This window comes from Taudactylus pleione, unplaced genomic scaffold (assembly GCF_031769625.1).
Source record: "Taudactylus pleione unplaced genomic scaffold, aTauple2 ptg000120l, whole genome shotgun sequence".
In the NCBI taxonomy this organism is placed as follows: domain Eukaryota; kingdom Metazoa; phylum Chordata; class Amphibia; order Anura; family Myobatrachidae; genus Taudactylus; species Taudactylus pleione.
In genome coordinates this window covers 7,339,828-7,484,006 of record NW_028284522.1, presented here as the reverse complement: position 1 = coordinate 7,484,006, position 144,179 = coordinate 7,339,828, and the positions used below count along the sequence as shown (strand labels likewise).

At 43.5% G+C, this 144,179-nt stretch overlaps 1 protein-coding gene across 1 annotated transcript; it reads left to right on the top strand.

The window, feature by feature from the left end:
• The first annotated feature begins 51,629 nt into the window (after positions 1-51,629).
• On the top strand, positions 51,630-133,740 carry CP (ceruloplasmin). Its single transcript, XM_088472094.1, has 19 exons — positions 51,630-51,785; positions 55,024-55,268; positions 60,040-60,252; positions 61,761-61,919; positions 68,653-68,907; positions 69,008-69,185; positions 92,502-92,641; positions 100,464-100,607; positions 101,144-101,352; positions 106,614-106,764; positions 107,031-107,243; positions 112,113-112,317; positions 118,373-118,512; positions 118,958-119,086; positions 119,591-119,697; positions 124,503-124,722; positions 125,863-126,002; positions 131,159-131,315; positions 133,565-133,740. The coding sequence occupies exons 1-19, from the start codon at positions 51,631-51,633 to the stop codon at positions 133,576-133,578; spliced, it is 3,174 nt and encodes a 1,057-aa protein (XP_088328220.1). The 5' UTR covers position 51,630; the 3' UTR covers positions 133,579-133,740.
• The last annotated feature ends 10,439 nt before the right edge of the window (positions 133,741-144,179 follow it).

The following is a 144,179-nucleotide window of genomic DNA, read 5'->3' as shown; positions in this document are numbered from 1 at the left end:
ACTTCCACCCACTGTGTACAAATGACTGCTAAGCGTGTTTTGTCAGTTTTACACAATGAGGAAACAAAATCTAGCCTATGCTATACTTCAGCTTTCCAGATGAATTATACCAAGCTTCATCTGCTGCTGCCTACTTTGAGTTACTTTCCACTGGTAGCATCTAAGTATTCCAATAACACTTAGCCTTGCCAGTGATTTCCTCCACCACAACCAATTCCACAATCCCGGTTTTCACACAACCATGCGGTCCGATCGCATTGCCCAGAGATGCTAACCTATCAATGGACTATGCGATTACAATTGGAAGTCGACCAAGAAACACGCTCCAGTTTCTCGCCTAGTTATACCTGCTATGTATACTGCTTCAGCTTGCCCTATCCGCCTCTTGGACACCTTAGCCGGCCCTGTCTATTACCAACAGTTCAAAAAGCAAAAACCTCTTCGTATTCCTTTTTCCTTTATCACATCACAAGCATGCATTCACATTCATATACCTTTGTTTTCTGGCCAGAAAAATGCTTTCCCCATGGCAATACCTATTCACAGGATTTTAACAAGTGATACAAGACTATCTATTACAACGATTGTTTAAACATATGGCAGTAATACAGGGAGGATGCATACGTTACTTGTGAATCGCCTATTGCAGCGCAAATGTGACAATAAAAGAAACTGACTTTTCTCTCTTGTCCCTGGATTCTAATCAGCGCTCCTTAGATCACCCAAAGAATGAATATTTGATTTCACAACACTGAGTACAAAATAGGTTTAAAACACATTGCGTTCTTACCCGTATGTGACGCGTCCACCCTTTGTTGAGGTATCGAAATCCGGTTGTCGCTTTGATTAATTTCCGGTAGCATGACCTCAAGGCTGAGCCCCCATCTATTGATTCCTAATAGTCGCTAGTCGCTATTTAGCGTTGCAAGTCGCTTAAGAAAGAATTGCTTTCCAGTCCAATTGTGTGGTTCCAAAGCACAAAAAGTTATTTATGTAAAGAGAAAGTAATACCATGAAAGATTTAACAATTAGAGTAAAAAGCAATGAAATAGTACAAGCCGATACATACGCATGCGCACTGGACCCAGTATACAGTCATCAATCCAGACGTCTGTGGTCGCAAGAAGATACCTTTACACTGGGATCGAGACACAGCTTATATACCTTACAGAGTTCAGAGTTAACAAAGGGACTAAGTAACAGGTTTCCATTGGGTCTTGCTTCTGGATAATCTGGTCATTGGTTAGTTCATACAGTGTCATCGGGGGCATGGCTCCGTTCTCCAATGGTCTCTTTGTGTAGCTTCCCTGCCGAACAACTGGTTAATACTGGCTACAACACTACATGCATGTTATAACTTTTCTATCCAATAACTCCCTATCATCCATAACTAGCGGACGCATGATGCGACTTCTTTGCCGATAGATACGGATGTCTGCAATTAAACAGGGATTTAGTATGATACCAAACATGACATATCCACTATATTCTAAACCTCAGATCTCATTTAAGTACATATTCCATCATAATTATTAGCTAAAAATACCTTTAATAAAACTGGTTATTAACTATAATGTGTGGGAACCATCTTGCAGATATGTGTCCGCATATGTGCGTCTGTGTGTTGAAATAGCAAAGATTTGTCGGTATGTATGTGACTATGTACAAATGAGCATCCATGTGTAAGTATGTGCATATGCATATGAGCGTCCATGTATATATGTATATATACATTTATATGTGTGTGCGTTATGTGCATCATTGTATGTGTTTGTTAATATGTAGTTTAGCGCATCGGATTGCGCAACGCAAAGTAGCGTCCTCATAACAAGTCATCTGACCATAGATGACTATATACTCAGATAATAATCGCACAACGATCATAACCAACTATTTGACTTTGACACCACCCTCACCAAAGAAGGGACATCCGCTATAGAAGGATGGTCCTCCTCTCCTGAGATAGACCCTGGAGAAGAACCTGGCGCATCATCTGATTCCTCTGATGATGTTTCCGAATCTACATCCTGAGCTGACTGATAAAATTATATTGTCCGCTTAGAAGCTTTAGTGACTGCCGGTCTGAATGAGCTGTACTCTGACTTGAGTGGGCATAAACATTCATCCAGGAAGGATGCACAGGGGGAACAAACATAGCAGGCTGGAACTGCTGTGGGTATCACATTAAAGGAGGCAGCATTGGAGTAGCCAAACCGTCCACTAGCTGAGTCACAACCTGAGACAAGGAGGACACCCAAGATGGCTCCCATACAGGGGCTGGTAAAGTCCAGAGGGGACAAGCCCACCAAACAAATTTTTACATAAAACCAGCATTGGGACCTCAGTTTCCGGTTTACCCTAATTCTTAGACATAATAAGTAAATGCAAATGTGACTGCCTTCACAAATAACAAAACAAATTTAAAAAAATTATATATATTCCCCACATACCTGTAGCAAAGGGTAGAGGAGAAATAGTAGTGATAGTTATACCTGATAGTACAGAAAAATAAAGGCAGTAACAACAAAACAGAGCTAGCAAAAATCATAGGATTTGAGCACTGTATAACCTGGCCTGGAGTTTGCCAAATTGCACCTGAAGGACTCTGACCATGAGAAACAAAATTCTCTGGTCTGATGAGACAAAGATTGAACTCTTTGGCGTGAATGCCAGGCATTCTGTTTGGAGGAAACCAGATACCGCTCATCACCAGGCTAACAGGGCTGCCATCAAAGATTGTGGTTCCCTGGACTATCAAAATAGGCAGGGCCCCTCCCCTTGGGTTGGGGGGGGGAGTTTGTCAGAGATGGGCATTAACATGTTAATCTACAGTATAATATAGAGGTGAGAGTAAGAGAGTGGGGTGAGGGTGTGAGAGCAAGGTGCGGATGTGAGAGCAGGGTAAAAGTGGAAATGCAGAGTGAGGGTGGGACAGCAGGGTAAAAGTGGGAAAGCAGGGCAAGGGTGGAAGAGCAGATTAAAATTGGGAAAGCAGGGTGAGGGTGAGAGAGCAGGAATTTCTGTACCTGTATGGGAAGTGGGATCCCCCACAGCCGACTGAGCATTTCCTGCTCACTATGGCAGCGCTGTTGCTGCCGCTGCTGCTCCCTGCCCCACTGCTGCAGCCTCTCCCTCGGCTGCTTTCTCCTTGGCCCAGCCTCTCCCCGCTGGCTGGTGGATGCCAGACTGGCTGCCACTCACACTCACAGTGTCACCCAGAGAGAGGGGCCCGGGGGTTAGGAGGCAGCAGCATTTTGAATGTAGTGCCGGCCACGAGTTAATAGGAGATTGCGGACCGGCAGCCAATCAGAAGCCACCGCTGTGGCCTATCCTGATTGGCTGCCGGTCCGCAAGCTATGATTGGCTCGTGGCCTGCACCACTCATAATTCCCCCAGTGCTTATCCAGTATCTACTACCCTTTCTGTCAGGGCCCGGGACTCTAGGCCTGGCAGTCCCCCACTGATGGCGGCCCTGCAGGCCAATACCATCCCTACAGTGAAGCATGGTGGTGGCAGCATCATGCTCTGGGGATGTTTTTCAGTGGCAGGAACTGGGAGATTAGTCAGGATAGAGAGAAAGATTAATGCAGCAATGTACAGAGATATCTTGGATGAAAACCTGCTCCAGAGCAGTCTTGACCTCAGACTGGGGCGATGGTTCATCTTTCAGCAGGACAAAGACCCTAAGCACACAGCCAAGATATCAAAGGAGTGACTTTAGGACAACTCTGTGAATGTCCTTGAGAGGCCCAGCCAGACCGCAGACTTGAATCCGATTGAACATCTCTGGAGAGATCTGGAAATGGCTGTGCACTGACACTTCCCATCCAACCTGATAGAGCTTGAGAGGTGCTGCAAAAATTAATGGGCGAAACTGCCCAAAGATAGGTGTTCCAAGCTTGTGGCATCATATTCAAAAAGTCTTCGGGCTGTAATTGCTGCCAAAGGTGCATCAACAAAGTATTGAGCAAAGGCTCAATACTTCTTAGTGATTTTTTTTAAATAAAATTTGCAAAAATCTCCCCAAAACTTTTTATAGGTTGTCATTATGTGGTATTGTGTGTAGAATTTTGAGGACAAAAATAAGAATATGGTAAGAACTTACCCTTGTTATCTCTATTTCTACGAAGTCCATAAGGTCCACAGGATACTTTGGGGTATAGGCGATGGCGGAGTCATCGGGCACCACACAGTTCATTTTCATCTCCCAGGATGCACCGCGGCCCCTCTCCTATACCCCGCCCCCAGGCCAAGGCACTTTCAGTTACATAGAAAGAAACTATTTGCAATCACAATTGCAAATATCCTGGCGCTCAGTATCAAAAAGAATAATAGAATCCGTGCCAGCTGCAAGTAATGAGGGTTTGGTCAGAAACCCAGAGACATGAATCTCCACAGCAAAAACAAAATGAAAAGCAAAATCTTTACTGCGCTAGGCACTGTAGGTAAATTAGGATTTATATATCTATATCAGGTTTGCTGTCTGTTAATAAACAGGAGGCATATATAAAGATAAAAGCTAATATTTAATACATACAAATAAATCCATATGCAAACATCAAAAAATTGCAATCATGTGCACATAGATAGAAATCAGACATATAAAAACTGCAGAGATCAAATGACTCTCTTACTGTAATGTATTAGTATGAGAATATAGCTTGATACCATATCAATGAGGTTCCACAGCACAACGTTCTATTGCTGCCAATGCTTTGCAACAGTGTGACTTTAAAGTAACAATTAGTTTCCAATGAAAACGGCTGAATTCCGCTAATTAATGGATATTCACTACTGGCGTCCCAGTGTGATGTAAAGTCACGCTGAAATATAGAAGGTGGGAAAGGGGAAAGAATTGATAGTACCTCGACCCCTGGAAGGCTGTATCCAAACCAATAGCCGTCCTTAGTGTAGCTTGTCCGCTTGCTGTAGAACTGCGGCTGGATGTAGCCAGCTGCCGTGCAGCGGAAAAACAGAGCTGCTCACGGAGCGGTGGTGGTAATAGCGGCTGGTGGTGTACTCCGGGGATGCAGTGGAAGAAGAGCGCTGCCCACGGAGCAGTGGCTGTATACCTGCTGGCGGTGGACTCCGGTGATTCAACGGAAGACCAGAGCAGCCTGTGGAGCAGTATCTGTATATCAGCTGGCAATGAACTCCGGGAATGGATCGTCACCTTCTAAAGATCCTCCAAAGTGCAGGTGCAGCAAATGGTGTGGTGCTGTGAATACCTCAGGTGCCTTGGTGATGACGTCAACGCGTTTTGACCCGTGAAAACCGGGACTTTCTCAAGACTGTGTCAGTTACATAACAAGCAAGAGGCCGAAGGAGGAGAAAAAAAGAGAGAAGAAAGTCTGGAACACACAAGGATCACGTTCTCAACCAGAAGGAGACGGAAAACCGGTGACCAGAGCAAAGCCCATCTGAAGCACAGGTGTGACAGGGTGGGAGTCCTGTGGACCCTATGAACTTCATAGGAATAGAGATAACAAAGATAAGTTCTTACTATATCTCTTTATTTCTACTGCAGGGTTCATAGGGTATCCACTGGATACCTTGGGGATGTCCAAAAGCAGTCCCTTTAAGGGTGGGGATGCTCCTGTGCAGAAAGGAGAATCCGCCACCCCAAGGAAGCATCCTGAGAGGCAAAGGTATCAAATGCATAATACCCTCACAAAGGTATGGACAGAAGACCACATGGCCACCTTACAAAGCTGCACAGCCGAGGCGCCACGTCGAACTGCCCATGAAGGACCCACAGACCAAGTAGAATGAGCAGTAACAGAGGGCACCCCTGAAAGAGGCAGCAGCCCCTTAACAGCACAGCACCCCTGCGCTGATGACAAGTGTGGCTAACACACAAAATTATATATATATTTTTCACACTGGGGGTGGGTGAAGAGCAAACCTGAAGGACAGAGCACCCCCTGGACAACACAGCACTATAGCCAGCCCCTATGGACAGGACAACAGCCAGCAAGCCCCTATGGACAGGACAACAGCCAGCCAGCCCCTATGGACAGGACAACAGCCAGCCAGCTTCTCTATAGACAACAGCCAGCCAGCCCAAATGGACAGGACAATGTCCATCCCTTATGGACAGGACAACAGCCAGCTCCTATATGGACAACAGTAGCCAGCCCCTATGCACAGCGTCAGCATGCAACAGCAACAGCACCAATCACAGATCCCAGCTCCCTCCCTCCTTCCTCTTCACTCTCCACAGCCGGAATGAAAAAATGGCGGTGATCATGGGACATTATAGAATCCAAAACCCGCGAGAATCCGACAGCGGGATGATGACATTTTGTCTAGTTTTCAGATCCGAGTCAGGCAGGAAAATCTGAGCTGACTCGGATCTGCCTCCGATCCCCGTAGTTTGGGTGGGTTCGGTTCTCAGGGAACCGAACCCGCTCATCCCTAGTCATATTTTTTTTTACATTTAGGGTTTTTTAGGCCTTGTTCAAGGTTCATAGAGCCTTGTTGCTTTGTTATACATCTGTAGTTTTGTAAGTTAGGATGCTGGGTGGTGAAGCCACTTCAAATGACAATGTCAAAAGACAATGTCAGGCAAAGAGTGCCTCTCATTCAAAGGTGAGAGGCACTCTTTCTTGTCAACACTGGTTTTACATAGCTCACCTGGAGGCACAAGGGTATATTTAAGTGTGGGTTGTTGAGATGTTGCCCATACCAACCAATCAGATTATACTTAAGTTATCTAGCACCTTCTAGAAGGTAATAGCTATAATCTGATTGGTTGCTATGGGCAACATCTCCAGTTGTAAAAACTCGCACTTTTGTAAATATATAGAGTCTAACAAGGCACTGATCTTATATAAAAGCAGAAGGGTGGAATTCACACAGGACTGATACGTGATAAAACACTAAGATCAACAAGATCAAAGTTTGGTAATTATTCCAAAATATTAAGACCAACTTGATAAATATAGTTGCCACCAATCGAGGACCAATAATTATGTTGGTGGTGCTCCCCAGAGTCAGTGAGACATATAGCAATAAACAAAGAGAAAAAAGAAGACTTTTTGTTGGGGGCACTGCTATGAAATGTTGAATTCAGTTTAAAAATTAACTTTTAATTAATTATTTATAAAATACAGGTTTAAACAGACAAAAATAAACAAAGTATACATCTAACATATAAATATCCCTTTTGAAAAAAAGGAGAAATGAATATTATATTGTTTAAGCCAATCACTTATATGGGATCAATGCCCAATTATCATATCATGAACAAAACAGATTCAATCTGTCAGTGTGAACAAGAATTTTTTAACTCAAATATTAGCCTCATTAGCTTGATAATAATACACACAACTCTGTAAGTAGATAGTATAAAGTCTAAACACCATCCCAAATCAGCATAATATACAATCAATCTCATTAATATTAGTAACCATACAGTATATTGCTGAGTGTAGTATGGGAGCTGAAACAGAGCATACGTGCATGTGCTTATAAGTTGTGGGTAATCAGTAGTGGTAGAGTATACCTTTTTCTCATATAATAATATACAGCAGCCTCCTAGGTCGAACCTGTGCATTAATCAGCAAGTACCTCAACATATACACATATAGGTAATATAATCAAGAGTCAGCTTGTTATTTAATTATACACATAAAATTCACAATCATACAATATAGTTGCTGACCATAACATGTGAATTATAACAGTGTATCAATATATATGCCGTATAATTCTAAGCAGGACATAACAAATTAGGTATACATTGTTTTTCATAGACTGATGTAAAACCGGTCTCTTAAATCGGACCTGTATTCTGATCCAAACTGCCTCATAAAAACATATAAAAAAATTTCTGGACTTGACCGTCAGGAATAAGTTGCCAATTGTATATATATATATATATATATATATATATATATATATATATATATATATAATAGAAAAAAGGCACTCACCAGGTAGAAAATGAAGTTAAAATCACATCTTTAATAGAATCATCTTTAAAAACATCACCATATTGTCGACGTTTCGATCCTCACAGGGACCGTCATCAGGACAATCCAAGCCAGTGTGAACAGAACAACACCACAAAGCATACTGATGCTTTGTGGTGTTGTTCTGTTCACACTGGTTTGGATTTCTACCTGGCGAGTGCCTTTTTTCTATTTTTGTATTTTTGGATTCTGCTGGATCTCTAAGGAGCACCGCCTTTGTATATATATATATGTGACTTATATTTGAAGCTTTGAGTGCGGACTTACGATATTATATATATATATATATATATATATATATATACCTCCAACCAAAAGAATGTAATCATCGGGAAAGTTTCAACAATAAAAGAGAAAAAAGGGAAGCGGTCATACTCCACTAAATGTTGCTAGATAATATTATTAACATGATTAGTGCCATATTAAGGGGACATGATAGGTTGTTGGTTCATGATAATATTTAAACGATTGCTGGTTCAAAGTAGTTATCTGTAATAATACATAGTACACATATTTAATCATTCTTATTGCCAATAAATTCTTATTGTTTTCTATAAGGGTCTGATTATATATACTGCATTGCCCACAAAACGTGTGGCTCATAAGCCGCGGAGACAGTCTGTCGGTATGGCATATATAATTACATGTGTCTTAAAAGATTATCACTACCTTATTGGCAGATTAGCTAAAGGTGCAAGCCATTCATTGGAAAACAATATATACTCATTATAGAGCATCTATTGTGATAGTATAAATAACATATCCTAGATGCTAAAGAATATTCTATTAGATATGTCTTAACCCAGGTTTCATATAAACATACAGTACCTAATTATTTACAACCTCAAAAACCCAAAAAACATTTATCAGTAAAAAACTTTTTAGCAGTAAGATTTGTGGGAGATTTCTGCCAGGAATGGAGAAGTATAATACATTATACAAAAGCATTGGCACATCCTACATCTGGATAAGGATCTGACTAAAGTTGTAGGGGACAGGGCCTCTATAAGTTGGAGAAGATCTCCCGACTTACGAAACCAATTTACTCAGTCACTACAAATGTACAATACCTAGACCATCCAGAATAAAAGGTTCATTCCCATGTAGATCGTGTAAAGCCTGTCTATATATGATCAAGACAAAAGAAGTAATGGATAGATATGTTAATGATATGGAGATTACGAACTACATTAATTGTAGAACAACAGGTGTAATCTACTGTATAACATGCAACTATAATATGAAATACATAGGCATGATGACACGGATGCTAAAAGAGCGTATTTTAGAACATGTTGGCAACGTGAGAAACGCTGCCTCAGATCTTACCAAATTCAAACACTTGACTGTAGTAGCCAAACATTTCCATTACACGCATAATGGAGACTTGAAAGATCTCAAGGCTTTTGGTCTGGAGCAAGTACATCTAGGAATAAGAGGTGGCGATTTGACAAAAGAACTCCTAAAACATGAGAGCTTTTGGACTTTTAGATTGGGAGCTCTTTCACTGGGTGGACTCAATTAATTTATTAACTATAGTCCCTTTCTCTGAAACCTATAAATATATAATGTTTTTGATTCTTGCAACCTATGTGTGATCTTTTTTCACTGAATTCTATATGGAGACGATATCATTTGAAATTATATGTGCCACTTATCTCATCTGGAATCCATGTATATACAGTATGCCTGTCATGGATGTGGTTTCTTTAGATTGTGTCCCAGGCTGGGGTTAGGACTAGCTTTATTCAACTCAGATGCCCTCTGGAGGAGACTAGGTCTAATGAAGTTCCTATGCATGAAAGGGGATACAAGGTCAAAAGTAACTTATGGGTGAGTGAAGGAAATAGGGAGAGACAATGCCAGCACTGGATGGTGCCGAGGTTGTAGTGTGGGAGCTGGTGTAGCTGAGGTAGGGTCAGCAACTCGGGTGCTGCTAGGTGTGGCCAGGAAGCTGTAAGGTGAGTGGTGGTAGTCCAGGACACTTGGTGCAGCTGGTTAGCCGTGAGGTGAATGGTGGTAGCACAGGCTACTTGGTGCGGCTGGTTAGCCATGAGGTGAATGGTGGTAGCACAGGCTACTTGGTGCAGCTGGTTAGCCATGAGGTGAATGGTGGTAACGTGGAAGCTACTTGTCGTGGCTAGGAGCCGTAAGATGGTCGGTAGTTGTATGGAAGCTACTTGTTGCGGCTAGGATCCATAAGATGGTAGGTGGTAGCGTGGAAGCTAATTGTCGCGGCTAGGAGCCGTAAGATGGTAGGTGGTAGCATGGAAGCTACTTGTCATGGCTAGGAGCCATAAGATGATAGGTGGTAGCGTGGAAGCTACTTGTCGCGGCTAGGGAGCCAACTGGTGACTGATAGCAGAGAAGTCAGTAACTAGTTCAGAGCGCAGTGTGGAGGCTCTCTCAGACTTGGCTGAAGATCCTCAGTCTACCCTTAAATTAGTGAAGATGAAGGTCTCCTATATGTAGCAGCAGAAAGCCCGGCACTCCAAGGATAAATAGAAAGTAGCTTGCTGCGGTGCCTTCCTAAGGGAACATGGGCCTGATTCAGACCCGGTCGCGACCGCTGTGCGCTCGCAACCGGGTCAATGGTGGGCAAGTGCGCATGCACACGATGGAGCTGGCTCCGTCGTGCGCATGCGCGAGACCCGGATAGCGACAGGCACTCCATCGCTCCGGGTCTCGCAACAAAGGGGGCAAGCTGTCGATGTTGAGCGACAGCTCGCCCCCTTTGGTGGGCGGGCCGGGGGAGTGGCTGCCCAAACGGAGGCGTTCCCATGTGAACGCCTCCGTTTGGGGGCGGCCCCACTGACATCACGAGTTATGTCAGTGGGAGAGATTTCAGCTCTGTTAGAGCCGAAATCTCTCTGGGGCTTGCGGCAACGAGACCCTACCACAAGGGTCTCGTCGCAAGCCTGATGGTCATGATGGCCTTGACCATTGCGACCATCTTCCTGGCCGCTCGCTATAGCTGTGAGTGGTCACCCACAGCTATGCGAGCGGCCAGGAGGCCGTTCTAATAAAAAAAAGCCCGGCCCTGATTCAGAGCGAGCGATCTGTCAGAGCGTCCGGCTCTGAATCAGGGCCTATATCCCATATGTAGAGAGTGAAAGAAACGAGGTGGCACTCAGCAGACTTTGTTAGAAAAATAAAACAATTGTCCTTTAGTCCATTCCTATGGCATTTCGGGGTAACCCCGTCTTCGGGGACAAGCAATACACAATGACAAAACAAACTATGCATTTATATAACAAACACATAGAAATACTTTACTTCGGCAAGAAAGTTTCCATCCAGTAGCATTACGTAAGGGACTTCCATATTCATAGTTCCTTAGAGTGAGGCGTATTACCTCAGATGTCAACAGTTTAGAATCTGCTCTGGATGACATGTTAGAAAAGTTTGTAGCACGTGGTTATGATAGAAAAGTGTTAAATCATTTAAAGAATAAGGTTACTCAGATGCCTCACAAGGATACTCTAGTAATTGAAATTGAATCTTCAGCTAGTCGCACCAATAATGTAGTCCCATGGGTGAACAGATATAGTTTTACCAGTAATTCTGCCATTCGTCAAGTCAAACAATGGTGGCCCATGGTTCAGAGTGACCCTGAATTACCCTCTCTACACAATGCTAAACTCTTACCGAGTTTTACTAGAGGAAAAAGTATAAGAGATCAGGTAGTTAAGTTGGACATTACAGGACTTGATAGAGTTCCAGCTACACACTTTTCAACTAAAAAAAATGGTTGTTATCGTTGTTTGGGCTGTGTCACATGTCGGTCATTATCGGTGGGACCCACATTTTGCCATCCGCATACTGGTAAGAGAATTAGCATCAGACATACTGTTACATGTACTACCACACATGTCATATATTTATTGACATGCCCATGCAGATTAGCTTATGTGGGTAAGACCCAGAGACAATTTCGTGAACGCATGGCACTGCATCGCAGTGCCATCCGTCAGGCTATTGAATCAGGTACTAGCGAGCAACCAGTTGCTAGACATTGTGCATGCTTTAGACATAGCGTAGCAAGTATAAGGACCATTATAATAGATCATGTCCCAGAAAGCAAACAGGGAGGTAACAGAGCTAGGACTTTACTGCATAGGGAAAGTTGTTGAATTTTTGAGTTGGGGACTTTAGCCCCTAGAGGTCTAAATGAGACCTTGGGTCTTCAATGTTTCCTTTAATGACCCTTCTATTAGATTCTTATTTAGCTACATTCTTATGGCCTTAATAATATAATACCTCTTTATGTCTATGGGTGCAACGTCAATATCTGTTTTTCTAACAAAGTCTACTGAGTGCCACCTCGTTTCTTTCACTCGCTACATATGGGAAATATTCCCTTAGGAAGGCACCGCAGCAAGCTACTTTCTATTTATCCTTGGAGTGCCGGGCTTTCTGCTACTATATATATATGTATATATATATATTTATATATATATATATTTATATATAAATATATATATATATATTTATATATAAATATATATATATATATTTATATATATATTTTTTTATTATTATTTTTTCTTCCTAGATTTTAGGATGAATAATTCATATTTTACCCCTGACTCACATAAACTGTTTAAATCCACTCACCATTTCCACCTGTACTCGGCTGTAACTTAATTGGATTTTTGTCTGAACATTTTTGATTGGTCTTGTTTCCCTATAAAGAAGGGGTTTCCCCAGGCGCACACCACTATGATGTGATCAAGCTCATTCTGCTGCGAAACGTACGTCATCCCTTTGAATTAGAACGAAGCCAGTGGATGTAGCTGCCAGGCACCATCCTGTGAAGCCATGTGGAAGGAGACTCCAGCTGCTGTTACTGCTCTGACCTATCCCTCGAACATACACACAGACTCCCATATTTTGAAGCAATACACACTGAACAGTAGCTGGTGTGCCGGGTAACCAGTATTTACAACACCAGCTAAGTATATTGTAGCGTGATTACTACATTGCTACACTGTCACTTATTCTCTGTGCAGACATGCAATTACATGCAATTATGTTCCTGTTTCAGAGTCTCGTCTCCTAGTCTCTTGGGAGGGCATCTCAGGAGGATAGTTTTATCAATGTTATAACTTTGTATCAGTCTGTATGCATAGCTCACTATCAGTTTGACACTTGGCACTACTTACAAATTTAGTGGGTGCTGAATAAACCATACAATTGGCAACTTATTCCTGACGGTCAAGTCCAGAAATTTTTTTATATGTTTTATGAGGCAGTTTGGATCAGAATACAGGTCCGATTTAAGAGACCGGTTTTGCATCAGTCTATAAAAAACAATGTATACCTAATTTGTTATGTCCTGCTTAGAATTATACGGCATATATATTGAGACACTGTTATAATTCACATGTTATGGTCAGCAACTATATTGTATGATTGTGAATTTTATGTGTATAATTAAATAACAAGCTGACTCTTGATTATATTACGTATATGTGTATATGTTGAGGTACTTGCTGATTAATGCACAGGTTCGACCTAGGAGGCCGCTGCATATTATTATATGAGAAAAAAGTATACTCTACCACTACTGATTACCCACAACTTATAAGCACATGCACGTATGCTCTGTTTCAGCTCCCATACTACGCTCAGCAATATACTGTATGATTACTAATATTAATGAGATTAATTGTATATTATGCTGATTTGGGATGGTGTTTAGACTTTATGCTATCTACTTACAGAGTTCTGTATACTATTATCAAGCTAATGAGGCTAATATTTGAGTTAAAAAATTCTTGTTCACACTGACAGATTGAATCTGTTTTGTTCATGATATGATAATTGGGCATTGATCCCATATAAGTGATTGGCTTATACACTATAATATTAATTTCCCCTTTTTTTCAAAAGGGTTACTTATATGTTATATGTATACTTTGTTTATTTTTGTCTGTTTAAACCTGTATTTTATAAATAATTAATTAAAAGTTAATTTTTAAACTGAATTCAACATTTCATAGCAGTGCCCCCAACAAAAAGTCTTCTTTTTTCTCTTTGGCCCTCATTCAGAGCCGCTCGTTAACAGCAGTACGCTCGTTGTGTTCCGATGTTGACTAACCGCGCATGCATCGGTGTTACACTGCGCATGTGCGTACGGCAGATTACGAGCTTATTTTGACTCGTTCGTAAAATAGCGTACAGGAAGTGACATGTCAAATGTGATTGACAGAACAGGGCGTTTTTGGGTGTTGACGGGGGTGGAGATGGAAAAACGCAGGCGTGGCGAGGCGTTTTCGGGGCGTACATACATTAGCAGATGCGAACGTAAAATGTGTTCGTACCGACTCATACGTCACTGGATGATCCTCTTTCCCTTCAAAATGCTCGCACAGCTTAGGGTCTGGATTACTCGACCACATTGGCGATGGCCTTCTCCTCCGTCCCGGCACTCCACGATGTTGCAGCGATTAATCGCGGGTGGTCAGAACAGCAATTAGTGTTGGATTGTAAACCGGCTTGGTATGTGTTTTGAAATCAGTTTTTTGGGTTAGCACAAAAGCGTACGCAGGTGGAAATCATAGCTGCTAATGTCAGGATTACACAATCAATTTGCGTACATTTGTGGGGGATTATTTTGGCCTCAATTTGTTGGTTTTGGCCTATTGTAACAATAATGTCATCATGTTTTTTTTGTTTTTCCCTTTTTCTTTTGGCCTGGTGAATTTGCATCGTTATGTAAATTTTTAAACGTTCCTTAAAGAGCCCTTTTTTTTAATTCATGTAAAATGTGGTTTTTGCACGTTTTTGCCTTTTGGCCCAGGATTAAATGTAACCCATTTTGACAATAATGTGAGAATACAATTTCAAACTTTTTTTTGAATTTTATTGCTCAAACAAAAACTAAAATAAAAAACAGATTGTAGAAAAAGATTTTTTGCAGGGTTCATTCCCAAAGTTAAAATAATTGGGCCAACATAAAAGATTTTTGAAACGTAGAACACCAAATTAAAAACAATTCAAGGAGAGGGAAGTTTTGTCCAGAAAGGAATATGAGGCAAGCACAGAAGGAGTGTGGGAAAAGTAGCCATTGCTGTCACCGTTTTTTCACCCGTTTGGATGGGGGAGGGAGGGCGCCAGACCGGGTCCGGGATGTCATCGGGCTGGCCTGTCCAGAGGCAAATGTTGTGGCCTCTGGACTAGGCACAGGGCTAGGCACATTTGGAGGATTGGCTGATGTTGTGCCAGAGGTGGAGGATCCTGATGTTCCGGCAGGAAGGGAGGTCGGCTCCACCATGTGCTGGCGAACGAGCTGCTCCAGGGCGTGACCAGGGCCTGACCAATGGTCACGTTGGCCGCAGCATTTTGCTCCAGGGCCTCAGCCACCCGTATCAGACTGGCGTCCATCCTCTGCAGAATCTCCGTATGGAAATCCGATTTGAAATTGAGTTCTGTGAGGAGGGCCACTGCCTGCGAGGGGGATTGCCTTGGATTGGCTTCTGCAGGGTCCTCAGCCGGATGTACTGGTTCCTCCCCTGCAGAGCCAGCAGAAATTCTGCGGCCAAGGCTCCCCTCTGGAGCAGACTCATCCGCCTGTGTCTCTGTTGGAAAAGTTACAAAAGACTCACATTAGAATCTACATATTGGCACAATAACATTTCAGAGTTGGTGACATCACAATATTTACCTGGGACAACATGAGGTGCCGCAAAGTCTGGCATGTCCGTATCCATGTTGGACATGCCAAACACCTCCACAGGCTGCACACACCCTGTGCCAGCTCTTCTAAATCCGTCAACTCCAATGACACAGGGGTGGGACCCCCACCTGTCCCCCTTGCATGCCTAGCCCTGTCCGCCAGTTTTTGCTTTAGGCGATATTTGAAGTCGGCCCATCTGTGGGATAAAATTGGAACCATTATCCTTTTGTTTAAAATGGGGTTTGTTTTTAGGGAGGGCAAGTGTTTACTTACTGCCGTTTGACATCCCGGGCTAGACGGACATAATCACCCACCCTATTGACAGCAACGGCTACCTCTTCCCACATTCTCCACTTCTGGCTTGCACTCATATTCCTGTCTGCCTGTGGTAGGATGTCCACACACTTCTGAATCAAAACCTCCATCTCCTTTCTTGTGAATTGTGGCTGCCTTTTCTTTTTGGCAGCTTTGCCCGGAATACTGGGCCCAGCAGCCTCTTCCATGTCATCCTCCTCACCTATTTGTGTAAATATGCAGAATTCTCAACTTCACAACTTGCCCAATATTATGTTTCTAATTAATCATTGAGACAAAATGCATGAAATACTTACCGCCTGACTGTTGTCCATTGTTTCCCTGGTCTGTAGCCATGTCTGAGCTCCAAACAAGAAATACACCAGAATTTTAATTGTGTTTCGTGACGTATTTATACATGCGTCCTTATTTTGCGGCCGCATCATTGATTGTGCGTTCCTATGATCCCTCCTTAATTTGTGCGGGAAACTAAACACTATTTATGGCTTGGTGTGTCTCCAGTCGAGTTGGCGTTTTTGGATTGTTGGAGGTTACCTTGGTCGGAGTTTCTTGTTTGCGGATTTTGGAGTTGGCGTTGTTGGTAGTTTATTTTGTTTGCTATATTTGCGTTTTTATTTTCCGGACGCTTTTTTTTTGTTGGTTTTTTTGGCCTCGTTTCTTGATTTGGTAAGTTTTGGGAAGTCTAACTTTGGTTTAATTTGTGTCTCCTTCTTTTTCATATTTTTCTGAAGTTTTTTTTTCCTAATTTCATCTCTGTTAGGTTTTTATTTGTCTCGGCCCCAAAGACCTTTTAATCAGGAATCTTATATATTAGCTCTTGGTAAGTCCATTTTTTAACTTGTATTTGCGAACTAATTAGCGCATTTTTATCTGTTTGTATAGTGACTTGTATTTGCGAAATAATTAGCGCATTTTTATCTGTTTGTATAGTGACTTGTATTTGCAAACTAATTAGCGCAATTTTAAATGCTTATTCATCCTGTAAAATTGTTTGTGTTTTCCCTTTAGCATTTTTTGCTTACATTTGACCCCAATTTGACGTACTGTGTGCAATGTCGTTTTGCTCGTTGGCCAAATGTGTGTTTCGCCTATTTTATGTTTTGTCTTGCACCAAATTTACAAACATAAATGCACAGACTAAACAGATTTTTTTTAATATTGGGAATATTTACAGTTTGGACGTATCATGACAATACCCCGGCATGTAAGCAGCAATGGATGGTATCATCAAGCTAAGTTGTTTTAATTTTATTTTGGGGTGGGTAAAAAGCCTTACATTCAAATCTTGCCATTTCAGGTTGATCTGGGTCGGATTGTTCTGGCCATGCTCCCGGAAGCCGACCAACCTCAATCTCGTCCCAGGCGTAGGCATCGTAGGCGTGCAAGGCCCCAGATATTTCGAACACGTGTCACCCTTTTTGGAATGCCCGATGATGAGGTTTTAAGATGCTACCGTCTTCCTCCCAAAATCATCATAGACACTCTCTCATTAATAGAGAGTGATCTTGAGCGGCAAATTGACAGTCCTACAGCAATACCACCACTTACGCAATTTATGGTGGTGTTACATTTCTGTGCCTCAGGATCGTTTCAAACAACAGTGGGAATAGTGGTGGGCATCTCACAATCCTCCTTTTCCAGGATCCTGAGGGCAGTGATGGAGGCACTTTTCAAGCACCACCATCATTTTATTAAAATGCCTTTGGATATGGGTGCCCTTAGTGTGGCCAAGGCCAATTTTTACCAAATAGCTGGCTTCCCACACATCATAGGGGTTGTGGATGGTACTCACATACCACTTCAGCCTCCAGCACGGCTGGAGGCCATATTTCGCAACCGTAAACACTATCACTCCCTGAATGTAATGGTGGTATGTGATGCCTCCCTCCAGATCCTGTCCCTGAATGCAAAATTACCAGGAAGTGCACATGACTCCTTCGTCATCTGGCAATCAGGGATATGGCACAAATTAACCAACCTACAAGCTGGTGATGCGTGGCTTCTGGGTAAGTGGAGACCTTTAGTACATAACAATGTTAAGCTTGATACACAGTGATCCTGATGTTGTCTATTCTTTTTCACAGGAGACAGTGGCTACCCTTGCATGCCCTGGCTGCTCACTCCTTATTTGGCTCCCACACCAGGCCCACAAAGTGAGTTTAATACCGCACTTACAGCCACCAGGCAAGTGGTGGAGCACTGTATCGGCCGATTCAGATGCCTCCACCACTCTGGTGGCGAGCTCATGCATTTGCCGGATATGGTTTCGAAAATTGTGGTCCTGTGTGGGATATTTCACAACATCGCCATAAGGAGTGGGGTCCCAATGCAGCCAGAGGATGCCTTACCTGAGGATGGCCCCCCCGAGGTTGGTCGGAGGTCAGTATGTGGGGGGGCCATACGCGATGATGTGGTGGCCAGATATTTTAGGTAATTATTGACCAAACAACAGTGTTTATACCCAATGTGTTACGGTTTGTTTGCGTTCATCTTTTTTTTTATTAATTTTTTCCCCATCTTCTGTTTGTTTGCATAATCTTTGGCACTCCCACGATGACTACTTCCTGCTACCCTTCAAAAACCTTTATGTGGAAACTTGTGGAATATATTATGTAACCCATATTGCAATGCCATATTTGTGGAATCATGTGGGCATGGTCCTTCGTCAACCAGTTCTTGATTTGTTGTGTGTTTGTTTCCTGTTTTTGGTATGTGGTGTATTTCTGATTATCACTGTGTGTTTTGTTTGTGAGTGACCACTTTGTTTTTTGATTTCTGTTGTGAATAAATTTTTTGAGAGTGTAATTTGGTTCCTTTTTGGGCACGTTAGAAGCAAGTGTAACCAGGCTCACAAACGTTACATTTGCCTAAGGGGTAACCCAGTAATGAAGCAAGTTGAGCTAAAATGTAATATGTTTTCGGGGTACAAACCAACACACCAAGGAATCCTGTACAATCAGTTGGCTTCGTAAGATCAGCCTAAGCAGCTTGCCCACCAAATAGGAACCTGTAAAAAGTTGTAAACTATAATGTTGCCCACCCCAAAAAAGGAAAATGACATTGGTACTGATAGGTGTTTCTTGTGCCTGTTTGCCTTCAAAATACAACACACAATCTTTAGTGAGAATAATTGGCAATCCTTGCTTGAAGAGTCTACTTATGTCAGTGTAAAGAATCTTTGATTTACAAAAAACGCATGAGACAGAGCGTTAATTATAACTGATTTATTTTTAAACAATTTGTAAAAAAAATAAAAAATAAACTAATTCCTAAGGAGGACCGCCAGATGGTCAAGGCCCTGCAGCAGCCCGGTGACTTGCTCCCGCATACGGGCCACACACTGACATATTTCAACCCGACGCCTCTGTTCCTCTGTGGGTGACAAAAGTTTGGGGATTAAAACATCAATAATGAAGCCACATTCAAAAACAACACAAAACAAGCAAACCAAAACTTAAAAGCTTGTGAAAAAAACCATCATTACACGGATAAAACCCAGCACCCCAAAATGTTGTAGGCCAAAAATACAAGGGCCAAAAAAAAATGCCCACAGGTGTGATATGTGTATGGTGAAATCAGCAGGAACAGATAAAGACAACCCCAAAAAAAACAAAAAGGCGACAAAAAGCCCACAAAAAAGGGGACGACACATGATTACATACAAACAGTTTGTGGTGCCAAAAAAAACAAAACAAAAACATACCGTTCTGCAAAATGCCAGAGCGAGAAGCCACTCCCTCGACCTCCTCAGAGGTGGCTACATTCCCCAAACCTAAGGGCAGGGTGTTGGCTGAATCCGGGGAGGGGGTATTTGGAGGAGGGGCGGTTGGAGGAGAGGGGGAATTGGGCTGGAGGGGAAGGAGCCCCGAGATCTCGGCCACAGGGTCTGGGGAGGAGGGGGTAATTGAGGAATTGGGGGTTGGCGAGAGGGGCCGTGACCGGCGTCTTGTCTGCTGATGACGCCGTAGTCTTTGCTGTGCCCCTAAAAGATGTGAAAAAAAATTGTGGTTAGTTTCAACATGAATCCAAAAAATACAAATTTTTAAGACAACATAAATAGGAAAACATGGCCATGCAGATATGAGTACAATGAAGAAATAGGACAGTCATGAAAACATGCACACGCAGATATGAGTACAATGAATAAATAGAACAGACATGAAAACATGCACACGCAGATATGAGTACAATGAATAAATAGAACAGGCATGAAAACATGCACACGCAGATATGAGTACAATGAATAAATAGAACAGACATGAAAACATGCCCACGCAGATATGAGTACAATGAATAAATAGGACAGACATGAAAACATGCACACGCAGATATGAGTACAATGAATAAATAGGACAGACATGAAAACATGCACATGCAGTTAGGGCCCACAAGATAAACATGAAAACCACAGTCCATAAAACGTACTTTCCGCGGAACGCTTTCTGCGATTTGTGATGGGTGGAGGCTGCCTGGTGATCCGCCTGTCCATCACCTCCGTGAGCACCAGCAGCTTGTGCCTGGTGAATGCGGCGGCTCTCATGATGGCAATGGTGTATTTTTTAAAAATTAATTTTAATAAAGCACCAAAAAAAAAATTGATTGGCTAATGTATTTTGGAAATTAACAGGACCAATTCTATTGGTTAGTGTATGAGTCATGTGTTCGACAGGGCCAGAAATCTCTTGAGAGTTATGATAGGCTTGATGCAGTGACATGCGTAAGCAAATTTAAATAAAGAAATGAACCCCGGAAAATATGCGGGGATCCAAACAAATAGAACAATTGTTTAATTGGGGCTAACATGTATTTTGACCAATAAAAGCGAATGTTTAAGCCGTACGTATTCTGCGGGTAAACACAAACACGGACAAGATTAAAGTTTATTGCATTGTGTTGAAAAAACAACAACAATTAAGCTAATTGATACATTGATTGGCAGGATACGATTGAGGGAGGTAGGCAGAAAAAACGAGCAGGTAATCGGAATCGGACAGGCCCACTTCCGGTTTGTACTTGTGCGTGCGTTCCCTTCAAGCCATTTCGGGGATGTACGCTCGCTATTTGGCACGCTCGTTAGTTAGAGGAGGGGTCTGTTGAGTTTGGGGCGGATTTTTATCTGCGTACGAAAATACGAGCGAGTGCTTGAATTTAAATATTTTTTTACGTATGCCGAACATACGTACGCCCACTTGCGTCCGGGTCTGAATCAGGGCCTTTGTTTATTGCTATAAGGCACTGGTCTTGCCAGGAATTGCCGAAAGGGGATTTGGGCCTCGATGCAGATATTGGACAGCTTATGGTCCTCCTGATAACAGACAGGGAGCAACAAGCAACAAGTTGCACAAAAGGAGATAAGTGAGGAACTTGGTGAAGTACAAAATTATACTATACTTTACTAACGCCGTATGCCTGAAAATAATCACACAGGACAGCATTGCCCACCGCATCCAAGCCCCTGAATATATCGCATTCCGGAGCTTAGTGCATATGCGGTAAGCGGCCAAACTTCTGAAAACGTCATTTTCAAAGGTATGACCGCAAAAAACGCATTGATACATCCCACCCTATAAGATGGCTGGGCTCATTGAGATACACTATAGTAACATTGCTCGCTGGTAATGCATACACCGGAATACAATGAACTTTGGTAATGCACAGCACACTGATATAGGATGCTCTCTGGTAATGAAAAGACAAATTGGAGTGGAAGCCTGCTGGAGAACACTGTGGGTGTAGAGGTAACCAGTAGGGATATGTACGCTGGTAATTGGATTGCACAGAGGTACACTGATGCATAGAGGTACAAGAGGTGTTTCTTTTGCAGGTGAACTAGAGGTATCATCGGGCCCTTAATGCCCTGCATGCTGGTACATGTGGTTCTCTAGTTCTCCTGTAAAAGACAATGGGCCTCATTCAGATCCACTCGCAAGTGGCTGTCCGCTCGCAAGTGGGTCGATGGTGTGCACTGCGCATGCGCACGATGGAGGGAGCTCCATCGTGCGCATGCGCCAGACGCGACGAGCGAAGTACTTTCCTTCACTCGATGTGTCTGATCAAAGGGGGCGTGCTGTCGATGTTGATTGACAGCACGCCCACCAAAGGGAACGCCTACCGTCAGAAGCCGGCCCCACTGACATCACTAGTGATGTCAGTGGGAGTGATTTTGGCTCTGATAGAGCCAAAATCACTCCAGGGCTTGTGGTCGAAAACCCCGACCACAGGCTTCTGGTCGCACTGGCGATGGTCGCGATGGTCAAGACCATCGCGACCATCATCCTGCACGCTCGTATGAGCTGTGGGTGGTGACCCACAGCTATACGAGCGTCCAGGAGGCGCTCCATTTTTATGGAGGACGGCCCTCATTCAGAGCGAGCGCTCTGCTCAGAACGTCCGGCTCTGAATGAGGGCCAATGTTATTTAATCTTTTAATATACAATCAACCCAGCACCCAGTATCTAGTGCAAACACACTGTTCAATCTAACATGGGAGGTACAGTATACAATATATCTTGCATCATTTTGTGGTTAGATCCATATCACCTGGTCGTTCGGTAGTGCGTACACACTGCACGATCTGAGGGAAATTGTTAATTAGATTGACAGATCTTCCTGCATTCGCAAAGATCTGAAAGTGCGACGAACACATACACACTGGATGATTTGAACAATTTGTTGTTCCGATGCGTCAGAAATCGGCCAAACCGTTCAAACTATTGTCACTCTAGTGTATAGGGGCCTTAAAGCCTTATTTGCTTTACACTGGCTGTGGGTGCAATTTTAACCTGACGGGAAGCAGTAGTTTACAAAGGCCGCTGCATCGTAAATAAAGCCCTTATCACAGATAGTATAATCATTGCTTAGATAAGATACTGAGAAATGTTAGCCCGGACTGGTCAGCCAGTCCTGGTTCCTAACATTGTGGGTAACAAAACTTGTAGGGTTCCACCATAATTTAGGAACCAGCACCAGGCTGCAAGGCCAGTCCTAATTTTAAATATAGGGGGAAAAATGCAGAGGGGTCCCCCTATATTTAAAACTAGCACCGGACCCAACCGACCAGGGTGTAATGCCACAGCCAGGAGACCCTATCTCTGGGGCTCCATGGCCAAAGTGTTAACACCCCAAACTGGTTAGGCCAAGCCAGGGATCTCAGGGGAGGTGGGGATACCCCCAGAAAAGGGGACCCCCCTCTCCCGAAAAACCAGGCTTGGACTGAAGCCCAGGGATCCTCTCCGCACCCCTGGGCTGTGGGTACAGGAGTAATAATGTGTTAAATAGTTGTAAACTATTGTATTTTACAGTGGAACCACAGGTGCCAGCATGCCTGTCCTTTGGCACTTGTGGAACTACAAGTGCCAGCAGGCGACCAGCACCCATAACCCCACTGTAAAATAAATAGTTAAAAAACCACAGTACACAAACACTGTATCTCGTAAAACTTTATTTATTCCATACACCTAACCCACTCACACATACTTACCTGTACCAGCCAGTCTGTCCTCTTCTCCCATGTAGAAATTAGTAAGGAAGTACCTGCAAAAAAGATCCTGCACTCACCTCCATCCTGGCGCTGCTCTCCATAGCATCCACGATCTTGGCAATACAAAAAAATGACTTGAGCGAACCATGCCGAACAAGTGTATATGTTGTTAAATATACTTACACCTCACGAAATGACTGATGACCGAAATCATCTGTTATTTCTCACAGGCTGCTAGCCAATTAGCACGTAGGTCCCAGTCAATGAGCGGCCACTACATGTAAAGCAGCCGCTGATTAGCTAGCAGCCTGTGAGAAATAACAGATGATTTTGACCATCTGTCATTTTGCGAGGTGTAAGTATATTTAACAACATATACTTACACCTGTTCGGCATGGTTCGCTCAAGTCGTTTGTAAGGGCGAGTGTCCCGATAAGAAACCCATAGGCTTCTACTGGGTAACGCTACCTTCAGATGGCGTTACCCATTGGAACAAAGGACCAGAATGCATCGCATTCCGGTGCTTAAAAAATATCGTTAATGCGGTAAAACCCCTGAAAACTGCATTTTGGGGGTTTTATCGCATTTTCACTGTTAATACATCTCACCTTTATACAGTAGTATACTCTCAATCTCTGAATGCAGGCATAAGTTTAGCTTAAAAGCTCTTCATGCAAGGCCTTTTGTTTAGTTTATGTCTATAATTTGACATATTTTCCAATGTGTGCAGGGTGTGCGATGCATAAGGGCCCCTAAGTCACCGGGGGCCCTCAGTACACACCCTGAATATATTATATATACTGTACTTGTTGTGGCTACATCTCTGGTAAAATGGCATCAGTGCAGTAGAGGAAGCACCGGATACATGCGCATGCACATTAGGGTCTGGCGTAGTACCAGAGTATACACTATGTATGTGCCAGCACAAAGGGGCGGGGGAGGTACATGGGTCCCTTCCTCTCATAAGACACCTCTAATCTTTTCATAACCAGTGGGTCTCTTCTTTCATAGTAGAGAAAAATGTTAGGGCTGGTACACACCTAAACGACCTGCAATCGTACCGATGTTCAGGGCGATTTGCCTTCACCCAGAACATCGCATGATTGCCGGCACACACTTAAAAGATTTAATGAAAGATGGAACTATCACCTTCATTAATATGAATGGCACTGCATGCGATATCGTGTGATTAGCCGTGCAACACAGGCAATTACACGATATCGCATGCTACCGCGGGAGCGCATAAATCGGGCGTACACACTGCACGATATACCCAATTTGTCGTTCCGATTTGGCCGAATCATGCCGATATCGTCCTGGTGTGTATGCGCCCTAAGTCAAAATGAATGAATCGGATATTTGCAAATCTTCCATAGCTTAGAATACTTTTTCCTTTTTTTGACATTTACAGAATCAATGTTCAGTACCAGTAAATCCTAAACTTTGTGCAAACTTTTTTCCCGTTGAAAGGTTCATGTTGTACACAATACAGGAATGTCCCTTCTACATAGTAGAATGATTAACAAGTACGTTCAGGTCAAGCTAAATCTGCTGACAATATCAGTGTTGTGATAAAACTTTTTTTCACATAAATATGATCACATTTAAGATAATGGCCCTCATTCAGAGCCACTCGCTAGTGGCAGTACGCTCGTTCCGAGCGATGTTCGCACATCTGCGCATGCGTACGGATCGTTATACGCATGCGCGAACCAGTCAGTGCGGCCGAAATTCATGTGCTCGCAATATAGCGAATGCCTGCTATTTTGAGTGACAGAATGAGGCGTATGTGGGTGGTAACAGGGGAAGGCGCTTGAAAATGGGGAGTGGAGATCCGAACGCAGGTGTGCTTAAAGGTCAAAACGGGCGTTTTATGGGTGTGCATAATTAATACAGCAGCGTCATTGACCACGTCACTGGGTTATTTTATAGCCAGAACTGCTCGCAAGATTGTGGTAGCAAAAACCAACCACAAGAATAGCGAGCAGTTCATACGCTAGTCGATGTACTCGATTAATCTAATAAATAGCGGACATGACGTATGGTGCGAGCGGCCAGGGGGCGTTTTTAACAAATAAACGAGCGTATGTTTTGCTCGCTCGTTTAGACTTAGAGGTGTGAACAGACTGCAATTTGCGAACGGATCATTTGAATAGCCACCCCTTGTTTTTGAACGAACGACCGCAAATTGCGAACGGCTCTGAATCAGGCCCAATGTTTCAGTTGTTAATGACTGAAGTACTAAACTAGGGTTTTTTTTACAAAATGTTTTCTATTGATACCTGGTAAGTTGGTTACTAATGATCAGCTAAAAATAAACTTGGGTCATATAAAGGGAGATGTACAGAACTGTATCAAGCCCTGGAGAGACATAGGAGCTCATTCAGAGCCGCTCGCTAGATGCGATCGCTCGCATCCAGCGTATGCAAATTCGGCAAACTGACGCCATGGCAGGCGCTCGCTCAGAAAGGCATTAGCACGCCCACTTTGGCTGTGCGAGCGGTCGCTCTGTGTATGCAGACACCCATTAGCATATGTTGAGACGCCCACTTGCGCACGTCATCTCCAGGAAGTGTTTTAAAACATTGGTACATCGAGGACCATCGGAAGTGCTTGCAGCGCTTGTGGTTGCCTTACCCTACCGCAAGCTCTGCCAGGACTTCAGTGTAAAAACAGGCATGTGACGTGTACTATGACGCTGCCTGTTAATTATGCACACCTTTGAAACGGCGTTGGAACACTCAGCCACGCCTGAGTTCGCACCTCCGTTCCCCCGTTATTAGTGTCCTGCCCGTTACTACCCATAAACGGCCTCTCCTGTCACTCATTTCACTGGGCTGTCTTTGCTTGGCGAGCGAGCGGTTTGCGATTGCACTGAGAAGTTCACGCACATGCAGAACGAAGCGTGTGCATGTTCTTTCGCTTACCATAGGGCCGCTTGCGAGCGGCTCTGAATCAGGACCCTAGAGTGAAGTACTTGCCCAAAGCAAACACTCAGTTTCTAATTGTAATTTCAAAGACTGTGCTCAATAAATGACAGTTGGAAGCTGATTGGTTGCTTTAGGGACCTATTCAACATTATATCTTTCCAAGGCTTGATACATTTAACCACATAGTGTCAGCAGTTTAAGTGACCACATGCCCGCATTGCATTGCAATTATTAAATAGTGGTAATTACTACATGCAGCAATGCAATATGCGCCAAGTTTGTATTTAGGGTATAATTACTGTACAGCTATCAGGAAACTTCCCTCTAGAACAGAAATACTGATTAAAATAGGAGTTAACATGGGTTTTGTGACCAAACCCTTCAGACTAAGTTTATGTTAATATAAAGGGGTAAATTTACTAAAGGTCGATTTTGATTTTTGAGTGATTTGGCATTCAATTTGCAATCAATTTACATTCGATTTTGCATTTGGGTATTAACTAAAGGCCAAATTGAATGTAAAATCAAACTTAGAACCAAATTTTACTCAAATCGCTATCAACATCAGAAAAACATCTGTACTTTTACATAGACCAACACACAAATCCCTTATTTACTATTATTCGATTTGAAATCAAACACAAAATCGAACTTCAAAACTAAATTCAAATCCCCAAATAAATAGACCTGCTTTATGCTTTAGATTTTCATGTTGGTGTACGCTGGGCAGAACTTTGACCCGGGGAGCCTGTTCTGGGCCATTCAAATGGATGGATTTGGATGAGAACTTCACAGAGGGGTGGGAGTTGGTCTGGGATGACTAATGAAGTGGTTGGGGTTCAGGTCAGACCTCACGGCGGAGTGCACCGGGCAGAACTTTGACCCAGGGAGCCTGTTCTGCGCCTCCACTGGATGGATTTGGATGACATCACATAATAAAACTTAATAACTTGAAGATTTAAACCCAGGCAACACCAAGTACTTCAGCTATATTTTTTCTAAACACTAACCATTAACCTATCCTTAACACTAACATGTCACAAGCCGCCGCTCTGCCAATGCTGTGCGGGGTGAACGCCGGACAAGCCTTCGCTGAAGTCTCCTCCTTCCTCCTGTTAGGATCTGTGGTTAGCTGCATATTGTTTGCAGTTCCAGTCTGGGTTGCTGCTCAGCATCTACACTATTTACTGTCTGTGTGCACACTGATTTTCCTGTCTGAACACTTCCCAGGTGCTCAATAATCTGTCATTAGGGAGACTTGCTCTGGTTGGGCCCTATTTGTGTTAAATTCCAGCCAGCCCTTCACTCCTTGCCGGTGATAGCATTTCACGTGTTTCCGGTTTCTATTGGTCTCCTGTTCACAGTCGAGTTCCAGTATCCATCCAGCTCCATTGTCCATGCTGTTTGTGTCATCTAGGCGGCACGGTCCACATCTGCCTTAACTGCCACTTGTGTCATCTTGGCGGCACGGTCTCCATTCCTGCCATTGCCGTTTGTGTCATATAGGTGGCACAGGCCACACTCAGAGTCCAGAGTGCGCAATCCTGTGTACAACCGCTTGTGTCATCCCGGCGGCATTAAGCACACCTGGGCATTCTGAGTAAGCAATCCAGTGTACAACCGCTAATGTCATCCCGGTGTCATTGGCGCACCACAACATCTCCTAGCCAAGTCCTTCAGCCCTCAAAGCTGCCATTCAGCCCAGAGGCTGCAGCTTTACTCAGTGACTGTATCTCAGCCCAAGGCTGCATCCTGACAAAGTTTTCCTGCCCTCAAGGCAGCAACTCAGCCCAGCGGCTGCTACCGTCCCAAAGGGCCTCAGCTCAACTTATAGGTCCACAGGCCTCATCCAGCCCAGAGGCTGCTACCGGCCCAAAGACCACATCCCAGCTTATAGTCCCACAGGCCTCATCTAGCCCAGATGCTGCTACCAGCCCAATGGCCACATCACCACTCACTGGCCCACAACCCAAAGGCTGCACCTCAACTATTGGCTCTCAAGCCATTTTTGGAGCTAGCTCCTCCAACCCTTCAGGCATCCACCCGGCTGCATCCAGCCAAGATATTCCAGCCCTCAAGGCTGAGCAGGACTATTCCTTTTGGCTATCACTGAGCCATAACATAACCCTAACCTTAAAAATCAACAAAAAACAAGTCGACATATTGAACGGGTCGACATTTTAAACATGTAGACCTACATGTATAAAACAAAAAATAAATATGCTCACGCTCAGTTTTGCCCATATTGTACATGATACCAGCTGCATGGCAGTATTAATCTCTATATATTTATATTAAAAGGGCACAGTCGTGCTCTTATATTAAGGCTGCGGCGGAGATGTACAAAGCTCTCAAAAGTGATAAAGTGGAGAGTGATAAACTGCTAGCCACTCAGCTCCCAACTGTCATGCCATATGCTTTTTATCACTTTTTAGAGTTTAGTACATCTGCCCTGCATCTAACAAACTGCAATTCTCCCATAGAGAATTCTGGAATGGGGGCATGGTGTTTAAGGGGCTACACCTCAAAAGCTATTGAAGGTACCAAGCTGAAATTTGGCATGGACAGGTTTTTTCTGACATTCTAAGTTAGGATCACTATTCTGCTGTTCTCTATGGGGGATTTTTGGGAAGGCATGACTCGGGGTAGAGGGCGAATTTAGACTTGGAGTTTGTTTTATTAAGTAGGTATTGTTCCAGAATAGGGCCTTTTTGGGTTCAGGTAATTGAGAAATTTACAGTTTTTAAACTATTACCTCACAAATCCACCATTATATAGAAAGGAAGTTTCAATTTGTTGTGCAGCCTCAGTAGGATCCTCCAACGGGTGTACTCACTGTGGCTTCTCCTGGGTGCACCAAGATGGCTGTCCTCTGTGGGCGGTAGTGATGATGAGCTCGGGGGAATTAAGCGGGCGTCAGCTGTGGCCAGGACCCGGGGAGGGGGGTGGGGGGTAGCGGGCGTCAGCTGCGGTCGTGACCCTGGGATGGTAGCGGGCATTAGTGGCAGCGGTGAGGGCGGCAATGCGGGCGGCAGTGGTGCAGGCGTTAGGACCCGGTGAAGGTAGCAGCACACAGATGCAGGCTCGGATCTGGAAGATCCATGATACCTGCATCTGTGTTTAAATAAAGAAACACAGAAGCAAAGACGGGATCAGTGAGACCTGTCTGTGCTTCTGTGTATAATTTAATAAAAAATCTTTGTAAAAAAAAAAAAATGGCGTGGCATCCTTCCCAAAAAAAACCAACAACCAGCACCGGGCTTTGGAGACCCAGTACTGGTTGTGCTATATACAAGGGACAAACAATGTAGGGGTCCCCCGTATAAAGCACAACCAGCATCAGGCTTTTCAGTACCAGTCCTGGTTGCCAAAATACAGGGGACAAATGACATAGGGGTCCCGCCCATTCAACACAGCTAGCACTGGCCTCTGAGCTAGCCCTGTGGCAAAAATGCATAGGGTCCCCCTGTATTTATCAGAACCAGGACCGGACCCTTTCTAGTGGGGGGGTGATGCCACAGTCAGGGGAGCCCTTTCACCGGGCTCCCCAGCTGAAGCATTACCCCTGACCACTAGTCAGCCCAGGCTGGGGATCCCTTGGGAGCTGTGGACCCTCCAATAAAGGGGTCTCCCTCTCCAGGGCACCCCAGGCCCAGACTGATAGCCTGGGGCTATCCCCGGAACCCCTGGGTGGTGGGTGCTGGGTTGATTATGTAAAGTGTGGTGCAAAGAAAGAATTAAAATGTGAAAGGGCTCCGCTAGCCTTGGCATCACTCCCCCTCTAGAAAGGGTCCCGTCCTGGTTCTGGTAAATACAGGGGCACCCTACGCATTTTTTTCCCCTGTATTTTCAGAACCATGACTGGCTCAGAGCCCTGTGCTGATTGCGCTGAATACGGGGGACTACTACATGATTTGTCCCCGGTATTTTGCCAACCAGGACTGGTTCTGCAAAGCCTGGTGCTGGTTGTGCTTAATATGGGGACCCCTAAGTCATTCGTCCCCTGTATATAGCACAACCAGTACTGGGTCTACAAAGCCCGGTGCTGGTTGTCTTCTAGTAAGAGGGGGGCCCCACAAATTTTTTTGGTTTAAACATGTTGTCTTTGTTTATTATTAACAGAAAAGCACATATGGGTCTCACTGACCCCGTCAGTGCTTCTGTGCTTATTTATACACAGATGCAGGTATCACAGATCCTTCAGATCCAAGCCAGTATCTGTCTGCTGCTACCTCCCCCATCCTGCCACCTGCACCACCGCCGCTGCTATCGCCCTCGGTTCCCAGCTGCAGCTAATGCCCGCTACCCCCCCGGGTTCCAGATGTAGCTTATGGCTGCTTCCTTTCCCCAAGGCCCCCGCTCACACTGACCTGCCATCTTGGTGCACCCAAGTGAAGAACACTGAGAACACCTGATGGATGCTCCCACTGAGGCTGCGCATCAAGTTGAAACTTCCTATCTCTATAATGGCGGATTCGTGAGGTAATCATTTAAAAACTGTAACTTTCTCAATTAGCTAAACCCCAAAAAGCACCTACCGTTGAACAATAGCTACCTAATAAAACAAACCCCAAGTCTAAATTCGCCCCCTGCCCTGAGTTATGCCTTCCCAAAATCCCCCATAGAGAACAGCAGAAAAGTGGATCTAACTGAGAGTGTCAGAAAAAAATGACAGTTGGAAATTTAGATTACTCCCAAGTTCTAATTTTCTATGTTTTTGCCCTTAAATTTGGCATGCAGCACCAAGCGACAGTTGTAGACAGTTGTACCAGCCCATGACAAGTTTCAGCTCCGTGCCTCCAATTGCTTTTAAGGTGTAGCACCTTAAACACTATGCCCCCCTTGGGATTTCTCTATGGGAAAATTCTGTTTTTTTCAAGGGGATCCCTACGACGTTTATCCCCTGTATTCTGGCAACCAGGAATGGCTCTGATTAGCCTGGTGCTGGTTGTGCTTTATACAGGGAACCCCTACATTGTTTGTGTTAAGCACAACCAGCACTGGGGCTCCAAACCCCGATGCTGGTTGTGCTGTGGGGGCACCTCATTTTTTTTTATATTGCACATTCATTTTTTAAAACAATGCGGATCTCACTGATACATCCATGCATCTGTGATTTATTGATTTGATTTTCTCAGGTGCATGCCCAGCACCAGTGAGTCCCTCTCTCTCCCACTGATGCTTCTGTGCATGGCCCTGTTGCTGCCACTGCTCTACACCCCCACTGCTGCCACTGCCCACACACCTGCAGCCTGCCCCCGCAGCCATCTCTCCCTCTGCACCCTTAAAACACCTCCTGTGATCTCCTACACCCTTGTTAGTGTACCTATTTGTTGTCCTTCTGCCCTGCAGGTGGACTGGTTTGCTATTCAAAACCCTGATGGTTAATAAATTATAAAAAAGCTATGAAATTCCATAAACAAAAACCTTACGGTTTCACATGTCCCATTAAGGCTTCTTACACATGATCTGAAATTTCACAAAACGTACTGAATTCGTGTCATTCAAACTAAAAAATGCGATGATATTATGATCATTAAAGCTGACGCCTTAATGGACATGTTTCTTGCGCAATACAGATATGCACATATAAAAAATGTAGAACACCGCACAAATTCTATTCGACAACCACCCTATAAACATACAATCATTATTTATTATCCAGAAATGTATATATGGGTGGTGTGCTACCAACTACAATTATACATAGATACAACAAGGAAAAAGAAAAAGAGGTAGTATATCGGTGCACAAGTCGATTGGTTACAAATTACTTAAAACATAACTTTTATTAGATATGTATTATAATATATATCACCCCTCTAGGGTAATAAAGCGGCGAAGTATTAAAATATATAGAGAAAGAAGAAATTAGAATTAAAATTAAACTGAGGGTCTTCTCTTTAATGGGTTTATTAATCAATATCTTCTAGTGAGAAGATCAACTATCTCATCTGTGATCAGATATAGTTTAAATTATACGTCTGTTATTGATCCATATCTTGGATCTCCTGTGTGAACTCCCACAGTATATAATTTGTATAATCTATAAAATTTGTAGATTATACTCCAAATGTTGCAGATTCAGCTGCTTCTATAATATCGGCACCTTCATATCAATTAACATTTCCAAATTATATTCAAAACATCGATGTTATGCCGATTAAATCATTGGTCCAATTATCGCAAAACTAATGTTTGGGTTGCCTCTATAAATAGGCAAATAGATCCCTGATGTTGCGCAATGCTTGTACGTCGATTAATACCTGTAGATTTTATTACTGCAGTCAAAAAACAAACAAAAAAATACCTGGTGTGACATCGATGTTTTTGACCACAGTAAGATAATTGATTCCATTGACACACAAAGGCAATTCAATATTGCTACATAGAAGTAACATATTGATGGATTTCTGCTTTAATATGCAGGTAATCTAACATGATAGCTTATTAGACTGCTATTAGTACCTGGTGTGTGACATCGATGTTTTTGACCACAGTAAGATAATTTGCAGGGATTGATCGATCTAAAAACTTTATTTAAAAAGATATCTAAATATCAGAGACACATTCATCTATATACAAAGACAATTTAAATACCAACAAAGCAACATTTGGATTAATGATTTAATAGGCACAACATCGATTTTTCAGTTGCGGATATTATAGAAGATATAAAGTTGCTGATACTTTAAAAGCAACTGAATCTGCTACAATTGGATTCAAACCAAACACTGCCATTTGTCGTGACTTATGACAAAGTGGCTGTAGTCCTTTTTTTTTTTTTTTTACTGCAGCAACATAATCTGCAGAGATGAATCGATGTATCAATGTTGCTCATTTTTAGGGATCTATTTGCCTACATACAGAGGCAACCTTAATATCAGTATAGTGATGAGTGGTTCATTGATATATTCAGTATAACATCGATGTTTTGAATCTGGCAATATAACCTGTAAATGTTTAAGTGATATAAAGTTGCAGATAGTATAGAAGCAGCTCTATAAAGATATTTAAATATCGGGGACGTATTCGCCTATACATAAAGGTAATCTTAATACCAATAAAGTGATGATTGGACCAATGATTTAATGGGCATAACATCGATTTTTTTATTTCAGCGACACAACTCTCAAACGATAACTGATAGTAAATGGCTGATACTATATAAGATACAAAGCTGCTGATATTTCAACAACTGAATCTGTAATATTGAGATTCAAATTGAATACTGCTATTTATCGAGATTTATGATAAAGTGGCTGTAGTGTTTTTTTTTTTGTTTGTTTGTTTTGACTGCAGTAATATAATCTACAGGTATTAATCGACGTACAAGCATTGCGCAACATCAGGGATCTATTTGCCTATTTATAGAGGCAACCCAAACATTAGTTTAGCGATAATTGGACCAATGATTTAATCGGCATAACATCGATGTTTTGAATATAATTTGGAAATGTTAATTGATATGAAGGTGCCGATATTATAGAAGCAGCTGAATCTGCAACATTTGGAGTATAATCTACAAAGTTTATAGATTATACAAATTATATACTGTGGGAGTTCACATAGAAGATCCAAGATATGGATCAATAACAGACGTATAATTTAAACTATATCTGATCACAGATGAGATAGTTGATCTTCTCACTAGAAGATATTGATTAATAAACCCATTAAAGAGAAGACCCTCAGTTTAATTTTAATTCAAATTTTTTCTTTCGCTATATATTTTAATACTTTGCCGCTTTATTTCCCTAGAGGGGTGATATATATTATAATAGATATCTAATAAAAGTTATATTTTAAGTAATTTGTAACCAATCGACTTGTGCACCGATATACTACCTCTTTTTCTTTTTCCTTGTTGTAGCAATACAGATATGGTATGCAATCAAATGACTGTCTCATCGTGGCTGCAGCACAGTTCCTATTCAGTCACCAACTATCATCCAAGTGCTGCCAAACATCACTGGCAGTTGGTGTGGCAGTTGAATAGTGAGGGAAGGGTTGGAGGTAAAGATACAATATTAGGTGCAGGGTTATGGGGTAAGGGTACATATTTAGCAGGGTTAGGTGATAAGGGTGCAGTATTGGGTTAAGTGTTGAGGAATAAGGACACATTTTTGGGTGCAGGGTTAAGGGGATAAGAACAATGTATTGGGTGCAGTGTTAGGTGGAGTAAGCATATAGTAGTGGGTTCAGGGTTAGGAAGCAAGTGTACAGTATTGGGTGTTTTGTTAGGGACACTCTGTGTCACTACAGAGGTTAGAGAAGAAAATGTGTTACTACACAGGTGAGGGAGGGGAATGTCAAATGTGTTACTATGGGGTGAAGGAAGGCAATGTGTTACAACATGGGCGAAGAGTGAAATATGTTACTCCAGAGGTGAGGGAAGGGAATAAGTTACTACAGGTGTGAATGCGGGTAATGTGTTACTACAGGCGTAAGGGAGGGGTTGGATTTCTACACAGGTTTCTACACAGGTTAGGGAGGGGAATGTCGAATATGTTACCACATATAAAAATCCTCAAAAATTACCTGTTGGGGGTACTTGAGTTGAGAACCACTGGTCTAGGCATAATCCAACAGCGCATGCACAGTACATCACTGGCACTCCTTTGTGTAGGCTGACTTACAAGACTTACTTAATAGCTACGCCCTAAATAATCAGATTAAATAATCACCCTAATCACCCTAAATAATCACCCTAATCACCCTAAATAATAAGATTAGTTAGAAGTAGCTCAACCTCACTGTATTAATGATGTTCATTGTTTCCCTCTTGGCCAGGTATAAGAATGCATATAGCTATGCATTTGTCTAAAGCATGTGGTGGTACTGGTGGCTACCTTTTTGCTTCAACACACAGGGCCGTAACTAGGGTGATGCGACGTGTGCCACGGCACAGGGTACCACAGGGCAGGGGGCACTGTTCAGGCCTGTCAATTTTCTGTTTTCAATCAATCTCACTCATAGATTCCTCTTCTTTTATCCTGGCATCTCCTGGCCACCCCTATCTCCTCCATGGAATCATCAATGCAGCCATTGGATTCACACTGTATTTGGCAGTGACACCTGGACAACTGGACAACAGTGATACAATGGGACCGGTACACCTTCATCATCATACGAGACAAATCAGATTTGTCATGGAGGTTCCTCATGAGGCCATGTCCTTTTATCAGGCGAGTTTCTTATGTCCCTATTTTAAAAATAGGGAGGGGGGGCGCCAGTGCTCTTTCTAGCAGAGGGCACCAAAAAGTCTAGATACGGCTATGTCAACACAGTTAACATAATTGTCATCAACATGTTCAAGCTCAACACATGCATCTTCACTTCATCCCCCTCAAGCTCTAGAATCAGAGGGACATCATTATTACCACACATCTCTCCTTAAGTCTACTTGAAGACCTAATTTGTTCTTCAGTCTCAAAATTCTTCTTCTAATTCTCTGTTGCTTGCTTTGGGGGTGACATGCCTATATTCAGAGCTAGATGAAGATGCTCAGGAAAATACAGATGTAGCACGACATTTGTAATCACTCAGTTTGGCTCTTCTAGTACGAGTTGTAGCAATACTGATACTAGAAAAATATGGCCAAGGTCTGAGCCTATCAAAATGCAGGTGGTGTATGGTGTGGTGGAAAAACTGTAGAGGTTAAATTTACTAAAGGTCAATTTCAATTGCTTTTAATTGATTTCTAAATCGATCTAAAGCAATCAACATCAATGTTGTGTTTCTGGGGCTAAATCACACATTTACTAAAAGACAATTTTTTATTTGGATTTTGAAGCATTATTAAATGTGTAAATTAGCTCAAGAAACACAACATTGATTTTGATTGATTTAAATCAATTTGAAATCTATTCAAATCGATTGAAATCGACCTTTAGTAAATTTACCACTAGTAGTCAAAGTGAGAAGAATGATACTTTTATTATATAAAATCATAATATAAAAATATAACAATGAATATATTTATTTGGAGCAATCTTAAAGACATAATGAATGAATATATTTATTTTGCTATACTTTTATACTATGATTTTATCAATACAAAGATAATTGTGATTATTTAACAAACTGACCACTGCTATGTTTCTGCCAAAATTAACACTTATTATATTTTCACTTACATTTGAGAGAACTATTTTGAGATGGATCATCAATAATTTTTGGACAAAACTTCTTGAAACTTCCTAAAAAGAAAAAAAAACTGTTAAGAGTAAAGAGTAAAAGGAAGAAGAACACTAAGTTGAATACAAAGTACACAGACAAAACAAACCATAAACTCCTTTTTCTCTTTCCACACTCCGTTTCATACTATCAGGGACCTACTCATCAAATGATAAATGGCCCAGCAACCATGTGGAAACACTCATTTTTGCATATTTGGGTTACTGGGGTATTCATCATCAGGGGTCCGGTAGAACCCTCTGATATTCAGAAAACTCTGAAAACTGAAAGTTTTCAGAGTTTGCTTCCGAGAACAAGCGCCATCTTTAGACGGTGCTTGCTCTCGTAGCCCTGCTCCTTCCAATGGGAAGGAGTTTTGGAGATGTGAAGAGGATCCCCCCACCGCCTCCTCAATACCTCCTTGGCGGCTTTGCGCATGCGTGACCTCGGGTCATGCATGTGTAGCCAGGCCAACGGGGAAGTGGTAAGTAATGCAGCTACGTCTGTAGCTGCGTTATTAACCAAGGTGATAGCTGCTTTTCGGAGCAGCTGTCCCTGCACCGGAGCAATGATGAATTGCTTCGGTATCAAGTTTCCCCCACTGCGAGATGAATACTTAAGTATCCCTCAAAGCAAGACCATTACTTAAACACCGGAGGCCATATGGCCTCCGATGATGTATAGGTCCCTTAATCTATTTCCCAATCTCTCTCTTTCCATCTATTTTATCCCAACTCTCTCTTCTCTTCTACCACTCTCCTCCCTGTCTTTTTCCATCCCCCTCTCTCCCCTCCCCACTTTCCTTGTCTCACTTTTTCTCACCCTATGTACATGTCCCTTCCCCCTATCCCCATTTCTCTTTCCAACTTCTTTTCCTTGTCTTTTTCTCTGTCTCACCCTTCATCTCCTCTCTCTCTACCCTGCACTTTCCTCTCTCCACCTTCTCTCTCTCTCCCTTTTTTTTGCCTTCCCCCAGGGATGGCCCATTTGCAGCTGGCAATCTCATCTGAGCAGCAAGCTTCCCCCCTACAAGGGAACTTACCTTTCTTTGGTAAGTGGGCCCTTCCTCCTCCGTGGTACCATTTTTCCAATGATTTTGCAGAAGTTAGCACATGCGCACTAGAGAGCAAAACTCTTGCACAGTGCCAGAAACTTTGTTGTCACTGTACAGCACCATCTTCCCTAAGATGTCACTGGGAAGATGGCACAATGGAGGAGGAGTGACTTGTTTGCTGGAGCAATGTAAGTATACTTTGGTGAAGTGTGTGCAGCATGGGGCCCCCCTGAGCCCAGGGGCCCATGTGCACCAGACACTCAGCATCCATTATAAATACGCCTATGCCCTCTCCCCCTTCCTTTAACTCTGTCTTACCCTGTTTTAATTTAGTGTCTTTCTTTTGTTAAGGGTATTCAGCTTGTTTTGGTCTTTTTCTTTTATTTGATGGCGGCAAAGCAGTTCACATAAGCTGCTGCGGTAAACTGAACAAACAGCAATGGTGGCTAAATTATTGGGTAAGAGGGGAAGATGGGTGAATGCACTGCCAAAGCTGGCCCAGGGTGGGTCAATGTGAAAGTTAGCATTTTATCATCATTGGCATGGGAACTTTCAATGAGACCAAACACAATGCAGATGAGCACCATCATCTGACTATCACTGTACATTCCAAAGACACACAGTCTTATACACATAGTCTTATTGTATTATAAAGTAGCTTGTTAAAGTTAGAAGATTTGAAGTTCCTTGCTTAAAGTGGCAAGCTGAAATTAGCTTCAGAAATTAGGGTACATCTTGCTTAGATGAGGGCCAACTGTAAGACCACCGCCAATAACTCAATGCTTAGATGGGAGCAAACTGACATCCCATCACCATAAACCCAATGATTAGATGGGGGCGAACTGACATCCCATCACCAACAACTCAGGGGGTATATTTACTAAAGTGTGGGTTTTTAGAAGAGAAGTTGTTGCCCATAGCAACCAATGAGATTCTAGCTATTATCTTCTAGAAGGTGCTAGATAAATGATAAGTAGAATCTGGTTGTTTGCTATGGGCAACAGCTTCACTTCTAATAACCTGCACTTTAGTAAATATATCCCTCAGTGTCTAGATAGGGACCAACTGTCAGCCCATCCCCAACAACAAAAGGCTTAGATGGGGACCAACTGCCAGCCCACACCAACAACTCAAGGCTTAGATTGGGGACAACTACAAGCCCATCAACAATAACTTAATGCTAAGATGGAGGCCAACTGACACCCCATCATCAACAACTCAATGTGTAGATGGGGGCCAACTGCCAGCCCATCACCAACAACTCAAGGCTTAGATTGGGGACAACTACAAGCCCATCAACAACAACTCAATGCTAAGATGGGGGCCAACTGACACACTATCATCAACAACTCAATGTTTTGATGGGGGCCAACTGCAAGCCCATCACCAGCAACTCAAGGCTTAGATGGGGATATGCTTCCAGCCCATCACCAACAGCTCATTGTATAGATGGGTCCAAATACCAGCCCACCAAATCCAAAATCCCCTGCCAATTACTCACAAAAAGAGCACTGGGACCAGTGGTGTTGCTGACCCCTGTAGGGTATAATCAACTTACACCTGTGTATTGTTGGGGAGAGCACCTTGAGACCTACAGCAAGACAGCCACTGTTACCATTCTTTCCCACCAAACAATGTTCCCAGGAAGGAACGCAAGTCACTACCATATAAAACTATAGCCAAACCCTAGGAAACCCTCTAAGACAATGTACCCCACAACCAACCACAGAATAAACCCAATTCCGTTCCATGTTTATTGCAACATACTTTGTTGAAAATATCACACACTACTGCTGTAGATCACATTGGACCAAATCAGATGACAAAAAAGACTACATACCAGCCTAAAATCCAAGCAAGAGTAAACAAATTATAACAACCAAACTGAATTATTAAAATAAATGAAAAACCGAACAACTCTACAGATTAAAATAGACAATGAAACATGAAATGCCAAGACATACCCCTGTAATCTAACCAATGCACAAATCTAAGTTCAGGGAACAGATTAAAATCCTTTGCAGAATGGGACCAATAAGCCAGAAGTATTTATAATCAATTCTACCATGTGCAAACGAATCAAGAAGAAAACAAACAATACGTCATATAGACCAATATATACAACATGTACTAACTACCGGAGAAAAAAAAAACAATTGGCCAGTGCTGAAGTGGTAAGAGGCAGGGGGAGGAGGATGGGGTTAGTGTCGTAACTTGACCATAGGCAAAACACAAAATACCAGCCAGCTGTTAGTATATGTTTTTATGTATTTGTTTTTATTATATTCTAGCCACAAAAACATTAGACAAAGCAAAATGCAAAGGAGGAGCTGCTTGCTTTGCAGATACAACCAATTTGGAAACTGTAAAGATTCCATGAAATCCCATAGCAAATGCCATAGTGTGGATTCAGTTTATTGTGTATGAGTTTCTATACATTTAGGTTGGATACAGCTGTTTCTGTATATTTATTACAGTGAGATCCATCCATGTGTCTGTAATTTTAGTGTGAACCCTACATTTCTGTACAGTATATTTCGTATGGATCAGACCTTTCCTGGATATATAATATGGATAAGGCTTTTTGAAAAATGGGGTATACAAAACACACTGTAAATAAACAATTGATGTGTCCCCCACTCACTCAGCATCTCTGACCCCGTCTATCATCCCTCTCAGGGCACTGAGTTACTGCTATTGTTATTTTCTGTTATTCAGGTTTAAAGAAATCTCACTTATTTTCCTTTAAATTATGCACTGTCACTGAAGTTATTATATGTCCTGTCTATTTTATTGTAAATTACATGTTTGGAGCTATGTATGTTCATACCTACCTACTCTCCCAGAACGGCCACCCAGAAAAGCAGGCAAGTCTCCCGGGCAGCCACCAACTCATGCTGGATCACCTCATCATGGCTTCGCCCCCAGCTTTACAAAGCTGGTAATCTTAGCAATGTGTATCGGGGGCAGGGCACAATGATGCAATCACATGCTCATGCTCCTTGCTCCACCCCTAATGTCGGGTAATGTCCCCAGCCTTCCCCCCTTTGACGAGTCATGCCCCCCCCTCCCGCTATGCCGACCTATCTACCCCCTCCCAGGGGGGGTCAGTAAGAATGTCGGCAAGCATATGTATATTTTCTGCAACCATATAAATAAAGGAAAATAATAAATGAAAGACAATGTAACTCTCCCTTATTTAGGTTGAATATAAGTGCCTCCGCCCAAGCTAAGCTTTATTGAAATATATATGTACAGGCTTGCCTGGGTAACCCTAATTAGAATATGAAGTGACTATGTTTCCTATTGTGTGATGTAATAACAATTAGAATGAATACATTTCATTTCGTGAATTTACCAGATTAATCCACCTGTTTCTCTTCTCTCCTCAGGAGAGCAGTGCAACTGGATTACTGGATCCTCCCTAAAACCTTCAGGCAAGTAAACTCACAATAGATCTATATTCTTTTTTTTAATGGTCTTTTATCTTAAATATAATATATCAATTGACAATTGACTGGTTACTATACACTTTTAGTATGAACTTGCATATACACTTTACATTGAATGAACATTACATTTACACTTTCTTACCTAAGCATTACATTTGCAGAATAACTTTACTATAACACTAATGTAATATACACCTAGTTTATAGGATGTTAGGACTGAAGTTGCGTAGTCTGATGAGGTTTCCTTCAGTCAGTTTGCTTACCAATTTGTTTGGCAGTTCTGTTTGATTGCATTAAAGCTCTAATCCTCAAGGTATCGACTCACTTTTAAATATCAAGCAAATTTATTCACAATTCCTCAAACAAGGCAATTGAATATAAAGGATAAGTTAATGGCAACAATAAGATACAATACAAAACATTAATACATTTCAAAACAATACAATGGACACTTTTCTGAGAATGAAATACACTCTGGTCCGAGTTCTATTTATTAAACAGGAACGCAGGATACTCGACCCACCTATGGGAGCAATGGGTTAAACATGAATGGGCATACAATATCACATTCCTGTGCAATGGTTTGACCCTAGCAACATTACCAACTATTTTCAGGTGCACCCAAATAAGGTAATACACTAGTCTCTAGTCCCCTCTCTGCATACAAGAGATAATTGGTACCTAGTGTTAGATCAACGTTGCCCAGGTTGGTGAATAGTTCATTAAAGGCAGGGATTAAGTAGTCCTGGTGCAATACAAAGTCCTACACGGCTTTTTAGGTAAGAACAATTAGATAGCTGTCTGGCTACCGTATTTGTAGTATAACACTTTCCCTTTCAGAAACAGCTGGGGGTCAATTGATGAAAGTCACTGAAGAGTAAATGCAGCAATCACTCCTGGCTACTCTCTCTGTATCCTGGCGGATGATATGGTTGTTCTTTTTACTCACTCTGCACTTCACAATTCCTCTCAGCTGCCAAATTAGTACTGCAAACGGTATGCCCTTTTTAGAAGAGGGAGCTGTTTAGCTAAAAATTGGCAATTTTACTGAACCTAGTTTATTCTGAGGTAAAAGGGCTGTCACTGCAGGGAGCACTGCCTTCCACTGTACTTAGGTTATTCTGAGGTAAAAGGGCTGTTACTGCAGGGAGCACTGCCTTCCACTGTACTTAGGTTATTCTGAGGTAAAAGGGCTGTTACTGCAGGGAGCACTCCCTTCCACTGAACTTAGGTTATTCTGAGGTAAAAGGGCTGTTACTGCAGGGAGCACTGCCTTCCACTGTACTTAGGTTATTCTGAGGTAAAAGGGCTGTTACTGCAGGGAGCACTGCCTTCAGCTGTACTTAGGTTATTCTGAGGTAAAAGGGCTGTTACTGCAGGGAGCACTGCCTTCCACTGTACTTAGGTTATTCTGAGGTAAAAGGGCTGTCACTGCAGGGAGCACTGCCTTCCACTGTACTTAGGTTATTCTGAGGTAAAAGGGCTATTACTGCAGGGAGCACTGCCTTCAGCTGTACTTAGGTTATTCTGAGGTAAAAGGGCTGTCACTGCAGGGAGCACTGCCTTCCACTGTACTTAGGTTATTCTGAGGTAAAAAGGGCTGTTACTGCAGGGAGCACTGCCTTCCACTGTACTTAGGTTATTCTGAGGTAAAAGGGCTGTCACTGCAGGGAGCACTGCCTTCCGCTGTGTGGGAGTCTATAGTTCAGGTAATAATAGCTGATACTGCAAAGTTTAGAGTATAGCCTGCTTAAGTGTCACAGGAAATAAATATCTTTTGAATCTAACTCTCTCCTGAGAGAACAGGGCAAGGTCTAACTAAAGTTTAGCTGGCACTGCACTATGGTGCGTATACTAAGCAGTTCAGATAGTGTAGAAATGCCAATGTGTAAATATCTCACAGACCTGTTCCGTTTGCTTCACTCCACGACAGGGATAGCTCTCCCTCCTCCTCTCCAGCCCCGGCTGTCAGTCACTGTGAATGGGGGAGGAAGCCAGGCGGTTCCACTACTGAGGCCGCTTCTCTCTGTTCACGCCCCAGCATCAGCCGCACAGCTCCCCGGCTGTCCGTCACTCTGCAGGGCAGGCTTGGAGGCGGCCCCCGGCTGACGCGACCTCCTCCGGCAATGCCTCTAGTTACTAGGCAGCTCCGGTCCCTGCAGTCGCTTCACGGAGACCCGCGGCTCCGCTCCACAGCTTCCGGTAGGTCCCGCTCTCTCCGTCAATGCAGAAGCTAGAGCAAAAGTCAATGTGTATCAATATGACTTCAGAATTCCCCTTTTCTAACTGAATTTGTATATAAGACACTTTATATCCTCTGCTCCTGATACAAGTATATTTACTGAAGTGAAAGTTTTTAGAAATGGAGATTTTGCTCATAGCAACCAATCCATTTAACTAGCACCTTCTAGAAAATAATAGCTGGAATCTGATTTGTTGCTACGGGCACCATCTCCACTTCTAAAAACTCCCACTTTAGTAATTATACCTCAAGATGTCTTCAGAAATTAGCAACACTGCTGTTATAATGCTGTTGTTTAGTTGTATATTTACTAAAGTGAGAGATTTTAGAAGTGGCAATGTTGCCCATAGCAACACTTAACACTTAAGATTCTACTTAACATTTAACTAGTACTGTACCTTCTAGAAGGTAATAGGTAGAATCTGATTGGTTGTGAAGGGCAACATCTTCACTTCTAAAAACTCTCACTTTAGTAAACATAACAAATGAGCGATTCAGATTACTGAACCCACTCGAACATCCGATATCTGAATCAATCTGAGCGACAGCGGCTTCTCACGGGTTTTAGAGTCTATATAAGATGCCGTCGCTGGGTCTTAGCATCATTTCACTGTCAGGCACACTGCTACAGTATGCTGTGCTGTACTCTGCTGTATTATTGTGTCCAGCCTCCAGACTCACAAGTGGCTGTGCTCAGTGGCATCCTTACCTGACATTGCACCTGGTGCGGGTCGGGAGGACAGTCTCCCTTCAGGGGGCATGGCCTCACGGGCGGGGACATGGCCCCATGGACCGTACCCCCATTTTTTTTTACACCGGGGGTGCTGGAGGTGCAGGCTGCCCCCGGGGACCAACCTATTTAAGTGCCTGCTCCCTCACTGTGCTAGGAGTCAAGTGCTGCACGTAATGCAGCACCCGGCTCCTGTCACTGAGGGGGAGCCAGCACTTTGGTGTCACCCCTCAGCTGGTGATACCTGGTGTGGCCCACACCCCCCACACCCTCCTTGTGATGCCAGTGGCTGTGCTCTGTATATATAGTCAATGTAGGGGCACGCTGCTGTATGCTGCACTGTACTTTATTGGCTGTGCTGTGTGCAGACTCCAGATTCACAAGTGGCTGTGCTTTGTCTACTCAGTGTGTATAGGGGCATGCTTCTGTATGCTGCACTGTACTCTGCTGTAAATTTGCTGTGCTGTGTCCAGACTCCAGACTCATAACAGTGGCTGTACTCTGTATAGTCAGTGTGTATAGGAACATGCTACTGATTGTAGTGCTGTACTTTGCTGTATTGGCTGTGCTGTGTCCAGACTCCAAACTCACAAGTTGCTGTACTCTATATAGTCAGTGTATATAGGCGCACGTGTATGTATGCTGCACTGTACTCTGCTCTAAATTGGCTGTAAAGTGTCCAGACTCCAGACTCATAACATGGCTGTACTCTGTATAGTCAGTATACTGCAGTATACTGCAGTGTACTGTATACTGCAGTGTGCTGCAGTATGCTGCTGTACTCTGCTGTATTGGCTGTGCTGTGTCCAGAATCCATATTTACAAGTGGCTGTGCTCTGTATAGTCAGTGTGTATAGGGGCATGCTTCTATATGTTGAACTGTACTTTGCTGTAAATTGGCTGTGCTGTGTCCAGACTCCAGACTCACAAGTGATTGTGTTGTGTATAGTCAGTAAGTATAGGTGCACATTGCTGTATGATGTGCTGCAGTTTGCTGTAAATTGGCTGTGTTGTATCCATCTAAAGGGGCTGTTCACATTGTGTATTTTCACTGTTGGTTGCAAAAAAAGCAAAATAATCTAGGCTCAGTAGGCTGAGTGAGAATGTGTTTTACAAATGAATGCCTTAAGTTTGTTAGAACCAGGATGAGGGGGATATTTGTGTAGCTGACGCCGATGCTAATGAGGATGTTCAGGATGAGGATGTTGTTTGTGTGAGTCAGGCACCAGTGAACGCAGCTCTTGACCATGATAAGAAGAAGGCCATTGTCATGCCTGGGCACAGGACCAACATATCCACCTCCTATATGTGGACTTATTTTTACCCAAATCCTGATAACAATTGTCAAGCCATCTATAGCATTTGTAAAACCATGCTATGTAGAGGTAGGGATGTTAATCATCTAGGAACCTCCTCCGTTACATTATTTGCAGCAAACTCATGAAAAGTTTCTGACAACATCAGAAACTGGTGCTTAAAAATGAACAACAAGCAGTCCAGCATCAGATAGCTCTCGTCTCTCAACTAGATCCCAGCACCTGCAATTTCTACCGCCAACACCTTCATCCTCAATATCCTCAGCAATGATCAGAGGTAGTTTTGCATCCAATTTGTTAAGACTAGGTGACTCCTTCCCTATCCAGTATTCCTCAGAAGAATATTTCAGAGCGAGGCCTGCTGTTGCTGCTGGGGATGGATCCTTATCCCAGAAGGGGATCAAGAAGACTACTATTTTAAAAAAACAACTGACTTGATAACAAGTATGACAGCTCTCACCCAGTCGCACAGCAGATTACTGATGCAATCACGGCTAAGTGTCCAATATCCGCCATGAATGCAGTGGATTTCGCACAGTTAATTGAGGTCCTGTGTGCCCAATTGCTCGCGTACCAATTGCATCGCAGTTCCATTTTACCCGAAAAGACATTCTTCCGCTGTACCAGGACGCTAAAAAAACCTAATAATTGGCCAATGTCCACTTAATCACAGATATGTGGACAAGTGGTAGTGGGCAAACTAAAGTTTACATGACTGGGTGGGTGATTTGTCTTTAGCAGCAGTATCTAATAAACAACTCCAGCTCTTTCAGAAGCAGGCTACTCTGTGTATCACCGGCTTCACTAAGAGTCAGACAGCTGACTTCTTAGAAAAACTAAGGTATGTCATAGCAAAGTGGCTTACCCCACTCGGACTCATAATTTGTGCAACACCACCAATATTGTGAGAGCATTACAGCTGGGTGAATTCCAACACATCCCATATTTTGCTCACATAATCAACTTGGTGGGACAGGGATTTTAAAAAATGACTGGGGCATGTAGGAGATGCTGTCTGTGGCCCAAAAAATGTCAAGACATTTTCCCCGTTCAGCCACAGTATGCAGGAGATTGCAACAGCTGCAAGAACAGTTGAATTTGGCCTGCCACCAACTGAAGCAAGAAGTGGTAATCAGGTGGAATTCCACCCTTTATATGCATCAGCTAAAAGCCATCCACAGCTATACAACGAGCCATGACATTGGGAGTGTAGGTGGAGTGTTCCTTATTCCAACACAAGGGAGAATGCTTCCCGTCTTGTGCAAGGTGCTCAAACCCTTCGAAGTAGCACCTGTGAAGTGAGTCCAGAGACTGCTAGCTTGAGTCAGGTGATTTCCCTAATTAGGCTTTTGGAAAATCAGTTTTAGAAATTGAAGGAAGAGATGAAACACAGCAATTCCACTAAGTGTATAGGAATTATCGATTAAGTCCACATTACTGTGTAGTTTAAGGTGCATTATTGCGTTGCATAATGAATAAGGGCCAGTACTACTGTGAGGCATAACCTGAATGGGCTCTGTGAGCAAAACATGAATGGACTCGTGTGTGGGGGCAAATGTATGTGTTTTTTTACCTCTGTGGGGGCCCTATTAAGATCTTGCTATGTGACCCTCAAAGTTCTAGTTATCCCATTGCAAACATAGAGGGCTGATTAATATATATGGTCATTTTAAAAAGGGCTAACTCTAGATTTAATATGAACTTGCATGAGTCATACATTTTGATACTTGCTCAATGTGCGGTTAAAAGGACAATTTTGTAGCTCCATCGGGAGCGCGCATCGCTGGTCATTTCCGACATTATATTGCACGATTTGTGCGCGATTAATGAGCAATTGCATGATTATGATGTCGTCATCGTGCAAACGCTCATTATTATCGGCATGTGTATGTGCGCCTTAAGTGACAACTATGAAATGCACATATTGCATTTCCGCGTTGCAATTAATTCACACAATAAACAGAAACTCATCATTCTATGAGGTAGATGTATGAAGCAGTGTAAAATGTGGAGAAGTGTGACAATGGAGAATTTATTAATGGCAACCAATCAGCTCCTTCCTGCTATTCTATTGTACTTTCATATTCTTTGTACAATACCTCCTGGTATCTTTTGCGCATGGTGGAGGGCGATCCTCCTATTTCTGTGTGATCCTGGGGGGCTTAAGGCGAGCATGTTTAATGTTCAATTATTGTTTATTAAATTTGTATGTATGGCCCTGAAATTGCCAATTTCCAGAAACATTCTTTTCATCTGCCCTCTTGACTGGAATTGTTCATTATTTTCCCTAAACTTGCTATTCGATTACTTTTGTATTTTTCCTTGCTTTGTAATATAGGACTTGGACATAAGGGGTCCTAATGCAATTGTTTATTTCTATGTATGATGCCTTGTTGTGTTTTTAATATCGAAATGTATCACTCATTGCTTCAATAAAAATATTTAAAAAAGATAAACAAAAAGAATTGCAGCAAAAAAGCTAAAAAAATAAATAAAAAAAATAAATAAAAGTTAAAACAGATGCTTTGTTAAGGCCACAAATGAACCTAAACTTCAGTTAAAGTACATGGGCTATATAGAAGCACAGCAGTTATCTGTTTCTACTGTAATGTCATGGCCTACTTGCACGTTTTATATATTTGTCCCCAGAAATATTTATCCATAGTGTTGATATTTAGGTAAATATTAATAATTTTGGAATATTAGGGTTAAAGGGAAACTGTTTAAATCAAAATATCATCAATGGTTATTGTAGATATATATATATTTCAAAGTAAGAAATAAATTAAATAGGTTTAAGTATATATGTTAAATGTTTAGATAGCATGCATATACTGTAGATATATTTGTTTTACTGTAAGATTATGATTCATTGTGTAAGAGACAGGTTTTTACTGCTTAGACCAACAGACGCTGGTATGCATACAATTATAATCAGGATCAAAGTATTGTACCTTTGGTAATTATAAACTGACATGTCTATTGTTCAGTATGGGTCTGAAGAGGGCCATGATAACAGCAGATAAGAGGGCATATATATATTGATGTCAAAGACCCCCAGGCATTACATACTTATTTTCACCTCAAACGCAACCAAAGGAGGATTACTGATGAATACATACCACCTTTTATGAAACCCTGTTTCATAAAAGGTGAACAACAAGCTTTATTGTTTACGAAACCTTGAAACTTGTTACTTAACAAAGTGGTGTCAATAGAATGGAATAAGGATCCTTTGAAAAGAATGATGTATGTGTATAGATCAAAGAGTATACTAGAGATGAGCGGGTTTGGATCTCAGAGATCCGAACCCAGCCGAATTTCGGGGATCCGGGGCGATCCGAGGCAGGCTCGGATCTCCCTGCCTACCCTGGATCCCTCACCCGAGGCAAAACCTCGCGATCCTGCTGTCGGGTCACAAGGTTTTGTATTGAGCGGGCTTAGCGCTGATTGGCGTTGTCTGTCATGGCTCTCAGCCAATCAGCGTTGAGCCCATTATGCACACAGTCAGGAAGCAAAAGAAGATGGCGCCTGCCATCCCCCACTGCCGACACCACCACTGCCAACACTGCCAGTACCCCAGCACTGTTGCCCCACGTGCTGAGGACACCGTCAGCGACCCCCACACTGCCGGCACTCCCACACTGAGGACACCACCAGCACCCCTGCACTGCCAACACTGTCAGCACACATGCACTGAGGACAACGCCGGCACCCTGCATTGAGAACACACCTGCACTGCCAACACAGTCAGCAAACCTGCACTAAAGACACCACTGGCACTGCCGACATCGCCGGTACCCTTCACTGAGGACACTGCCAGCAACCCCTGCACTGCCGACACAGACAGCAAACCTGCACTGAAGACACCGCTGGCACCCCCACTCTGCCGACACCGCCAGCACCCTGCCTTGAGTACACCCCTGTACTGCTGACACAGTCAGCAAACCTGCACTAAAGACAACACTGGCACTGCCTACATCGACGGTACCCTTCACTGAGGACACTGCCAGCACCGCAGCACTGCCATTCAATGTACTGAGGACACCGTCAGCAACCCCTGCACTGCTGACACAGCCAGCAAACCTGCACTGAAGACACCGCTGGCACCCCCGCTCTGCTGACACTGTCGATACCCTGCACATGTACTGAGGACACCGTCAGTAATCCCGCTCTGCCGACACTGCTGTCACAGTAACACACTGTATCCGTGTTGGAAATTGGAAGCTGAACTGCCACATGTTAGTGCCGTCCACTGTGTCACTTAGCTTAGTCAGCCAGCTAGCTGGATGCAACCTTTTGGTCTTAACTAGATGAAAAAAATTATATTGTGAGGTCGTCAGAATTGATTGGAAATGACTGGAAATAAATGTTATTGAGGTTATTAATAGTGTAGGAACAAAAAAAGGCCAATTTTATGTGCTTTTAGCTGTTTTTTATTTTTTAAGAAAAACCAGATCCAAAACCAAAACCCGAAAACAAAACATGGAGGTGAGGTTTTGGCAAAACCAATCCAGATCCAAAACCAAGGGAGATCCAGATCCAAAACCAAACACTGGGGTCGGCACACATCCCTAGAGTCTACACACAGGTTATGGCTCTTTGAAATACTGTATGCCATGAGAATATGCCAGTTAATGGATAGTTAGGGGTATAAATATTAGGGAAGTACAGCTCAGTTAAGTCAGTAAGGTTAGGACAGAAGACAGAGAGGTCAGTCTGGAGAAAGGACAGTACAGAGGGCCTGATTCAGAGCTGAACGCTCTGACCAGAGCGCTCGCTTTGAATCAGGGCCCTCCTACCTTTTTTTGGAGCGTCCTCATGGACCACCCACAGCTATAGCGAGCGTCCATGATGATGGTCGCGATGGTCTTGACCATCGCGACCATCGGGCTTGCGACAGAGACCCTGCGGTAGGGTCTCGCTGCCGCAAGCCCTGGAGTGATTTTGGCTCTATCAGAGCCAAAATCACTCCCACTGACATCACTAGTGATGTCAGTGGGGCCGGCTTGAGACGGTAGGCGTTCCCATGGGAACGCCTCCGTCTGGCAGGCACGCCCACGGCATGCCCACCAAAGGGGGCGTGCTGTCAATCAACATCGACAGCACGCCCCTTTTGGTGCGAGACCCGGAGCGATGGTAAGCCCATCGCTCGCCGAGTCTCGCACATGCGCACGTCGGAGCTCCCTCCGTCGTGCGCATGCGCAGTGGGGAACATCAACCTGCTTGCGAGCATCCTGCCGCTCGCGAGCGGGTCCGAATGACCCCCAGAGTCCAGAGGAGGAGGACAAGTAACATAAGCATTGCGCAGGAGGATGCTTTAGGAGGGTAACTAATAATAATTGCAAGTATGCAATCCAAGTTATTAATTGTCTAAATGTGTTAAATTGTTTATTAAGTTTTATTTCTTAGGAAGCATAAATATAATTAGTATATATGTTACTACTGTGTATAACATTCTGTAATATTTGTTTTTCCTTTAAATAAAATATCAGTTAATCAGAGCTTGAACTTCATGTTTGAACTCACTTTTCGGAATCATAATTCATACGTATGCATGTATTTGCAAATATATATATATGATAAAACTTATGTTAATTGAACTTTATCTATATTTATAAATATATATAAATATAGTTTACAAATATTTATTATTGACGATTCAATATTCAATAATTGGCACCCCAGGTATATAAATATAAAATATAGAAATGATTCCTCTAGAACAGCAAGGCTGTAACTACAGTAAGACAATGGGGCTTTTACCCAAACCCTGGATGCTGTAATCTCGTACACAATTATGGTTAAGTGCATATTTATCATCTTTGTGCTCTTTTTTCCTTTAAAGGTAAATAAAACATTGATATGGTGCCAAATAAAACCCTGCTTCTTGTTGAAAAAGAAAACATAATTTACTTGAGGAGACAAACTAAAACAAATATCCCAGGTGCCACTGACACATCGTATATAAATATGACCACTTGCTGGTAATAATGTAAAATAACTTTTGCCAAAAAGGGGAAAAAAAGTAGTTAAAACCTGCTATCTCCAGCACAAATCAACTGTATATAGACAAGTATAATATTTGTAATAGAACATTGCCTAATAGGAGTTGCAACATGATTCTACCGGAATATCTGTTTACTCAGGTCTACAAAAAGAGATTAGGAAACTCCTGTGATGGACATTGTGGGATGAAACCAGTGTATATGGACATTCTTAGCGGTTAATGTATACAGACCTTCACTTCTAATTCTAGGCATTACACAAGGACAATGAAGCTCTTCACTCTGTGCCTGCTCTGTCTCTTAGATTTTGGATATGTAATAGGAAAAGAGAGAACATATTACATTGGAATTAGAGAGGTAAATTGGGATTATGCCCCCAGCGGAATGAATATAATTTCTGGAAAATCCATTGATGATGATGAGTAAGTAACAATTATATGTGTTATATTTGTTCAGTTGAATTGGGAAATGCTAATTGTTTATGTATGTCTATGGACTGCTGATGGACTGTAAGTTTTCATATTGTACAAAGGTGATGTTTACAGAGTGGTTTCTCTTTACAAATGAATAACCAGCCACATCTGCGGATGAGGAGAATGAACTGTACCTATTAATAAGGGAATGTCCCATGATTGAACCAAAGGATAAATATATTAACTTTATTACACAGATGCTAATGTAGGGAGAAATTCTTTGTTTATGTCTCCTTATTCATATGCTCTCAACAATCCCAATGATCTTATGCTACATGCACAATACATGGAATTTGGGAATAATCTATGAGTCCCATATATTTTGGGATTTGCAACAGTTCCTAAGTGACTACAATGTTTTCTTAAGTACATCAAGAATCGATATCAATCCTTATCAATGATATCATATAATGGGTACCATTTAATTGATATTGAAGACTGTGCAATTTTTAGGAAGTAGCATGGGTCATCCTGACTGATTGAGTGTCCTATATAAAGACATCCCTAAACCTGAATATACATTTCGATCTACTGTTAATAGGTCAAAGAATAAGACCCTTGGATATTATTTGAATGTACATCTATCTACTTTAACAAATGTGATATGTCCTCAGCTCTACAAACACCCGACTGATATATTTATTAATATTCATATTCATTAAGGAATAAAATACACAGGAGACTCATAGTGGTTAAACAATGTTTATTTGTTAATTTTCTTTTGGATCACATATTTATTGATCTATATATGACTGCACACTATTTTATTTTATATTTCACAGACAACAATTTTATTTCAATAATTAATAAAGGTTTTGTTTTAACATATGTATAATTTCCTCAATTCAGTTTGTCAAATCATATGAATAATTGGTCCGCGAATAACTTTCTTTCTTTGTTCTTTTGATACTCTTAACTTTATTCCATGGTGCACCTCCTTCATAAATTACCCTATATTTAGTTATTTAAACTTGTACTATCTTCATGATCTCTATAAGGAAGTACTTATGATATATTCATCTGTACGGGTACTTCTGTTCTTCAGTCTAGAAATAAAATGAGTCACATCATCTAGAAGAGCAGCTTAATCAGTGGTTGTAAATATAAGGGGGATCACTACTGGGGGCACTGGGCACTAATGGAGGCCTGCATAAGGGGGATCACTACTGGGGGGGCACTGTATAAAGGGCACTAATGTGGGCCTGCATAAGAGGGATCACTATTGGGGGCACTGCATAAGGGGGACCACTACTGGGGGCACTGTATAAGGGGCACGACTACTGGGGGCACTGTGTAAGGGGCACTACTGTGGGCTTGCATAAGGGGGACCACTACTGGGGTACTGTATAATGGGCACTAATCGGGGCCTGCATAAGGGGTACCACTACTGGGGGGACTGTATAAGGGGCACTGCATTAAGGTGCATATGAAATGGAAATAAAAGTTTCCATAGTGCAAAGAAAGGGGTGTGTGTCATGTTGACACTCCCCATTTTTCAGTTGCCACTCTCATTTTTTGGCACGCACTCATTTGGCTCGCGCCCTTTGTCGGGGGGGAGGGGTAAAGGAGAGAGAACCAGAAGGTGAGGGAGAGAAAAAAAAGAGGGTGGTAGATGAGAGACAACAATAGAGAGAGGGCTAGAAAGAGGCGAAAGGACCTGAAAGAGGGAGTGAAGAGAGGAAAGGACCAAAGACGGGGTGAGAGGACAAAATCAGAGAGGGGGAGATGAGAGAACCAGAATGGTGGAGAAGGGGGAAGAGATAGGGAGAAAGGGGAAAGAGAACCCGATAGAGGGGTGAGAATAGGAAAGGACCAAAGAGAGGGCTGAGAGGAGAATATCAGACAGGAGGAGATGAGGGAACCAGAATGGTGGAGAAGAAAAGAGAGGCAGCGGGGGAAGAGATAAGGAGAAGGGGGAAAGGGAACCCGACAGAGGGGTAAGAATAGGAAAGGAACAAATAGAGGGGTGAGAGGAGAATATCAGACAGGAGGAGATGAGGGAACCAGAATGGTGGAGAAAAAAAGAGAGGCAGCAGGGGAAGAGATAAGGGGAAGGGGGAAAGGGAACCCGACAGAAGGGTAAGAATAGGAAAGGAACAAAGAGAGGGGTGAGAGGAGAATATCAGACAGGAGGAGATGAGGGAACCAGAATGGTGGAGAAGAAAAGAGAGGCAGCAGGGGAAGAGATAGGGAGAAAGGGGAAAGGGAACCCGACAGAGGGGTAGGAATAGGAAAGGAACAAAGAGAGGGGTGAGAGGAGAATATCAGACAGGAGGAGATGAGGGAACCAGAATGGTGGAGAAGAAAAGAGAGGCAGCGGAGGAAGAGATAGGGAGAAAGGGGAAAGGGAACCCGACAGAGGGGTAGGAATAGGAAAGGACCAAAGAGAGGGCTGAGAGGAGAATATCAGACAGGAGGAGATGAGGCAACCAGAATGGTGGAGAAGAAAAGAGAGGCAGCGGGGGGAAGAGATAGGGAGAATAGGGAAAGAGAACCCGACAGAGGGGTGGGAATAGGAAAGAACTAATGAGAAGGATGAGAGGAGAAAATCAGACAGGAGGAGATGAGGGAAGCGGAATGGAGAAGAAGAAAAGAGAGGGAGAAGGGGAAGAGGACACAAGAGAGATAGGGAGAAGGAGGAGAGAGAACCCAACATAGGGGGTAGGAAGAGAAAATAACTAATGAAAGGAGAGAGAGAGAACAAGAGAAGGTGCAGAGTAGAGAGAACTGACAGAAAATGAACCAGGGAGAAGAGGGAGAGAACTAGAGAAAGGGGGAAACAAAACTCATCTTCAATTAATAATATGGAAAGGTTGAAAAGAAGGATAGAGAGAAAAAGCCATAGGGTGGAGAAGAACCAGAGCAATGCTAATAGGGATTCTCCCAGTTGTCCATGTCCCAGTACTAGGGAGAAAAAATGTCAAAGCAGCATTGAATCTCCGCCATTGATGCTAAATCCATCGATGGTCATTCCATTTAAGGATGGGCCCTTACTTGGGCCTGTGCTCTGGACTCTGGATCTCACAAATTTAAATTATTTAGTCTATTATCACTGTATCTTTGCAATACTGGGTCATCATTGATCTAGAATATTACAATGGAATATGCTGAAAAATAATGCTAAGAACAATTATAATCCAATAATAATTATACTAATCCTGTATATTGTGCTTGTATTTCTTTTGAGGCATGCCAGCATCTTTTTACAGCCTGGTCCTAATAGAATAGGCAGAGTCTATAAGAAGGCTGTTTACCTACAATACACAAATGACTCGTACACAGAAGAAATTAAGAAACCAAACTGGCTGGGATTCCTGGGCCCTCTCATGACAGCAGAAGTTGGTGACACAATGACCATTCATCTTAAAAACTTTGCTTCCCGGCCATATACCCTACATCCACATGGAGTGCAATACACAAAGGAAAATGAAGGTAAATTGTTTTGCTTGGGATAAAGAGTAAAAAGTAATGTATAGAGTACCAAAAATATTTAAGTAACATTGAACCTTTATGACAATATGCTTTTTAAATTATAGTGTTGTGATTAGAGAAGTCAAATGGGGATATACTCATTAGTGTTGCTAAATGTAATGTGCTCATGTTTAAAACTGATTTAGAGCACAGTAAGCAAAGCAGTATTTATCAAAATTTGACAGCGCATTACAACTCATGTATTACAAGTACAACACAATGTTCCCCATACTACAGAGGAAGATAATGATGATATTAACACTTTCCTGCTGCCTAACTATCAGACTGGGCAGTTAGGGGCCAACCAGGGAAATGCAGCAGCAGGGGCCCACTGAAGGGATGTGACCAACCATTGGGTAGGTGTGGTTATCAATAGGAGGGGCGTGGCCATGCCACAAGGGACACGCCATAATATTATATATTCTCAGATTCCCAGACACAGCACTGTGCCCAATTTAATCTAAAATATTTTATCCCTATAGTATAATAATAATAATAATAATAATAATAATATATGTGCCACCTTTAGTTGACATGTAATACATATAATTGGTGCCCCAATCAATTTAATAATAATAACCTGTGCCCACTATACTCTAATGATAATATGTACGCTCACTGCCTTTCAGTCGCTCTCACACACACACTGTGCCTCTCTCATGCACACACACTGTGCCTCTCTCACATACACACACACAATGGGACTTATGTAATAGGTTGCGAGCTGCTGCAGGAACTCCTGGGAGTCTTCCAATATTATTAAAACAGCAATCAGTTTAAAGGCAAAAACATCTTCTTCCACAATCCCATGCACTTCCTGAAAAGCTACTGAATATGGGACTGATTTAGAGATGGACAGTATTGTACAGCCTATGGGAAGTGGCTGTGCAATACCGTACAACCAGTACTCGAAGTGGGGCAGAATACAGTGGTATGGAATACTGCCACTATATTCCCCCACTGAATTATGATCTGCAAGCCGGCACAGTGCTCAATCCCTCTCATACAGTATGCACATCAAGATCAGGCTGTACACCTGGTAAATACGACACTGTTCCCTTAGTTGTACAGAGGCAAGTTGCTGCACCCCTGCAGCTGCCACAGTCCTGTCAGCTGGGTCTAGGGCAACCAGCCAACCCCAATCAGTGGTCGGGCATCTCGCTTTGGTGACCACTGTATCCCCACTGAAACAGGGGACGGCTCACCCGCTACTGGCCCCGAGTCCCGGTGAGAAGTCTGACCCTCTCCTGATAGTGCAATGCTCACAGCTCTCCCCAAGAACCCTCCCAGCTTTTTCCTGGGGTTACTAGACTGTGTTGATCGGTGTCACCGGGTGTACTATAAAAGATTGACAGGTAAAAGGACGACAATGTCTAGATAGACACCAGATATTAGACAGGCAATAGGTCAATAGGGACAAAAGGTTGAAACACTAAAAGTCAACATGGAAGAAGGTCAACATGTACAAATGGTGGGCAGGGCCAAATGGTCAACATGAAAATGGTTGAGACAACTGGTCGACACATTTTTTTTGTTTATTTTAACAATTGCTATGCAGCAAAAATGGCAAATGCGTATGCATTAGCGTACAACTATCTAATCAGCCCCTCAATGCGCTGCAGGGGCGGGATAGGCATGGTGTCAGATGTCCACTGGGCTGGTCCCATTTTCAGTGCATGAGTGCATGGGGCCATCCATCAACATCTGTACACGGCTACTATAGCGTAATCTGCACACAGTGAAGCAGCAATCAGCATTGACAATTTTAATTTAGACAGGACAGGAACAGCAATAATAAACTCTGATCCACCCCACCCCCCTCTACTTCCCGTTTATTGGCTAGTCATGTAATTTGAATAACTCTTCCTCCAACTGCTGCCTGGCTGACCAGCTGTTTACAATACAATCTTCTTCATGAAAGTCAGTGTGACTGGCAGGGGCTTCCCAATGCGGCAGCATACTGTAGGTATTAGATCAGCTAGTGAGTGAGTGACCAGAGACTCCAAACCCATTTTGGCAACACATGGTCCCAATATGACCCTTTCTTTCCCAGCCCACTCCAAACCTGACTCATTCTGTTTCATATTTGCTACCAATTGTTTGTACCTATGTCTCTCTAACCCCTCCCCAAGTGTGACTGTCTCAATCATCACCTACCTGTCTGTCTCTCCATTATTTTGTACCTCTCTACCTGCCACCACTATGGGTGCTTTACCCTCCGTCATGGGTGCTGGTGCTTCTGTCACACCCATGTGTGCTTCTGCCATCCCCATGTGTTCCTCAGCCTCCACAATGATTTCCTCTGCCTCTGCCAGGGATGAGAGATGGAAGCAGGGAGTGAGAGGTGCAGGGAGTGAGAGAGGGAAGAAGGGAGTAAGCGGTACAGGGGAAATGAAAACATAGCCGTGAGTGAGAGATGCAGGAGGTTAGACAGAGAGGGGAGGGAGAGAGAGGTGAAGAAGTGAAAATTGGAAGAAGTGAGTAAGAGGTGCAAGGGTGAGAGGTGGAAGGAGATATTGAGAGGTGCAAAGGTTGAGAGAGGGAAGGAGAGGTGCAGGGGTGAGAGAGAGAAGGAGGGAGTGAGAGGTGCAGGGAGTGAGAGAGGGAAGAAGGGAGTAAGAGGTACAGGGGTAATGAAAACATAGCCATGAGTGAGAGATGCAGGAGGTTAGACAGAGAGGGGAGGGAGAGAGAGGTGAAGAAGTGAAAATAGGAAGAAGTGAGTAAGAGGTGCAAGGGTGAGAGGTGGAAGGAGATAGTGAGAGGTGCAAAGGTTGAGAGAGGGAAGGAGAGGTGCAGGGGTGAGAGAGAGAAGGATGGAGTGAGAGGTGCAGGGAGTGAGAGAGAGAAGGAGGGAGTGAGAGGTGCAGGGGTGAGAGAGAGAAGGAGGGAGTGAGAAGTGCAAAGGATGAGAGAGGGAAGGAAAGGTGTGGGGGTGAGAGAGGGAAGGAGGGAGTGAGAGGTGCAATGGGTGAGAGATGGAAGGAGAGGTGTGGGGATGATAGAAGGAAGGTGGGAGTGAGAGGCGCAGGGGTGAGAGGTGGAAGGAGATAGCGATAGGTGCCAAGGGTGAGAGAGGTTAGGAGAGGTGTGGGGGTGAGAGAGGGAAGAAGGGAGTGAGAGGTGCAATGGGTGAGAGATGGAAGGAGGTAGTGAGTGGTGCAAAGGGTGAGAGAGGGAAGGAGAGGTGTGGGGATGATAGAAGGAAGGAGGGAGTGAGAGGTGCAGGGGTGAGAGATGGAAGGAGAGGTGTGGGGATGATAGAAGGAAGGAGGGAGTGAGAGGTGCAGGGGTGAGAGATGGAAGGATGTAGTGAGAGGTGGAAAGGGTGAGAGAGATTAGGAGAGATGTAGGGGTAATAGAAGGAAGGAGGGAGTGACAGGTGTAGGGGTGAGAGAGGGAAAGAGGAAATGTGGGGAGAGAGATGGAAAGAGGGAGTGAAAAGTGCAGGTTAAAGATAGATAGAGGGTATGAGAGGTGCAGGGCCCAGGGGGTAAGGGAAGGAGGAAGGAAGAGGAGCAGGGGTGACATATAAAATATTAATTAAAGTTAAGTATTAATGTCAGATATCAGAGATAACACACATCACTGAATCCCTAAAAATACACTCATAAAAAGTTAAAAACTCATTCTTGTTTCTCCTTGTTTGTATCTCTTTCCAAGTCAGTCAGTTGTAGTCAGCACATGTACAAGCTGCCATACAGGCTCCTGCTTGTGCACAGGAATTGGAAGCCCGGACATAGGCTGCAAGCAGAATCTGCCTTCTGCAGGAAACGCATTGGAGGAGCCGGGGCTCGTTCCTGCAGCTTCTGCGCATAAATGAGTCTGCCGCATAATGTGATATAAAGAGAAGTATGCAAAGATGGAGAAAAATGAACAAGTGAAGCGATTTCAAAGTTTCATGTGTGTACTCCTTCCTCCTACCGTGTTTCCCCGATAATAAGACCTACCCCGAAAATAAGACCTACCCTTAATTTTGTAACCCGGTCCAAATTAAGCCCTACCCCGAAAATAAGACCTACCTGAACTCATTTTGACCTGGGAACGCTGCAGAGACCAGCGTTCCCAGTCATGCAGTGCGCGGGTGACGTCATAACGTCACCCGCGCGCTGAGGATCCTGTGCGGCCGCGCCTGCTGGATCATGTTAGATCCAGTCAGCGCGCAGGTGAGAGCGACATCCGTGAGGGCGGCGAGTCAGGTAAGTGCACTGCAATAAGGGACACTGCTACAGGGTGGCCTGCATAAGCGTCACTTCTACAAGGGGGCCTGCAAGGGGGGGCATGCATAAGCGTCACTTCTACAAGGGGGCCTTCAAAGGGGGGGCATGCATAAGGGGCACTTCTACAAGAGGGCCTGCAAGGGGGTGGCCTGCATAAGGGGCACTTCTACAAGGGGGCCTGCATAAGGGGCACTGCTGTCAATATTAATTAATATAAGACCTACCCCGAAAATAAGCCCTATGGTGTTTTTTTTAACAAAAAAAAAAATAAGACAGTGTCTTATTATCGGGGAAACACGGTAGATTACTATTATTTATTACAATAATATATTGGAATTAGAAATACCCCCAGTACACAGTTCTGTCATGAGATAGTCAATATATGATGTTAATTATAGGAATATTCCCTAGAGCGAAGGTAAACATAGGGCCTGATTCAGCTTTGGGAATACAGTAAGATATAAAAACTGATAGTAAAATGTATTTTAATGAGCTCCTTCATTTTCTTGCAGGAGCATTATATCCAGATAACACCTCAAAGGCTCAGAATAAAGGTGATGCTGTCAAGCCTGGTGAATCATACACTTACACATGGGATGTTGTTGAAGATCAAGGGCCAACTGACTGGGTTGAAGACTGTGTGACCAGGGTTTATCACTCACATATTGATGGTCCTCGGGATGTGTTTTCTGGACTTGTTGGACCCTTGATTATCTGTAAGGAAGGTGAGTAATCCTTTCAGTTATTGGTTTACTTAATAACAGTATGCCATATGCAGTATTTTATGAATGTTCTTTTTTAATATTAATTTACATAGTGTGAGAAATTCATTTTGTATATGTTTCTACCCATTTGAAAAAAATAATAATAAACTTGATCTATATCGTAGTAGATCATCTCCAAGCAGATGTTAGAAGTATCTCCCCATACATAGAACTCTCCGGTCCCCTATACAACAATTTTCTAGCCCATAAAATATGCTTATAACAGCTAATCATTTTCACACTGTTTAAGACCGAGGGCTCTATTCATTATGTTAAGTATCGGACCCCGATAATATACATTTGCATTTGCCGTGAACGCCGGAGCAATTCATCATTTTCGGATCAGTTGTCTCCCCAAATCTTTTCACTGCTACTTTCAGAGCAGTGAAACTAGTGCACCTGCCTGAGCTAGAGTTCATACAGACGCACAGAAGCCCCGGCGTCCAGCGGAAGGAGCCAGACAGTGGCGGAAGGATCTGAAAGGATTCCTCTTTGCAACCTGGGGCACTCGCCATCCTAAGATGGTGAATGTTCCTGTAGTCAAGCTCCAAAAATATTGTATTTTTGGAGCTTGATAAATTTCTGTTCCCATACTAATGTATGGGGATAGCGGGCCACATCGGAAGTGAAAGGTAAGCAGGAGATATCTGTGATATCTCCTGCTTTACCTTTTTTGATGAATGGCCCCAAGACTTAATTTCTACAAAATTAGGTAAAAAATTTAATTTCACCTGCGTTTGTAGAATTAAGTGATAATAAAAAGAGCCCCAAAAGAGACAAATGTTATCTCAAATTTACACAGTTCCAATATTAATTGTAAAGGCACACTTATCAACTCCCAATCCAGATACAATTGATTTCTAATTTGGTATTGAATAGGATGTCTTAATACATCTTTCGCCAGCTGCGACATTTGCATATTTTCAAGAGAAGCTGGGTAAATTTCGCACTCATGGCAGGATCAGCGTACAACTCTGAATCAGGCCCGATGGTTGGCGTACAACTCTGATGTTATAAGATCTGCGCATGCGTAGGATCTATACTTCATATGTGCAGCTCTCCTTCTACAAGCTCACTTGCAGTGCCCAGATGTTTGGGGGTGGTATTAGGCAGTGTCCCAGAAAAAGGGGGCATGTCGGCTTCACTTTCTGGGCGTGCTGAAGCAAGTGGCTGCGAGAAACCATCCTGGGTAACCCGAACATTACTCAGATGACCGATGGTCACACAGAGGGATCCTCAGACACAGCTGCAGATCACAGAAGCTGGCAGGAAGAATCTATTTACACAAGACGCCTCCTGCAGCATTAGCCTAGTATTGCACAGTATCTGCATTCAAATCACAGCTATTGTGCGATAGCATACAACTGTAAATCAGACCCTATAGCTATAAATGTTGTTCTGACCCATAGTTATTCATAATGTTATTTGTAAGGATTAGTTTTTGAAGAATTTATTTAATTTTATTACAGGTGTCGGAGCAAAGGCGAAACTGTATGAGGAGTTCATCCTGATGTTCTCTGTGGTAGATGAAAACCTTAGTTGGTATCTGGATGACAATATCAATACTTACTGTAATACTTCTTTAGATAAAGAAGATGAGGACTTTCTGGAGAGCAACAAAATGCACTGTAAGTTCTACTACTATTACATGTAATTACTAGGGATGAGCGGGTTCGGTTCCCTGAGAACCGAACCCACCCGAACTTCGGGGATCCAGGGCGATCCGAGCCCAAGCTCGGATCTCCCTGTCTGCCCCGGATCCCTCTCCCGAGGCAAAACCTCGAGATCTGCTGTCGGATCTCGAGGTTTTGCCTCGAGCGGCCATTTTAAAAAAAATGCCTTTGCCTTTAATGGGCAAAGTGCTGATTGGCTGACAGAGCCGTCTGTCACGGCTCTCAGCCAATCAGCATTATGGTGCTCATTTGCATGTAGCACGGACTCGTGAGATCCGTGCTACATGCATCTGTGTGATTGACAGTGACACAGAGCACAGATGGGTCAGTGAGACCCGTCTGTGCTGCTGTGTATTTCAATGACACAGATGCACGCACGGACCAGGAGACCCGTGCTACTTGCATCTGTGTCATTGACACAGAGCACTAACGGGTCCGTGAGACCCGTCTGTGCTGCTGTGGTAAAAAAAAAAAAAAAAAACCTGTGTAAAAAGAGAAAAAAATGGCGTGCCCCCCCCAAAAAAAAGAGCAACCAGCCCCGGGCATTAGTGACCCAGTGCTGGGTGTGCTTAAATACAGGGGACAAACGACATAGGGGTCCCCTGTACTTAAACACAACCGGCACTGGGCTAGTCAGAACCAGAGCTGGTTGCCAAAATACGGGGGACAAACGACGTAGGGGTCCCCCGTATTCTGCGCAACCAGCTCTGGGCTCTGATCCGGTCCTGGTTCTGGAAATACAGGGGAAAAAAATGAGTAGGGTTCCCCTGTATGTTCCAGAACCAGCACTGGACTTTTTCTAGCGGGGGGCTGATGCCACAGCCAGGGGAGCCCTTTCACCGGGCCCCCCAGCCGCAGCATCAGCCCTGACCGCTAGTCAGCCCAGGCCGGGGATCCCTGGAGAGCTGGGGACCCCCCCAATAAAGGGGTCACCCTCTCCAGGGCTCCCCAGGCCCATGCTGATAGCCCGGGGCTATCCCCGCCACCCCTGGTGGCGGTGGGTGGCGGGTTGATTGTGTGGTGTGGTGTAAATAAAGAATATCAAACATTGTCTTTACAAGTAGAACTGCAAGTCCCAGCAAGCCTGCCCCGCATGCTGGTACTTGGAGAACCACAAGTACCAGCATGCAGGGCATTAAGGGCCCACTAGTACCTATAGTTCACCTGTAAAAAAATGTTTTAAAAAAACACAGGACACACACACCGTGACAGTATAAGTTTATTAAACATACATACACACACACACACACACATGTACACATACTCACCTATGTAACCCTGTAGCATCGGTCCACTTGTCCGGTAAAGTATCCATAGGGGACCTGTGAAAAAAAACATACTCACCATCTCCTATGCGAGGTTCTGTCCTCTTCGTTCCAAAGTAGGCATCCCCGGACTTGGCAAAAAAAAAAAACCGAAAACGCGATCCACGAACTTAGTACCGTTCTATAGAACGGTACTTCCCGAATGAGAGCTTAGCGGCGGGGTATCACCATGGAAACCCCGCTGCTAAGCGTTCATTGGCTGAGAGAGGCCATCTCCCGTCTCTCTCAGCCAATGAACGGCTCCCTCCATTGTAGTCAATGCTGGGAGCCGCAAGGTTATTAAAGTTTACCCTGCGGTTCCCACCATTGACTACAATGGAGGGAGCCGTTCATTGGCTGAGAGACGGGAGATGACCTCTCTCAGCCAATGAACGCTTAGCAGCGGGGTTTCCATGGTGATACCCCGCCGCTAAGCTCTCATTCGGGAAGTACCGTTCTATAGAACGGTACTAAGTTCGTGGATCGCGTTTTCGTTTTTTTTTTTGCCAAGTCCGGGGATGCCTACTTTGGAACGAAGAGGACAGAACCTCGCATAGGAGATGGTGAGTATGTTTTTTTTCACAGGTCCCCTAGGGATACTTTACCGGACAAGTGGACCGATGCTACAGGTTACATAGGTGAGTATGTGTACATGTGTGTGTGTGTATGTATGTTTAATAAACTTATACTGTCACGATGTGTGTGTCCTGTGTTTTTTTAAACATTTTTTTTACAGGTGAACTACAGGTACTAGTGGGCCCTTAATGCCCTGCATGCTGGTACTTGTGGTTCTCCAAGTACCAGCATGCGGGGCAGGCTAGCTGGGACTTGCAGTTCTACTTGTAAAGACAATGTTTGATATTCTTTATTTACACCACACCACACAATCAACCCGCCACCCACCACCACCAGGGGTGGCGGGGATAGCCCCGGGCTATCAGCCTGGGCCTGGGGTGCCCTGGAGAGGGTGACCCCTTTATTGGGGGGGTCCCCAGCTCTCCAGGGATCCCCGGCCTGGGCTGACTAGCGGTCAGGGTTGATGCTGCGGCTGGGGGGCCCGGTGAAAGGGCTCCCCTGGCTGTGGCATCAGCCCCCCGCTAGAAAAAGTCCAGTGCTGGTTCTGGAACATACAGGGGAACCCTACTCATTTTTTGTCCCCTATATTTCCAGAACCAGGACCGGATCAGAGCCCAGAGCTGGTTGCGCAGAATACAGGGGACCCCTACGTCGTTTGTCCCCCGTATTTTGGCAACCAGCGCTGGTTCTGACTAGCCCGGTGCTGGTTGTGCTTAAGTACAGGGGACCCCTACGTAGTTTGTCCCCTGTATTTAAGCACACCCAGCACTGGGTTACTAATGCCCGGGGCTGGTTGCTCTTTTTTGGGGGGGTGCACGCCATTTTTTTCTTTTTTTACACAGGTTTTTTTTTTTTTTTTTACCACAGCAGCACAGACGGGTCTCACGGACCTGTCATTGCTCTGTGCCAATCACACAGATGCATGTAGCACGGATCTCCCGGGTTCGTGCTACATGCAAATGGGCACCATAACGCTGATTGGCTTCCTGTCTGCCACTGCAGTGCCACTCCTAGATGGGCCACGTGTTTGTGCCGCCCCCTTGTGTCGCTTAGCATAGTCATCCAGCTTCCTCGGTACAACCTTTTGGCCTAAAAACAATATTGTGAGGTGTGAGGTGTTCAGAATAGAGTGGAAATGAGTGGAAATTAATGTTATTGGGGTTATTAATAGCGTAGGAACAAAAAAAGGCCCATTTATGTGATTTTAGCGGTTTTTTTTATTTTTTAAGAAAAAATCCAGATCCAAAACACAAAACCCAGAACCCAAAACACGGAAGGGTGGTTTTGGCAAAACCAATCCAGATCCAAAACACGAAGAAAGATCCAGATCCAAAACCAAAACACAAAACACGAAAAGTGTCCGGTGCACACCCCTAGTAATTACTGTATATTCAGGATGTCACAGGGAGAAATGTTTGTCTAATTTTTTGAACACCAATTTTTTTAAGCTAATAAGGTTTTAATGTAATAACAATGTACAAAACTAGGGGTGTGCACCGGCCACTTTTCGTGTTTTGTGTTTTGGTTTTGGATCTGGATCTTTCTTCGTGTTTTGGATCTGGATTGGTTTTGCCAAAACCACCCTTCCGTGTTTTGGGTTCTGGGTTTTGTGTTTTGGATCTGTATTTTTTTTTAAAAAAAGCATAAAAACAGCTAAAATCACAAAATTTGTGTGTTTTTCTGCTCCTATGCTATTATTAACCTCAATAACCATAATTTCCACTTATTTCCAGTCTATTCTGAACACCTCACACCTCACAATAGTGTTTTTATATCCAAAAGGTTGCACCGAGGTAGCTGGATGACTATGCTAAGAGATACAAGTGGGCGGCACAAACACGTGGTCCATCTAGGAGTGACACTGCAGTGGCATACAGGATGGCAGTTTGAAAAACTAGGCCCCAAACAGTACATAATTCATAGAAAAAAAAGTGGTGCAAGATGGAATTGTCCTTGGGCCCTCCCACCCACCCTTATGTTGTATAAACAGGACATGCACACTTTAACAAACCAATCATTTCAGCGCCAGGGTCTGCCACACGACTGTGGCTGAAATGATTGGTTCGTTTGGGCCCCCACAAAACAAGCTGGCAATTAATCTGTCCCTGCACAAACTGGCTCTACGGAGGCAAGATGTCATCCTCATCCTCCTCATCCACCGATTCCTCACCCTCTTCAGTGTTGTGTACATCCTCATCCTCACAGAGTATTAATTCGTCCCTGCTGGAATCCACAACCACAGGTCCCTCTGTACGTTCTGGAGGCTGGTCTTCCTGGATGTGTTGATAATTCATTTTATGAACATCATCTTCTCCACATTTTGTGGAAGCAACCTCCTACGCCTTTCGCTGACAAGGTTCCCGGCTGCACTAAACACTCTTTCGGAGTACACACTGGAGGGGGGGCAACTCAGATAAAATAGAGCCAGTTTGTACAGGGACCTCCAAATTGCTTCTTTTTCCTGCCAGTACAGGTACGGACTGTCTGACATGCCTACTTGGATGCTGTCACCGATGTAATCCTTTAACAGACAGACGCACGCTTGTCACTGCTGCCTTAAGGATGCAGGTGCGGCTACAGCCCACACATTTCACAAAGACAAAAAAAAAAAGAATTTTTTTATTGTTTGTGGAGCGCACTTTGAGGGTTACACCACCCTTTAACAGACAGACGCACGCTTGTCGCTGCTGCTTTGAGGACAGTATCATATGCAGTGACAGTAGACTTGTCAGAAATTGTTGGCACGTCCTTCAGTCCGGACCAGATGTCCAAACCGGCCCTTGACTTATGACACAGGCGCACGCTTGGCACTACTTTGTTGATGCATGTGTGGCTACTGCGCACACAATTCACAAACACAGAAAATATTTTTTTATTTGGTTTGGACTGGAGTGTACTTTGGGGGTTACAGCACCCTTTAATGGTCAAGCCAGCCGGCCCTTTACTTATGACACAGGCGCACGCTTGGCACTACTTTGTTGATTCACGTGCGGCTACTGCGCACACAATTCACAAACACAGAAAATATTTTGTTATTTGGTTTGGAGTGTACTTTGGGGGTTACAGCACCCATTAACGGTCAAGCCAGCCGGCCCTTTACTTATGACACAGGCGCACGCTTGGCACTACTTTGTTGATGCACGTGCGACTACTGCGCACACAATTCACAAACACAGAAAATATTTTTTTATTTGGTTTGGACTGGAGTGTACTTTGGGGGTTACAGCACCCTTTAATGGTCAAGCCAGCCGGCCCTCTACTTATGACACAAGTGCACGCTTGGCACTACTTTGTTGATGCACGTGCGGCTACTGCGCACACAATTCACAAACACAGAAAATATTTTGTTATTTGGTTTGGAGTTTGGGGGTTACAGCACCCTTTAACGGTCAAGCCAGCCGGCCCTTTACTTATGACACAGGCACACGCTTGGCACTACTTTGTTGATGCACGTGAGGCTACTGCGCATACAATTCACAAACACAGAAAATATTTTTTTATTTGGTTTGGACTGGAGTGTACTTTGGGGGTTACAGCACCCTTTAACAGTCAAGCCAGCCGGCCCTTTACTTATGACACAGGCGCACGCTTGGCACTACTTTGTTGATGCACGTGCGGCTACTGCGCACACAATTCACAAACACAGAAAATATTTTTTTATTTGGTTTGGACTGGAGTGTACTTTGGGGGTTACAGCACCCTTTAACGGTCAAGCCAGCCGGCCCTTTACTTATGACACAGGCGCACGCTTGGCACTACTTTGTTGATGTACGTGCGGCTACTGCGCACACAATTCACAAACACAGAAAATATTTTGTTATTTGGTTTGGAGTGTACTTTGGGGGTTACAGCACCCTTTAACGGTCAAGCCAGCCGGCCCTTTACTTATGACACAGGTGCACGCTTGGCACTACTTTGTTGATGCACGTGCGGCTGCTGCGCACACAATTCACAAACACAGAAAATATTTTGTTATATGGTTTGGAGTGTACTTTGGGGGTTACAGCACCCTTTAACGGTCAAGCCAGCCGGCCCTTTACTTATGACACAGGCACACGCTTGGCACTACTTTGTTGATGCGCGTGCGGCTACTGCGCACACAATTCACAAACACAGAAAAAATAATTTTTTTTTTAGCACTTAGGGGGAGCACCCCTGATGGACAGAGCACCCCCTGGACAACACTACAGCACCCCTTTAGGACTGGGACACTGCACAGGACTTTGGAGTGGACACAGCCCCTATGGACAACTGACTGCACAACACAGTCCAGCCAGCCCCTATGGACTTTGAAGTAGTGGACACATTTATTTATTTCCAACAACAGCAGCACAGCACAACACAGCCAGCCCCTATGGACTTTGAAGTAGTGGACACAGCCCCTATGGACAACAGCAGCACAGCGCAGCACAGCACAGCACAACACTACTCTGCACTACACTACACTACACTACACAGCCCAGCCAGCCCTAACTCCCACCCTCCCTCTTCACTGTCCACAGCCGAGTGAGAAAATGGCGCCGACGCGGGTACCTTATATAGGATCCAAAACCCGCGAGACTCGGAAGGCGGGATGATGACGTTTTGCCTCGATTTCAGAATCCGAGTCAGGCGGGAAAAGTCGAGCCTAACTCGGATCTGCCTCGGATCGGGGGGGCTCGGGGGGGTTCGGATTTCAGAAATCCGAACCCGCTCACCCCTATACAAAACATATACAAAGATTATAAAATTTACAATTAAATCATATGGGGCAGTAAGGAGTATAGTGCCTGTTTCTAATATGTGGACAATGTATTTCTGTGTTATAGCTATCAATGGCTACATGTATGGGAACCTCCCAGGCCTCTCCATGTGTGATAACTCAAAGATAAAGTGGTATATGTTCGGCATGGGGAATGAAGTGGATATACATTCAGCATATTTCCACGGTCAGATCCTAACATATCAGCGTTTTCGTGTGGACACCCTTAGTCTCTTCCCTGCAACAATGATCGAAGGGGAAATGATTACCAAGAACCCTGGGAAATGGCTACTCAGCTGTCAAGTTAATGACCACTTAGAAGGTAAATTATTATAGATCTGATGCAGCTCTGGACTTGCACATTACGTAATAAGTATTCAGTGTTGCTACAAGCTACAATTCAATAAGATTTTGATTTACAGGTGGCATGCAAGCAATCTATGAAGTAAGGAACTGTGCTACTGCTTACCAATCACAGCATTCCCGCAGGTATTGGGGAGTTGTAAGACATTATTACATTGCTGCAGAGGAAATCATCTGGGACTATGGTCCAACATCTATCAATAAATTCACTGGAGAGAAATTAGATCATCCAGACAGGTAATACAATTTGGTATTATAATTTGCAATTTTATCTTGGAACAATGCAACTAATATTTAGTCTTCATCATCACTATCAGCACACATTTACATCAGCCCTCTACTTGCTGTAAGAGATCCGTCTGAATTCAGATGGATCTCTGGGCCTGATTCAGAGCCAGACGCTCTAACCAGAGCGCTCGCTCTGAATCAGGGCCCTCCTACCTGAAAATGAAGCGGCCTCTTGGACGCTTGCATAGCTGTGGGTGACCACCCACAGCTATAGCGAGCGTCCATGATGATGGTCGCGATGGTCAAGACCATCGCGACCATCGGGTTTGCGACGAGACCCTGCGGTAGGGTCTCGATGCCGCAAGTCCAGGAGTGATTTTGGCTCTATCAGAGCCAAAATCACTCCCACTGACATTATTATTATTATTATTATTATTATTATCGTTTATTTATATGGCGCCACAAGTGTTCCGCAGCGCCTTACAAGGTACATAACCTAAAAGTGACTTACAGTAAAATACAATACAATGAAGGACAAGGACATGGATAATATACATTGATACATAGGTGGCCATAGCACCCACATAAGCAGCAAAGCATAGGCACCAAGTGTTAGGTGTCCTAGTGGTGAGTAAGAAGTAGATGAGCATATAGTAAGGAGAAGCACAAGAGGGTAGAGGGCCCTGCTCGCAAGAGCTTACATTCTCAAGGGGAGGGGCAGACAGATGGGCATGATACAGATGGGAAAGACAGGGAGGAAGGTGCATGTAGTAGCAAGTTAGGATGAGAGCTGGAAAGCATTGATGAAGTAGTGGGTCTTGAGAACCCGTTTGAAGGATTGTAGAGAGGTGGAGAGTCTGATGGGGAGAGGGAGAGAGTTCCAGAGGTGGGGAGCGGCACGGGCAAAGTCTTGGAGGCGGGAGTGGGAGGAAGTAATCAGTTGGCATGAGAGGAGGTGTGCATTTGTTGAACGAAGAGGGCGGACAGTAAAGTGAAGGGAGATGAGGTTAGAGATGTAAATGGGAGAGGAGTGTGTGAGGGCTTTGTAAGTGAGTGTGAGAACCTTGAATTGGGCTCTGAAGGGGAAGGGGAGCCAGTGGAGGACTTGTAGGAGAGGGGAGGCAGATGTAGAGGGTTTGGAGAGGAAGATAAGCCGTGCAGCAGCATTAAGGATAGACTGGAGAGAAGCGAGATGGGATTTGGGGAGGCCAGATAGGAGAAGGTTACAGTAATCCAATCTTGAGATGACCAGTGAGTGTATTAATGTGTCACTAGTGATGTCAGTGGGGCCGGACCCAGACGGTAGACGTTTCCATGGGAACACCTCCGTCTGGCCGCCACGCCCCTGGCATGCCCACCAAGGGGGCGTGCTGTCAGTCACCATCGACAGCACGCCCCCTTTGGTGCGAGACCCGGAGCGACAGCTTGGCTGTCGCTGTCCGGGTCTCACGCATGCGCACGACGGAGTTCCCTCCGTCGTGTGCATGCGCATTGGGGTAACATCGACTCGCTTGCGAGCGTCCTGCACTCGCGAGCGGGTCTGAATGAGACCCTCTGTGTACACCCTTCTCTGCATAGCCAGCAACTCTACACAATGACAGCACATCTTCATCAACGTCCTCATGAAATTCACCTATGTGCAAATTCCCCATTGTCACTCATTAATGCCCATGTAGGAAAATCAGTTGCAAGCTGTTCCTGTGCAGGACCAACCCTGAGTATAGGCGATCTAGGCACTTGCCTAGGTGACCTAGTCCCTATCCCCAAAGTGGTCGCCTAGGGTTACACCCCCTGGAGGAGGCCGCCACATCATGAGGCAGGATTGTCTGTTGGTTTTGAGGCTGGATGTCTAGTGGACCAGGCCTGCTTAACTCTAGGCTTGGAGCTTTTGGAAGCAGAACCCTGTGTTCTTGGAAATGGCTGACCTCTGGCCTTACCCTGTGGGTGAGAGGAACAAGATCCCGAAGTCCTAGGTCTCGTAGTGGTGACAGATGGGAAATAAGCTGATTTTGAAACTGCCAACATAGTAACGATCTTGTCCAATTCAGAACCTGAAAAGGGAAGAGCTTCCAGAGCCTTAGATTTTGTGTCTGCTTTCCAGGTGTGCAGCCAAAGAGCTCCTCTGGCAGAACTTGCAGAAACAGTAGAGGTTAAAGTCCTGGAATCTATAGCTGCTTTGGAAGATAATAAGCTGCTTCCCTAATGTATGAAGGAAAGGAAAGGAAAGGAAATGGACTGCGCCATAGTTGCAGGGAGGAAATGGCAGGAACAGAACAGCGGAGGGCGCAGCGTCAGCGTTATGACGTTGCGATATCATTCATATGTGAATGGTCCATGACGGGTAAGGGAGCCAGAGGGACGGGAATAGGTTGGCAGCTATGCCAGTCACCCATTAGTTAATAAACTACAATTAGGTGCCACATAATCATTTTAACCCTCTGAACTTCGGGGCCCTTTTAACCTTGGGGCCCAGGACAGGTGTACCCTTATTACCCCCCTGTCGCCGGGTCTGTGGGAGAGGGGTGAACAGGGAAGCGCCAGCCTCCCCTCTGTGGTATAACCTCCAGGGAACATGGCTGCCGCTGCTAAAAAGCAGCCCCTGTTCCCTATAGTAATCCCTGGTGGTCTAGTGGTGAGCACATCAGACCGGGAGCTCCCACTGCCAGCACCGCTGGAGGTCTCCTGCTTTGGCGGTGACAGCCACAAACCTGCAGCTTCTTGGCTGCAAGGAGCCATCTTACCTTATGTCCCCTGCTGAGTGCCGGCTGCGGCTAGCAGCTCCTGCTTTGTCAGAGCCTGCGACTGAAGACACTGATCCAATCGATGCGGCCACCAGCACTGGGGCGGTGGAGAGGCAGTAGGGGCATTCTATAGGATGCCTTCCACTGTACACTCTAAATAAACTATGAAATAAAAATGAATAAAATAAAGAAATTAAAGTGGAGGACCACCTAAAGTAGCCCCCTAAATAACCGGGGCCCAGCTCCTGCCGGCACCAAACTTAAAACTGAGGTCTAGTGCCTGAAAGGTATAGAGGAGAAGAGCCTGGGCTTGTGGGTAATTTGCATTACTTAATTGTTCCCAGACTCTCCTCTGCAGGCTATACCCAGAGTTGTCCATGTGCCCCATATGGAGTTGAAGAAAGAGACTTAACAGGTAAGACATAAGTCTCCTATTTCACTCATTTACAGTGCAGGCGGGACACAGGTGTGCAGTGCTTCCCTGCCTTGTCAGCAGTTGCCGTTACACAGAGCATGACATCATCATGAGGCCTTTGTCTGGTGTTTGTCTATCTGCTTTTAAAAATATATCTGCCCTGATGACGGTGTACATGTACAGCAAATGTTCCAGAAGAAACAGCAGGCGGCACTCACTGGGTTTTGTATCAAACTGACATATTTTGTCAGCACATAAGTACTGGGTACAGCTCCTGCATACAAACAAATGATCAGGTATAGTGTTATCAATGTCAATGTTTCAAGGATCCCATGCCCTTTTGTCAGGACTGCATTGGAGCATTCGCTGTATATATACCTGGCAGATGACACACCAGCAGACTCTTTGGGTTGTTTCCTATTCCCATGCAGGAGAGCTGTGGCAAATAAGTCTCTTTGTCACATACCTCTCCCCTTAGCATTGCCAATCTCGGTGATGCAGACACAGCGGAGATCGCATCTCTGTGAAAAAATACATCTACATTATTATTCAGACTCCATGACCTGTGGTCCACTGTGAAATGGTATGGCTGGAGTGCATTAATTTCCTGTCTCACAGGAACCGAGGTACCCACTTACTCTTATCACTACCCCTGGAGGTGTAATGATATTGTGATCTATGAGGCAGGTACCTCAGAAAACACCTTAAGGTTCCTCTGAACCATTTCCTCAGTCTGTCATCCTTGCTCTGGCAGCAGATCGTCCCTTATGGGATCTTTAGTTTCCTGCACATGGGAGCGGGAACTAGTGGGCCCAGTAGTCTGGGTTTGGACATGTTCTATGACATATTAGACATGTCCGGCAAAACTTCTTTATCCCCTCGTACAGCCATGGCCAATAAAACCTGAGTAATAAATGCTCCCAGGTTTTGTCTTCTCCCAGGTGTCCCTCACACATGTGTGCGTGCAGCTTTAAGTACATGGATATGTGGAACCAACAATTGTTCTATAATTTCATCTTGCAGAAAATGTTAATTTTACAGCAAATATTTTTTCAAAATATAATAGTCAATACCTTCTGCAGGCATGTTGGCCTTCTCTACCCCATTATCTCAATGTCATTTTTATAGACATGACCATATAGAATCTCCAAGCTGGTCTCTGTCAAAATCTCTCAATGGAAATAGGTTAAATAACCCTGACCAACGTGAGACGAGTCCTTGCTGTGAGACGTGGCACCTTCACCCAAGATCTTGCCAACAAATGATGGCAGGAACCAGTTGTGCATTGGAACTTGCGTACCACACCTTTGTCATGGCCAGGGTTTTTCGGCATGGTAGTCACGGGTATTACCTGTGAGGTCATTATGGCGGGGGGTCTCTGGCAGCGGTGCTGGTGTTTGGCTAGGGGCATTGGCTGCGCATGGTTCTGTGCAGGCACATTGTCACTAGGCCTGGTGAGGTCTGGCGGTGTTTTTCATTCAGTTGGCATGGGCGCCACCATCTTGCCTGCGGGCCATGTGATTCCAGCTTCTCCAATCCTGGTAGATCATGTGCTCATTCCAGCCAGTCACAGCATGGCACTGAGTATTTAGGAAGGTCCAGAGCCTTCCTTCCTTTGCCAGTGCAATGTGTTTCTCAGCTGCGGCTGAGAGAGAGTACCTGTGCCTTACCTGCCTGCTTGTAAATCCTCCTAGCCTGAACCTTGCCTGCTCCAACCTGCTGGACTTACCCTGCACCCTCCATATACCTTTCACCTGCCTGAGTACCTGAACATGCTGTTTCCCTGCACCTTGCCTCCCTTCACTCCCAGCTGGACTTCATTACCTCTGCCTGCATTTGTTACAGCTCACCATATCTGCATTCAGTTACAGCTCATCATACCTGCATTCAGTTACAGCTCATCATACTTGCATTCTGTTACAGCTCACCATACTTGTATACTGGACTGTTCCTGCCTGTCACTATCTGGATACTTGTCCATTAACCCCCACTACAGTTATCAAGTGCACTTTAGTGCTATACCTTGACTTTTTTCTTTTGTCATTCCCATGTCTTCTAAGCCACTTATTAAAAAGTCCACTTTTTCATTTAAGTCTGCTTCTGTGTCTGCTCCTATCACAACCCCGGGTCCACAACAAAATCAGAACCTCACAGTTTGCACTTGCCACATGGATCCGGCCACAGAACAGGAGTGTGGAGTGGATTTATTTAGCTGTATTGCTGGTCGTTTAGAAAACCTGGAAGCTATGCAGCATCAAATGGCTCAGTTCGTACAGGAGATGTCTAAACGCCAAGATAATCTGCAAACCTCGTTAATCACCCCTGGGGTATAAGCAACTACATCTCCTCCTGTGCCTGGTAACAAAGGGACCAGGGTATCCCCTCGTCTACATCTTCCCATGCCAAGCAAATTTGACGGCAATCCTAAGCTCTGTCGTGGTTTTTTAAATCAGTGTGATATACACTTTACATTACAGCCTGATAACTTCCCCACCACTAGAAGTAAAGTGGCATACATCGTGTCTTTGTTGACCGGCTCAGCTTTGGATTGGGCCTCCCCACTGTGGGAGTGTTTAGACTCGCTGCTGGATAACTATACAGACTTTGTATCTTCATTCAGGAGGATTTTCGATAAACCTGGATGCAAAGTGTCAGCATCATGACCGTGAGACAAGGAACCCGTCCTGTCAGCCAATATGCTGTACAGTTTCAAATCTTGGCATCAGAGCTTAAGTGGAATGAGGAGGCCCTCACCTCAGCCTTTTGGCATGGCCTTTCCGACTGGTTAAAAGATTATCTGATTACCCGTGAGCTTCCCACTAATTTAAATGATATGATCTCACTCTGCAACAAAATTGACCTACGCTTCAGAGAATGTCAGGCTGAAAAGCACGGAACTGACCGGCAAAGGTCATTTACGTCTCCCTTGCCTATCCGTCCACCCCATCCTCCTATAGACGAGGAGCCTATGCAGGTGAACCAACCCCATCTCTCCAAAGAGGAACGTCAGAGAAGGATGCTAAAAAACCTCTGTCTGTACTGTGGAGATTCGGGTCACCTGGTGGCCTCCTGCCCCCGCAAATCGGGAAACGCCCATTCCTAACTGACCTTGGGGACATCAAGTTAGGAGTTATTTGCCCGTCCCCAAATACTAAAGATTTCAAGATTTCCTTAGCTTTGGATCTCAAGCCCAACCCTGTCTTCATCTCTGCCCTATTAGACTCCGGAGCAGCCGGAAACTTCATGACTTCCGGCCTAGTCGATAAACTACAGATTCCTTGTTCATCTCTCAAGCAGGCAATTTCCCTGACTTCTGTAGATGGACATCCTCTAGCTAAAGGAGTGGTCACCAAGGAAACTCAACCAGTATTAGTTCGTGTTGGGGCACTCCACTCCGAGTCTTTAAAGTTCTTAGTGATACCAGAGGCTTCTCAAGAAATAATTTTAGGACTACCCTGGTTACACCAACATAATCCCACTAATAATAATAGACTGGTGTTCAATGCAGATTCTTTCATGGGGAACTGACTGTCAGAAATCCTGTCTTCCCAAAATACGACCTGTAAGAAAGACAGCTTCGTTAACATCTCCAGCTATTCCCAAGGAGTACCAGATGTTCTCTGATGTTTTTTCCAAGCAACAGGTGAATGTCTTACCTCCCCACAGAGAATGGGACTGTCCTATCGAGCTGTTGCCTGACAAAATGCCACCCCGTGGTCGCACCTATCCTCTATCCGTGCCTGAGACTCAAGCCAGGTCTGAGTACATCCAGGACAACCTAGCAAAGGGGTTTATTCATCCTTCCACCTCTCCCGCTGGAGCCGGCTTCTTTTTCATTGGCAAGAAAGACGGAGGCCTAAGACCTTGTATAGATTACGGGGATCTCAATGATATAATGATTAAGAATCGATATCCTCTTCCCCTGATCACAGAATTGTTTGACAGAGTTAAAGGGTCCATCATATTCTAAAAGCTGGAACTGAGAGGGGCTTATAATCTCATCCGTATTCATGCTGGTGATGAATGAAAGACCGCCTTTAATACTAGAGATGGACACTTTGAATACCTTGTGATGCCCTTTGGGTTGTGCAATGCCCCTGCCAAGTTTCAGGGCTTTGTTAATGAGATTTTCCCTGACCTGTTGTACGTCTCGGTTGTAATTTACCTGGACAATATATTGATTTTTTCGTCTTCTGTAACTAAACATCATGAAAATGTGAAGGAAGTATTGTCCCATCTGAGAAAGAACCACCTTTACTGCAAACTGGAGAAATGTGTCTTTGGGGTTCCCAGTATGCCATTCCTTGGTTACGTCATCTCTGGCTTCAGTCTAGAAATGGATCCCAAGAAGGTGCAGGCGATTTTTGATTGGTCCCGTCCTCAAACTTTAAAGCCATCCAGAGATTGCTTGGGTTCGCCAACTACTATAGATGTTTTATTAAAGGATTGTCATCATTATTGGCTCCCATTACTGCATTGACCTGAAAAGACGCTAACCCTGCCCTATGGTCACCTGAGGCAGAGACTGCCTTCCAACTTTTAAAACAGGTGTTTATTTCAGCTTCAGTCTTACGACAACCAGATCTGGATAGGCCGTTTCTAGTGGAAGTGGATGCGTCATCAGAGGCCGTGGGTGCAGTTCTTTCCCAGCATTATGACGATTATCGAGTTCATCTCTGTGGGTTTTTCTCCAAGAAATTTTCTACTGCCGAAAGAAATTATGCCATTGGTGAACAAGAACTTTTAGCAGTAAAGTTAGCATTAAAAGAATGGAGATACCTGCTGGAAGGGGCCAAGAGTCTCTTCACTGTCTTCACAGACCATAGAAATCTTCTCTTCCTCAAGAATCTTCAGTGCGCGAGTCCTCGTTTGTCCCAATAGGCAACATTTTTTGCTCGGTTCCAGTTCACCCTGACCTTCCGGTCTGGAGCCCTTAATCAAAAGGCAGATGCCCTCTCCAGATCTTTCCTCTGTGATGACAAATCAGAGAATCAACAAAATACCCCTGTTTTGGAGTCAAGAGCCTTTGCCACCTTACAGTTGCAGCCACCTACTGGGAAGTCCTTTGTGGCCCAGGAGTTAAGGAAGCAGCTCCTCACCTGGGCTCATTTCTCTTGCTTTGCTGGTCACTCGGGTACCAGGAAGACCTTGGAATTTTTAAAGAGAGGCTATTGGTGGCCATCCATGAAAGCAGACATGTTGGAATTTATTTCTTCATGTTCTTTGTGTGCCCAGCATAATCTTCACGTCAGGCACCGGCTGGTGAGTTGTTGCCACTACCTATTCCATCACGTCCATGGACGCATCTCTCCAAGGACTTCGTCACAGATCTGCCGAATCTCAAGGGTTCACTACCATCTGGGTCGTAGTAGACCGATTCTCTAAAATGGTCCATTACATACCACTAAAGAAATTGCCTTCTGCTCCTGACTTGGCTCACCTGTTCATTTTTTTCCGTCTCCATGGTCTTCCTACTGAGACCGTGGTGTTCAGTTGACAGAAAAATTTTGGAGAGGCTTATGTTCTGTATTGCAAGTAAAGCTCCATTTTTCTACAGCTTATCACCCACAATGCAACGGTTCCACTGAGAGGGTTAATCAAGACCTTGAGATCTTCCTCAGGATTTTTATGACATCGTCCCAACACAATTGGTCTGTATTGCTGCCATGGGCTGAATTTGCACATAACGCCTCCTACCACTCTTCCACGAAACAAACAACATTCCAAGTGGTCTACGGCCTTCATCCTTGGGTCCCTGAATTTCAAAGCATGCCCGTCTTTGATGGCCCAGCTGTAGAGGACACTGTACAGAAATTTGCATCAATCTGGTCTCAAGTTCGTACTGACCTGGAGAAGGCATCCACCCGTTACAAATTTCAAGCTGATAAGAAGCATAGGAAAGTACCACATATGCAAGTTGGAGACCAGGTCTGGTTGTCCACCCGGAACCTACTGTTTAGAGTACCATCTATGAAATTTGCTCCATGCTTCATTGGTCCCTTCTACATCATAGAAATCATTAACCCCATGGCTTATCGCCTTCAGCTACCCCCTTATCTGAAAATTCCCAATTCCTTTCATGTCTCCCTGTTGAAAACCCTGGTGCTAACCAAATTCCACAGAGTCCTGCCTGCTTCTCCCCGTGTCCAGACTGAAAGGGGCGTGGACTTTGAGGTCTCCCAGGTCTTGGATTCCCGTATCCGCAGAGGACATTTGTAGTACCTACTGGACTGGAGGGGCTACGGACCAGAGGAACATTTTTGGACCAATGCCCAAGATATCCATGCTCCTGCACTCATCAAGAGGTTCCATGCTGCCCATCTGGAGAAGCCTGGTGAGTGTCCTGAGGCCACCCATAAGGGGGGGGTACTGTCACAGCCAGGGTTCTCGGCATGGTAGTCACGGGTATTACCTGTGAAGTCATTATGGTGGGGGGTCTCTGGCAGCGGTGCTGGTGTTTGGCGATAGGGCATTGGCTGTGCGTGGTTCTGTATTGGCACATTGTCACGAGGCCTGGTGAGGTCTGGCGGTGTTTCCGTTCCGTTGGCATGGGCACCACCATCTTGCCTGCGGGCCATGTGATTCCAGCTGTCCAATCCTGGTAGGTCATGTGCTCATTCCAGCCAGTCACAGTGTGGCACTGAGTATTTAGGAAGGTCCAGAGCCTTCCTTCCTTTGCCAGTGCAATGTGTTTCTCAGCTGCAGCTGAGAGAGAGTACCTATGCCTTACCTGCCTGCTTGTTATACGCTTGTAGCCTGAACCTTGCCTGCTCCAACCTGCTGGACTTACCCTGCACCCTCCATATACCTTTCACCTGCCTGAGTACCTGAACCTGCTGTTTCCCTACACCTTGCCTCCCTTCACTCCCAGCTGGACTTCATTACCTCTGCCTGCATTTGTTACAGCTCACCATATCTGCATTCAGTTACAGCTCATCATACCTGCGTTCAGTTACAGCTCATCATACCTGCATTCTGTTACAGCTTACCATACTTGTATACTGGACTGTTCCTGCCTGTCACTATCTGGACACTTGCCCATTAACCCCCACTACAGTTATCAAGTGCACTTTAGTGCTATACCTGGACTTTTTCATTTGTCATTCCCATGTCTTCTAAGCCACTTATTAAAAAGTCCACTTTTTCATTTAAGTCTGCTTCTGTGTCTGCTCCTATCACCACCCCGGGTCCACATCAAAATCAGAACTTCACAACCTTTGCCTTTTCCCCATCCATTTAGCTGGCAGACATTTATTCTCCCGAACAGTACTCTGGTTCCAGTTTTGAGGCAGAGCATGACACTTTCTCTCTTTTCCTCATGCTTCTCTGTCAAGGCTGGACCTTCAGACAGTGATTCAATTGTCAGGTGTCCAGCTGGACTTGCTCCTGGAGAATCTGTTTGTACAGCACAGATGGTATAATGGTTCACATTACTGCCTCATTGAGGTTGTGGGTTCGATTCCCACTATGGCCCTAACTGTGTGGAGTTTGTATATTCTACCTGTGCTTGCGTGGGTTTCCTCCGGGTGCTCTGGTTTCCTCCCACATTCCAAAAATATACTGATAGTGTAATTGGCCCTAACAAAAATTTGCCCTAGTGTGGTATAGATTGCAAACAACTATTGTGATCCCACACTGATAACTTAATGTATTTTGTCTCTTTATTCAGAGAGAAGACATGTGTTGGTACTTTCATGTCCTAGGAACTCCATATAGATGATTAATAATACCTGTACATTTTTTTATATTTATTCCACTGGAGGTGCTCTCTGATAACCTTGTAAATACACAATTTAATTCAAACACCGAGATAAAAGACAAGATTTTAAGACATTATAGGTGGTAACGATACTGGATCAGAACCTCTATACACACCTTCCTATACCTTCTAATAACCTGCCTATACCTTCTAAGGATAATGCTAATTTGCGAACGCAGTCATACAGTAAATAAAGACTTAGACCTGGAATCTGTGGTTCTAAAGCACAAGTATTATTCAAGTAAAAGTTCAGACAGTTACACGCAATTGATCCAGACACAATTTAGGTGCAAAAGGAATTATACAGACCCAAGTACAGTATACATACGCAGCGCTTCCGGTACCAGGTGTTAGGCATCAGCAAGAAACCCCTCGTCTATCAGCATGCAGCACAAAGACTAAAAACCCAGTGTCTGAGCACACAAATTTATACCCCCCAGGAATATACAAAACAATAGAAACATTTGTTGCTGATGCTATTGGTTCCCAAGGGAGATCCATCTGTTACGGAGCATTTAACAGGCTGTATCAAATAGACTCTCCCTGCCTCTAACAGCTGGGGGTCTCTCCATTCCTGCCCCCTGTAACATCCTAACAGTTAATACATTTTGTTGCTTGAAGTCTCTGCGATCCATAACTCGAGAATGCATGATGCGATCTCCCCACCGATAACACCGGAATACTGTGGAAAGAGTATGCATCAGTACGAAACCAAACACGGCTTGTTTACCATGTATAAAACCTTAGTTATCAAATATCTTTATTTCACAGCGTTTATATATCTTAAAGCTAATGGAACCTTGTAAGTGAATATGTAAAGTGTGAGTGTACGGGGTTTGATATGAAGACGCTAGTTAACTTGGTGTGGATGCATGCGCATTTAGCTATTAAACTGTGTTTTCATTCGGGGTCTTGTGCATTCGCTAATATGCGACGAGTTAACAGCGCTATTATGTGTATTATTGTGTATATGAGAAATGATGGGAGATGCAATCGCGTGGTGCTAATAGTATTATCGCCACATGTACTAAAAAGTGAGTTTATCTAAAATGTTGCTTTAGGCGGCCATTCGCAAAATGGCGTCTTGCGATCTCATTTTCAAGATGGCATCTTGCGGCCAGTCGCAAGATGGCGTCGCCGCGATTCAATTTTAAACTGAACTTGTCTCAGCCAATTACTCAGCTTCGACAGTCCACCCTTTGATAGCAAACAACATGCTATCACAATCTGCTGTTAGAATTTAATTTAGGCTTACATTTACATATTATTTAGTGTTATTGTGGGATGGCACAAGGTGGTTCTTAATCCATCAATAATGTGTATCTAGGTGGGGACATAAAACTACTATTATACGCACACCGTGGATCTTGGAAGATCATATGAAAGGTGTGGGAATGCACCAGTCTTATAACAGCAGTCTTGAAGGGGAATTTAGACTTTACATTATCTGAGGTGTTTTAAAAATACCATTTCAATAATACATTCTATGCATGGCTAGATATAATACATTAAATGATGGTGTTTTCTAGCTCAGGGTTGTAATGCAGCTCTGTATTTACCTCGGTATTCATACTGACCACCATCATAATTTCATTCTTTCGTTTTACTCTGTTTTTACATTTTCCACACTTCAACACAATAGGAACACACCGGACGCATATGCCAATTATTATGATGACAATTAGTATAAGGATCAAGAATTTGCCTATGCTGGCGATCACTTCCTGAACCCATTCCCCTAGACCTGAGAACCATTTCACTGGGTTCAGCCATGAAACCCATCCTTCTATCTTCTTCCCTACTTCAGCCACTGAAGCATTATGGTTCTTACGAAACTCCCATTTTAGCTGCAGAATTTCATCCATCTTCCGGTCTATCACCTCCTTGGGGTCGCTTGTATCATTGGTGACATAGGTGCAACACTTTACTCCGAACTGGGTGGCCAATGTTACGCGATACCCTCCAGTAACAGCAGTTAAATAATTCAGCACTAGCCTGTGTTGCACCAGTTCTTTCTTGTACACTTGCAATTCTCTCCCTGTATACCTGAATGTGTCATCGTACATCTCGGTGATATTATCTATCAATTTAGCAAGTTCCTGGATATATCTAAAATTTAATGTACCCTGAGCGATCCTGGTGGGATCCAATGTGACTAAAACTTGAAAGCCAGTTGTCTCACTGATTAACTGAGTGGCTTTATGTACATCACCAGGTATCATATTTCTTTTGCCTCTGTGTTCATATTGTGTGTGAAGATATGGTGACGGTGTGTTTATATGTATACCCAGTATTTCAACATATGTGAGGGTCATAACTTCTGGGACTACTCTTCCCAGGTAACACAAACCTTCGGAACTCGGGGAGAGCCATTTATACGCTTTTCTTCCACATATGAAATATACATTATCAGGGAGAACATAAGGAATGGTATGCATCATTATCATTAAGCACATTTCCCTTGCAAACAATCCTATTTCTGGGTCTTCCATCTGGTACATGCAAGTTTCTGGTTGTATTATCTTAGCACAATAACCATTTGGCACCTTACCAATAATTTCTTTGGTGGAACTCAATGTATACCGATACCTAAAATGTTTCCCACCAGACTTAATGGAGCGTAACAGATCATGGTTTATGGACTCATTATCAGCTCTTTGTGAGAAGGTCATCATCTGATTATTCCCCGTCACTTCCCAACTCCCAGGTCTATTGGGGTTGGTTATGTTTAAGCACAAAAGTGATCTATCTACTTTGAATTGATGGAGTTTGAAATGAGGTGGTTTGGATGAGAGAAATTTTCCATCCAAGGTTTTCCCTTTTTGCAATTCTAAAATTTCCATGGTATTCAGCGGAAATGGCACCAACCCTACATCATGCTGTCCCTGTGGCATATGTGAACACACCCAGCAATCAGTTTGTTTTAACACTTTGCCTACCATACTATGATAATCCTTTAAAGGATATCCACCCCAGTATGGGCAATATTTAGGTTGGCACCGTTGGATACAGTTATCATCAACTAGGGACCCACAAAGCTCACAAATACAGGAATCTTCAGATGATAAACCTCCACACCTTCCCTGAGTATCCGGGATGATAGCTCTCTTAACACTAACAGTACTAAGGTTGGTCAGACACTCCCCTGATTGGCATTGCACTCCTCCTGACTCCACTCCATCAGCACTGCCATCAGCTCCCATTTCCTCGATCGGTCTCTGATCACAGAAACTGGATACTCCCGAACCAACCAAAATGGTGAATACTCTAAAAGAGAATATGAAAATTAACACAGCAGGCCTGTTCATTGTCACAACAAGACCTGCAGATTTCTTTCTGTTCAGGTATCTCACTACAACCTGTTCAATCCTCCTGGAACAAGCTCACGAGCGACAGGTCCACACTATCAGCCTTGTCTCCGACTTGTTTCTCCACTGGTTGATTGACCTTTTTGCAGTGAGTGGAATGGACCCAGATATCTCTCTCGGCCACCTTCAAAGATGTAGTACTCGTCAGCAGCACCTGATACGGACCTTCCCACCTATCAGTCAAACAACTTGAATGCAAGAAATTTCTGATCATTACATATTCTCCTGGTTCAACATCATGACAGTTAGTTTCAGGCATATCATTAGACAACAATTTCAGTTTCTGCTGCTGTTGCTTTAACTGCTTACTCATTGATATAAGATACTTTACAGTTACCTCGTTGTTACCCTTCAGGTCTTCCTGTGGACTTATAATCAAATGAGGTTGTCTACCGAACAATATTTAAAATGGGGACAGATTCAGAGGAGGTCTAGGAGGTCCTTATGCTATGTAGGACCAATTGTAATGCTTCTGGCCATCCTAGTCCAGTCTCTGCCATGATTTTACTTAGCTTATTTTTAATATTCCCGTTCATCCTCTCTACCTTGGCACTGGCTTGTGGTCGGTAGGGGGTATGAAGGTGGCTATTAATACCCATCAGCTTACACATATTTTGAAAAACATCACCTGTGAAATGGGTACCCCAATCACTCTTGGTGATTTTAGGGATACAGTACCTGCATACAAATTCCTGAACTATTTTCTTGGCAGTAAACGCAGCAGTATTAGTGGCCGCTGGGTAGGCCTCAACCCAGTTAGAAAATACATCTGTGCACACTAATACGTACTTAAGGTTCCTGCAGGGTGGTAATTGGATGAAATCAATTTGTATCACCTGGAAAGGTCCATCAGTCAGTGGAATGTGGGACGGTTCGGTAGGGATTGCTTTCCCTATGTTCTTTCTCAAGCAGGTCAGGCAGGACATTGCTATCTTTTCTGCTTGTGAAGAAAAACCTGGTGCGCACCAGTATGCCCTCACCAACTTGCACTTACCCTGTTTACCCAGATGAGTCAGGCCATGTGCTGCCTCAGCCAGGCTGGGGTAATATGCCTTGGGAGCTGCTGGCTTACTATGTCCATCCCTCCAGAGCCCAGAGGACTCTTGCCCACATCCCTTGGACTTCCAAATGGCTTTTTCCTGAATTGAACACAAATTTTGCATCTCAATTAATTTCAGCATATCAATTGTTTGGAAAGACATAATTGTTTCACTTGGAGAAAACATTTTTAACCCTGCTGCCCATTTTGCAGCTTCATCAGCTCTGTTGTTGCCCAGTGACACCGGGTCATCCTCACATGTATGGGCTTTGCATTTAATTACTGCCACCTTTTTTTGCAGTTGGATTGCTTCTAAAAGATGTTTTATGTGTCGGGAATGTGCAACTGGTGTGCCTGCTGCTGTCATAAAATTTCTCAGATGCCATAGAGCCCCAAAATCGTGCACCACCCCGAACGCGTACCTCGAGTCAGTGTAAATGTTAGCAGATTTGCCTGCTGCCAGTTCACATGCTCTAGTCAGTGCTACTAACTCTGCCACCTGGGCTGAGTGAGGAGGACCAAGAGGTTTAGCATCTATGATGTCTGTGTCATTTACAACAGCATAACCTGTACATAATTCACCTGTGTCTGTTTGTCTATGACGACTCCCATCCGTATAAAAAGTTACATCCACATTCTCTAAAGGTGTGTCATGTATGGCGGTCTAGCTGTAAAGGTCTGATTCAGATATGTCATACAATCGTGCGTATCATTATGTCTGCCAAACTCACCTCCCGCCAGCAACTGCTCTCCTACCACCCTTTGTACATCATGTTGTACATATGGTAGGTATGTTGCTGGATTCAGCATACTGCAACGTTTAACAGTAATATTTGCAGGAGCAATTAGAGCTAGTTCCCATTTGGTGAACCTAGCCGAGGAGACGTGTCTGGTTTGAGCTGAGTTCAACAGAGCAGATACAGCATGGGGAGTGTAGACAATCATATCATGGCCCAATACTACATCCTCACTTTTACTCACCAATAGAGCGGTAGCTGCTACAGGCCTACTGGCATCACCATGTTTTGTGTAAGGACACCTACAGCACAACCATCGGCTTCCGTACAATACAAATCAAAAGGTTTTTCATAATCAGGTATTCCCAATGCAGGAGCTCTTGTCAGACTATCCTTAAGATTAAGGAAAGCCTGTTCTGATTCCTCTGTGTGTACGACACGATCAGGCTTTGAGGAAGAGACTAATTACTGTAAAGGTAAGGCCAAAATAGAAAAACCTGGAATCCACATTCTACAGTATCCACACATTCCCAAGAAGGTACAAATTTGCTGTTGATTCTGCTGCAGTGTCATGTTTTGTATGGCCTGGATTCTATCTGTAGTAAGATGTCGTAACCCCTGGGTCAGGCAGTGTCCCAAATATTTTACTCTAGATTGGCATGGCTGTAGTTTGTCCTTAGCCATCTTGTGTCCTGTTTGCGAGAGGTGAAGTAACAAAAGTTTAGTATCATTCAAACATGACATAAACGAGTCAGAACATAGCAATAAATCGTCCACATATTGAATTAGAACAGATCCATTGGCAGGTTGAAAAGATTGTAAACAGTCGTGCAATGCCTGGGAGAAGATACTGGGGCTGTCTATGAAACCTTGGGGTAATCGTGTCCATGTGTATTGTAAACCTCTGTATGTAAATGCGAATAGATACTGACAGTCAGGATGGAGAGGCACAGAGAAGAAAGCAGAACAGAGGTCAATGACAGTGAAATGGGTTGCATTTGGTGGGATCTGCATCAGAATGACAGCTGGATTTGGCACTACCGGGAATTGGCTCTCTGCTACCTTATTAACACCTCTAAGGTCTTGTACCAGCCTATAACCCCTCCCACCACTCTTCTTCACTGGAAAGATGGGACTGTTGGCTACACTAGCTGTACGAACTAAAATTCCCTGTTGCAATAATCGCTCAATTATTGGGAAAACCCCTAATTCTACCTCCTGTTTTAGTGGGTACTGGGGAATTTTTGGAGCTTGCCTACCGCTTTTTAAATTTACCATTACGGGCCTTAAGTTTGCCATTAATCCAGTGTCCTGTCCATCTTTAGTCCAAAGGGAATCTGGAATTAGGGACAACATTTCATCTACCTGTGATGGAGTTTCATTTAAAACTGTAGAGTGATACATTATCCTTTGAGGAGTGTCTAACATATCCTGCACCTCGTATACCATTCTCTCTGGGATATCGAAAAATACACCATCAGGGGTGCAATATATAACACATCCCATCTTACATAACAAGTCTCTGCCCAGTAGGTTAGTAGGAGCCGCAGCAGCCAGGAGAAAAGAATGCCTGGTATGCAACGGCCCAATAGTAACCTCTGTGGACTTTGTTAAAGGATAATGTTCCACTTTACCTGTTACACCCATTGTTGGTACTGTCTCGTTGGTCACCTGTAAATTAACAGGAGATTTTATCACTGAGCTGGTCGCCCCTGTGTCTACAAGAAAAGGCTATTCAGTACCAGCTACATCAACCATCATGACCGGTTCTTCCCTAGTACTTCCCGTTAACCTGACTATCTGTAGACTACAGGTATGACCTGACCCCTAGCGTTGGCTACCATTCTCCAATAAAGCATTTACGGCCACAATTGGAGCTGGTGCCTGCTGGACACTTGCTGGCCTCTGTGCATATCCCTTATCGGGATATCCAGGTCTCCCCTGATTTGGGGTTCCTACTCTTTTTACTGTACAGTTTCTACTTAAGTGTCCTGGTTGTTTACAGTTAAAACATGTTCGTGTATCGGGTGAAGACGTGCTGTTGTGAGGTTTGCGCAGAGGGTAAAGGGGGTGGATATGGGTAAGGATAGGGAGGGTAAGGGTAGTATTGTGGGGGTTAAGAAGTTGGCGGGTAGTATGGGACCTGTGGTTGTGTCGGGTTAGTGGGATAGAGTTGTGCTTGTTGATGTGTGGGATTAGTGAGGGCACATACTTGTTCAGATGTGAGTGTGTGTGCAAGTGCAAGTGTGTCTGTTGGCTGTGATGTTGCCGTCATTCCCTCCAGAGCTTGTATACTGACAGCCATTAGTTTTTCGCTCTGGGCTTCTCTCTTCTTTGAGATGTTTTTATCATGTTCGATGGCGGTTTCTATTGTGAGTCCCCGCCAACCAGGCTGTGAGGTCTGAACCCAAGTTTCTAAACTCTCTTTCAGACTGTCCACGAGTACCGTGACTATCATTCCCCTGTGGTGAGTGCTATCTTTAATATCTTCTATCCCAGTGTACTGGGTGATAGCCTGCAGAGCCCGGTCGCAATAATCTGCTGCAGTTTCACTCACCTTTTGCTTGATTGTGAAAATTTTGTTCCAGTTAACTACTACTGGAAAATATATACCCAGTTGAGTTACAATGCGGGAAATGTTACCTTGGTTTACTTGGTCTGTTAAGGGAACGTCACCATCCAATACACAATCCGTGATAAATTTTGTCCCGTTGGTATTGCGTGGCAGACAGGCCCTTAACACCACACACCAATCTTTATTAGTTGGTTCATGAGAACTACCCAAATTTCTCAAAAATCTTTGACATTTGGCTAGTTCCTTTTTGGGATCGGGGAAATCATTTATGATGGAATTTAGTTCTGCTCTTGTCCAAGGACAATGCATTACTACTTCCCTCGTTGGTACTATACCGTTTGCATCCGCATTTCCATTTGGAACGGTTATTGTCCGAATGAGATGCAGACCGGTAGCGCTGCTAACTTTGACCTGGTAACCTGGCTGGGGGTTTAGTCTGCTGCTGCTACGTATGGTATGAACAACTTCCTCTACGGGTACAGAGGGCATAAACACTTCCCTTGCTGTTAGCAATAGAGATGGCGGCACCACTCGTGATTGTGGTGATGCAGCATCTGCACAGCATGGGAAATGGCAGACATTACAATAGGGTCATCATCCACATCATGAACATTTTCTTTATAGTTGCTTAAGAGAGGGTACAAGTTGCTTGTTACATTTTTATGGGTATTTTTGGTAACTGTACTTGCACCTCCATCCACATAAGGTGGGGGAGGTGAGAGTGAACTGCTGGCAATACTCTCCATGACGCTACCTTGCCGCACGGGCGTGCCATTTTACGGCTCGCCGTATTGCAATTTAGCACCGCGGATGTATTTTCTGGCAATGTGCTCGCGACGCTAGTTTGCGTCGTTTGCACTTTTTTAAGCCACGAATTCCCTTCATGCTGCCACAGTTTTAAACATTCAAAATATTTAACCTTTTTTTATCGGGAGCGCATCAAATTAATGTGATCCCGGACATTGTCTAACACATTTTTATCAAAACTACCAATTCTGGGAAACTGTCTAACACTCTTCCTCATCATATTAAACCATAAATCACAATACCTTATTGCCTAAGTACCGTACTTAGTATGCATAATACGATGGGCCGATCCGATCGGCGCCTCCATTAGCAGCACATCATTGTCTAACATCTCTACTGTTTGCATGGCTCCCATTCTGAGACAACTCCTACGCTTTTCAATAAAGATTTAAACTGGTGAAAGACAATCAAGATACTTTCACTTACCTGTGGACGATTTAAGTCGGTGGCACCCACACACCTGGATAAGATTTGAAAAAGGCAACTTCCACATCTGGATAAGATTTAGTAAGGCAACTTCCACACCTATGGGAGTTTATATGTCGGCTACTCCCACGCACCTCTCTACAACAAAGACAACATGTACACCTGCTACTGTGTATAGAACAGTAAAGCTGCTTACCGAGTGACTAGCACAGCCCTTAAAGGTCATATGTTACCTTTAACTGTAGGGAACAAGTTACCCCTACCAACAAAACACTCACTGTTACACACTTTTTCCTGCGCAGAAAAATACACGTTAACCCAGATATTGGTAATAATTAAATTTAAAAAAATTTAAACCTCAACGGCTTTGTTCAAACACGTGGCAACACAACCAGAAGTACGTATATGCTATTGTGCGACCAGTCACATACACAATAATGCGACTACCACACAAACATATGACAACCTTTAGTTGCGTACACAAAAGTGCATCTTTGCTATGCGCAAACCTGCGACTTAGCCACGTACTCAGTACTGCGGCACCCCTTTAAACGTAAGGTTCTATCAACAGAGGTGAACAAACTTTTTCCTCTCTTGTCCCTGGATTCTAGTCAGCTTCCTTGATTCACACGGAGACGGATAGCGATCTTTCAGCACAAAGCGGTTGCAGGCAAACCCTGCATGTGGCCACTCCACCCTTTGCTGAAATATCAACTAACGATACTGGATCAGAACCTCTATACACACCTTCCTATACCTTCTAATAACCTGCCTATACCTTCTAAGGATGATGCTAATTTGCGAACGCAGTCATACAGTAAATAAAGACTTAGACCTGGAATCTGTGGTTCCAAAGCACAAGTATTATTCAAGTAAAAGTTCAGACAGTTACACGCAATTGATCCAGACACAATTTAGGTGCAAAAGGAATTATACAGACCCAAGTACAGTATACATACGCAGCGCTTCCGGTACCAGGTGTTAGGCATCAGCAAGAAACCCCTCGTCTATCAGCATGCAGCACAAAGACTAAAAACCCAGTGTCTGAGCACACAAATTTATACCCCCCAGGAATATACAAAACAATAGAAACATTTGTTGCTGATGCTATTGGTTCCCAAGGGAGATCCATCTGTTACGGAGCATTTAACAGGCTGTATCAAATAGACTCTCCCTGCCTCTAACAGCTGGGGGTCTCTCCCTTCCCGCCCCCTGTAACATCCTAACAGTTAATACATTTTGTTGCTTGAAGTCTCTGCGATCCATAACTCGAGAATGCATGATGCGATCTCCCCACCGATAACACCGGAATACTGTGGAAAGAGTACGCATCAGTACGAAACCAAACACGGCTTGTTTACCATGTATAAAACCTTAGTTATCAAATATCTTTATTTCACAGCGTTTATATTAACTGAACCAACTTAAATCGTATATCTTAAAGCTAATGGAACCTTGTAAGTGAATATGTAAAGTGTGAGTGTACGGGGTTTGATATGAAGACGCTAGTTAACTTGGTGCGGATGCATGCACATTTAGCTACTAAACGGTGTTTTCATTCGGGGTCTTGTGCATTCGCTAATATGCGACTAGTTAACAGCGCTATTATGAGTATTATTCTGTATATGAGAAATGATGGGAGATGCAATCGCATGGTGCTAATAGTATTATCGCCACATGTACTAAAAAGTGAGTTTATCTAAATTGGCGCTTTAGGCGGCCATTCACAAAATGGCGTCTTGCGATCTCATTTTCAAGATGGCGTCTTGCGGCCAGTCGCAAGATGGCGTCACCGCGATTCAATTTTAAACTGAACTTGTCTCAGCCAATTACTCAGCTTCGACAGTAGAAATAATTATTGGTATCTAACTCTCTGAACAAATATAATAAAACTTGTATTATCTTTATTTATTACTCTTTAAAATTGTTTTCCGATATTTAGGCGAAATATAAAATCAAATCAAAGTAATACAAAGAAAAGAATGTGTGTCAGATTAGTAGTGATTTAAAACTTTCCTCTGACGTTCGTCAATTATATCACTTCTCATATATTGTGCATCTGAGTGATAGGGCTATCACTCATAATTTATTATCTCAGAAAATTGTTCAGGAGTAAATTCTACTTAAATATCAGTGACCTCCCCCGTATAACAGTATTTTCATATAATCATTACAAAATGCTCTATTTTCATGAGGTGTGAGTCACGCCATGATATTTAAACTTTGTTGCTTTATGGTGCATACACACGATCAGATTTTTTCTTCAGATATGGACGATAACGATTTAAAAATCGTTCAGTCGTTCATATCTGAAGGAAAATCGTTCATATCTGACATGCCTGAACGATGGACGATCAACGATGCGCGTTCCCGTTTGTCAGATAACGATATCTGACATCTGATGGGTTTGCAGTCAGACTTGGACGATTCCATTCATTTTAATGCAGTCAAAAATCGTTCAATCGTTCAAATCGTTCAAATCGTTTAGTCGTTCAGTCGTTCATCTGACAAATCTGACAAGTCTGACAAATCTGACCGTGTGTACGCTCCATTATATTATCTAAAATTATTGAATGTTACCATTCCATATAATATTATATTAGGTACTGCAACAAATGTAACCAATTTAAGTGACACAGAATGTCTTTTATGTATTTAATATAGTGTGTAAAGATTACAAATATCATTCCCTGATTGATTTTACAATCTAAATGGGAGTTATCTTTTCCTGTTTATTGGCTTTATTTTAACGCCACTGTGAGTATTCCTTATTTTAATACTCTGAATGGTAATCTGACATCGTCAGCTAGATATGTATTGTAACCTCTTATATATTCAAATCAGTTACTCTTTCACCTGTAATTCTCCCACAGGGGAAAGGTTGTTATTGGGGATGTAGGGCCTGATTCAGAGCCGGACGCTCTGACCAGAGCGCTCGCACTGAATCAGTGCCCTCCTACCTAAAAATGGAGCGGCCTTCTGGCCGCTCGCATAGCTGTGGGTGGCCACCCACAGCATATGCGAGCGACCAAAAAGATGGTCGCGATGGTCAAGACCATCGGGGGCATGCTGTCAGTCACCATCGACAGCACGCCCCCTTTGGTGTGAGACCCGGAGCGACAGCTTGGCTGTCGCTGTCCGGGTCTCGCGCATGCGCACGATGGAGCTCCCTCCGTCAAGCGCATGCGCATTGGGGTAACATCGACCCGCTTGTGAGCGTCCTGCGCTCGCGAGCGTGTCTGAATGACCCCCTTAATCCCATTCACTCAGTGTTACTTCTCAATCACTACATGATAAGCACCATGATGCCGCATACGATCGTGTGGTAACCAGCGATGACAAGTAATAATGCTGGCATTCTTACTTGTCATCGCCGGTCACCACATGATAGTTACAATACTTGTCTACCTGACAATGTCATATCAAATCATTTGGTTTCATTATCACTGTTTTTATAGTGAATCGGCAACATTTTTTGAGCGAAGTGAGAAGAGAATCGGAGGTCTCTATAAGAAAGCGGTTTACACAGAGTACACAGATTCAACTTTCACTAAGCGGAAAGAAAGATCCAGTGAGGAAGCACATCTTGGAATCCTGGGTAAATATGTCCAGGTGCTCCATTTACTTCCTAGAAGATTTTCTATATATATATTATATATTTATATTTTTATATATATATATATAATGCAATGATCCAGCACTCTGTAGAAATATAGATACTTAGCTGGTTGCCCCCATGGTGTAATGTCACAGATGGCTATAAGTGCGGCACTCCATGCAGAAAAAATCACACAGGTTACACGATTAATGTTTCAATCTATATTAAAGCATTTTCATCAGAACCATAACAAACAACTGATAATCTTACCTTAAATATGCATATGAAATACACCCAGTGCTCACATGCGGGCTGAGTCAGGGCGGGACTGCATATATAAATAAAAAAAACAAGATAGATAGGCCGGCACTCCACATTAATGCAATTAGCGCAATAAGTAACTTGCCTTGGTGCCCTCCTAGATGATCAATCAGAACACCCACATAATATAATGTGTACAAAAAAAATATATATATATATATATATATAATATATATATATATATATGTGTACAGTTTATATATAATATATATAAATATATATATTTATATTTATATATATATAAAATTGTTTTTCTATAGCTCTACCCACAGTTGCGCCAGCCACAGTTCGTGAACCTATGTTTCCTGAAAAATAGCCCTGTATTTATATTGTTATGAATTCAATGCCTACTCCGTGTGAAAAAGGTAGAACCAGGATAGCAAGGTTTTCTGCCATTAACAACCGCCCGTTGTTCCCTTAGAACTGGGACGCGTTCACCGGTATTTAGGCGGCCATCTGGGCTTACAGCTTGAGGTAGTAGTAATTCACATGGAGGAACAAGAGGATTCAGTGGCGAGAGTAACAGAATGGAAACTGGTACAGTGGCCTGCGAGGTTGGTGGAACAGGTTAGTCAACTGAAACTGTGGCTTAGAAACCTATGGGGTAATAGAACAGCTGTTGATGTGGCTTTGAGAGCGTTGATGCTGCTTACAGCCAGTACAGAGGACAGTGCACAATTGATGTGGCTTTGAGAGCCGAGGGTTCGGCTTGGAGCCGGTAATGAAGAGAGTTGATAATTGATGTGGCTTTGAGAGCCAATGATGCGGCTTGGAGCCAGTACAGTAGATGGTACACAATTGATGCGGCTTTGAGAGCCGATGGTGTGGCATGGAGCCAGAATTGAAGAGAGTAAATAGTTGGTGTGGCTTAGAGAACCAGTACACTAAACCGTGTACTCTTTGATACTGATACACATACAAATCCAGACAAGATGGTACATAGGTTTGAGTACAAGTTTGTGTACTAATTAGCGTACAGTGGCCTGATGAGTTGGTACACAATTTGTGTACAAGTTGGTCTACTGATTAGCGTACTGCAGTTGAGAATACAGATAACTGATACTGAGTGAAGTGATTCGGCTTGAAGAGCCAAAAGCTGCTGGTGTGGCTAGTAAGCCATTGAAGAGGCTTAGCAAGCTGCAGGAGAGCACGGGAGCTGCTGGTGCAGCTAAGGAGTCAGGAAACTCCTTAGCAGGAAACTTATAATGCAGCTGAGCTGAGAGACCCCACAGGAATGCTATAGTCAGCGAGGTAGCAAAATTCCAGTGTGTACAAATAGGTGAACCGCCTGATCACGCAGTGCCATGGATAGCATGTGATGTCCTGGGGCATGCCGATCGCCTAGCAACTGAGGAAACCGGGACAACCGTGTCATGCAATGGTGAACGTCTAGAGGGAGACAAGTCATGACTTATAACAGTACCCCTCCCCCCCTTGACGTGGGGTTGAAGAACCCCCAGAACCAGGTTTGTCTGGAAATTCTTGGAAGAAAAGTCTCTTCAGCCTGGGAACATGTAGAGCCGTTTCAGGAACCCAGGAGTGTTCCTCTGGACCATAGCCCTTCCAGTGGACCAGGAACTGCAGACAACCCCTGGAGATCTTAAAGTCCAAGATTTTTTCCACCACAAACTCGTGTTGTCCGTGGACCAGAACTAAAGCAGACCTAGATGGAAACTTCAGCTTAAACTTGATCTAACTGAAAACTGGCTTGAACAATGAACAATGAAAGGTGTTATTGAGATTTGGGTAACTAGAGTTTGAAGTCTACCAGATTCACTTGTGAAATGATGCCAATAAACCTTGGACCCAACTTCTGAGTAGGCTGGTGAAGCTTAATATTCTTAGTGGAGAGCCAGACCAAATCACCCTTCCGAAAAATACATGGATTTCCGATGTTTGTCAGCAGAGTTCTTGGAGCAAAGAAAAACCTTCCAAAGGCTTTGATACTTGGTCTAGATGCGCCGGAGTCAAGAAAAAGAAGGCAACATTGAAAATCCGGGATCTAATGAATTGGCTCTGGGATGTTGGCCCGTGATGCACAAAAACGGGGAAACTGAAGATGCTGAATGACACGCGTTGGTAAACGTGTATTCAGCAAGTGGCAGATCAGACACCCAGTCGTTATGACACTTGGACATGTAACAACATAAATATTGTTCCAGACACTGGATGACCCACTCAGTATGCCCATTAGATTGTGGAGAGTACCCAGAAGACAGGCTGAGGTCAATGCCCAAGGAAGCACAGAAGGCCCTCCAGAATTGAGCCACAAACTGTGGTCCACGATCCAAAACGATATCCCTGGGTAAACCATGCAGGCGGAAGATGTTTTGAAGAAACATATCAGCAAGTTCTTTGGGGGAGGGTAGCTTGGGCAAAGGTACAAAGTGTGCCATTTTACTAAAATGATCCACTACTGTCCAGATCACGAAACATCGAGCAGACACTGGAAGATCGACGATAAAATCCATGGCAATGTGAGACCAGGGAACCTTCAGTATGGATAGAGGAAGCAGAAGACCTGAAGAAACTGTATGAATTGTTTTATTTTGGGCACAGACCTCACATGCCAGGATGAACTCACGCACATATTTAGACAAGGAAGGTCACCATGCCTGGGTGACTAAAAGCTCGATGGGAGTGAAAATCCAGTAAAATAGACCTTCTGAACCTCTCTGGAACAAAAAGAAGACTGCCAGGTTTTTCTGTAGGTGCCTCTCACTGACAGGCTCAAATGAGGTCACCCAAATTTCGGGTGATTGCACAGTGGAAGAATGTGTCAGGAAGAATTCGTCAGGATTGGGAATCGGTTGTACTGGTTCGAAGCTTCTGTAGAGAGTATCCGCTTTGATGTTTTTTTGAACCCAGATAGAAGTAAATTATGAAGTTAAACCGGGTAAAAAATAATGCCCAGCGTGCTTGCTGGGAGTTCAACCTCTTAGCAGACTGGATGTAGGAAAGATTTTTATGGTCAGTAAGAACTGTGATCCGGTGTTTGGCCCGTAAAACTTGCGTGAAAAGTAGGCACACGGGTGCTATTTATCATATGCAGGATCTTTCTGTGACAAAATGGTCCCAGCTCCCACTTCGGAAGCATCCACTTCTAGAACAAAAGGTAGTTCTGGGTCTGGATGACTGAGTACGGCGCCTGAGTGAATTCGACCTTGAGGGCTTTGAAGTACTGTACTGCTTTAACTAACCAATTTAAGGTATACGCTCCTTTCTTGCTCAATTCCACAATAGGTGCCACAATAGTGGAAAATGATTTTATGAATCGGCAGTAATAGTTGGAAAAGCCGAGGAAACATTGGATTGCCTTGAGAGAAGTTGGCTCAATACATCTCAGTGTGGCTTCAACTTTACCAGGATCCATTGAAAACCCTTGGGACTAAAAGACATATCCTAAGAAAAATATCTGGGTAACATCCAAATCGCATTTCTCCTGCTTGGCGTACAGATGGTTTTCTCGTAGTTTTTGCAGGGTCGTTTCAATAGGCTGAACGGCATGACTAAATATTCGTAATGTCCCGAGTGAGTACTGAAAGCTGTCTTCAATTTGTCCCCAGTCCAGATTCAAATCAAGTTATATGCTCCTCGAAGGTAAATTTTGGAAAAAATATTGGCCGTGCGCAGTTGATCAAACAGTACCGAGATGAGAGGTAGCAGATATGAATTTTTAATGGTGATATTATTGAGGCCTCTGTAATCAATACATTAGTGAAGGGATCCATCCTTCTCTTCGACAAAAAAAGCCAGCCCCCAGTGGTGACTTTGAAGGGCGAATGAACCCCTTAGCCAATGCGTCCTCAATATACTCTCTCATGGCCTTGTCTTCAGGTACTGACAGAGAATATAAGTGACCTTTAGGCAGTTTAGCACTGGGAACCAGATTAATGGCGCAATCATAGGACCGATGAGGAGAAAGAACATCTGCAAGTTATTTAGAAAAAACGAAATCACGGTACTGGAGAGGAATGGTGGGAGAAGGTTTGGCTACCGCAGGAAGAACTGATCAGACTGGGATGGCCAAGCAATGGGTATGGCAGGCATGACTCATTTTAGTTATCTCTCCGGAGGACCAATTGATGATGGTATTATGATGACTAAGCCATGGGAGTCCCAGAATGACTGGAGTCAAAGGATACTGGAGAAGATAAAATGAAAGCACCTCTGAGTGTAGAACTCCAACCATCATGTGGAGAGCAGGTGTTTTGAACTTGACATGACCACACGAAATCAAGTTTCCATCCAGTCCACAGACTGGGATCTCCTGATCTAAAGGAACGGCAGAAACACCCAAGGTTTAAAAGAAATGGAAATCCATAAAACTACCAGCCGTCCCGCTATCCAGAAATGCTGAGGTGGTGAAAGTTGATTTGAGTAGTTGGATAGTCACCGGGACTAATACTGAATTTTTGGAGAAAATGGGGACTAGGCCTAAATGTAATCCCCCCTGAACATTTAGGCCTTGCCTTTTACCAGCCTAAGTGGACAGTTGTTTACAGCATGTCTTTTGTCTCCACAGTACATACAAAGGCCTAGGGAATATCTCCTGCATCTCTCATCAGGTGATAGTCGAGATGCCCCAATTTGCATAGGTTCCTCTGGATCCGATGCCGGGACCCACGAGAGAGAATGGGGCGACCTTGTGGGAAGATTTTCCTCCCGTCTATGTTCCCGGAGAGATCGGTCAATCCTGATAGCCTTCTGCATGAGGTCGTCCAGTGTGTCAGCAGGAGGATGTTGGACGAGGATATCCTTAACAGCGTCAAAAAGGCCAAGATAGTATGGACTGTGTAATGCCGGGTCATTCCATTCAGAGTCAGTTGCCCATCTGCGAAATTCTGAGTAATCTTCTGCCGCCTTTTGACCCTGCTACATAACTTGGACTCGGCCAGGGCAGGTCTATCGGGATCATCATACAGTAGTCCCATGGCAGTAAAGAAAGCATTGACTGATTGTAATGCTGCATGACTTTAGGGCAACCCAATGCCCAAATCTGTTAGTCCCCCTGGAGAAGGGAAATTACCAGTCCTACTCATTGTGATTCTGTCTCAGAGGAAACAGGACGGAGCCTGAAGTATAACTTGCAGCTTTTGCAGAAGTTAAGGAATTGCTGTCGGTCTCCGGAAAATCGATCTGGCAAATTAATTTTGGCTCTCTGGGAGGAACAGAAACTGTGGAAGGTCGGCTTTCTTCAAAATGCAGGGAAAGATCCTGGACCTTTGGAGTAACGAATTGGATTTGAGCAGCAAGTGCCTGGGTAATATTCTGCCCTTGTTCCATTACTGTACTCTAAGAACTATTTGTCTATAATGTTCTTTTTGGCCGACTATAATGTTATGAATCCAATGCCTACTCCATGTGAAAAAGCTAGAACCAGGCTAGCTAGGATTTCTGCCTTTAACAACCGCCCATTGTTCCCTTAGAACTGGGATGCATTCACCGGTACTTAACCGGCTGAATGTGCTTACAGCTCGAGGTAGTAGTAATTCAAATGGAGAAACAAGAGGATTCAGTGGTGAGAGTAACAGTAGGATTGGAAACTGGTACAGTGGCCTGTGAAGTTGGTGGAACAGGTTAGTCAACTGAAACTGTGGCTTGGAAACCCATGGGGTAATAGAACAGCTGTTGATGCAACTTTGAGAGCCAATGATGCGGCTTGGAGCCAGTACAGAGGACAGTGCACAATTGATGTGGCTTTGAGAGCCGACGGTGCAGTTTGGAGCCGGTAATGAAGGGAGTTGATAATTGTTTGGCTTTGAGAGCCGATGATGCGGCTTGGAGCCTGTACAGAAGATGTTACACAATCGAAGTGGCTTTGAGAGCTGATGGTGTGGCTTGGAGCTGGTACTGAAGAGGGTTAATAGTTGATGTAGCTTAGAGAGATGATAGTGTGGCTTGGAGCCGGAACTGAAAAGAGTTAGTGATTGATTTGGCATTGAGAGCCAATGATGCAGCTTGAAGCCAGTACAGAAGATGGTACACAATCAATGTGGCTTTGAGAGCTGATGGTGTGGCATGGAGCCAGAATTGAAGAGAGTAAATAGTTGGAGCAGCATAGAGAACCAGTACACTAAACCGCGTACTCATTGGGACTGATAGACATAAATATCCAGATGAGATGGTACACAGGCTGCGTACAAGTTTGTGTACTAATTAGTGTACAGTGTCCTGACAAGTTGGTACATAGGTTTGAGTACAAGTTTGTGTACCAAATAGCTTACAATGACTTGATGAGTTGATACACAGGTGTGTGTAGAAGTTAGTGTACTAATTAGCATACAATGTCCTGACAAGTTGGTACACAGGTTTATGTATTTGTGTATAAGTTGGTGTACTGGTTAGTGTACTGCATTTGAGAACACAGATAACTGATACTGAGTGAATTGATTCGGCTTAAAAGAGCCAAAAGCTGCTGGTGTGGCTATGAAGCCGTTGAAGAGGCTTAGCAAGCCGCAGGACAGCAAGGGAGCTGCTGGTGCGGCTAAGGAGCCATAGGAGAGGCCACGGAAACTGGGGATATTGAGAAGATACACGAGGTGTAACAGGAAACTGATCATGCAGCTGAGCCGAGAGACCCCACAGGAATGCTATAGTCGGCGAGGTGGCAAAAGTCCAATGTGTACAAATAGGAGGACCTCTCAATCACGCAGTGCCATGGATAGCATGTGACGTCCTGAGGTGTGCCGATCGCCTAGTAACTGAGGAAACCAGAACAACCATGTCATGCAACGGTGAACTTCTGGAGTGAGACAAGTCGTGAACGTGACTTGGGACATATATATAACACCATAAAAGCAGAAAAGTTGTTCATGTAAAAAAATAGACAAACAAGTTGTAATCGGTAACAAATGTCAAGTCTCAAGAGTTGCCCTGATCCATTTGAAAGTGGACTGTACTATAGTATGCATAGTATAAAATGCCATAAGAATTGTAGGCTAAATTCACTTAAGCCATACTGGCTTAAGTTATATCCCCTCCATGAGTTTCCGAGGGTAGACACAGGTGGCCAGCGCCGAGCAATGCAAATCGTATCATCATGGCTCTACCCCCTATAATGCAGTGCTGTTACTGTGAATCAGGCCATTACACAGAGGATGATGATGTGATTTGCCACCTGATTTCACCCATTTCACTAAGAAATGGATTGAATGACAAATCTAGTAGTTACCTATCATCAAATTTTAAGCTGAAAACCAGTGACGCTTGTATGGGCACATCTGTTCACTACCACATCACCCCATAAATCAAGGGATTCAAACTACCAATTGCAGCTCCTTTGTGACATTAGATCCCGATCAGTGACAGGTAAAACAATGCAGTTAACCCCTTCCTGTACGTAATATATTTAAAACATATTTTTAGAACTAGGTCCATTTTACACAGAATTCATATTTGGAAAGAGAAAGGCTAATATGCTAATTTATATTGTTACTATATACTTTTCTTATTTGCTTGACTGCATGACATATATAAATGTTTATGTCTTTATTATTAGGGCCAATCATTTTGGCAAAGGTAGGAGATTTCATCAAGGTCACATTTAAGAACAAAGCAAGCCGCCCATACAGTATTCAGGCCCATGGAGTAAGCTACACAAAAGACATGGAAGGCGCTGTCTACAAAACAGGCAACAATGAAGGTGAATGAAAACGTTTTAGATACAAAGCTATAAGGTACCTCCTAGCTTTCCACAATACATAAATCATTGGCTTAGTAATGAGAACACTGTGATATCTGATTTTGTTTTTCTTTTTTTCCCAAAAACAAATAATCAAACATTCAATCTTATCGCTGTGAAGTGGGCTAATAAACACTCCCCTTTTTTGTCTTTCACATGTGAGCTTTGTCATTATTACATTGCTTTAATTTAACCAGGTTGTGCATCTAGTTTTGTACGTCTTCATAGGACATTAACATGACTTCAAAACTAGTATTAAATATTTTGGCTGATAGCACCTGCTCCCTTCTCTATGATACCCAGTCAACATCCCTTTGACCAATGAAATCTCAGGATTACAAAGTCAGCATTTAGTTTTGTGATTTTGTGCTGCACTAGGTGTAAATCAAATTGTAGTCAGACCTACGAGCCACCAGTTATCCATGTGATATTTTTACACATTCATAAACCCTCAATCATTATGTGTAATATGTTGACTTACATTCTCACCAAAACAGAGCCGAATACACAGTCCCATGCTTCCCATGTGGCCCCAGGAGATACATTTACATACGAGTGGGATGTTCCAGGCAGTGTGGGATCTACCATGCATGATCTTAACTGCTTGCCATGGCTTTACTACTCATCGGTCGATGTAGTCAGAGATACAAATGCTGGTCTTGTGGGTCCTTTGTTAGTGTGTAAGAGCTTAATTAACAACACACAGGTAAGTAGTGTATTTTTATTTATCCTAAATTTGCAAAAGTGTCCCATTTATTACAGTGGTTAGTGGCTTAGTTTGATAGAAAATATATTTGGCTGTAATCTGTAGGATCAGTAGCTTACCTCATGGACCGTATTACTCTGATGGAGGGTCGATTCTTTCAGATGTGGTTAGACTGAAAATAAAGTTAATTATGTAGGGTCTCAATTATGATACCCAAAATGGTAGATATGCCATGATTTCTGCAAAATAGTCTGGGGTTGTGGAGCAGGTTGGTTGTGTTTGCAGAATTTGGCATTAGCTGACAGACGTTGGGTACAGTGAAGGCAGAAGGCAGGCTCATAGGTGCTTCTAGTTTTGGCGAGCAGTGCAAAAAAGAAATTTCATTTTACAGGGAGAGAGAATTTGGAAATGAGGTAAAGGGGAGTAGAATTGAATTCTGCACCAGTTCTAAAATGGTCTTGTCCTGTACTTTAAACGGTACACATTTTGGACCTTCACTCACTGTGAAATTGGTGATATGTGCATACTATTTTGTGACGTACACAGGTGATAAATAGTAAACACCAGTTTAAAGAAGTATTTGAGGCACACCAGGTGGATAGACTTAAACAGGAGCTTGGGTTCATTGCAGTGCACAGATTGTACAGCTGTACTCATGATGACACCAGTAAGTACCAAAGATGCAGCGGAGCATACAGCAGACCAGCCGGTCATGTATGGATAGTGGCAATATGCAGTGTATTGTAGGGTCACTTCTGTGCAGTACTGTGGTGCTCAAACACAGTGGCAAGATAGCGCCTCACATGCACAGAAGAACTAACAGCGGCCATCTTGATAAAGGATAGAGGTATCCTTAAAGGAGCATCATGGAGATAGTGCAGTAGCACACTCCATATACCAACAACCGCCCTTGATGCAAGCTTTCTCCAGTTACACAAACATATATAACTTTCTTGCAATCATACCTACAATAAAATGAGGGTTAAACAAGAAACAAGAAATCAACATTGTTGATGTGTGTGAACTATTTATGGTGGAATGCAGGTTATGATAGTAGACACCAGCGGAATCTGGATACAGCAGACAGCCTTAGTTCTTAACCAAGTGTTTGGTTTATTGAAGTGCAGCAGAGGTGTTTGTACAGCCGGACTCACTGTTACACACTGGGTAGATCTGGATAGAGCAGAACATACAGAGGATCAGACAGATATGTATGATGGTTGCGGTGCAGGTTTATGCAGGATATATGCAGAATAGTCATGATAAATGCATGATATGCAGGATATTCGTACAGGGTCTCTGCATCGCCACGTTCCACTGTGCTGCTCTAACATAATGACAAGATGGCGCCGTGCATGGCAAACAGGAGATATGGGTAAAGTGAAAAGATTTACTTAAGGCAGGAACTTGGAGATAGCGCAGTATCGCACTCAATAACCCCCTCTCTCAAGCTTTTTCTATGTAACACAAATATTTGCTGTGTTGCAGCAACATGTAAAACAAATTTGAGGGTTAGACAATTAAGAACATATCAACATTTCAAGCAAATTCAAGCCCATATTTCTCTACAAACATGACCAATGACTGTGACGTAATCCCTTTGGTAAGCACTTCAGCAGGATTCTTATCACTATCTATGTGAACACAGCAACAGATCCTTTCCCCGTGAGCTCTTGACTATTATTATTATCACACTCACTGATGATGGTGTCGTCCTTGTTTATAAGACATAAGGGTCTATTTACTAAGCAGTGTTAGGAGACAGAGTGAAAAGTGATAAGGTGCCAGCCAATCAGCTCCCAACTGTCATTTTTCAAACACAGCCTGTGAGATGGCAGTTGGGAGCTGATTGGCTGGCACCTTATCACTTTTCACTCCTAACATTGCTTAGTAAATAGTCCCCTCAGGTCCTGATTCAAACCCGCTTGCTAGGCTGTGTTAGCTAGTAGCTAACTGATTTTCGCTAACTGTGTATGCATCGCAGTGCGCGTGCGCAAACTAGCCACTGCGATCGGGAAGTGATAGCATGCCAGGCTCATTTTGCTCTCTAGTTTGAGTGACAGTGCCGTTTGTGGGTGGTGATAGGGGCTGGTCTTTGTAAATGGGGTGTGGATGTGCAAACGCAGGCGTGCCTGTGCACTCTAATTGCTTTTTCTTGGCGTACATAATTAACATGGAAGCATCATTGTACACGTCACCTGGCTGTGTTTCACACTGCAATGATCGCAGTGCTTCCGGCGGGGTATGGTTGACCTCAAGGGCTGCGAGCAGCTCCGATGGCTCTCGATGTTACTGATAAATAATACAGTTCCTGGAGATGACGTGTGCTGCGAAGGAAAAGTGGGTGTCTTTAGACTGGCATGCGTTCGCTCTGCCGTCGCTCGCTAAGACATGGTGGGCGTCCTCTTGCCTGGCCGAACGAGCGCTTCCTATGCATTTATTAGGAGCTGAGCGGCTGCATGCGAAGGCATGTAGCGTGCGGGTCTGAATCAGACCCTCAGTTCACTCAAAGTCACACCTCTTGAAGGTGTAGAGTTTCCTTGGTTATTCTAGATTTCCACTATTTCCAATAGCAGAGATTCATTTGTCAACCTGGAGACTCAGAAACAAATACAAAATACCGTTAAATTCAATTCTGTTGTCTTCCCCTTTAAAAATCAAAATAATTTCCTGCTGTCGTTTGAATGCAAATAATACATAAGCATAGTGAATAGATTGCCGTGACGTCATATTATACAGAAACCACACTGATGATTTATATACGGTGGGAAGGTTTCAGAAACAATCCACCAATTAGAAGTGGTTGCCAATCGACATTATCATCATCAGTGCAGATTTTGCAATAGTGGCCATGCCTCCTGGCAGGTGCATATGCATTTGTGTCCAGATCTACCTCAGTCGCATTTATGTCACTATATGTTACTATACCCTGTCTTCTAATGTACAGTATATATCTTCACTGGTATCATATATTCCAACTGGATGTAGTCAGTGTCGGGATCCGGGCACCAGAATCCCGACTGTCAGCATCCCAAAGGTAAGTATTTGGTGTTAGGGGGAGGGTTAGAGTGTGGGGTTAGGGTTAGCCATTAGGGGGAGGGTTAGGGTTAGGCACTAGGAGGGAGGGTTAGGTTTAGGGTGTGGGTAGGGGGAGGTTAGATTTAGGCACCAGGGAGGGAGTGTTAGGTTTAGGGTGCAGGGAGGTTAGGTTTAGGGTGCAGGAAGGTTAGGTGTAGGCACTAGGGCGGAGGTTACGTTTAGGCACTAGGGGGGAGGTTAGGTTTAGGCACCAGGGAGGGAGTGTTAGGTTTAGGGTGCAGGGAGGTTAGGTCTATGGTGCAGAAAGGTTAGGTGTAGGCACTAGGGGGGAGGTTAGGTTTAGGCACTAGGGGGGAGGTTAGGTTTAGGCACCAGGGAGGGAGTGTTAGGTTTAGGGTGCAGGAAGTTTAGGTGTAGGCACTAGGGGGGAGGTTAGGTGTAGGCACTAGGGGGAGGTTAGGTTTAAGCACTAGGGGGGAGGTTAGGTTTAGGCACTAGGGGGAGGTTAGGTTTAGGCACCAGGGAGGGAGTGTTAGGTTTAGGGTGTAGGGAGGTTAGGTTTAGGCACTAGGGGGGGTGATTAGGGTTAGGCACCGGGGAAGGAGAGTTAGGATTAGTCTTACCTTAGTTCCCTTATGGGTATAGGGATTCTGACTGTCAGTATTCTGACCAGTGGCATCCCAACAGCCGAGCTCTCATACCCAACCCATCCCAACTGAAACTCTCACTTCTACAAACAAAACTTTCCTTTATCTTTCAATTCTTCAAGCCTTCCCAAACAAATCTATCCTAATCCTAAATCCACTTCAAAACATACCTAAAACATTTAAACATTTGTTTCCTGTCTATCTAAGGCATGATACATACTGTAGTGATGATAAGAGATGCTCCAAGAGTTTGAATGGGTTCAAGGCACACTCAAGGTGCCCTCCATTCAATTTGAGGCTTGCTTTCACACTACATGCGTTATTTTTGTTTGATGTACAACCAGTCTTTCCATCACCCAAAGTCAGCCCTTTGCAAATTCAGTGTTATGGTAGCTTCTTTTGGCTTAGTAATGGGTTAGATTAAGGAAAGTGTGGAATTAAGAGCACCTACTGTATCAGCGGCGGCCCCTACCACTGCCGAACCGGTCAGTGTGTGGATGTGCGGGATTGTGATCCTGCTCATGCGCACAAATTAACAAGTAGGCTTCTAGGGACTGCATCAGCTGCAGCCCCTAGAAGACAGATTGGGCTGACGTTAAAGCAGGGGAGTGGCTTCCCATTGGCAGCGCTCTCTCAGCTAATTGCAGTCTGATCTGTGATTAGCAGGGAACACTTAGAATGGGAGGTCACTACCACTGCTAGGCAGTCCCCGCAGTTGCCAGATTTTACTGCAGCCCCTGGGTGAAATTTGCCACTGACCTATATATCTATATATCTATATATATATATATATATATTGTGACACAGTCGGGTTAGGGGTACCTCTCCTGGGGTAGATGGTCTCCCTCTTTACACACACAGCTGTAGAAACAGGACACAAGTCTGGGGTTCTCATACAAACTGGTCAGCGCCAGTCTTTATTGTGCCAAATGAATGTAAACATAAACAAAACATAAACATGTCCTAGCCCAGCTGGGCACTAGCTACACAGTAGATTCCCTCTCTATAATAATGGTAGGGCCTATTGCCTTCACCATCAACAAAACACATGCACAGTACTTACAAGGAAAGTAACCAAGTGTCTCTGAACAGGCTAGTCTGCCTGCTCTCCCAGGTGTGAGACACTCAGCCACAAACAAACCCAGCTTATATTAGCCATTTCCAGATGCAAGCCCTTATGAGCCCGTTATCAGGCTGAAAGGCCCAAAACCTGGAATGGCCTGTGGATGGAGCCCTCCCTCTCCTCACATCGACACTACCAGGGCCCAAACCGGCTTTTCTCTAAAGCCGACATTTCTAGTCTGTTTTTCCCAAAAAGACTTCTCCTGGTGGTTTCAGAACACATATGACAGGAACCTAGGACATACATATAAGCCTTTCCACACTTCTCCAGTGCTTTTATCACAATATATATATAAATATATATATATATATATATATATATATATATATATATAAAGCAAGGGAGTGCTATATATATGTAATATATGTATATATTTTTGGATTGCTGTATATATATATATATATATAATATATTATGGAAATGGTAATAGAGATATGTTATTGCATTTGCAGAGAGGTGTAGCTGACAATTACTTCTTGATGCCTAATGTTTTTGATGAGAATAAGAGCTGGTACCTGGATGAGAACATAAAGCTATTTACAAGCAGCCCGCACACCGTGAACAAGGAAGATGCAGATTTCCAGGAGTCCAATATGATGCACTGTAAGTGTTTTATAAAGAATTACCCTAAAGCGTGACACTTTGAACTCTTGTAAATTATACCTAAAAATAGGTTGAGCAAGACCTGGCATCTTTCAGTCCTGCTGCAAGGCCAACAGTTATACACTGGGTTGGGCCTGCTAACATGCAGCTACAATAATTATTCACCCCAGTCTTTCAAACATCTACAACATTTCTCTATGGAAACCTCCTGTGTGAATGTAGCATGCACCACTGATGTTTTTTATTGTCTTTTGTACTGTGCACAGCTATAAATGGCTACATGTATGGAAATCAGCCTGGGCTGGATATGTGTATAGGAGATTCCATCCGCTGGTCTATGCTGGGACTTGGCACAGAGGTTGACATGCATGGCATCCACTTCTCAGGCAACACTATTCAAGTCCGTGATGTCACAAGGGATGTAGCAAGTTTATTTCCACACATCTCATATGGTATAACAATGAATCCTGACAATGAAGGTAAGTTACAGAAAAGTGTTATAAAGTACTTAAATTATGGTACCAATGCAGAGTTCAACACAAGTCACACTTGCCAACTCTCCCTCATTGTCAGGGAGACTCCCTAAAATAGCAGCAATCTCTCTGTCTCCCTGAAGAGTCCAGCAATCTCCCTGATTGCACATTACCTCCATTATGAAGCTGTTATATTTAAAAAAATAAATAAAAAGATATATATATATATATATATATATATATATATGTTCAAATGGGATCATTAGTATAATTTCCCTGCATTGGTTATAAGGCACGATGATCCCTATGGCTACATGCATTTTCTGAAAAGGATCAGTGTGTTTTGATCAACAAATAGATCTTACTAACTGCTTTTGGGCACATTTACATGTGGATGTAAGGCAATGTTATGACACGCTTCTCAGATGTAGCAGTACATGCTCATAGGTGTTGCTTTAACAATTCCCTGAAATGCATTTTAAAAAGTACTGTAGGCAAATATGACGCAATTCCGATTTGCAGATCACAGATCTTGCATGTTTAAATGCTGTGTATACCCTGAAGTCGAGTGTAAGCATTTATGGGCTTTTATATGCAGAGACCTATGCAACTCAATCGGAGCAATTGCAGACAACTTGTGTGTAACACTACATTAGTCCCTATGTGTTTTCATGCTAATAGCTTTGTATTTATCGGACCTCAGTGTTTGACTATTGTAGAAATATCAAAACATTGCTTTTAAAGATGCTCAAACTGGCTACAAAAAAATGGACAGTTTAATGATGTGTCTGAAGTGTTTAATCCGTTAAAAATTGAGCAAAGAAGAATGAGGGAATGAAGGATATGTAACCACATTGGATGTGGTTTCCTGCTAGGTATTTTAATTGAAAATCTTGTCACTTTGTGGCTTTTGAATTCCTAAATCTCTTCTAGTGACGTTGGAATACTTACCAAAAGCTAAGTGCATCCCGTGAAAGATCTTTTGGGCTGCATTCATGTCTTTAAAACCAAGATTCCAAGTAGAATCCTAAGGTCAGGATTATGGGGTATGTTCCATAGTTACAGTATATGTGAGCTTTTCAACCTAATGCCTCAATCAGTCTGATACTGTTGGTAATGGAATGTGCTCCTGCGTTATCTCCATGATGTCCTTTACTGAGGCATAAGATCAGTTACCAAGATGGCTGCCGACAGTGCTACTGCGCATGCATGGCGCTATCTTAAAACGTGTTTGAGTGTAGCAGTACTACATGTGCTATACTTCTGTATATACGTGACCAGACAGTCCGCTGTATGTTTTGCCACCTGTTATTGTCACTGTGACAAACTACAGTAAACCTGAAACCATGGTTAAGTTTCACAAAGTGACCCACTTCATTTGCTGGTTCCACTGGTGTCTGCTATTATCCAACTTGTGTATACCACAATTAGTGCACACATATCAACAAGTTATGGTACCAGGCACTACAAGCACCATAGATGCCACATGTTAAAGCAAACAGTGTGGCTGCAGACTGATTCAGCATACAGCATGAACACAATAGCTGCATCCACAATAAGTTTCATTAAGGTTTGAGGTTCAGAGAACTATGTCACAAGGAAGTTCACAATTGAAATGCAATTTAAGTGTGAGAGGCTGTGGAAAGTTACTATTAATCCAGGTGACAGTCCTAATCCCGATGATGTAGCTAAAACAATGGCAACCATCTGTTGAAGTCTGAAACAATATGTTTATTCCATGATACAAGGGAAGATGTCAGCACATGACAGACAACATATGAGGATAAAGGTATCATGAGAAGAATTCATCTGAGGTGAATATTGAATGATACTAAATTGAGTGAAGGCACAAGTATGAGTGAATATATCAATAAGATGATGTCCATATCTCAGCAATTAATGTCTGTAGGAGTCCAAGTCGATGACAAGGAGATTGTTATGCCAATGCTACAGAATTTAACAACTGAATTCAATTGCTTAGTAGTAGCTTTAGAAGATAATGCAGACAAGCTATCAACAAAGATCATTAGGGCAAAACTGCTGCAGTTATAGGAACGTGTACCAGTTGAAGTAAATGTAGTGAATTCTGCATTACACACTAAAGGTGCAAAGCCTGGAAAACTCAAGTATAAGGGGTAAATTTATCTGTGGTAGATTGGTGTTTTTTTTGCGATTTGGGTATAATTTTGAAAATAAGAGATTTATTAGAACCCAAATCAATGACCAATCGCAGGTGAAACATGACTTCACACTCCAATACATGGCCCATTGAACCAAATATTGTATGGTTAACGTTGACAAAAATAGAAATCACAAATTTACTAAGAATCGTGTTAGTCAAATCGATCAAAATCATAGCACAATGCAGGAAATAAATAGAACTGCCTGTGAACAGCATGTTTGTCCAAAGCACTGCTTTTGTGTTTAAAAAAGTAAAGAAAGGGTTAATTAAAAAAAAAAGTGTGTGGTATCACTCCCCTTGCCCCAAAAGCACCAGTTCTGGACCTCTGAGCATGGTCTGGTACTAGACTATTGGAGTTAAACTGGCATGGAGTCTCCCCTATTTTCCAGTAACCAGCACTGCACTGAACCAGATGGTGGGCTTACACTAGAGAAGGGAGACATGCAGCATGGGGTCTCCCTGCCATAATGTAAAACCAGCCCCAAACTGGTCAGTTTAGGGCTGGAAATCCTTGGGAAGCAGGGACCCCAAAAATAAAAAGGGTTAAAATATCCAGGAAGCAAAGTCGAGCAACAACTGATGTGAATGGACATCAGCAATAGACAAGGAGATGACATCGCTCAATGACAATAATACATGGACTGTAATTAACAGGCCGACTCATTGTTAAAAAGTCAAGAGAAAATTGATCTTCTGCAAAAAGATAAAAGCAGACTATCGCTCGTTATAAAGCTAGTCTGGTCACAAAGGTTTATACGCAAAGATCTGCAGATGACTACGGTGAAACCTACTCTCCTTTGGCAATGTACAGTACATTACACTTAGTCATTGCCATATCTGCCTTGTATAATATGCTTTTATACCAATAAGACTTTGACTCAACTTTTTTTTTCAATGGAGAACTGAAAGAGGAAATAAGACACAGAACCTCCAGAGCATTACTGCAAGAAAATGTTCCAACAAGAAGGTCTATCTCTTAAAGAAAGATTTGTACAATCTTAAACAGTTTGGTCGTTGTTGGTTTTGGGAAACAGAGGCCATTTCCACCCACTTACCGCCCAGAAACAGTGATTGACAGTCTGCTGCTGGACTGCGTGCGATATCGCAGACCCATACTGCACATGCGCAGTATGGGACCAGGGCATGCGCAAATTCCCGACCATTGCACACTACAATAAACCTGAAACCCTGGTTAAATCTCAATGCATATACTGGTTCGGTTGGTTGCTGGTATCATTTGGAGAGTGAGGAAAAGTAAGCAACCACGTGGCTCCTAGCCAGGGCTGCCATCAGAAATTCTGGGGCCTGGTACTAACAAAATAGGCAGGCCCCCCCTGGAGCTACAGCAGTGCTTTTGCATCAATTGGTGCATAAACCAGGGATGGCTAGGCATGGAGGAGGGGGGTGGCAAAGGGCAGGAAAAGCTGGTTGGTCCAGGGGGGCAAAGGGCAGTAGGAGACGGGCAGATTAGACAGGCAGGCTGGCTGGACATGGGGAGGGGGTGCAGGGAAGACAGGTTGGCTGGCTAGACAAGGAGAGGGGGCTCAGGGAAGACTTGCTGGTCTGGGGGAGGGGCAAGGCAGGGAAGGTATGCTGGCTGAACTGGGGGGGCGCAGGAAAGGTTGGCTGGCTGGACTGGGGGGAACAGCGCTGGCTGGATAAGAGAAGTGGGGCACAAGGCAGGGTCAACATACCTGCATCTACTGTCCTGAGAGAGATTGGGCCCATTTGGCTACTGCGAGGAATGCACCGTGCGGCAGGCAGGGAGAAAGAGAGCATCAGCGCTGTGGAATTCAACTATGTAATAGAGCTGTCTGCCAGCATCAGTGCTGCTTCAGCTTTTGAACTATGCAGCCGGCCGCGAGTCAATCACAGCTCGCGGAACGGCAGCCAATCAGGAGCGGCCGCTCCTGATTGGTTGATCAGGAGCTGCTGCTCCTGATTGGATGCTATTCCGTGAGTCAATCACAGATCAGGGCCGGCTCCAGTAGATAGTTAAAATGCCACAGCACTGATGCTTTTTCCCTTGCCTCTTCCTGCTGACCCCCGATGCATTCTTTGCCACTGTTAGCCAGGCCCCCTCTCTCTCTGGGCCCAGTACTAGAGTCCCAGCAGTCCCCCTCTGATGGAGGCCCTGCTCCTAGCTGTAGCCCTCCCAATGGCTTTGTGCTACAGTGGTCCCATGGTTGTGACACAGAACCAGGGTTCAAGCTCCCATTAGCCTACAACCCATTAGTTACATCTCTACAGCCCTTTATGCTCTGCAATGGGATTATGCTACAACATTGTATATATCCAATGGCCCTCATTTCATGATATTAGTACTCAGCTCTAGTTTCTGCTGCCAATTCAGGGGCTAACTTTACTATACAGAACTCTTCAAAGCCACCGCGGCTTCAGCCACTGGATTTAGATGGGCAAATGTAATCAATACAAAACCAGGCGGACCAAAACACGGGGGTCTACGCACATATGTATGGCATTGGTGCACACAGGGAGGGTTTCTGGGTACCTAGTACTGCAGGTGCCAGGCAGATCCTTGCTGCAGCCGCACCGATCATTATTACTTTTTGTGAGAGGGATTGCTTTGTTTCTGTGTTATTAGGCCGCCCTCAGAGCTTCGAACAGGTTTGTGATCAGTGCTAACTATTGTATACATGTATGTCATGTAGTATAGTTTTCTCTCCCCTTAGGTGTTTTCGATGTGGAGTGTATGACTACAGACCATTACACAGGAGGAATGAGACAGCAGTACAGAGTTAAATTATGTAATAAGCAGAAGGCTAAATTGGCGCTTTCCCGTATACGCACCTATTACATTGCAGCTGAAGAAGTAGAATGGGACTACTCTCCATCCCGCACCTGGGAACATGAGAGACACTCGGAACATGCTGAGAGGTAATGATGCAGATTACATACAAGCTATCTATGGGCCTGATTCATTATGGAGCGCTATTGCGATTATGAACGCAGTCCCATATGCTAATGAATGCTATCGCAATGCCATCGCAGCCTAACAGACTTCAAGTCTGCGATACCATTGGTAACATCAAGTAAAGGTCTGACCTTACTCAGGAATTGCTAACCTCATTGCACAAAGCCCAAGCTGCATATGGCATTGCAGTGGCTAATTTATGCATGCCAATGGTATGGCGTTCAAATCCCCTGGCACACCTCTGTTTCTCCGACCAACCCCCTGTCAACACCCCCAAATGCTCACTTCCTGACAATCACTCTGCGATGGGTCTGCGTGGACACTGCAATCGCAATCCGTTCGCAGTGGAGCCTTCGAGCACACGCACTTCAATGCATACGCATGCGCAGAATGCAACAATCGGCAGTCTGCATGCATAATCGCAGTTGCGATCTGTAATGAATCAGGCGCTATATACAAATCACTGAATGAACAGACACAAAATATTGTTGATAAAGTAATTTGGGCTTTAAATGTATTAGAACAAAGTAATCAATCTTCTTATAAATAACAAACCCAAATACCGTACCAGGGTGGTGTTTATTGGACTTGAAGATAGAGATGAGCAAAGTTACTGCAGAATTCACATTTACAAAGTGGAACTGATGGTAGTGGTCACAGTCTATGAGGTGCAAATTTGCTTCACCAGTCCACAGACTGGTTTTCAGCATTGTATTAGTACATTCTGCTGAGTATTTAGTATAAATAGAACTGTAGATGATGACAATATATGCTGCTTTGTGCTCAGAGCATAAGCATGAATTATGGGTGTGATAAAAATTATAATTCAGGGCAGACCAAAATTAATTGAGAGAATTCTGTGCACAATATTTGAGACAAAATTCTGCCAGATAAATACCAAAAGTTTTATGCATAAATACAAAAGAGAGTAAATATTCGTGGAGTGGAAGAGATTTAAAAATGATAGGTATTTCCTATAACAAACTTGTCAACTGTTTCGGAGTCTCATGCGATTTGCCACATTTGTGCCTGAATTGTGTGCTTGAAAATAAATGCAGATGTCCAACTGTATCCACTATACATACACATGTGAAAGTAGCCATCAGCATTATCAGTGAGCATTTGCATCAGCCCATCCTTGGTCCATCTGAAATCAGCCTAATCTCTGCATACACTGACCTCTGCATAGGCCGCATTTCTGTCAACATGGCCACTGCATGCCCACAGAAGTTATAACCTGTTCCGGAGGAGTCAGGTTGGGAGTATCTACTAAACATCTTCTTAAATTGGACTGTCTAATTTCAATTACTTTAAAAGGTTCTCAAGTTTCTCAGAATCTTTCTGCCTTACTAGACTCCGAAGCTGCGGGTAATTTAATTACTTTGTCCTTAGTCCATGACCTACACCTTCCTGTTAATGAGATTTTCGTGACATCTTATATCAATATGTGGTCGTTTACTTGAACGACATCTTAATATTCTCACAATATCTAGTGAGTCACCGTCAGCAAGTTTGGGAAGTGTTGCAATGCTTGCGAGTCAATAACCTGTATGGCAAGCTTTCGAAGAGCACCTTTGAAGTCTCCCATATTCAATTCTTAGGTCATATTATCTCGGGCACTGAGTGACAGATGGATCCTGAAAAGTTGGCAGCCATTCAGGATTGGGTCCCACCATCAACATTGAAGGCGGTGCAGCGCTTCTTAGGCTTCGCAAATTACTATAGAAAATTCCTTACAAATTTCTCTTCCACTGTGGCAGCTATCACTGCCTTGACAAAGAAGGGTGCAGACCCTGCCCGCTGGTCTCCAGAACTGCTTGCTGCTTTCCATCATCTAAAACAGGAATTTAGCTCTGCAACAATACTTTTGCAACCTGATTTGGAAAGACCATTTATCCTCGAAGTCGCTGCATCTGCTGTGGGGGTTTGGGGCTATTCTATCCAAGTATGCGGACGATAAGAAATTACATCATTGTGGATTCTTTTAGAAGAAGTTCAAACCAGGCTGAACAAAATGATTCCATCGGCGAACAAGAACTAATGGCAATCAAACTTGGATTAGAAGAGTGGAGATATCCACTAGAGGGTGCCCAACATCCAATAACAATCTATACAAATCCTAAAAATCTGCTTTACTTGTCTACAGCCAATTGTCTTAACCCCAGCCAGGCCTGCTGGGCACTCTTATTTTCTCTATTCATTCTCAGTATCAAGTATCGTCCAGAGGCTGTGAATACAAAAGTGGATGTTTTATCCAGGTCTTTGACTTCGGAAGAGGATGACAATACTTTCAAGGCTCCCATCATCAATGCTCTCACCTTTGCTACCACAACTACTACCACTACTCAAGTTCCCCTTCCTGGTAAGTCCAAAGTTCCTTGTAAATTAAAGAAGAAACTTCTGACATGGGCACATGCATCTCGGTTTGCTGGCCACATAGGAGTCCTTAAAATGTATAATTTTTGCAGCAATCTTATTGGTGGCCAACCATAAAGTAGGATGTACAAGACTTCATCAAATCTTGTCTCACTTGTGCTCAGCATAAATCTGCTCGGGGTCCTCCTGGAGGACTACTACAAATGTTACCTGTACCCACTCGGCTCTGGACTCATTTAGCCAGGGACTTCATCACAGACTTACCTGAAGTTATAACGCAATTTTAGTAGTGTCCATTTCATTGCTCTTACTGGGCTCCCCTCTGCTGCCAAACCTGCTCAGATCTTCTTTCGTGACATTTTTAAGTTACATGGTCTACTTTTGGAAATTGTATTGGATCGTGGACTCCAGTTTGTTGCCAAGTTCTGGCGAGCCTTATGTGCAGCCATACAGATCAAATAAAAATTCTCCTCTGCTTACCATCTACAAAACAATGGTCACGTAGAGAGAGTTAATCAAGAATTGCAAACCTTTCTCCACCTTTACATACCCTCTTCACAAGATAATTGGGTGGAACACTTACCTTGGGCCGGGTTCACTTACAACTACCGCTATCACACTGTAACTGATACCACTCAGTTTTTTGCAAATGATGGTCTTCACCCATGAATTCCTGAATTTAGCTTACTTCCAACCACAGCTGTACCTGCAGCGGTCTCTAGACTAAACCTTCTTGCTCAAGTAGGGAAGGACATTCATGTGTCTTTAAAGAAAGCTTCCATACAATATGAAGTCTTTGCTGACAGGAAACGACAAGCTTTTTCAATTCTTCAACCCGGAGTTTGGTTATCTACCAAAAATGTAAGACTCTTTGCACCTCGGTTTATTGGGCCATTTCCAGTACAAAAAGTAATCAATCCTGTGGCCAATAAACTCAAGCTAACTGGTCACTTCAGCATTCCAAATAAATTCCATGTCTCTTTTTTTTGCGACCTCCTAAGCTGCCACAAATCCAAACCAAGCAAGGAGTTGAGTTTGAAGTTGCCAAGATTCTTGACTCTCGTCTACGACAAAGGACAATTACAGTAACTGATAGACTGGAAAAGCTATGTGCCTGAAGAGAGGTCTTGGATGAAAGCCAAGGATGTAATGCTTGGTCAAAAGTTTTCATTGAAGATTTCCTCACAAGCCGTGGGCCACCCTAAAATGGAGAGGTACTGTCAGAACGCAGCACCGGTGCCGCTGATAATTTGCATGCGTACCCATCTGAGGATGTTGGAGGGGGTTGTAAGGCCGCTTGGGGAAATCCTGCATGCACCCCACGGCCCTGATCATGAAGTCCCAGCCGCATCTCCGATCACGGCAGTCCCATCGCTCCTTTCATGGGCGCCGCCATACTGGTCTGCATCACATGACACCGTTCACCCTTTGTTTCTTTATACCATCCTGAGAGGATCAAACCTAACAGTTTTATCAGCTGAAGATAATAGTTTAGGTTCTGAATTGGACACATCTGCGGTCATTTAGTCGCAGCGGCCTACCGAGTTTCTTATGCCAATTGCAAGAATCCACCCACGTATACTGAAAATACATGTGTCTGCATGTGCATGGTTATGCTGCCCACTGTTTTTACATCTGCAGCCATCATCTATTGGATCTTGACTTGCACCCACTTCATGCTGGATGCAAAGAATCTGACTGTGATAGGCTTCCCATCTCCATCCTCATGCTCTGATCGAGCACAGAAGCTGGCCTAAACACCAATCCATTGACATTCACACTAGAGGGAACTGTTCCATGCCATATATGGTCGCTGTCCAGTTGAAAGAGTGCTCCATCGATGGTCGGACCAATCCATATGTACTGGTGATCTCTGGCTGTGTGTTTTTCTAATCTGGCTGACACATGCCCAAATGACAATCTCTTTCTTTAGCGCATGCGCAATATGATGAAATCCTCAAGATCTGTGCACATTGCGATTTGCATGTGAATCAGAATCAGGAACAATAACTGTATTCCATTAAACAGCTACTTTTAGCTATTCAGCATTGTATGAACAATCTATGTCTATCTGTGTCTCACTACTACAGTCAGGTGCCCTCCCCGATGCTTGCTTTCTGAGTGCCTTTACCACTTACCTGCACTTGCTGTACTGCCTGCCTACGACTGCGTATGACAGGCAGGCAGCACAGCAGTGTCATGGGTGGGCCTGGCGGGCATAGTAGAAACTAAGGGGTGGTCCAGACCACACATTAGCCAAATCGCTGATCTGCTTGTATTTAAATGTGATTTATGGCAGCGGCCACCCAGTCAGGAACTGATGTACTTGCCTGGCATTGCCCACTACTGAGCGGGAGGAGCAAATTCGTCTAACTAGCTCTGTAGCTCCCCAGCTCCACCTCCACTGCCTTATAAGCAATAGTAAAGTAAACCGGCGGGTTACATGTGCAACGTACATGATGATGTCATGCCATGCACGCACATGCGCTCTTTCTCTGTGTGGTGTGCCCAAGAAGAAGAGTTATACAGCCAGGGGAGGAGGATGGGGGTGCATGGCATATAATAGTATGCATCTGCAGCGGAGTAAAATTGTTGGGAACCCCAGGATTCCATTATTATTTTGGCAATTGCATTGAAATACTTTAAAAAAATCTTTGACTAAAAGGCACATTTTTAAACATTATAAAAAAGGGACATCCAGATAAAAAATATTTAGTAAAATAGTTTTGAGAGAATGTTGACAGAAATGTAGGTTTGTTTAAAAGAAAGGCCGCCTGTCCCTATCAACACCAAACGTTTTACAACATATTGCATGTTACATTTAAAAATATGATACATTGTAAAGAGACATGGCAAGAGGACATATATGCAGGGGGTGCCGAACAGAGCCGTAACTAAACTTTTTGGTGGTGCCCTGTGCCAGAAAGAGCATGGTGCCCCCCTCATTTTTCAAAGGGACATAATGCACCCAAAAAAGGACAATGGCTTCATGGGGAAGGGCCAGGGAAGATATAGGAGAGGCCAGGAGATGCTGGGGATGAAATAAGAGGAAGGTACAAGCAAAAATGATAATAAACAGAAATTTGACAGGCCCAAACAGCGCCCCCTGACCTGTGGTGCCCTGTGCGATGGCACCGGCCGCACTACCCTAGCTACCGCCCTGGTGCCGAACACCATAGCACCAGCCCTGACTACAGTGTAGTTATTATCACCACAGTTGCCTAATCTCCTGAAATGTACAGAAGACTGAATTAAAGATAAACTTCAAAGAGCAGATAAATCTGTTTGGAGGTGAATCAACACCTACAGTGCACTGCAAACTATGTAATGCAGAGCTATATGTGATGTTGCCAAAGGACTTCATTATGGACCATGGATGCATCACATTCCCTTCAACAGGTGTGTATATATATATATGTATATATATATATATATATATATATATATAATATATACTAAAGTGATAAATGAGGATGCATCCAGTTTGAGAGATTGAATCACATAGAGACAAATTAGTGCAGCTGGGACACATTGTCATATCAGTCGGCATTTTCTGTTCATCCCAACTGATAAATGATTATCTGCAGCACTGCTGGTCGTTTGCCAATGTATTTATAATAATTTTTATTTTTTACCCCAAAGCCCTGGAGACGTATTTTTAAACAAAAGCCGAACATCCATTGGTTCAAAATATAAAAAAGCTGTATACCGGGAATATACAGACAACACCTTTACAGTACAGAAGGAAAGAACAGCAAAGCAAGAGCATTTGGGTATTCTAGGTAATTATTCAGCAAGATGTGTAAAGTTGTTTTTCATATCCGGGAAAGTGGTGCCTTATCTGGTTCTAGGTCACACACTGTCTATGTACAGAGCTCTCCTGACAATGGTGGTTGGTTTATGGGCTGGAGATGAGCTGGGTCTGGCGATGTCAGGACTGAAAGTCAAACTGGGGCTTCAGTGCACATGTTCTGAGGAGCATGTTCAGAGCAGAGGAATACAGAGGGGATGGACACGTCTCACCCCAAACACCTTTAGGCTTTACTATTGGGACAATAATTTAATTTTAAGATGTACATATACAGTATGATACAAGTAGAAGGTTAGGTGCTGTAAACTGACTGTTGTACAACTATAAAATTCCAGGAAAACGCCTATAAAAATCATGTACTCAAAGACCAACTACTATATACCTAGTCACAAAGAAAATTCTCTTATACTTGACAGGTCCACTCATAACAGCAAATGCGGATGATCAAATTCATATAGTATTTAAGAACAAGGCAAGCAGACCATATTCTATTTATGCCCATGGTATATTACCAGATGATAATGAAATCAAGCCAGCTCAACCTGGTAAGTTCATTTTCAGACATTCTTTATATTATAGAGGTCTAGTCATTTACTTTCCTTTTGGATGCAGGGGCGTGTATCTATAATGGGTGCAGAGTGCGTGGGGAACACTGGATCCAGGGGGGCCCCGCACAGCACACATTGCACCCATAATATTACTTACCTCTCCGAAGTGCCACATTGGCGCGGGCGTGCAGCGCTGTAAAACGACTGGAAAATGGCCTTGGCTGCCATTTTCCCCGTGACCTGTATATACACTATAGACTCTCTCTAGTGCCCAGAGTCTATAACTCCGGCGCTGGCCGCGCACAGCTCAGTGCGCTGCCGGCCACCGGGCGGAGAGGAGGTGGCCTGTGTCGGAGACTGCACACGGGCCCCCTCCTCTCTAGAAATGCCCCTGTTTGGATGTAACTATATGTAATACATTTAATTGTAAATCATATCATTTATTAGGTACTTTATGTGTAGAATGTGTTTGCTTATTAATAATCCTTAACCTACTTACAGGACATATAGAAAAGTACATATGGAAAATTCCCAGACGCTCTGGCCCTAACAGGCAGGAAGTAGATTGCGTGACTTGGGCTTATTACTCCACAGTTGATCAAACTAAGGTAAGGTTCCTTTTTGTTCTTGCTATTATACTTTACCCAGGGATTATTATCCCAGTTTTTACCCTGTCAAGCTTTAAGATGACTTGTTAATGTCAGATACTGTATGCTGAAAACCAGCCAGTTTTTGTCCTTTAATCCCAAGACTTAGTGGCCTGAAATTGTTGTGTGAAATATAGAAATACTACACCCAGACAGGGCCATTGAGAGAAACTGAGGTCCCGGGAGAGACAGGGACCAAATTCTTCAGGAAATAAAAGCACTAATGAATAATATATGGGCCAATAATTTGCTGCTGAGTGTGAAATTTCTCCTCATCCACTGCTCGCTGGGACACCGTCAGGCCTCTGACAATGCCAGACCTGGGAAATCAGTACCCATCCTGCACCAAGATTACATGTCAAGGTAGATGCCTGCTCTTCACACATAGTGAGCACTTCTGCATTACAGAAGTACACTTAGAGAAAGTGGAACAATCAGAAGAGGTGCACTGTGCAGAAGTGTAATGCTGGGTACACACTTAATGATGTGTACCCAGCCGATGTGTCGTGCAGCGGGTCACACTTGCTGATGCAGGGAGGGATTGCAAGGGCCATGCTGCATTTGGACGACATATCGTCTATTGTGTACCCCGCTTAAATGTCACATCAAAACCTAACGCCGTACCATCTAAGAAAGCCTCCTTTTGTTTCTTATAAAAAATACTTCTTGGTTTATGGCTTAAATTGATCATGACAGGTAACATCTGCACTGCCTAAACTGCATGTGGTGCTATTATCAGTTTTGAAACACTTTTTTACATTGTGGGAAATGTGCCTGGAAATCTCCAATGCAGTTCAACTGGAAGGTACACAAATCTTACCAGGTTCTCATCTTCCCTTCTACTAACATATGGGAAGCCCAGAGCCACACCCTAGGCCAGCAGGAGTTCAGCCATGGCTTCTTTACCCAAACAGCACTCAAACACGATAAGGAAAAAAAAAAAGGTGGAAATCAGGGAACAGTGTGCACATAAGTGGTGAATGACCACACGGGATGTGGTCAATATCCTTACCGCTGGGATGCCGGCAGTCAGAATGCCGGCACCGGAATCCCGACATCTGTCAGAATCCCATACCCATCCCGACTCACACATATATGTTCACATTTATAGTATTTACTTGTTATTACTATATTAGTAGCCATTTTTTTAAAATTAGATATTTTTGATGGCTGGTAGATTAGCGCACCTCCCGAAAATCAATAATCTCAGACTTGGGACAAGGAGGCATGGCAGCATTGTAAAAGGCTTCACTACCCTCAGTAAGCGTGCCAATTGAGAAGTATGGATTAATGTTGTGAGACGTCAGACATTTTCCAATGTTTTTAGCTGCTCATTCTATGCTGCTCATTCTATGTGTGGAGAGTTAATACTAGGGATGTGCAGGCTCGGATTAGTTCTGATTTTTCCCTCCAAATTCGGATTTTTCACTCCAAAAATCGGATCTCAGAAAGAGGCAAAATGTCATCTTTCATGGACAAACACCATCATTCCTTGACAAAAGTCCATGAAATATATGTTTGTCCATGAAATATGACGTTTTGCATCTTTCTAAGACCTGATTTTTGGTGGGAAAAATCTAAACTTGGCAGGAAAATCCGAACTAATCCGCACCTGCACATCTCTAGTTAATACTCATAACACCATTTTGTTGGATGCCTGTCACAATCCTGGCTAGTTTTTACCTTTTGTGACTTACCTCTGCCAGCTGCTCCATGGATCTGTGTTTGTAATTCTCCTGGGACATCTGCTCTGGCTGAATCATGCTGGCTGTTACCTCTCTGTGTGTGCAGAGCTCTCACCTCCCCACACTGATTAAACATCCAGCCACTCCCCGTAGCCACCAAGCTACCAGCGTCTACCCACGGCTATCCAGCCGCTCCACGTAGCCACCCAGCTACCAGCGTATACCCACGGCTATCCAGCCGCTCCACGTAGCCACCCAGCTACCAGCGTCTACCCACGGCTATCCAGCCGCTCCACGTAGCCACCCAGCTACCAGCGTCTACCCACGGCTATCCAGCCGCTCCACGTAGCCACCCAGCTACCAGCGTCTACCCATGGCTATCCAGCCACTCCACGTAGCCACCCAGCTACCAACGTCTACCCACGGCTATCCAGCCGCTCCACATAGCTACCCAGCTACCAGCATCTACCCACGGCTATCCATCCGCTCCACGTAGCCACTCAGCTACCAACGTCTACCCATGGCTATCCAGCCGCTCCACATAGCTACCCAGCTACCAGCATCTACCCACGGCTATCCAGCCGCTCCACGTAGCCACCCAGCTACCAGCGTCTACCCACGGCTAACCAGCCACTCCACGAAGCCACCCGGCTACCAGCGTCTACCCACGGCTACCCAGCCGCTCCAAGTAGCTACCCAGCTACCAGCGTCTACCCACGGCTATCCAGCCGCTCCACGTAGCCACCCAGCTACCAGCATCTACCCACGGCTAACCGGCCGCTCCACGTAGCCATCCAGATACCAGCCTTCATGCCGGTCCCAGTCCAGTTCCTCCAAGTCCACTCGCCTCACGGCTCATTAGCTGCACCAAGTAGCTTCCGTGCTACCATCTAGCTGCAGGCTCATCTACTGGTACCCCGACCAGCTCAGTCAGCCTACCTGCCGGTCCCAGTCCGGTCACTCCAAGTTCCTTCTGGTCTCATTCCAATGTCTCCAGTTTCCAGTTCCAGTCACTCATCACCAAAGGCAGTTCTCACTGCTACCCACTTCTTATAATAAAGAGCTATTCATGTTAACCATGGTTCCAGTCCAGCTGGCCTCCAGTGATTCCAGCTCATCACCTGATACAGGTAACTCGCTAGCACCAACTGTGACAATGCCATTGTTGAGATGGTTTCATTTATAATAAAGATAATTAAAAGAAATGAAATATAGCTAATGTCATAACAAAAGTTACAGTAGTTACTTTTTTTTTTCTATAGCAAAGTGGTCTTCTCACTTGAATCTTAATATAGAGTCTATCAAAATCCTATTGCAAACTACTAAAGCTTGAGTTCAATATACAAAATACAGTATGTTATCTGTAAATCACAGCCCTTGGTATACCATTGTTTGGAAATATAACCTATCCCAAGAAATTGTCTACAGCTGAAGGCTTCATTATGGTTCCTCATCAGCATGTACTCACACTCACTTAGTGACACCTCTGAAGCACCATCCTCATGCCACTATAATAACATATATTACAGATGTCATGATCATCTAGAAATTCCACATTACACTAATAAATCTTCAAGCTAGAAAATGCTCTTTAATGACATCATGCGAACACCAGTAAGGGGTTTGTAGACAGATCCCGTAAGCCAAGACCTGTGGTGGCAAGATGACAGGGGCAGCAGGCTGACCTTTGCTTCACGATGTTAATTGTTATTAATCTTTTTAATATCTAAAATATGCCGTATCATTGTATATCTCAGGAAGTACTGACGATAAGGGGGCACTGCCATGGTTATGTGAGGCACAGTAAGGATGATTTCTAGGTGTATTGCGGCATGGGAAGTTCTGTTACCACATTTTTTTTTGGAATGTTGGGAGCTATGTAATGCAGTTATTGCATTTTTGTAATCTTAACAATTCCACAAAGAGTAATACTGTACAGTAGCGGCTTCTGCTCTCTTCCCTGAGGGGGGCTGCCGCTGCTGCTGTCTTGGGTCCCAGCGCCTGCTCAATGAATCTGGCAGGAGTCAGGACCGGCGCATGCACACGCATAAGACCAGCTTCTTGGGGCTGCATTGGTTGCAGCCCCGAGAAGCCCAGTAGGTCTGCCCGAAAAGCTGAATGCAGCCCAGACTAGCAGTCCCAGGGGAAGGAGACACCTCCCCTTGCTGCCTGTCTTCAGTGTGAATACAGTGTGTAGCGTAGAATCATGGCACCCAGAGAAAGTGGCAGATTTTACTGGGGGGGCTGCAGCCTCGCATCCCCTAGGTAAGATCCGCCACTGATACTGTATGATTTATTTCACACTTCTGATAGATTAAACCTATTAGATTAGGACACCACACTATAAAGTGGAGCAGAAAATTATGACTTAAAAAGAAAACGGTGACAGGATATCGGAACAGCTGGTTTGTTTAAAGTGCTCCCATGTACACGGTGAAAGTAGCCATTCTCTTGGATGAAGCAATATTCATGTAAATGCAGTGTCCTATTTCCCTAGGAACTAGTGACATCTCTGAATACCAGCCCACAAAGTGGCTGAGTACACTGAGTGGTGACAACGGATGCTGTGTAACTGCTCTGCAAAATGTCTGTGTGATTAATCACAACTCATCCTTACACTACGCTGCCAAAGATCTGCTATCCGTCCGTGTCTGTCTTTTTACAGAGCCAAGGGCTAGTTTTAAGGTGCGCATACACGGTGCAATTTTTTGCACGATGTGTACGATTGCGATTGATCCTAACAATCAATCGTGCACATCGTGTGTTGTTTATGTCCATTCACAATGCCGATGCACATCCCCGCCGTCGTAGATCTGGATCGTAGATCTTACGGCAAAACCGTACAATGTGATACATATGCATATGGGGATCGTATGATCGTAATGATCAATCGTACATCATTTTGACCACATCGTATGTAGAATTTCAAGGGAAGAATTTCAAGGGCAATCATACAACACATCTTACCAACAGAAAATCGCACCGTGTATGGCCGGCATTAGTGGTGGAATCTTTCCTCACATGACACAATGCAATGTACAGGTTTGTGGAAGACGTGTTGAAACTCTTATGTTTCCTTAGGACTTGTACAGTGGATTGATTGGGCCCCTTGTGATCTGCAAGAGAATAGCATATCAATACCTCTTACCCAAAGTATCCCTCTCTCGCTTCGCTCTTCTTTTTCTGATTTTTGATGAGAATGAATCCTGGTATCTAGATGACAATATAAAGACATACTCCAACTATCCAGATGAGGTGAACAAAGAAGATGAGACCTTTGTTGAGAGCAACTTGATGCACAGTACGTTATTATTTTCCTAATATCGCTTGAATATTACAATTAGGATTATACTGATGATGACTAGTGATTCATAGTCCACTATTGCCGAATTCTAATCACTGGTTTTACTACTGTACATAATAAGCTTCCAGGTTTCTTTACAACAGTCCCCATTTTTCAGCTGCAATTGTTATCTCACAGGACCTCACTTATACAGTGTTGGATGTAAGCGCTTATTTCCCCAGAATCTGCTCTTGTCTCTTTATTGCACATGTGCGTTTTATTGTGATGTGTGTCTTTTGTCCTCGATACTCAGCCACACTGTGCACTTATGGTGCCCTGTGCCAATGTGCCATGATGTAGACATGGCAAAGCCACGAAACAGTGCAGAGGGTTAGGTATATGACAAGATGAGTTTAGTTCCTCATAGCAGGCTCAATGTGAAGTTGCCTATGATGCCTTATACATGCCATAACATCAGTAGATCGTGAGAAATTAGCCCCGTTCTTATGTCAGGCAGAGCACCACCCTGCCACAGGCTCATATCATGGTTTTCTTTTATTTGCGACCTAAAAAGAAGTGTAGAGTGAATGCTGTGCTCCTAGGAATCTTCAGGCCATGTGGGTCACCTGATTATTAAGAGTTCCCCTAACAAATTCAGATTATGAGGAAGTGTGAGTAGAAATGCAGGTCTCTGATTCCTACTGACGCAATTGTCCCACTGCAGAAACTCATTGCCATGACTAGAGTACGACCAAACATTCCACACTGTTCCATATAGGACTAGAAGTGTTTGCATATTTCACTTGTGATATTTGGCTCAAAGTGTGCTAATATGATGGTATGAATAATCTGATGGCATGAATAATTGTTTATTTTAGACTGACTGTTTGTTAGAATCTGAAGACAATTCGGTAATTTAGTGACATAATTCCTCTACAGCGGAGGCCGTCAATTTTGTGATGAACCAATATTTATGTGATTGTAGTTTATCAATCCACTAGGAATTTGTGCCTCATGCCCCATTAATGTCACTAGCTACTAGTAAACTAACATGCAGAATAACTTCTAAGGCCACTCACTAACATCTTTCACTGCATCAGATAGCTGTCAGAGATCACTTCATCATCATTGTGAATAACCTCTTTTATTTAATTTCAGGTGTCAATGGGAGAATGTACGCCAATTTACCTGGCCTTACTATGTGCGTCGGAGATCATGTAATGTGGCATCTCATTGGCTTGGGGAATGAAGTGGATATACACACAGTGCATTTCCATGCACATAGTTTTAAATACACGGTAACCATTTTTGGCCTTGTTATTTTTATGTATGAACATGATCTGGCTGGCAACTTTTAGCCTGGGGGCAAATGCATGAAAGTGTCCCTGGGGTTTTTACATGCACAGGGCAATGGAAAAATGGGCTTTACCCAAGCCTACGCAAGTACAAGAGATGCAGAGTTGTATGCATTTCAAGCACATCTCCACTTATGGCTGAAGGTGCATAACTGGGCTGTAATGGCCAATCTCATGGGCGCACCACAAGATGTATAAAAGTGGAGCACATGTACCCAATTCCGTCTCACAATCATTACGGCCAGCTGGAGGAACTCTCCCTCTCTTACAAAGCATCTAAATTCAACATACAAATGTGAGCAAATACAAAAATGTGAAATGAAGCTGTCCTCCTCCTCTGAGGTATAGGGAATAGTCACTATTGTATACTACAGCTGTAGAATTTTCTTAGATAAAAAGTCAATAAATAATACAGTGAAAACTGGTTTCTTAAATTCTCCAAACAAATATTTTCTTTGTTTCAACACACTCCAGAAACACCTCTTCAGTGTCAAACAGCAGCTCAAAAAAAAATCACAATATAGATTCTACCATCGTGAAATATTGTCACGTTTATTTTCCACAAGGTAAAAACATATCATATGTAATAAAAACAAGGTGGCAGCGCAGCGTACCAGAAATAACTTTTTCAGAAAGGCACAGTGTTAGAGCAATAGGGGTTAAATGCCACCCCAACAGCAATTCACCTTCCCTGCAGAATGACAGGTCCCTCTTAAAAGTGGTGTATACTGGCAGCTTCCACAGGTACCAACGCGTTTCGGCCCACAGCCTTTGTCAAGGTATGCCTGTGTGTCTCAAGATGCTCTGTATATATATGGGTATTTGGAGTGGTACCGCCCCTTCCCTTCAGATAATTGTGTGGGCGGATTTAATGATCGCGGCTGTGCATTCCACTCATCTGGAGCGCAAGCCGCTTCCACCAGAAATTACATTATTATCCTCCAGACAAGGGCGGTGCGTTCCACGCACTGGAGCGCATAACATTTCCGCCGGAGGTCTCTTCCCTCTGTCATGTGTTCCACTTGTTAGAGCGCTGATCAGTACCTCCACGGTGGATTGTAGCTTTCAGTGCGCATACTTGCTTTTAAAGATTGTGTGTGCACTGGTTACTATGGTGATCTTTTTAGTTTACATCACAATTGGTTTAAAAACATCAAAACTAAATACATATATCACAGTTAATACTACTCTTTTTATAGTTGTACATCCACCCTATTAAGGTGCTAATACGGTATAGTTACATCATAATTATATAAGATCTATTATTGTCTTTGGTTTAATAGTAGAAAGAGGGGCTAGTATTGGTCTGGCGGTGCAGATTGCACAGATACCCATATAAAGTGCTGGTTATTACAATAAAATATTAAAACAATATAATATGGGTCTAATATAGATGTCCTTTAAAAGTGCTGGTCAGAATAAATAACTACATATATTAACAATATACTAAAGAATTAAAAGATGATCCAAATACAATATAGAAGGTAAGAAAATAACATATCAAGAATGGCGTATCGTAAAAATTAATATAAATAAATATACATGCCCTGTTTTACCCTAGTACATACCTCTGTACTCACCCTGCAGGACCGCTAGCGGCGAATATATAACCATATAAATTTATATGGTGTATAGGGGTGTTTATTCACAAATATGAGTTAAAGAAACCATTTTAGCTCAAAATCATTGTCGAGGCCGTGAGGTATAAGGGTTTTTATTTCATATCTAAGTTTCATTTTTGTTTATGCTAGTGTCGTTTCTGTCCCCTTTAGTCGCCAATTGTTCTCAACTTTTTTAATACCTATAATTGTTTTTATACCACTAATAGAACAATTATGTTTCTCCTTAAAGTGTTGTGATAAGGAGTGATTCTCCAAACCTTTTTAATGTTTTGCAGATATTCTGTCCACCTCTCTCTTAATATCCTTGTGGTTCTACCCATATACTGTAGTCCACAATTACATTCTATCACATATATGCAGTTTGTGGTATTACAAGTAATGAACTCATTTATTTTAAATACTTTTTTGGTGGATGTGGAACAAAACTTTTCCATTTTTGATGATTGAGTAGTATGAGACACCAGTGCTTTTAACCAAAAAATTTTTAAAATTCGGTGCTCTTCTATATGTAAATTTAGAATTGGGAAGAATAATCTCATTTAAAATTGGATTTTGCTTTAAAATAAACCAATTTTTTCTAAAAATGTGTTCCACAGTCATGTGTTGCTGGTTATAGGTAGTGATAAATGATATAGGAAGTGGGTTACCCTTTTCCCTATCCTTTTTATATTCCAAAAGGGTATCCTGGGGTATATTTTTGAAGCCCTCTACGGTGGTTTCAATGTCTACAGTATCATGACAATGAGTGAGTACAGAGTCATGTACTAGGGTAAAACAGGGAATGTATATTTATTTATTTATATTCATTTTTACGATACGCTATTCTTGATATGTTGTTTTCTTACCTTCTATATTCTATTTGGATCATCTTTTAATTATTTAGTATATTGTTAATATATGTAGTTATTTATTCTGACCAGCACTTTTTATGGACATCTATATTAGACCCATATTATATTGTTTTAATATTTTATTGTTATTTATTATAATAACCAGCACTTTAAATGGGTATCTGTGCAATCTGCACCGCCAGACCAATACTAGCCCCTCTTTCTACTATTAAACCAAAGACAATAATAGATCTTATATAATTATGATGTAACTATACCATATTAGCACCTTAATAGGATGTACCACTATAAAAAGAGTATTATTAACTGTGATATATGTATTTAGTTTTGATGTTTTTAAACCGATTGTGATGTAAACTAAAAAGATCACCATAGTAACCAGTGTGTCCACCATCTTTAAAAGCAAGCATGTGCACTGAAAGCTATCATCCACCGTGGAGGTGACAGAGGGAAGAGACCTCCGGCGGAAATGTTATGCGCTCCAGCGGTTGGAACGCACCGACCTTGTCTGGAGGATAATAACGTAATTTCTGGCGGAAATGGCTTGCGCTCCAGATGAGTGGAATGCACAGCCGCGATCATTAAATCCGCCCACACAATTATCTGAAGGGTAGGGCGGTACCACTCCAAATACCCATATATATACAGAGCATCTTGAGACACACAGGCATACCTGTCTCGACCATCGCGACCATCACAATGCACGCTCGTATAGCCTGTGGGTGGTGACCCACAGCTATACGAGCGTCCAGGAGGACGCTCCATGAAAATGGAGCCCGGCCCTCATTCAGAGCGTGCGCTCTGCTCAGAGCGTACGGCTCTGAATGAGGGCCAATATCATTAACTTTCAAATGTTTGCCAGTGCTACCTCAAAGAAATGATTCATGAGCTATTGATATCGGCAGATATATTGGGCATCAGCTGTGCTGCACAGCCGACACAATATGTCCATGAACGACGTCGGTCACAGACATATCTTCTGGTCACACAGTGTGTACCCAGCATAAGGGCTCTTGGAGGGCCTGCTGTGACACCCATATGCAACCTGGACTTGGGGAATCTTGTTTTTTCAGAGCTACTGTGCAACTTGTCTTAATACTAAATAAACAGTATGTACAAGGACAGATGAGAAATATTTGTTACATTTCAGTTGATTAAAAGGAAGAAAGATTTGCAATTGCTTGTAAAGCTGAGGTGTGTGTATTTAAAACAAACGTCTGTTTTCCTGTAATATGAAACTGGAAGTGACCATGTTTTCCATATTGTTTTAATTTAAACTGCTATTGATAAATTATAATTTGCTAAGTATAATGCAATTACCAAGGCAACCACAATCACCTGACATATGGGTATAGTGAATAGAGAGGCTTTGGAGCACTAATACCCCTTTTCCACCTAAGTCCCAGGTCTGACCTGGAATTTGGAACATGGGATCAGATTCAGAGCCGCTCGCACTCAGCGTATGCAAATTCGGCTAAGTGACGGCATGGCAGGCTCTCGCTCGGAAAGGCATAAGCACGCCCACTTTGTCTGTGGGAGCGATCGCTTTGTGTATGCAGACACCGATTAGCGTATGTAGAGACGCCCACTAGCGCACATCATCTCCAGGAAGTGTATTAAAACATTGGTACATCGAGGACCATCGGAAGCAAACGCAGAACTTATGCTTGCCTTCCCCTACCGCAAGCACTGCGACAACTTCAGTGTAAAAAACAGGCATATGACGTGTACTATGACGCTGCCTGTTAATTATGCACGCCTTACAAACGGCATTGCAACACTCAGGCACGCCTGTGTTCGCACCGCCACTCCCCCGTTATTAGTGTCCTGCCCCTGTTACCACCCACAAATGGCCTCTCCTGTCACTCATTACAAAGGGCTGTGGTTACTGGGCGAGTGAGTGGGTTGCGATCGCACAGAGTACTTTGCGCACGTGCAGAACGAAGCATGCGCAGTCGCTTACCATCGGCCGCGTACGAGCAAGCGGCACCTAGCGAGCGGCTCTGAATCAGGTCCATGTTTCAAAACTGTGTCAGACCCTGGATAGGTCCCTTTCACACTGTAGCGCTGTCCCGGGTTATTCCCTGGGTAGCAATGTTTACACTACATCCGTGTGCAGTGGAACTCTTCTGCAGGTGTTTGGAGAGGACATCATCTCCAAGCACTGGGAAATCCAGATCTCCCTATGCTGTAAACAGGACCTAGGTCGGACAACCTGGGTTACCCGTTTACACTGCTGGGTACACTGGTAGTTCCTGTGTTAAACCGTGCAAGCAACCCAGGTCGGACTGCCGGGTCACTGGACCCGGGAATCCAACTCTGACCCCTTTAAATCGAGCAGCGACCTGGGTTTTAGCTGAGGAGTGAAAGGGGTATTATACAATATTTGTACAATGTATAGCTTTCTACATACAGCCATATACACTGTACACAACATGTAAAAATACACAGCAGGAATGCTGTTAGAAGCCAAGCATATACCTTTATGAGATACTGGATGAGTTTATTTATACATCAGACTGAAAATAGGAAATAGTTTGAAATAAGGGGGATTTGTATTGAAGAGAAACATGTCTGCTGGATGAATTGTGTACATATTACTATGTACCTATTTTCTGTTCCACAGACTGGAGTAGTCTATCAGTCAGATGTATTTGATCTTTTCCCTGGGACTTTTCAAACTGTTGAATTCACTGCAAAGAACACAGGAACATGGCTATTACACTGTCATGTGAGTGACCACATCCATTCTGGAATGGAAGCTTTATACACAGTCACGGAAAGTAAGTTATTATCGTTTTGCTTGCACATGTTGGTGATGTTTCTCAGTTACAAGGGCAGCAGCAATGATATCACTGAATGACTTCAGGGACTAGATGGCAAAAAGATGGTGGCTGAAGGCTCTTTTAAAAAGGATGGAAACCCTGGTCACATCACAGTATTTATGACTATGTTAGAGCAATACCCGTGGGAATAATAAGAACCCTAGAAATGCTTTGTGAGGTCATTTATAGCAAGCCACTTTTCCTATAGATCGCTATAGGCTCAAGTGCTCGGATGCCCACAGATTGTCAGCTCCAAGTAATAGAGACTTATTATCCCTGGGTATTGCAAAGTAGGTGAAGTGAATGGAACTCAGTTTGAGGCAGTCAAATGGAACATGTTCACCAAGTACTGCATAACAAGTACAGTATACATTCCCATGTTAGAGTAGGCAGTGGGCAAAGCAAATTCTAGTAAACAAAACAAGATCAATACTGGTAGCATATTACGCAAAGTCCAGTAAACAGTTTGAGATCAGGGGCAGTCAACAGTTAACACAATGTCCAATGAACAATCCAAGGCCAGGGTGGACAGTGGCCAAGAGTAAGACCATAGATAGGCTGATGTCAGGACAGGAGACAGAAGCCGGTTCCAAAAACAGTCCGGGTCACAACAGGGAAAGAACACAGGATCAATACGGGGTCAGGCTAAACTATGAGCAGGACAAGTACGCCAGAGAAAGAGCCTTTAAAAGCCTGGAGAGCCAACAGGAGATAGTTTGGGGGGTAATAGCCTACAACTTGCCAGCATCTACAAATTTCTTGTTAGTTTGCCCGATATTTTAAAGGGCAATCAATTCTTGCAAGTTGCAGGCTATTTAATTTGCCGCTAGAGCAGAAACTAGAATTTTTGCTGCCCTGGGCCAGAAATAGAATTGGCACACCCCCCATATTTTTTTAATAGAGCATACAATAGGAAATGATGCATGTGCTAGAAAAATCGATGTGGCCTCATTGGGAAGGGGCATAACAAATCTGATTTTTCCCGTACAATGATGAAGGGGTACCGATCCCTTTGTACCACCGTTATCCAAGTGTCACTGCCAAATACGGTGTAAACCCAATGACTTCAGTGATGATATCCAGTTAAGCAGTATAACTCACCAGCCCTAGATATAGGAGAGCGCTGGTGAAGCTGCACCTGCTGCAGGATTTGTCCATCAGAATAGTCATGAACAAGCCAGGAGCCAACAGTGTAGATCACTGACTGAAGGTATAGATGTATGCTACTTGTAGTGTATATGCAGCAAATATCAGCGGCAGGGAGATCAGAGTCCCAGATATGACAGTATTTTGAAATGTGTTAAATAAAACAGGATGTGACTGTAGGTGCTTGGCCAGATGGAGGGGGAGTCAGCCAGGGAGGAGACAGGAGCGGCCATCAGGTGCCAGAGGGTAAATGAAGAGGAATATACAAGTGAGAATGGTTATAAACAGAAAATTGACAGGCCCCAACAGCACCCCTGCCCTGTGCTGTGGCACGTCGCACCACCCTAGTTACAGCCCTGTCCTGGAGGTTCAGTACCTGAATAACATAACCAATTAACTAAGCAGCAACAACTGTGCTGTTCCCTGAAGAGCAGCCATTGCTTAGCAATAAGCAAAGAAGCCTGGAACGTTGGCTGCATGAAGCTGTGACTCTCTGCCTAGTGCTAGATCCATGTATTGTGGCGCCTACTGCAAATCATAATACATTAATTAGGGGCCTCAGCAGCACCCGGGTGTACAGTACCGAGCCAGGGAATAGATATGCACCAATGAAGATGCTCACATCCAATTCTGGGGTGCCTTTTTTGTCCAGGTGCACCTCACTGTAGCCCAGTGACCCTGCCCATTCCTGGTATTTTTATGATTTACTATATGGGTTTTTTTTTTTGTGTGTGTGTGTGTGTGTGTGTGTGTGTACATACAAATGTCCTTTTACATATGAAATTTGTTTTGTGCAAAACGTTTTCCTATAAAAGCACAGGGAGCAACCCAGTCTACACCATTCAAAGCATCTTTACACATCAGACCATTTGGAAAGGAGAAAGCAGCTATGGAAACTCCGTCTAATTAAAAAAGCCCATCACATGCACAATACCACCACTTGAAGCACATTTTTAAATGTCTTAACTAACTCTTAAAAATAATATTTTAAGACCTATTGAAAGGACCCTATGGTTATGAGTGAGTCTGAATTTCATTCATTTGTATTTTATCTTCTACAGAAAAAAAACGTTAATTCAAAAAATCATTATACATATATCTGGACATTCGAAGCATGCTGGAGAAGATACAGCACAAGCAACTTAGATAAAGAAATTACATAAAACACCACTTAAGTATGTTGTGCCATTCTTCTGTGTGTACCGGTATCTTTCCCAAAATAAAACAAATATCCAAACATTTATGCGCTTTCATTTCCCACTAAGATGATAGAAACTTATATGTTACTTGTATGAGCAATATAAAATTGGGCTGTTTGGTTAGTTAATAGCAGAATAACCAATCATGAGATATGCCTAATATTCAACATAGGATGCAATTTATCTAATTAGACTACATTGGATCAAGCCAAGAACAAAGAGAGAACAGGTCAATTAGGGCATTATAATTTATTTTAAAAATCGGGGACTTTTTTTTTATTTTATGAATATGCCAACGCTATTTTATTTATTTTACTATAAGGGGGCACAATTTCATAATGTTTACCATAAGGGGCAATATTATATAATTAATTTAAATAGGGGGCACCACTTTAATAATCATTCTATAAGAGGCCACAAACCAGGAATACCAGGATGGTTATCTCCAGGTAGGGAAGGGGAACACGTTTGATTGCTCGCCACCCCTACCCCCAGAGGACCGGACCGATACTGACTAGCATAATCAGGGTTGGGCTACTTCTTTTTTTCCTCAAATGTACAAATGGATTTATTTTAACAGTATGAACAGCAAGGGGATGAATGCAGGTATCTGACTTGTCACAAATACATCTATTTTTCAGCAACTTTTTGCAGTGATTTGTGTACACAACACTTATTTCATTTGGTGACTTGCATCTCGAACAGCAAAAAAAATTGTGATCATTTTATTTTTTCATAAAAAATTTCACTATGTATAATAAGGTAAAGTACAGCATTGTAAATAATATCGTCTTTGCAACTTATTTACTTCAACAAAATCTATAGAAACGTGTTATACAGTGTAAACCTTTTTTGGATTCTAAAGGGTAAATTTACTAAGAATTGAGTTTGGTCGAGTTTTTGTTTTTAAATCTCGATTTGCATCGCATAAAACGGGGTTGTTGTTTTTTTTGGTTCTGCAAATTTACTAAGAAGCGAGTTTAGGTGAAAGTCAGTTTTGCGATGGTGAAGCAGTTTTCTGATGGCGAAGCAAATCGAGATTTCTCTCCCTCTGACACCGCTTCTCCTGCTGCTCTATCCTCTGGGGAACTTGCCTTCTCCCACACCCCCCGGCCTGGGGGTCGCCATGGTGGTGGTGTTGGGGTCCTTCTATCCACCAGTTATTCCTACCAGCTTATACCCTCTGAACCATCCCTTACATTCCCCACATTTGAGGTTCATGCTATACGCCTCTTCCAACCACTAAACCTCAGAGTAGCTGTCATTTACCGCCCCCCTGGCTCTCCCTCCAAATTCCTTGACAACTTTGCTTCCTGGCTCCCTCACTTTCTCTCCTCAGATCTTCCCTCCATTATCCTAGGTGATTTTAATATTCCTATTGACATTCTCACAGAATCCTCTGCAGCTAAACTCCATACCCTCACCTCTTCATTTGGTCTCGCACAATGGACCTCATCGCCCTCCCATGTGAGTGGGCACTCACTTAACCTGGTCTTTACTCACCGTTGTGATATTTCTGATTACTCAAATACCCCATTCCCCCTCTCTGACCATCACCTTCTCTCTTTTAACCTATCCCTCTCTCCTTCCCCTCCTTTACCTCCTAAGGCTACCATTACTAAGCGTAATATTGAGGCTATTGACACTGTTGCTTTTTCCTCCCTGCTGGACTCTCTTCTCTTCCCTATACTTTCTCTCTCTTGTCCTGAACAAGCTACTTCCCTGTACAATTAGTCCTTTACTTCTGCTCTTGACGCTGTTGCTCCGGCAATAACTACTCACCCTCGCAGATCCCCACCACAACCCTGGCATTCCAAATGCACCAGATACCTGCAAAAGTGTTCAAGAATTGCCGAGCGTCAGTGGAGAAAATCACGCTCTAAGGCTGACTTCCTCCATTTCAAATTTATTCTCTCTTCCTACAGTGCTGCCGTCTCTCTCCAAACAAACATATTTCAAGAACCTCATCTCCTCCCAGTCCTCAAATCCCCGTTGTGTCTTTGCCACTTTCAACTCCCTCCTCTGCCCTTCCCCTCCTCGCTCTCTGCTCTTGACTTTGCCACCTACTTTACATCTAAAATCGACTCCATATGTGAAGACATCATATCCCATCAGACCCTCAGCACTCCTCCCCCTCCTTGCCCTGACCCCTTCTGTCTCACCAACTTTGACATCTTTCTCCCCTGCTTCTGGAAAGGAAGTCATGGCCCTCATACGGTCCTCCCCCCTTCCACCTCCCCTCTTGACCCTATCCCTTCCCGTCTCCTCTACCTGTTCCCATCTGGCTCACCTTCTTAATCTCTCCCTATCATCTGGCACTGTCCCTTCTGCATTCAAACATGCCCTTGTCTCCCCCATTTTTAAAAAACCTACCCTTGATCCTAACATACTTTCCAACTATCGACCCATCTCTCTTCTCCCATTTGCTTCCAAACTCCTTGAGCGTATTGTCTACAACCACCTTTCTTTCCTCCCATGCCCTCCTTGACTCATTTCAATCTTGCTTCCGTTCTCTCCACTCCACTGAAACTGTCCTCACGAACGTCAGCAACGATCTCCTTGCTGCCAAATCCAAGGGCCACTACTCTCTGCTCATTCTCCTTGAGCTCTCTGCTGCATTTGACACTGTAGACCACCCTCTCCTCCTGCAAATCCTTTACTCTCTCGGTTTATGTGGCACTGCCCTCTCCTGGCTTTCCTCCTACCTCTGATTGTTCCTTCTCTGTGTCCTCTCATGACTCCTCCTCCCCCCCACTTCCGCTTACAGTAGGAGTTCCCCAAGGTTCTGTTCTTGGACCTCTGCTTTTCTCCCTATATACGTCCTCTTTAGGTGAACTCATTAACTCCTTTGACCTCCAATATCATCTCTATGCTGATGACACTCAAATTTACCTTTTCACCCCTGAGCTCTCCCCCTCGCTCCTTACGTGTATCTCCAACTGTCTCTCTGCTGTCTCTTCATGGATGTCCCAGTGCTTTCTTAAACTTAACATGAGCTGATCATCTTCCCACCCTCTTCCACTACATCACTCCCCACAATTTCATTATCCATTGATGGCACAACTATCTCCTCTAGCCCCAAAGTGCGCTGTCTTGGAGTTATCCTAGACTCCTCCCTCTCCTTTAAACCACACATTCAGAACCTCTCGCAGTTCTGCCATTTCCACCTAAAAAATATCTCCAGGATTAGACCCTTCCTCACCCAGGATGCCACTAAAACCCTCATCCATTCACTGGTCATCTCCAGATTGGACTACTGTAACCTTCTCCTAGCTGGCCTCCCAGTCTCTCACCTCTCTCCACTACAATCGGTTCTCAATGCTGCTGCTCGGCTCATCTTCCTCTCCAGATGTTCTACATCTGCTTCCCCTCTCCTACAAGCCCTACACTGGCTCCCCTTCCCCTTCAGATGCCAATTCAAGGTTCTTACACTCTCCTACAAAGCCCTCACCAAATCCTCTCCCGCACACATTTCTGACCTTCTCTCCCTTCACACTCACGCCCGTCCACTTCACTCAACAAATGCATGCCGCCTCTTTTGCCAACTGATTACTTCCTCCCCCTCCCGCATCCAAGATTTTGCCTGTGCTGCTCCCTACCTTTGGAATGCTCTTCCTCTCCCCATCACTCTCCACCTCTCTACAAATCTTCAACGGACTCTCAAGACCCACTGCTTCATCAAGGCCTTCCAGCACTCATCCTAACTCACCCCATGCTCTTTATTCCCTATCTTCCCCTTCTGTGTCACGCTTGTCTGTCTGCCCCTCCCCTTTAGAATGTAAGCTCTCACGAGCAGGGACCTCTTACCTCATGTGCTTGTCTTTACATTTTCTTCTACTCTTTACTCCCCATAAGGGCACCTAACATGTGACTGCCAACTCCCGGCTGCTTATTGTGAGTTCTTTAATCGCTATTGCAGCAATGTATATAAATCGTGTCCTTGCATTGAACTGTAATGTACTGTAAGTTACTTGTTTCCTGTTCACCTATTAGTTCTATGTACTATGTAAGGCGCTGCAGAACACTTGTGGCGCCGTATAAATAAAGGATAATAATAATAAAGTGAAGATGAGATAACTGACCCGAGATTGCAGTGTTTTCTCTCACTGGAAATCTCGCCCGAGCTAGCAGCCTGCACATATCAGTGAGATATGTGCTGGCTGCTTATGTTGTAACTGTAAAAATAATATTTTTTTAAAATAAAAATGAAGTGAGGTCCCCCCAAAAAACACTAACCAGCCCCGGACTTGGCAGCCTGTCCTGGTACCTAAAATTATGGGGTACAAAATGAATAGGGTACCCCCGTAAATTAGGTACCAGCACCAGGCAGGTGGGACAGGGTTGGTTTTAAATATAGGTGGAAACATTTTGCGTTTAACTTTAACTTTTCTCTAATTGGCCAAATATATTCTTTTGGAAATTCATTAAATCATCATTTACAATAATTATCTGTGAATTTTTCAGCTACACTTAAAATTAGATTAATATCACATATTCATAGTACTCAACAGAGAAGGAATCAGCCGTCACACACACGGAAATGTATGCACACTCATCAAAAATGCTTATGCATCTATAGCCAAGCAGAGAAGCGCATTTTGCTACAAAATTCCTTGCTCTATGGGGGAAGGGACAGGAGTCGTAGAGGCATGGAAGCACATCCAAAGTACAGCAATGGCACATTCATACAAGATGCTTCCCATACTGACAAGCAAGAGGCCTGAATACATTTGTGATATTTTTCAGGTAGATAGGAAGTTATTTTTCCATCTGGGCGATGAGTAGGACGTGAGGAAAGAAGCATATGGTAGGTTTAGTTGTCTCCAGAAATTGGCAAACAACTGTCCACTACAAGAACAATTGATGCGAGCTTGGTTGAGCATTTGTTGGGCTCACCAAGAGGTTAGCAAAGGAGGAAGGCACAGGTACCTCAAAGAATGGTACATGGGAGGAGGCAAGCCAGGAGGCACTGGGTGTCATCGCAGAGTGTAAGTTTTAGGAAGTTCCTCCATATGTAGATTAAAATGTCTCTTGGTAGAGGAAAATATTGTGGAGAGCTTAACTTGAAATTTACCTGGTAGCAACTTTCTCTTTAATTATGTCCCAGTAGTTTTCCTCAGATGGAGAGCTGATATATTTTTGCCATTCCCTCCTATCTGATGTGTGTTGTCCAGTAATAAAGTTTTACATCTGGGAAGCCTCTACTATCAAGAGCAGTGGGTTTCATGTGTACTGTATGTTAAAGCAAAAGCTGGATGGTTTGTTTTTCCATACAAATTTCGTGAGGGATTTTGGTGGTACGAGAAATTAATGGTGGATCTTAGTATAATGTTCATATTAATGGAGTCAGAGTATAATGTTCATATTAATGGCAATGATCCTGCCAAACTACAACATGAGTAAGGGCTATTTCACACGCAACAGTTCTGTCCGTTACACAGCTATCCTTTTACACTTCACTATCACCTTTTTTCCACTTTTCGTGTGATGCCCTGGGGATGGTTCTTGGCTGGAATTTTTTGGGGTGCCTTGCTTCTCGCACGTGAACCCCTTAATGTTAGGGACGCTGGTATAGAGGAGCCTTGACGTTGGCCCAGCGCTTATTCATATATTTGCAAATGTATGTAAACCAATACCTCTGAATTTCTATTATCATGTAGGATTCAAGTATTTTTGATTTATCTGCAGTGTGCTGGAGGGCAATTTTCTTTTTTCTGTGTTCAGTGCAAACCCCGCCCTTTACAAGCACCCCTAGCATATCATTAAGCTGATTGAGCAACTACCATAATTTTTGCTTGCGTACTGTAAAGTAAACAGATGGCTTTTTACCGTTGTTTAACTTCAGTTGAAGTTACAAATACATTAGGGCTGCCATACTACACAAACACGGCACAGTTGTCGTGTTACAGCTGTGACAACCACTAACTACGATGGCTGCCATCCATGGTTTCAGTTTTAAAGATTGAAAAGAGATTGAAACATACGGTAATAACATTACACACGGCACAAAACCGTTGTGTGTGTGTGAAAGAGCCTCAAGGTTTCAAGGAGTGGATATTGGATTTAATTCTAAAATAAAAATAAAAATAATTGGTTAGGTTTTATTATATTCTACCCAGGAGAGCTGGGCAGCAGGGGGGGTATGAAGATCTGTCAATATGTTGGGGAGGCCACACAAATCTACTTGCAGTTCACAGGTGATAGTATGCAGTGTCATCATGGAAATGACTAAAGGCCCTGGTCGGCGATGGAGACCCTGTGGTGGGCAGGCAGATCTCAATGCTTAATAGGGACTATAGAAGCTACAGTTACTACATATTGAATTGTTCCTCTAACATCTCCCTCTCACTTCTTCCCTTCAATTCACACTTGGTATGCCACAAGGCACTGTTTTCAGACTTCTGCTTTTTCTCACTGCATACTTATTCTTTTGTGGAACTAATTCACTCATTTGGCCACCAGTTCTACCTCTACCATGGTTAACACATCTACTGTACCTTCTGTAATATTTTGTGTAACCCACGGTCTCTCTGATATCTACAAATGGCCATCCTAATGCTACCTAAAGCTCAACATTTCCAAATGAAGAGCTGATCTTCCATCTTCTCGGGGGTCACCACCTCAGCTTAAATCTGAATTGTCCATACTACTACTGCTTCCTTAGTGTTGCCAAACCTAATCCATTCTGTTTTTTTTCCCCATGGACGTCAGATCGAACACTATTAAAGCCATCAATTTGATGCACTCATCCTACTCAAATAGCCTGCCATTTAATCTTGCTCCCAGATGAAGAAGAATCCTGGCTTGACTGGGCTTAAGTGAATGGTGTCCTTCAACATATGGCGCTTCCTGAGTGTATGCAGAAATGGATTATAGAGCTTTTTAATTACCTTCTAGTCATGGTGTATGTGATTTGTGTATTACTGTATGTTCCTACCTTTGATATTCACAATAGTGCATGTATTTCCACACCAATATTCACCTTGCTTAGGATTAAAACAAAACTCGTATGCATCTGAGAAAAAAAAAAAATCTTTGGACAAAAATAAAAAGCCCTGTTAATTTCTCACACAAATTTATGGAGTCCTTTCCAATTTCAGAGACACATTTAGAAAATCAGAATAGTTGCATGCTCTTTTGGGCATTCTCAAATGGCTGTCAACAAATAAGCAAATATTTAAGTACTTTCATTCTTGTTAACCCTCACATTGAAAAGGATATTAAGTAGTGTTGCACATAGTCCTTCCTTTGTTTTTGAACATTGTGCCACTTGGATTTGTGGCCTTCTGCACCCTTTGGTCATAGAGCACCCAGCTATTGACCTAGGATCACAGGGTTTCAAAAATAGGTCATCCCCCTTTTCCTCAATGTATTATATAATGAACAACCCTGCATTCTGTGGTGTGGGTGGAATGATGGACATACCTTGATGAAATGCAACTAAATCAGATCTCAAGTTCTAAAACATCTTACAGAGTAGGCATTCTGTCAATGTAGCAGGACTGTTATCACACACTCCTTTAAGACACACTCTCTTTTACATGGAATTTTGATTTCCAACTGCGAGAGATTATGCCCATCCTCTACCACTCATACTAAGATCTATGATACCCACAGCCCTGGGCTTCAGACCAAGCCTGGGGTTTTGGGAGAGGGGGAAACCCTTTTTTAAGGGAGTGCCCCCACCTCCCCGGCTTGATCTGAGCAACTTGGGGAGAAAATGCTTTGGCCCTGGAGACCTGGTAATAAGGTCTCCGGGCTGTGGCATTAGACCCCGGTCATTTTGGGTCCGGTGCTGGTTTTAATTATAGGGGGACCCCTACGCATTTGTTTCCCCTATAATTAAAACCAGGACTGGCTCTGCAGCCTGGTGCTGGTACCTAAATTACGGTGGAACCCTACTCGTTTTGTTCCCCCTAATTTTAGGTACCAGGACTGCTAACAAGTCCGGGGCTGGTTAGGCTTTTGGAGGGGTGACCCTACGTAATTTTTTAAAATATATTATAACCCGTTTTTTACAGGTACAACACACAAGCAGCCTGCACATATTTCACTGATATGTAATTCATTTATGTATATATTCTGAGGCCAAACATATCACTGTTTTTCTCTTAAAAAAAAAGGTTATTTATTTTCATCAATACCCTATCACTTCAACCCTTAACCAAGGTTACAATAGCAATTGTGAAATCAATGATTTATGTCAATTTATCCCTAATACTTTGTATATTTTCACCACATTTTTTGTGCAAGTGTATTTGTACATATTCTCTGCAATTTGATCATCTTGGTCAATTTTTTAGTGATATACTATTAAGGGTTAAGTTTTATTATCACTAGATTGAGTGCCTCATATATATAAAAAAAAAAAAGACGACTACTTTTTTTCTCATCTGGTTTTCTCTTCCATATTTTGCAAGCTTTGAACACTGTCAACATTGGCGACAACGAGCTTCTTAGAGGACACTTAAAAAACAAAACAAAAACAAATAAAACCTTTGTTTTATTGACATTGTTTTCTTGTCCTCTAGAAATATCAGTTTGAATATCAGATGGATCATGAATATATTGACGTGTGTATCTGACAGTTTTGATAGAATTTTATTTGACTTCTATGACCTTAAAAATATATTTGATACCAATGTACCATATAGGCATTTGAAAAATGGGCACCATTTTTGTTCTAGGTCCAATCAGCCGTGTTCCAATGTTTAAATCTCTTTTGTATACACAAAGGATGCTGTGCCAAACTCCATGCTTTTATCACAAAGTGCACAATAATTTGGCTTATCTGCCCCACTCCCTGGAACCAGTTACCAAAAAAAATCCCTTTTGGTGCCCTAAATCTTTAGCAAGATCTTTCACACTCCCTCCTAAAATCCAGACGAAACATCACTGATACCCAGGTGGTAGATGTCCCTTCTGTCTACACCTCCATCACAACTACAGAGTTAGACCAAACCAGTCCCACATTCTTAATATTGTCATTTGTATACCCCATCCTGGAAACAACCTGCCCATGTCATCCCTTTATCTAAGCATTAGTTTGCAAAAACCACTGCCATTATGGCATGGAGGAAACTATGGTTTCCATTAGAGACTCAAAGTTATTTCCTTGGGTGGACTTTAAAGAGACCGTCACCTACAGCGACATCATCCTGCTAAATAGTGCCATCTGGTATTGATACAAAATCAGGCCGCAGTGTCCTGCCTTCTCCAGTTTATTTCAGCCATCTTCTCAAATGTGATTTGATTGCAGTGCCTCCAGTGTGAGGAGCACTCCAGACATTATCCTACAAAACACACATTACACCCTTTTGAAGGTAAGCATATATTTGTTATCCACACAGAAAGGGATGTCAACAACACAAAGATAAGGTAATTAATAGTATTGTACACTATAGGCCTGACTCAGCGGCGATGTTGGACGCAGTAAAGATGTTTTTCATCTGTGCAAGCGTCCAGATTTTTCTTAGTAGAGTCGCAGTACAGATTAAGACGCACTGTAGCATAAGTGTTTTGGAAATGTATGGGGAGTTCCTGGGCAGTGACTGGGAGGTAACAGGGGGTGGTCAATCAGATGCACGGAGATGTTGTGTATTATGGGAGTGCCACCGATAGTGGTTACGTACAGGAATGCAGAACCATTTACATAGGAGTCCATACTCTGACTGGGATTCTGCACCTAGCATAGGGTTAGTGCTAGTTTCAATGGTGCGAGTAAAGATGCACCAAGCATGATTGCCATGTCTGAAGATGCTCAAACGGGATGTCTCAGTCCCATCACATTCGGACACAAGGTTGTACACCAGGGAAGGGCTTTTCAGCGGCATTAGCATTAAGCAAATTAATGCGTCTTTGGCTAAAGACTAACAGAAGGCCACATCCGACTCAGAATCAGGCCCTATTTGTTCATTAAAATAACAGGAGATATGGTAAGAACTTACCTTTGTTATCTCTGTTTCTACGAAGTCCATAGGGTCCACAGGGTTGACCTTGGGGTTATAGCTGGAACAGGATCCATGGGCACCACACAGTTAAGCTTTTAGCTCCCAGGATGCACTTGGGTCCTCCTCTATACCCCGCCCCCGAGCCACCTCAGTTGGTAAGCAGCCTAGGCCGGAGGAGAATATGGAACAGAGAGAAGGAAGACTGGAACACACAAGCAACCATACTCACAGCAATAGGAGACGGAAAACCGGTGACCAGCCACACAGCCCATTTGAAGCCAGGTGCGTCAGGGCGGGCGCCCTGTGGACCCTATGGACTTCGTAGAAACAGAGATAACAAAGGTAAGTTCTTACCATATCTCCTGTTTTCTACTTCAGGGTCCATAGGGGGTCCACAGGGTTGACCTTGGGGATGTCCCAAAGCAGTTCAACTAAGGGCGGGGACGCTCCTGTGCTGAAAGGAGCACCCGGCGCCCAAAGGAAGCATCCTGAGAGGCGAAGGTGTCAAACGCATAGAACCTCAAAAA

Bases quoted from the DNA above. Each gene is read 5' to 3' on its own strand.
- CP (XM_088472094.1), top strand. From the start codon at position 51,631: ATGAAGCTCTTCACTCTGTGCCTGCTCTGTCTCTTAGATTTTGGATAT. The intron at 68,908-69,007 runs GTAAATTATTAT...TTTGATTTACAG, and splicing joins AGTTAATGACCACTTAGAAG to GTGGCATGCAAGCAATCTAT. The intron at 112,318-118,372 runs GTAATGATGCAG...TTTACCCCAAAG, and splicing joins CACTCGGAACATGCTGAGAG to CCCTGGAGACGTATTTTTAA.